This window comes from Dendropsophus ebraccatus, chromosome 14, assembly GCF_027789765.1.
Source record: "Dendropsophus ebraccatus isolate aDenEbr1 chromosome 14, aDenEbr1.pat, whole genome shotgun sequence".
NCBI classification, from domain to species: domain Eukaryota; kingdom Metazoa; phylum Chordata; class Amphibia; order Anura; family Hylidae; genus Dendropsophus; species Dendropsophus ebraccatus.
In genome coordinates, this window is record NC_091467.1 from 37,013,524 (window position 1) to 37,157,702 (window position 144,179).

General features: G+C 43.5%; 2 protein-coding genes and 1 long non-coding RNA gene across 8 annotated transcripts; 2 read left to right on the forward strand and 1 right to left on the reverse strand.

The window, feature by feature from the left end:
• Positions 1-8,320: 8,320 nt before the first annotated feature.
• CCDC40 (coiled-coil domain 40 molecular ruler complex subunit) lies at positions 8,321-53,126 on the reverse strand. Its single transcript, XM_069952915.1, has 19 exons — positions 52,406-53,126; positions 48,668-48,728; positions 44,906-45,038; positions 41,577-41,731; positions 39,711-39,794; positions 37,942-38,161; positions 37,379-37,536; positions 34,521-34,643; positions 34,311-34,432; positions 33,076-33,319; positions 29,534-29,716; positions 27,869-28,114; positions 25,910-26,123; positions 14,739-14,908; positions 14,572-14,663; positions 12,634-12,754; positions 11,269-11,457; positions 8,783-8,941; positions 8,321-8,684 (listed from the first exon to the last, which is right to left on the reverse strand). The coding sequence occupies exons 1-19, from the start codon at positions 52,537-52,539 to the stop codon at positions 8,421-8,423; spliced, it is 3,072 nt and encodes a 1,023-aa protein (XP_069809016.1). The 5' UTR covers positions 52,540-53,126; the 3' UTR covers positions 8,321-8,420.
• Positions 52,600-105,623, forward strand: TBC1D16 (TBC1 domain family member 16). Of its 6 annotated transcripts, none has more exons than XM_069952916.1 (13): positions 52,604-52,954; positions 71,816-72,023; positions 73,164-73,641; positions 82,370-82,558; positions 83,635-83,721; positions 85,295-85,442; positions 88,467-88,628; positions 89,215-89,363; positions 91,845-91,979; positions 92,954-93,140; positions 96,412-96,591; positions 102,471-102,617; positions 104,832-105,623. In XM_069952916.1, the coding sequence occupies exons 2-13, from the start codon at positions 71,852-71,854 to the stop codon at positions 105,075-105,077; spliced, it is 2,280 nt and encodes a 759-aa protein (XP_069809017.1). In that variant the 5' UTR covers positions 52,604-52,954; positions 71,816-71,851; the 3' UTR covers positions 105,078-105,623. The 6 variants fall into 6 exon arrangements, with proteins under 6 accessions (XP_069809020.1, XP_069809017.1, XP_069809019.1 ...); XM_069952917.1 differs by lacking the exon at positions 52,604-52,954 and adding an exon at positions 68,986-69,108; XM_069952919.1 differs by lacking the exons at positions 102,471-102,617; positions 104,832-105,623 and adding an exon at positions 99,891-100,049 and having other exon boundaries at positions 52,600-52,954.
• Positions 105,624-126,846: 21,223 nt separating this feature from the next.
• On the forward strand, positions 126,847-130,563 carry LOC138772816 (uncharacterized). Its single transcript, XR_011359828.1, has 3 exons — positions 126,847-126,977; positions 128,055-128,150; positions 130,274-130,563. It is a non-coding gene; the product is annotated as an uncharacterized lncRNA (long non-coding RNA).
• Positions 130,564-144,179: the final 13,616 nt, after the last annotated feature.

Genomic DNA, 144,179 nt, shown 5'->3' on the forward strand with positions numbered 1-144,179 from the left:
ATGCCACAGGGGTTGTCGGGGGTTCATCTTCAGGTGCAGAACGTAGGGCCATAACATATACCAACAGACCGGAGTTCTTACCCAGTCATAGTCCAGTGTCAGGATGCCTGTCTGCTCGAGTCTGGCAGGAGACTGCAATCAGCGGTTACCGCCGGCCGGAGGCTGAAGTCTACAGGGAGAGGAAGAGGGGAAAGAAGGGAGGGGGGGGGAAAGAGGGGGGGGGGGGGGGAAAGGAAGGGGGGGGGGGAAAGAGGGGGGGGGGGAAAGGAGGGGGGGGGCATTCGTGGCGCGGGCAGGTCGCCTACTTGTGCAAGTCTCCCTAGTCTCGGGGAGGAGAGCGTCGTCGCTGTCGCCTCACCCATTCCTCGGCATCAGAAGGAGTGTTAAAGAAAATCGCCCTGTCTCCATCCGCCACTCGCAGCCTAGCCGGATAGGCCATGGAGTAGGCAATGTGTAACTCCCGTAGCTTGGCTTTCACAGCTGTAAACGTGGCTCTTTGTTTCTGCAGATCAGCCGAGAAATCCGGGAACAGGGAAACTTTGGTGTTGTCAAAAAGGATGTCTCCTTTCTGTCTCGCCAGTCGCAGGACCAGATCCCGGTCGTTGCAGTTGAGGATCCGCGCCAGTAGTGGACGTGGTTGGGCTCCCGGAGGTGGCGGGCGCGCCGGGACTCTGTGCGCTCTCTCTACCGTGAACGCCACGGAAAACGCGGCTCCAGGGAACAGGTCTCGGAACCACTTTTCAATGAATCTGGCGGGTGCCTGACCTTCCGCACGTTCGGGCAGTCCGATCACACGGACGTTGTTGCGCCGCAGGCGGTTTTCTAGGTCGTCGTTCTTCTGTTTGCACAGTTCCAGCTGCGACTCAAGTGCTGACACTGTATTAGCCATCGGGGTAGTGGCATCTTCCAAAGAGGAGACCCGATCCTCTACATGCGCCACACGGCCTCTAAGGTTTTGCATATCTGTGCGGAGCAGGCCCACATCCACCTTCACCTCCTCCAGTTTGCCCGTTAATGTGGTTTTGCATAATGATATAGCTTGCAGTACCTGCTCCGTTACTTGTTTCAGCGTGAGTTCGGGTTCGTCCTCCGTGTCAGTGTCCGGCTGTCGGCAGGCGTTGCTCTGCTGTGGAGGCCCAGTCTCCCGGCGCTCAGGCCCGTCGGCGCCATCTTGGGAGTCCTCTCTAGCAAAGTCTTTCAGGCGACCGAGCCCCTGACGGTCCTTATTTTTGGAATAATCTTGTTTCCCGATCTTCCCCATGACTGTTAGTGGCAGTCCGCTCGGCGGGTGTCAGGATAGCTCGCAGGATAATCGGTGTTTCACGGGCTCAGGCCGGGAGCTACTCCGGCATGCGTCTGGTCTCAGTGCGCGTCAAGCCACGCCCCTGGGCAGCAGTTTTTACAGAATTTTTGCATTATTTCTGGTATTTTTAGCATTTTTTCCTTTTAAATTTATTTTGAGTTAGTAAAGCGTTTTTTTGTTTTTTTTGTTTTTGAATTGCCAATTTATCCCTGAATCAGCTCAGCTTTTCAGTGTCAGTAAGGTTACACGTCTCTAGGGACAAGCCAAGTCTTGGAGACATCAAAGTGGCTTTTAACTATCCAGGAAAACATTGGCAAAATCTGGGTCACCTCAACAGGATATTCCAATATCTGTCAACATCAAACAGAAAATTTGTTGTATAAGGAGCCTTAGGGCCCTATTACACCAACAGATTATTTGACAGATTTTTTTTTGAGCCAAAGCCAGGAATGGACCATAAACAGAGAACAGGTAACAATGGAAAGACTGAGATTCCTTGTCTTTTCAAATCCATTCCTGGCTTTGGCTTACAAAAATCTGTCAGATAATCTGTTGGTGTAATAAGACTCTTACAGTGAATGTAAAAAACAATGCGTCCTTGCTTGCATAAATTCCTCTTCTTGCTTCTGACATTGTCGTTGTTGTATTGGCTATTGTTATTCATTTTTTCCATTCATTTTTAAAATGAAACAAAATGGGGATATTTCTGTGTGTATGCATATTGCCCCCCACCCAATCTTCAATAGAAATTTAGTTACATGATGAAGGGATCACATGACTTGTAATTAAAAAATAACACAGGGAATAAAATGCCAAATAAAAAACTCAAAACACAGTAAAAATTGCAGAGATATTTTGGGCCATTTTTTAGGCCAAAAAAATTGCATGAAAAATTGTGTGAAGAAAGCCTAGCCAAATGATGTCGGTTCCAGCCCTGAAATATTTAATCCACGTGCTTGCAGTCTTACAGCACACCCTGGGGTTCTGCATATACACTTCACTTGTTCTTACAGTTTTTTATGATCTTATTAATCCATGGTTGCTGTCCACATTGGATCAGGTCTCTTGTTAATAGGGGCTCGTGAATGGAAGGGACTCGTTAATGGAACCGACCTGGTGTGATTGTATTCATAATTATTAGAGATAAGCGCCACTTGCGCATGCGTGAGTCAAATCATTCGGCATTTGAATACCAGTGGCTGAAGAAGCTGGATGCAGCCCTAGGGAGTCCTGGAAAACATAGATATGGCCTCGAGCAGGAAGAGCCAATGCACACCAATTGGGTGAGTAAACAGGTACACTTGTTATTTGAAGGGTCGTTGATCTGGTTGGAAAATGGCGCTGTAAAATTTGCTCTATTCGATCAGGACAGTAACTTCAGGTGTTTTGTATTAAAGGGAACCAGTCAGCCCGCCTGACCCCCCGGTGGAGCCCCGGATACTTACCCTTTCCTTCAAGTCCTGCTCCTGGACCCGGTCCCGGGACGGAGATCTCGCAGTCAGAAGCCGTGCACGCGCTCAGCAGAGATGAGTCTGATGCCCATAGAGAATGACTGGAGCAGTCATTCTCTATGGGCATCGGACTCATCTCAAGTTAATTGAGCTAATTGCATACAGCGCACGCTCACCTTCCAGCGCTGATATCTCTGTCCGGGGACCAGGTCCAAGAGCAGGACTTGCAGGAAAGGGGGGTATCTGGGGCTCCACCGGGGGGTCAGGTGGGCTCTGCGCCGTCCTCCCGGGTGACAGGTCCTCTTTAAGAACAATAGCAGACAAATGTTAGGACTTATTTACATGTTCCGTGTTTTACAGACGACCCCGACGTGGAAAGCCTGTAGTGAAATCCACCACCCCTGAGCACGGCAGCATCTCCAATATGATGCTGGTACGGGATAAAATGTATGAATATGTGTGGAGCTGTAATGAGACATCCTAGTCCCTCTGTCCAACTGTCGCAGGCCGCAGTCACACACAGCGGGAACACTACAGGAGGTGGCGCTGCAGTTAAAACCACTTTGTCCATTGACTTGTGTGCTCTCCCGATTCCAACTTTCTGCCGGACTGGTGTGCAATAAGCCAAAAGCTGGGACCAGGACAGGGCACATATCAATGGAGACACTGTCGGGCAGACACAGCACACACAAACAATTCCTATTGTCTGGTGTGAATCCGCTGCACTCCTCCGCACCAGACAATGGGAGCTGGGAAAACAGCATCATATATATCCAGCCCTCTTTCCCCTTCTGCTAGCTGTATGTTCCTTACGAGTTGGAGGGGAGGAGTGCTGGAAGCTGGTTCAGTGCACAGTAAGCTGTAGACTGTAAAGAAGGAACGGACTTCTAGTGTCACTGTCGCCCATCATCCCTGGGAGTGTGTTATTGCAGGGAAATAAGCCCAGTGATCTCACCAATTCTGAATTTATGGTGGGTTCAGTCGCATTCACATTATAAATGCCATAATTAAATAATACAGTATGCACTCTGCCTTTTGGCTAAGATCAAGTATAGTATCTGTTTTTATCAGTTTAACCCCTTCCCGCATGAGGGCGTAACTGTACGTCCTCATGCGGGTGGGGGAGTTCACAGGGGGGCCGTGCGATGACCCTGCTCGCATCAAATCCAGAAAAATTGTAATAAAAAGCAATCAAAAAGTCGCATATGCGCAATCAAGGTACCAATAAAAAGTACAAATCATGGTGCAAAAAATGACACCTCACACAGCCCCATAGACCAAAGGATATAAGCATGGAAATAGAGCGATTTTAAAGGAACATTAATTTTTTTCAAAAAGGTTTTAATTTTTTAAAAGCCATCAAATAAAATAAAAGTTATGCAAGTTACATATCGTTGTAATCGTAACAACTTAAGGAACATGCATAACAAGTTTTACCCCAGGGCAAACGGCGTAAATACAAATACTCCCCAAACTTTAAAAAATGCGTTTTGTTTTTCAATTTCATCAGACATTTAATTTTTTTCTGGTTTTGCAGCGTACTTTATGCAAAAATTAAGCCTGCCATTGCAAAGTACAATTAGTGGCACAAAAAATAAGGGCTCATGTTGGTCTGTAGGTGAAAAAATGCAAGTGCTATGGCCTTTTAAACATAAGGAGGAAAAAACAAAAGCGCAAGAAAGAAAATTAGTCCGGTCTTGAAGGGGTTAATATCTGATACGTCCCCTATCTGGGGACCATATATTTAAATGGTTTTTAGAACAGAGAGATGGAAAAAGACCTTGCTCCAGGTCCGGACTGGTAATCTGGCACAGCGGGCAAATGCCTCTGTCAGGGTTCCCTCAGCCTCTATCTAAGGGCTGCAGCCTGCAGCCTGCTGCTGCTTTGTGGCCGCTCTGCCCCTTTAAAATCCTTTGTACAGCAGATGTGCCGCGCACAGGCATGTCTGCTGAACTCTACCCCTGACGGCTGACGTCGCTTCCGCCCGGAGGACCGGAGGAGATGGAGATCAAAGAAGATGCCGCCTCCGCGCTCCAGTCCCCAGCAGCAGAGGAGCCTGGAGATCAAAGGAGAAGATGCCGCCGCAGCGCATCTTCTCCTTTGATCTCCAGGCTCCTCTGCTGCTGGGGACTGAAGTGCGACGGCGGCATCTTCTTTGATCTCCAGGCTCCTCCGCCCGGAAGCGACGTCAGCCGTCAGGGGCGCGCGGCACGTCTGCTGTACAAAGGATTTTAAAGGGGCAGAGTGGCCACAAAGCAGCAGCAGGGAGAAGACTCTGCTGGAGACCAGAGCCAGGAGGAAGAGGCGGCAGCTGGAGACCGGAGACCGTTTTTTTTACATGGGGGCTGTGCCACAGGGGCGCTATGTTGTGTAGGGACTGCACAGTGGGGCCAGTATAATGTACTGGCCTTTTACTATGTGGGTGTGCTGCACTGGGGGCCTATACTACACATTGGCATACTGTATGTGGATACAGTGGGGCCCTATGCATGCTTAGAGGGGGGTTTAATACTATGTTGGGATAGCAAGGGAGAACTCAGCAGAGAGGAGGTCTATATGGGGTACAGAGGGGAGCCTGATACTAAAATACTATATGGGGGGGGGGGGGGGGGTGCAGAGGGGCCAAATTACTATTTGAAGGCACAAACTGAGCCTAACTGTTTATACAGGGACACAGAGAAAACACGGTTGCTATTTTAAGCAATACACTTGGGGAGTTTGTATATAGATGTGGGTGAAGCTGCAGTGAGGAGCCTAAAATGTTTGTCTGGCAGATCCTGTGGAGACAAGTCATGGCCGGAGAAAACTTCATGGTAGCCGAGCCAGACGGAGAGGAAAAGTAAAAGTGAACAACTTCAGAAAAAACATCACTTGCAATTCATGCAGAGAAGATGCCTCATGTGCGTGACAGAATGTAACTGCACTATAATCATTTATATGGTCTGCAGAACCTTTATACAGTTAGGATCTACTATTATATGGTCACTGCTTAGTAAGAATTAAGTAACAGTAGAGTGGTATTATGAAGTCACTGTATGCTGGTGATAGTGATCCTGCTATGACGGTATTACTTATCCTGTATAGACTGGTATAAGTGGTAATATGTCTTTATATAGTGGATTTTATTCAGTGTCAGTATGGTGGCATTAGTCATTCTATGATGGTAATGGTCATGGTGCGGAGGTATTATTTGTTACTTGTATACTGGTATTATTGGTAATATTGGTCTTTGTTTACTGGTTATGCTTAGTAACAGTGTGGTGGTAACACGTATAGTGATAATACTTCCTTCTTGTATACTTGTATTATTGGTAGTATTAGGGCCCTATTACACCAACAGATTATCTGGCAGATTTTTTTGAGGCAAAGCCATATATACTGGGTTTTGTCGGTAACATGTATTGTGATATTTGCTTCCTGTATACTGGTGTAATTTTAGTAGTTGTGACTGTTATTTTAGAAATATACTGTGTTATCATACAGAGAAAATTGTCTTATCTAGGTTTATATTATATATTTGTTTTCTTTTTGTATATCCTAAATTTTTCCGAGGCCCTACTGCTGCTGTAGCTGCATTGATATTATAGATATGCGAGAGATCGATTAGAGATAGTTATGTGACAGATGAATAGATATGATAGAGATATATATAGGAGATAGATAGATAGATAGATAGATAGATAGATAGATGATAAAGATGAGGTAGGTAGGTTGAAAGATAGATCCAGTATGAAACAGATATCCAGAAGCTCTGATATCTTTGATTGCACATACATGTACGATCCCAATATGACAATACAACTCTTCCAAAAACAGCACCTGCCCTTAGGTTGTGTGTGGTATTACAACTTGGCTCCATTGACTTCAATGGAACTGAGCTGCAATACCACACCCAAACTGAGGAGGAGAGTGGCATTATTTCTAGAGGTAAGCAGCCATGTTTTTTCCCATTTAAAGGGAATCTACGAGGTCCGTACCAGGTATGGAGTTGTAGATCCCGTAAAACAGGTGTGGGAGAGCTATAAGTGGCATGAGCTTTAGTGCAGTTTACACTTTTAAAGGCTGGGTTCACACTACGTATATTTGAGGCTGTATATTTGAGGCTGTATAGCAACCAAAACCAGGAGTGGATTGAAAACACAGAAAGGATCTGTTCACACAATGTTGAAATTGAGTGGATGGCCGCCATATAATGGTAAATATTTGCTGTTATTTTAAAACAACGGCTGTTATATTGAAATAATGGCCGTTATTTACTGTTATATGGCGGCCATCCACTCAATTTCAACATTGTGTGAACAGATCCTTTCTGGGATTTCAATCCACTCCTGGTTTTAGTTGCTATGAGGACCTGACATGAGGACCAAATACAGCCTGAAATATACATAGTGTGAACCCAGCCTTAGAATAATCCTTTTAATTACCTGCTGAAGTGTCATGACTACAGCTGCAGCGCTGCCCTGTATTAGTCAGAACAGGAGCTGCTGTGGCTTGGCTCTGCCTCTGTGACTTCAGCTGGTAATAAAAAGAAGAATTTTAAAGTTCAGACTGGATTAAAGGTTCTGTCACTTATATCTACCCCCCCCCCCCCCAACTCACATCCCCAAAACAAAAACATCAAATTCACAGCAGATTAGGTTATATCTTTATTTTTATGTGTTGATGGCGGAGTTCACATATTTAAGGGAGTAGTTTGGAACTTGGCCAATTGAAGCCAAATTCGCTGCAACATGTATTCTACACTGATATCCATAGTATATCAGGGAGAATATGGTATGTGGGCTGCTGAGGTTGGAGTGCCAGGGCTGATTTTTAGTCCCAATCCAGCCCTGCCTTGCTCTGTCTTCTCCAGGTATTGACCAAGTATTGCAGTGCTTCTAGGTTCAGTGCACAAAGAAAAAAAAAACTGTATGCACTAAGCACCAACTCCCTCCATAACTTGACATCCATAACCCTGCCCACATACAGCCAAAGACCCTCCTCTGCCAGGCCATGAAAAAATGGTCTTGTCTGAGTCACTGGTCAAGTCCCTGGTGGGAAAAAGATTGGGGACCACTGTATTAGAAGGCAGAGCTTCATGCTCCTTCTCCATAGCTCCATCTCCAGCACAAGATGCAGCAACATAAAATTACATGGCGCTAAGCCTTATGCTAGAGATCCAGCTAGGAGCTGTGGAGATGAAGCGGGAAGCTCTATCTCCAAATACACATATATACACATTATGCACTATAGGGCAGATTTGGGGTGCTCCTTCAACTGCACAATAAATACACCTTAGTAATATGATAAACATATTCACATTTTGTCCTTGTTGTATTTGTGGGGCTTTTATTTTATTCAACATACAGTTTTTTTAAGGCCAGTATATTCTTAAGTTTAACTACTAGTTTTAGAGATGAGCGAACCGGGCTCAGGTTCGAGTAGATCCGAACCCGAACATTCGGTATTTGATTAGCGGGGGCTGCAGAACTTGGATAAAGCTCTAAGGTTGTCTGGAAAACATGGACACAGCTAATGACTATATCCATGATTTCCACATAGCCTTAGGGCTTTATCCAAGTTCAGCAGCCACCGCTAATCAAATGCCGAAAGTTCAGGTTCGGTTCGACTCGAGCATGCTCGAGGTTCGCTCATTTCTAACTAGTTTTTCAACATTATGTAAGGATTTATGGCGCTCTCTCTTTAGCACTTTCCGGTGTCCCAAGCTTTGCTTCCAGTGCAAGACTTATATTATGCAGAACACTCTGATACTGTGGATACTCCTGTAGGATCTGGTGAATGATCGTGCTAACTGTATGCATGCGGTTTTCTTGTTTTTGTTGCTCTGCTTCCAATGTTTGCGGGCTGCTGAAAAGTGGAATGTATTTGCCCTCCTTCAAGGCTTGCAGATGCTTCACGCGAGTCTGAAAGGCCACAATTTGTGAGAGATTCTAATTTGATGGAAAACAAAAGAATATTTTCATTGTTAATACAAGAATGCACAATTAATTCACACTCACATAACATTGCACTTATTTACTAAAATTACCTGACGTTTCTTTTCTTGCAGTTGCTCAATTTCATTTTCCATGTTGCTGGTGTCTAATTTCATGCTGGTGATAGAATGCTGCTTTTCTGAGATGGCTGTGCTAAGGGTCTTTTGAGTATCTTCAAGGTCAGATATGGCGTTGTTACATTCATCTGTGTTCTATGCAATACAATACAAACACCAAAGCATCATGTTACGTTCATGTTTCCCAAATGGGTGTTAAAGGGTTAAGTAAGGTTCTGGAGGGAAGTGTTTTAATAGAAACTAAACACAAGAACAAAGGGACACGATCTGTGGTTAGCTGCTAGAAAATGCTTAGAGTAGCAGATTCTTGGGAAAAAACCTCCAGCAGATGTGGTTGGTATATCTACAGTAAGTGAATTGCAACTTGCCTGGGATATATATATATATATATATATATATATATATATAAGGCCAAGAATCTTCTAAGTTTCTTACATACTAAATGAAATAGTCTAGAGTGGTGTAGTTATAGGCCAGTAACCAAGCATGTCATCTTATATGGCCTGCACTGCTCCATCCCTTCAGTAAGGCAAACACTAACAAAACACTAACATACGACATACACTTATACAGATGTAGCCTGTGTTAACTTGATCACAATGACGCATTTAACTCAACACTCTAATTGACCTAACACAGCTCCCTGACACAATTGTTGCGTCAGGGATCATGTTAACCCTGTAACCCTGTTAACATCTGTATCTCTTAGGAGAAACAGGCTTCTAGAAGAGAGACTCTAATGACTGAAGTAAAAAGGCATATTGGTGGTCCTGAAAAGGTTGAAAAACAAACATACAAAAAAACAAAAACCATATAAACAGCTCAGCACAACCAATATAAACAACTGCTTTCTCCAAATTCAAGCTGCATAGCCAGCAACATCCCGGTAACATTGTGTGTCTATTGGGAGGGAAATGTGGACATGGTTTTAACATTTATCATCAACACCCCCGGTGTGTGCCACAGTAAAAGCCTCCTTTGTGGTGTAAATCCAGCCTGTCTGCCGGGCAGGCAAGGCAGGGGGGAGGAGGCGCTGCCTGCTCCCACACCGGATTTATTATGATTTATGCCTACAAACAGGTGTAAACCATGGCAGAAATGTACACCTGCTATGGAGTGGGTTCAAATTACTGTGCCCACTGTGCAGCAGGAACAAGTTCTGCTGAATCTGCTCCTCTAAATATATCCAGACTGCATGGGGGCAGGGGTTTATTTAAAAGTGGCCTACAAATACGCCAGTCTTGTTAAATCTCCCCCCTAAATGCATTCTAAGGCTGCATTCCCACGTTCCGTGATCCTGAGGGATCACGGACGTGGAATGCATGTACCGGAGTCCCCCCGCGCCCGGACAGCATCTGTAATTAGATGCTGGGAGTGGGGGAGACTGTATTCATAAGCGCCGCGCTGTAGTAACAGCACCGCGCGGCTGCTTCATTACAGCGCGGCGCTTATGAATACAGTCTCCCCCCAGCTCCCAGCATCTAATTACAGATGCTGTCCGGGCGCGGGGGGACTCCGGTACATGCATTCCAAGTCCGTGATCCGTCAGGATTACGAAACGTGGGAATGCAGCCTCAGGCTGGGTTCACACTACGTATATTTCAGTCAGTATTGTGGTCCTCATATTGCAACCAAAACCAGGAGTGTATTAAAAACACAGAAAGGCTCTGTTCACACAATGTTGAAATTGAGTGGATGGCCGCCATATAACAGTAAATAACTGCCATTATTTCAATACAACAGCCGTTGTTTTAAAATAACAGCAAATATTTGCCATTAAATGGCGGCCATCCACTCAATTTCAACATTGTGTGGACAGAGCCTTTCTGTGTTTTTAATCCACTCCTGGTTTTGGTTGCAATATGAGGACCACAATACTGACTGAAATATACGTAGTGTGAACCCAGCCTCAATGTGAATGTTAAAACACAGCAGAGCTGTCCAAGGTGCTGAACACAGAGCTGAAGGTGTTGGATCCAGTCAAAATATATTGCAATTCTGATTGCAGCAATCAATTTCTGAGACTATTCTGGTCTACTTTGATATGCTACATGACCAGCTTCCTATTGGAAAAACTGGACCTTGATACAATATGGCGGCTTTATAGTTGGCGGACATAGCCTAAAAGAGAGGCCATCCCACTCAATACTTCTGGGGTATTTAAATATGTATTTTTTCCCCCTTAAATTTCTGACATAAAAAGGTGTTCTGAGGCTTTTGACCCACCCGGTAGTTCTGCAGGTATATACTGTATTTACACATGTAGACATATGAATTGACTCTCTTTCATGCTATTACTAATAGGCTACTACTAATACTGTACTCTGAAATTTTTTTATTTTGAAGTTATTAACGTCTTTAAATGTACATATGTCTTTTTTGCAGGGATATAACATTGCCAGTCATGTAACCTATTTAGGTAAATAATTTTTTTTGTCTAATTTTTAAAACGTATGTCTTACCAGTACAATTTCTTTAATTTTTCTCCGTAGCTCTTGTAGTTTCCCATGAAAATCATTAGCAGTTAGGTGCTTGTTGTCTTTCTCAGTTTGATTTTTACCGCGCATCATGATTGTTTCCCTTCTAGAAACAACTGCTTCCATATCACGGATCATCTTCTCTTGCTGTTTCATCAACTGTGCATATCGAACCTACAGACACAAATATAATTTTAGTGGAGCTCATAGTATTCGCCTTCCTGCTACTTTCTATGTCCCTCCGTTCACATCATGTTTTCTGCAAACAAGACGTCATAAAAAGGCAATCTATCAAAAAAAAGTATGAGTTTAACCTTTTCAGTGCAAAGGATCTTTCTCAAACGTCATGGCACTTTAAGGACAAGATATTTCCTGAATTATTATGACAAGAAGGGTAGCTAGAATTCATGGGGCCCCATAGCAAAAAATTGTATGGGCTGGGGCCCCATGAATCCGGTATGCCCCCCCCCCCAGCTGTCCGGTCAGTTGCGTGACATCCTTGTGCATGAACCCCACACTTGGCCTGTTGCAGCGTTCCACGGTTCTGACGGATCCCTCATGTGCCAGGAAGGCTAAGAGAGAATGCGGGAAGAATAGAGTGCTGCAATCAGGGGAGTTGTTGTCACTTGCTGAGGTGATTAGAAAGGAAGGGGGGCTCTGAGAGTGGCATACCATGATGGCACACCACGCTTCACCTGGGCTCAGGCCCCGTAGCAGCTGCCTGGTTTGCCATCATGGTGACTATGTTAATGCTTATGGCTCAATCCCAGGTTGTGTAACAGCTAGACATTAGAACTTGGCCTTAAAACAAGACCAGTATCACAGACCTATCTGTTATAAAGCCTCGGAAGTAGCTCTGGAGAAGTCAGTGGAAGTAGCACCTACCTCCCCACACTGCAGGCTCTATCTCAGGTTGTATAACAAACAGCTGGAGTCATGATCCAAGTTTTAAAGTGTACCACCATTAAAAAAAACTTTTGACATGTCCATGGAACAACAGGGGCAATACCATCATACATAAACATCAATCAAGTTTATAGATTTGACACTGTCCCTGTCCTGAGGACTGCCTCCGACTTCAATAGGCCACCCGGATGATCTAAGAATCATCTAGGCAGCCCCTCCTGCTGCTTTCTGTGTGTGTGTGTGTGTGTGTGTGTGTAATAGCACAGGCAGCGAGCAGGAAACGAGGGGAAAGTGACTGCAGACCTGACAAGTTGGTGCTCAATATATGGCTTTTAGACACAGTTAAAAAAAAAAAAGAGGAAAATTCCTTTAGGTTTATGCTACAGCTGTGTAAAAAACAGCAGTTATAAGTAACATTTATAGAAAATCCTACTTTCTGTTCACCTGCATTCGATGTATTTCTGCTTTCATAGCTCTGATCTCTCCTTGGCCAGTTTCAGAGTCCACTGCATTACGCATCTCCTTAGCCAACTGGATTTTCTTTTCCCAAAGCATGATTTGATGTCTGAGGAAAGACAAGAAATACACATGAGCAGAAGTATTATGCATAAAACGGTTTTATTTCAAATCCTTAAAGCGACTCACAATCCTGCTCCCCCAAACCACTTGTATCGTCAGATAGCTGCTTTTAAACTAAGATCTGTCTTGGGCTCCCTTCAGCAAGTGATGCAGTTATTGTCCTAAAAAAAAAAACTTTTAACCCCTTAAGGTCAAAGCCAATTTTCTTTTTTGCACTTTTGCTTTTTCCACTTTATGTTTAACAGGCTATGGCGCTTGCATTTTTTCACCCAAATGAGCCCTTATTTTTTGCGACATCAATTGTACTTTGCGATGACAGACTTTATTTTCCCATAAAATATGGTGCGAAAACGAAAAAAAAAAATCATTTGTGCTGTCAAAAAAATCTATGTTCCTCACATCAGTATGATTACAACGATATGTAACTTGTATAACTTTTATATTATTTGATGGCTTTTAAAAATTTAAAACCTAAATGTGTTTAAAATTGCTCTATTCCCATCCTTATAACGCTTACATTTTTTGGTCTATGGGGCTGTGTGAGGTTTCATTTTTTGCACCATGATCTGTACTTTCTTCTGGTACCTTGTATGCATATATGCAACTTTTTGATCACTTTTTATTACATTTTTTCTGGATTTGATGTGACCAAAAAGATGCGATTGCGCACGCGGCGATACCAAATATGTTTGTTTATTTATTTATATTTATCAAATGGGAAAAGGGGGGTGATTTGGACTTTTATTAGGGGAGGGGATTTTTTATTAATATAAAAACATTTTTTTTTTACTTTAACTAGAAGTCCGCTTGGGGGACTTCTATATACACAGCAATGATCAATGAGATCAGTGATACATTGCTCTGGCCTGTTGCAGACCAGAGCAATGTATTGCCGAGTGGGGATGAGTGTCAGTGCAACGCTGAGGCCCAACCCGGCCAGGCCAGAAGAATGGATCACATCGCGGGGGGAGATCCGTTCCACTAGACACCAGGGACCTGACAGGGAACTGTCAGGTTTGACAGATGCATTTAAATGCTTAATTAGCTGGCACGGCAACGGAACCTGCGTTGGCTAATAGAGGTGTTCCCTGGCTTCAGCAGTCTGCCACACATCCTCTATTATACAGGCGACTGTTGGCCAAGATTTTGTCAGAATGGCCTGATATGGGGTGATATTGTCTTGTTTTAGCTAATAATTGCCCCGCGTAATTAGTGGCCTTAAAGGGAAACTGACATCACAGATATGCATATATCTGTGCCGCCAGTATCCCACTTCCGATTATAAGACCAGTGTGTAAGTACCTTCCGCGCTGCTCTGTGATCTATAGACTTTTTAAAAAAAATTTCTTTATCCCAGGGCTGACTGTGTCACAGAGATGTGTCTGTGACATTGCCGCCGCCAGCCCCCACAGCCTTTGCTCGCTCTTCTCTCCAGCCGATGCAGTGTCTTCTGGGCATTGCCCGCCACCTCCAGAATGATTGACAGCCGGAGAAGGCGGGGGAGCGGCCAGAAGATACTGCATCAGCTAGAGAGTGGGGTCACAGAGCAGGGCGAGAGGCACGTACACACTGCTTGTGTGATCGGCAATAGGAAACTGGCAGCACAGATATATGCATATCTGTGTTGTCAGGTTCCCTTCAACTGATTATTGAAGTGAAGAAAAAAAACTTTTTAAAAATGTCATTCCTAAATTTTTTCCTCTACAATTATATTTATATATTTTAGAGAACAGATATAGTTAGGTATATCTAACAAAATGTGTGTTTCTAGATTCTGTATACATTACCACCACTGACACTTACTCAGTTTCCACCAAGCTATGTAAAAGTCTTTCTTTCTCATCCTTTACATTTTCCAGAGTCTCTTGCATTTCTATTGACTCCTTTTCTGCCTCCTAAAATAAATAAGTGAACAGTTTAGGCCTCCATCCTGTACCTGGGCCTAGCAGTGTACTTGTACGGATATTTACCCGAAGAGATCGCATAAACTGGCTCTCCATCAGTTGGTTATGCTGCAGTAACTGTTCCTTAAAGTTTGCCTTTTTGCTAAGCAGCATATTAAGACGCAGCATGTCATTTTTCAAGTCCTTCATGTGATGTTCAATATCCTTCTGCTCATTTTTTTCTTGCTCGATTTCATCTATAAGAAATAGTGTTTGTGATGAAGAAATTCAGCAATAGAATAAAAACACACTGAAGGGAATATTTAAAAGAAAACAATTAAAAATCTTTGACCTCCGCCTTGCTTGTTATTTTTTCAAAAGTGGCCATTCCTTATAATGTTTGTTAAGTGTTGGTAAGATTTTTAAAGCTTACTATTCGATTTTGGCACATTTTTCTTGTGCAGCACAGACCAACAGGGCAACTCTTGTGGGAAAAAAAATCTTTCAAATTAACTGGTGTCAGAAAGTTATACAGATTTGTAATTTAGTTCAATTAAAAAATCTCATGTCTTCCCATCAGCTGCTTTATGTCATATACAGTTAGGGCAGGGGTCTCAAACTCGCGGCCCGCGGGCCAACTGCGGCCCGCGGGACACAAGTTTGCGGCCCCCACCACTTTACTGCCTGGCGGCCCCCCTCCGCCGCCCGGCCCATTGATCGATCACTCTTGTGACCGCAAGCAGTGTTTTGCTTGCGGTCACAAGAGTCTGTGTTGGACGGCTCCCGGCTGATGCTGCCTCCCTGGGGGCTGCGTGCGCAGCGGCTGTTGCTTCCGGGTCAGGGAGCGCTGACCCGGAAGTAACAGCCTGGCGCACACAGCTCCCTGGTGCGCGTGCTGCCCGGGAATCCCGGGGACACCCCCAGGGAGGCAGCATCAGCCGGGGGTCCGTCCGTAAGAAGGGAGCTGCGACGGGGGATCGATATGTTAGGTGAGTTGTTTTTTTGTTTTGTTCTTTATCTACTTTGCGGGGTACAAGATATGGGGACAACATCTACAAAGGGAGGGGAGGGGGGGGGCATTTATAAGGGAGGCATCTATTTGGGGGGAAAGATAAGGGAGGCATCTATATTGGGGAAAAGTTAAGAAGGGGACAACATAAGAGAGGCATCTATATGGGGGGGAGATAAGAGAGGCAACATAAAGGAGGCATCTATATGGGGGGGATACAAGGGGGGCAACATAAAGGAGGCATCTATATGGGGGGAGATAAGGGGGCAACATAAAGGAGGCATCTATATGGGGGGAGATAAGGGGGCAACATAAAGGAGGCATCTATATGGGGGGAGATAAGGGGGCAACATAAAGGAGGCATCTATATGGGGGGGATACAAGGGGGGCAACATAAAGGAGGCATCTATATGGGGGGAGATAAGGGGGCAACATAAAGGAGGCATCTATATGGGGGGAGATAAGGGGGCAACATAAAGGAGGCATCTATATGGGGGGAGATAAGGGGGCAACATAAAGGAGGCATCTATATGGGGTTGAGATAAGGGGGGGCAACATAAAGGAGGCATCTATATGGGGGGAGATAAGGGGGCAACATAAAGGAGGCATCTATATGGGGTTGAGATAAGGGGGGGCAACATAAAGGAGGCATCTATATGGGGGGAGATAAGGGGGGCAACATAAAGGAGGCATCTATATGGGGGGAGATAAGGGGAAAACATAAAGGAGGCATCTATATGGGGGGAGATAAGGGGGGCAACATAAAGGAGGCATCTATATGGGGGGAGATAAGGGGAAAACATAAAGGAGGCATCTATATGGGGGGAGATAAGGGGGCAACATAAAGGAGGCATCTATATGGGGGGAGATAAGGGGGCAACATAAAGGAGGCATCTATATGGGGGGAGATAAGGGGGGCAACATAAAGGAGGCATCTATATGGGGGGAGATAAGGGGGCAACATAAAGGAGGCATCTATATGGGGTTGAGATAAGGGGGGGCAACATAAAGGAGGCATCTATATGGGGGGAGATAAGGGGGCAACATAAAGGAGGCATCTATATGGGGGGAGATAAGGGGGCAACATAAAGGAGGCATCTATATGGGGTTGAGATAAGGGGGGGCAACATAAAGGAGGCATCTATATGGGGGGAGATAAGGGGAAAACATAAAGGAGGCATCTATATGGGGGGGAGATAAGGGGGGCAACATAAAGGAGGCATCTATATGGGGGGAGATAAGGGGGCAACATAAAGGAGGCATCTATATGGGGGGAGATAAGGGGGCAACATAAAGGAGGCATCTATATGGGGGGAGATAAGGGGGCAACATAAAGGAGGCATCTATATGGGGGGAGATAAGGGGGCAACATAAAGGAGGCATCTATATGGGGGGAGATAAGGGGGCAACATAAAGGAGGCATCTATATGGGGTTGAGATAAGGGGGGTCAACATAAAGGAGGCATCTATATGGGGGGAGATAAGGGGGCAACATAAAGGAGGCATCTATATGGGGGGAGATAAGGGGGCAACATAAAGGAGGCATCTATATGGGGTTGAGATAAGGGGGGGCAACATAAAGGAGGCATCTATATGGGGGGAGATAAGGGGGCAACATAAAGGGGCAACTATATGGGGTGGAGATAAGGGGGGGCAACATAAAGGAGGCATCTATATGGGGGGAGATAAGGGGGGCAACATAAAGGAGGCATCTATATGGGGGGAGATAAGGGGAAAACATAAAGGAGGCATCTATATGGGGGGAGATAAGGGGGGCAACATAAAGGAGGCATCTATATGGGGGGAGATAAGGGGAAAACATAAAGGAGGCATCTATATGGGGGGAGATAAGGGGAAAACATAAAGGAGGCATCTATATGGGGGGGAGATAAGGGGGGCAACATAAAGGAGGCATCTATATGGGGGGAGATAAGAGGGAAACATAAAGGAGGCATCTATATGGAGGGGATAAGGGGGGCAACATAAAGGAGGCATCTATATGGGAGGGAGATAAGGGGGCAACATAAAGGAGGTATCTATATAGGGGGGGGAGATAAGGGGGCAACTTAAAGGAGGCATCTATATGTGGGGGAGATAAGGGGGGCAACATAAAGGAGGCATCTATATGGGGGAGAGATAAGGGGGGCAACATGAAGGAGGCATCTATATGGGGGGAGATAAGGGGGGCCATCTATATGGAAGACTGAGCAAGGGGCCATCTCTACACAGAGGGGGGCATATTCTATAAGGTGGATCAGATAGAGTCACCCTACCTACTAAATGGGGCTGTAAAGGGGCCAATACAGATGTGCAGTTAGTAGAGAGATCAGGATGGTGCCAGTGTGAGGAGCCTAATATGTTTCTCTGGTAGATTCTGTGGATTCGTGGCTCGAAGAAGTTCTCACAATGGCCCAGGAGAGAAGGAGAAGATCATGAAAAGGGAAGAACTCCGATCAATGAAGACGTCCCCTGTGAGTCACCTGATGTACCTTTCATGTTCAGAAAGTTAAATGTTAAGGAACTGTTAACATAGGAATTTGATGACATTGGAATGTTTTTGTAAGAGCTTTTCTTGTGGAAACCCTGATGCGGCCCAGCCTCACCCAGACTCTACCTCCAGCGGCCCCCGAGTAAATTGAGTTTGAGACCCCTGAGTTAGGGCCAGAAATATTTGGACAGTGACACAAGTTTTGTTATTTTAGCTGTTTACAAAAACATGTTCAGAAATACAATTATATATATAATATGGGCTGAAAGTGCACACTCCCAGCTGCAATATAAGAGTTTCCACATCCAAATTGGAGAAAGGGTTTAGGAATCATAGCTCTGTAATGCATAGCATCCTCTTTTTCAAGAAACCAAAAGTAATTGGACAATGGACTCTAAGGGCTGCAATTAACTCTGAAGGCGTCTCCCTCGTTAACCTGTAATCAATAAAGTAGTTAAAAGGTCTGAGGTTTATTCCAGGTGTGTGGTTTTGCATTTGGAAGCTGTTGCTGTGACCAGACAACATGCGGTCAAAGGAACTCTCAATTGAGGTGAAGCAGAACATCCTGAGGCTGAAAAAAAAGAAAAAATCCATCAGAGAGATAGCAGACATGCTTGGAGTAGCAAAATCAACAGTCGGGTACATTCTGAGAAAAAAGGAATTGACTGGTGAGCTTGGGAAGTCAAAAAGGCCTGGGCGTCCACGGAAGACAACAGTGGTGGATGATGGCCGCATACTTTCTTTGGTGAAGAAAAACCCGTTCACAACATCAACTAAAGTCCAGAACACTCTCAGGGAAGTAGGTGTATCTGTCTCTAAGTCAACAGTAAAGAGAAGACTCTATGAAAGTAAATACAAAGGGTTCACATCTAGATGCAAACCATTCATCAATTCCAAAAATAGACAGGCCAGAGTTACATTTGCCGAATAACACCTCAAGAAGTCAGCTCAGTTCTGGAAAAGTATTCTATGGACAGATGAGACACAGATCAACCTGTACCAGAATGATGGGAAGAAAAAAGTTTGGAGAAGAAAGAGAACGGCACATGATCCAAGGCACACCACATCCTCTGTAAAACATGGTGGAGGCAACATGATGGCATGGGCATGCATGTCTTTCAATGGCACTGGGTCACTTGTGTTTATTGATGACATAACAGCAGACAAGAGTAGCCGGATGAATTCTGAAGTGTACCGGGATATACTTTCAGCCCAGAATCAGCCAAATGCTGCAAAGTTGATCGGACGGCGCTTCATAGTACAGATGGACAATGACCCCAAGCATACAACCAAAACTACCCAGGAGTTCATGAGTGCAAAAAAGTGGAACATTCTGCAATGGCCAAGTCAATCACCAGATCTTAACCCAATTGAGCATGGATTTCACTTGCTCAAATACAGACTTAAAGTGACACCGTCACCCCCTTAGTGCATCCTGACATCTCTACACAGGTGTAAAGGGTAAATTTAGTGTTTTTCATACCTTATTTCATATCATATGTCATGGTGCTTGTTCAAGTAAAAAGTGTCCTTTTATCAACTGCAGATTGTATTAAGTGGGCGTGGCCTCGCGGCACTAGCGCCACATAACCCCGCCCACAACGGCACGGTTGGCCCCGCCCCCTTGACGCCCATTGGTTGTCCAACGTAAAGGAGGTGGAGTCTAGACCTTTCGGCCAGCCTGTCCCAATGGCCGGCGAGGGGGCGGGGCCAATTGTGCCGTTGTGGGCGGGGTTATGTGGCGCTAGTACCGCGAGGCCACGCCCACTTAATACAATCTGCAGATGATAAAAGGACACTTTTTACTTGAACAAGCACCATGACATATGATATGAAATAAGGTATGAAAAACACTAAATTTACCCTTTACACCTGTGTAGAGATGTCAAAATGAACAAAGGGGGTGACAGTGTCACTTTAAGACGGAAAGACCCACAAACAAGCAAGACCTGAAGGCTGCGGCTGTAAAGGCCTGGCAAAGCATTAAGAAGGAGGAAACCCAGCGTTTGGTGATGCCCATGGGTTCCAGACTTAAGGCAGTGATTGCCTCCAAAGGATTTTGCAACAAAATATTGAAAAAAAATATATTTTGTTTGGGTTATGTTTATTTGTCCAATTACTTTTGAGCTCCTAAAATGTGGAGTGTTTGTAAAGAAATGTGTACAATTCCTACATTTTCTATCAGATATTTTTGTTCAACCCTTCAAATTAAATGTTACAATCTGCACTTGAATTCTGTTGTAGAGGCAGTGGCGGAACTACCGCCGTAGCAACGGTAGCGGTTGCTACGGGGCCCGCCGCATCAAGGGGCCCGGCCCGGCCAGCTAGTCCTTGTGTCCTCTCAGAGTTCAGTTTCTCCCCGGTTAGGCCACCCGGGGAGAAACTGTCTGGACTCTGTTTTTGAACTATGGATGGGTGCGCACCTACCCGTACGTACGGGGCCCGCCCCGGCATCTGTCCCCGCCTCTGTCCCCGCGGCCGCCTCTCACGTTGCTTAGTCCCCGGGGCGGCGGGCCGCCTCCGAAGTCACTGCTGAGCCGTCTCCTCCCCCACGTAAGTGCACGCACGCACGCAGGTCCTCTCTGCTGTGCCGTACCGTGGGGGAGGGGGGCGGAGTCACAGGCGCCATTATTGAGGCGGACTGACGGAGAGCAAGTGACTTGGGCCCCAGAGGTATCCCTGCTGCTGCAGCTGCTGAATAGCTGCCTGTCACTGTGTGTGGGGGGGAATGATGATGATGATGGGGGGGGGAATGATGATGATGGGGGGCAGGGGGGGGAATGATGATAATGATGATGATGATGGGGGGGGGGCAGGGGGGGAATGATGATGATGATGGGGGGGGGGCAGGGGGGGAAAGATGATGATGGGGGGCAGGGGGGGGAAAGATGATGATGATGGGGGGGCAGGGGGGAATGATGATGATGATGGGGGGGCAGGGGGGGAAAGATGATGATGGGGGGGCGAGGGGAATGATGATGATGGGGGGCAGGGGGGGAAAGATGATGAGGGGGGGCAGGGGGGGAAAGATGATGATGGGAGGGGGCAGGGGGGGAATGATGATGATGGGAGGGGGCAGGGGGGGAATGATGATGATGATGGGGGGGCAAGGGGGGAAAGATGATGATGATGGGGGGGCAGGGGGGGAAAGATGATGATGATGGGGGGGCAGGGGGGGAAAGATGATGATGGGGGGGCGGGGGGGAATGATGATGATGGGGGGCAGGGGGGGAATGATGATGATGGGGGGCAGGGGGGAAAGATGATGATGGGGGCAGGGGGGGAAAGATGATGATGGGAGGGGGCAGGGGGGGAATGATGATGATGGGAGGGGGCAGGGGGGGAATGATGATGATGATGGGGGGGCAAGGGGGGAAAGATAATGATGATGGGGGGGCAGGGGGGGAAAGATGATGATGATGATGGGGGGGCAAGGGGGGAAAGATGATGATGGGGGGCAGGGGGGGAATGATGATGATGATGGGGGGCAGGGGGGGAATGATGATGATGGGGGGGGCAGGGGGGGAATGATGATGATGATGGGGGGGCAAGGGGGGAATGATGATGATGATGATGGGGGGGCGTGGGGGGAATGATGATGATGGGGGGGGCAGGGGGGAAAGATGATGATGATGATGGGGGGGCAGGGGGGGAATGATGATGATGATGATGATGGGGGGGCAAGGGGGGAATGATGATGATGATGATGGGGGGGCGTGGGGGGAATGATGATGATGGGGGGGCAGGGGGGGAAAGATGATGATGATGATGGGGGGCAGGGGGGGAATGATGATAATGATGGGGGGGCAGGGGGGGAATGATGATGATGATGATGGGGGGGCAGGGGGGGAATGATGATGGGGGGGCAGAGGGGGAAAGATGATGATGATGGGGGGGCAGGGGGGGAATGATGATGATGATGATGGGGGGGCAGGGGGGGAATGATGATGATAATGGGGGGGCCAGGGGGGAATGATGATGATAGGGGGGGAATGATGATGATGATGGGGGGCAGGAGGGGGAATGATGATGATGGGGGGGGGCGGGGGTTGGAATGATGATGATAATGGGGGGGGCCAGGGGGGAATGATGATGATAGGGGGGGAATGATGATGATGATGGGGGGCAGGAGGGGGAATGATGATGATGGGGGGGGGCGGGGGTTGGAATGATGATGATGATGGGGGGCAGGGGGGGGAATGATGATGGGGGGGCGGGGGTTGGAATGATGATGATGATGATGGGGGGCAAGGGGGGGAATGATGATGATGATGGGGGGGCAGGGGGGGAAGATGATGATGATGGGGGGGGGCAGGGGGGGAAAGATGATGATGGGGGGCAGGGGGGGGAAAGATGATGATGATGGGGGGCAGGGGGGAATGATGATGATGATGGGGGGGCAGGGGGGGAAAGATGATGATGGGGGGGCGAGGGGAATGATGATGATGGGGGGCAGGGGGGGAAAGATGATGATGGGGGGCAGGGGGGGAAAGATGATGATGGGAGGGGGCAGGGGGGGAATGATGATGATGGGAGGGGGCAGGGGGGGAATGATGATGATGATGGGGGGGCAAGGGGGGAAAGATGATGATGATGGGGGGGCAGGGGGGGAAAGATGATGATGGGGGGGCGGGGGGGAATGATGATGATGGGGGCAGGGGGGGAATGATGATGATGGGGGGCAGGGGGGAAAGATGATGATGGGGGCAGGGGGGGAAAGATGATGATGGGAGGGGGCAGGGGGGGAATGATGATGATGGGAGGGGGCAGGGGGGAATGATGATGATGATGGGGGGGCAAGGGGGGAAAGATAATGATGATGGGGGGCAGGGGGGGAAAGATGATGATGATGATGGGGGGGGCAAGGGGGGAAAGATGATGATGGGGGGCAGGGGGGGAATGATGATGATGATGGGGGGCAGGGGGGGAATGATGATAATGATGGGGGGGCAGGGGGGGAATGATGATGATGATGATGATGGGGGGGCAAGGGGGGAATGATGATGATGATGATGGGGGGGCGTGGGGGGAATGATGATGATGGGGGGGCAGGGGGGAAAGATGATGATGATGATGGGGGGGCAGGGGGGGAATGATGATGATGATGATGGGGGGGCAAGGGGGGAATGATGATGATGATGATGGGGGGGCGTGGGGGGAATGATGATGATGGGGGGGCAGGGGGGGAAAGATGATGATGATGATGGGGGGCAGGGGGGGAATGATGATAATGATGGGGGGGCAGGGGGGGAATGATGATGATGATGATGGGGGGGCAGGGGGGGAATGATGATGGGGGGGCAGAGGGGGAAAGATGATGATGATGGGGGGGCAGGGGGGGAATGATGATGATGATGATGGGGGGGCAGGGGGGGAATGATGATGATAATGGGGGGGCCAGGGGGGAATGATGATGATAGGGGGGGAATGATGATGATGATGGGGGGCAGGGGGGGAATGATGATGATGGGGGGGGCGGGGGTTGGAATGATGATGATAATGGGGGGGCCAGGGGGGAATGATGATGATAGGGGGGGAATGATGATGATGATGGGGGGCAGGAGGGGGAATGATGATGATGGGGGGGGGCGGGGGTTGGAATGATGATGATGATGGGGGGCAGGGGGGGGAATGATGATGGGGGGGCGGGGGTTGGAATGATGATGATGATGGGGGGCAAGGGGGGGAATGATGATGATGATGGGGGGGCAGGGGGGGAAGATGATGATGATGGGGGGGGGGCGGGGGGTGGAATGATGATGATGGGGGGGCAAGCGCTGGAATGATGATTATGATGATGATGATGATGATGGGGGGGGGGGGAATAATGATGATGATTATGATCCCAGGCCAAAAAGATGCAGGCCAAAATCATGGGGGGGGGGGGGGGGGCAATGTGAAAGTTTGCTATGGGGCCCTGCCATTTCTAGTTACGCCCCTGTGTAGAGGTTTCATTTCAAATCCAATGCGGTGGCATGCAGAGCCCAACTCGCGAAAATTGTGTCACTGTCCAAATATTTCTGGCCCTAACTGTACATATACATAGATATGCAGGACATTCAGCAGCTGATAAGTATTGGAAGACTTGATATTTTTTTTAATAGAAGTAGATTACAAATCTCTGGCATTTAAATTATAAATCTCTGATACCAGTTGATTTGCAAGATTTTTTTTTACTGGAGTTGGCCTTCAAAATGGTTTGTAAATATGAATTTTGATCAACATTTCAGTATACTAATAGTTATCCTTTGGATTGTGATGTCAGATGACCAACATATTGCACTTTAATGTGAATTTGCCATCTGCTCTGTATAGATTTTACTTTGTTATATTTCATAAGGTTTATATTACATGTATACAATTCTTTGTCAATTTCTTTTATATTCTTAAGGGGGTATTCCCACTTCAGATTGGGACCCCCACCCATCCTAAGAAAGGGGACACAATTGTGTTCCATTCACTCCAAGGACAATTAACTTCCCATTATTGGGATTTGCAGGGGTCCCAGTGGTCAGACCCCTGCCCATCAGTTTGTTATTCTCTTTCCCCTCCAGCTAAAGAGACTATGCCAGCTCATAAATATTTATTTGTCTCCCACTAATTGATGTTACTAAATCTTGCTTACCCGTGCTTGGACAGTAGCAATAAAGAGCCTCTGTGCCAAAGATGCAAGCACATCAAGCATATAATGTGAGCTTTAGTAACATCACTAAGTAGGAGGCATATAAATATTTATAAGTAGACATAGATAAAGTAGCTGGCAGGTGGGTAGGGCGGTTTACTGACGGGCACAGTAACATGACAGTGCACCAAACATGGCAATCTGCAAATTTTTATTTATTTCTTTATCTCTATAACAGCAAAACAGATTATTTTTTGACATGTCAAAAGTTAGCCATCAGCCGACGAGAAAATCTTTGCAGGTTCATCAGCTGAACGTTGGCACTATTGCACAGGGAGATATATATGTCATGGGGCCTTTAATATTCTCAAGTGCACTCTGACTTTGGTAGGGGAGAGATGCTAGTGCATTGTAAGCAGTACAGATAAAAAGCAACTAAGTGTACCACAAAATCACTGCAGTAGATACAGCTTTTATATACATTTGAGCTCCTGCCACAGAGGTCAGAGATACCGCTAATCCTGTCAGTTTAACTCCTTAGATTACATATAGATTACATAGTTACATATTAACTATATTAGTAATTAGTTTACACAGTATCAATAAAAAGTAAGATTACGTTCAATAAGGTCCTTAATTTAAAAAAAAATTAACACCTGCCAGCATGCACTACAACCCAATAATAAAACTTTATAAAACAAATGTAAATTTATTTATTTACATATATACTTCTGTTGACTGTCAGCAGTAAGGGGCATCACGGCCCCCTCTACTGCCACCAGTGTTTGTGTCGGAAACTGTAGGGTTATGTAAGCCCTGCAGTTCCCGATCACCAGTTGCACAGTGCTATACAGAGCAGGGTCCTGTTGCTCAGTGTACTGTATATTCTGTCGGGAACTGTAGGGTTACGTAAGCCCTGCAGTTCCCGATCACCAGCTGCACAGTGCTATGCAGAGCAGGGTCCCATTGCTCAGTGTACTGTATAGTCTGCCCATACCGCTCACTGTGCTAGAAGCTAGAGGCAGACCAAGCGGTGATAGCAATCGCCGGTTGCTGTGCAGAGGCTGCCGGATAGCATGATCGTGTCAGGCAGCCCACCATGACTGTAATGGTACACAGCAACTTCCGTGCTGACTTACTTTCTGTACGGACTTTTCTCTGCTGTAAAATAGTCAGTTCTTTCTTTAACATCTCCACAGAAGCAGCCTGCTCTTCTCTTTGCTTGGTCAACCTCACCATCTCTGTTTGCATTCGGAGCCAATACTGTTGAACTGAGCCAATTTCCAAATTACATTCTTCTATCTGCTTGGTCAGTGCAGTTATTTGGATCTCCAGAGGTCCCAGCTCTTTACCCTTAATGTAAAAAACATGTCAGCTGTAATATGTTTTACAACAAGTTAAAAGCATCATTCGGATTTATCTACTTAAACTAAAGCCAGCCGTGGCTGAATAGAAGACTTAATATAACCGTTACCATTCATCATAGTAACACAGCGCTTTGAATCACGCCACTGTCCCCAGGGGACGCCAAGGGGACGGTAGGTATATAGCAAAATAATAGGCAGGCACACTGTCATGTATACCATAATGGGAGTGCGTTTATTTCTCACAACAAGAAAAAATCTGAGACCTACAAACAGACACAAACGACCAAAATTATAAAGCAATGTACTGAACTCACAAATTGAAACACAGCTGTATAAAAACAAGCACAGAAGGGAGCTCACACAGTATGTGACTCCCTAATGCCAGAATGTAGGTCCAATCGTATTGGCCTATCCATACATTCAACACATGAAAAAATAAGTGCAAAATGTGCCCTGCAATTTATATGCAACATGGCAAAAAAATAATGATGTATAGCAAATACCCACTGTGAATGTATGGTTGTGGTCTTGGCACCTGCCCCTGCACCACACATTCCGTTGGTGAACTGCCAACTTTCTCAGGGATGTCTTACCCCTCCCCACAGAGAACTCGGGAGCGATCGCATGTGCTGAATGTTGCTGTGTATAAGGAGAACTGGGGATGGGTGGGAGAGATAACTGATGGCTGAATTCATTGTATTATTCAGCCGTACGTTATATGGGGACCTTTAGTTATATGGGGGCCTTTAGTTTCATGAAGGTAACAAGGTGATTTTAGTACTCTCACTGCTGTTATTTAGTGGGCAGCTATTTTCTATTATCTTCACTTCAGGGGCTGGTTACCAATAGTACTTTCTCTCAGATGCCTGGCCAATCAGCACCTACTCCTCTCTAGTGCTAGTAAAAGTGCAGTGGACTTGTGGGGGAGTGGGGGGGGGGGGGGGGGTTACTAATGCAAGGGCTTTGAAGAAAAAAAAGAGAAGCAACAACAAGGAAGGGATCAAGCTTAGCACTGAACTGCTGCTAAGATGGAAGGGGAGCCTTGATTTATCTTTTAGGGACAGCGTAGATCATCTGAAGAAGGGACACAGATACACATGTGCAGATACACATTTTCACCTTCAAAAGTGGATGTCCTTTAAAGGGGAACTATGAGCAGTTTAGACGAATCTAACCTACTGATATGTCCCTATTGCACAGGAGACACAGGAGAGGGGTAAGGTATGTCTCGTACCTCCTTCCTTGGCACCGTTCCGGTGCAGTTAGTTGTGGTTCCCATGATCGGATGAGACTGTTAAGAGCACTGGGGGGGGGGGGGGGGGGGGCGTTAAGAGCATGGCCCACTCCAATAGCGGGTTGGATCAGCGCTGTGGAGGCAGGCAGCGCTCCCAACAGCTCCCCAGTGCTTCTGACGATCTCACCAGACCGTGGGGAACATGACTAAATGCACCAGAACTGTGCAGAGGAAGAAGGTAAGAGACATACCTTCCTCCTTGGTGTCTTCTGTACAATAGGGACATATCAGCAAGTTAGATTTGTCCAACCTGCTGATAGTTCCCCTTTAACAATGAAATGCTAGACCTTGGATGCCCACCAATCATAAAGTGATGTCATATATTAGCGATATATGCCATCACTTTCTGAGATAGGAACACCACTTCACTATAAATCACAGAGCAACTTTATCTGCAGACAGAGTTTATTTTTCTGCTGTTTAGTAACCTGACATACCCCAATTTCTGCAAGTGTTGTCTCAATTTGCTTGCTATATAAGTTAATGCTGGCTTGCTTCCTCTCGATTGCAATGGTACGCTTTGCAATTTCACCGTGGCTGCGAGAGATAAGTTCATTGATGTTTTCAATTTTTTTATCCAGCTCTGCCACTGTCTTTTGTAGAGCTTGGATACGCGATGAGCTGTGATTAAGTTCCAGTTGCACTTGAGCAGTTTCATTCTCCATCTTAGTATAATCGATCTCCTAGAAGTCACATGTAAACAGAGACAATGCAGTTATTAAAGTACAAACAACATAACCCCGGACAAGGTTAAGTCAGTCAGCTCACCAAATGAAAGAGCTCAACCGTGCTCAAACTCACCAGGAGAAAGGCCATGTCCTTGAATATAAAGAAAAATGTCCAGCACAACAAATTTTGTGAAAGTCCAGGGAGGCTCCCTATTATTCAATAGTAAAAAAGGTTGGAACAGCAAAATAGCACAGACAATGGTATCTGACGCATTTCAGTAAGTAATGCAGGGTTTACACAGAGCGATAATTCGCCGATCCTACGATTAACGACTTTGAAGTAACGATTTTTCTTTTATAACGATCAGCGCTTAGACAGAACGATATATCGTACGGAAAATTGTTTTTGCAATTGTTTTGCGATCGCTTAAGCCTATCTCGCACATAGGTAAAATAGGTGAACGACTGTTTACACGGAACGATCTGCAAATTTTTTGCGAACAACGATTTAAGAACGTGTTCAAAGATCAAAGTGAACGATTTCTCGCTCGTCGTTCGATCGTTCATTGCGTTTACACGTACGATTATCGTTCAAATTCGATCGTTATCATGCAAATACGCACGATGATCGTTCTGTGTAAACGCAGCATAAATCTTAATTACTCATTTCACCAGGTGCTATGAGTAAGGTTTAATTACAGAAATGCGTCCGCTGTGTGTATTTTGCTATCCCAAGGTGTTTTGCTATGGCTTAATAAAGAGCCTTCCTGATGTTTCACAAGATCCGTTGAGCTGGACATTTCTCTTGCTGTTATTAAAGTATATTGAAAATGAGTAGTTGTGGCATAGTTGGACAACAGAAAAATTAACACATGATCATTTTCAGTCAGCTTGTAAAAAAGATGATGTATGATTAAATTCATCTTTGACCCTTGGGTATCCTTTTCCCAAATAGAGGAACTGCTCGGGATTCCAGATCTCCAAAGACTCCTTACATAGGCCTAAGCTCTCCTCCAGTCTGTTACATTTACAACCATTTGATCTATGGCTATGTGATGTTGTTGCTCTAACATTAGATGACTGGAAGGATGTAGACGGCTCCTACTATAACACTGTGGTAGGTTTGTATTTTCCTATACAAAGTAAATTCTTCAGAATTTACAATACACCATTTAGGCTGAAAAGGCCTTTCTCTGTGTGTTGAGGTTGGGACATATTTTCACTCCCAGTGGTTTTGATCTGATGCTTGTGAATTTCTCAATCTCTATTTCTCCTTTCCTAGAATTATGAGCCCTTTCGGTATGACTACTAGGTCAGGTGGTAGCAGAGGGATGCTTAGTTGTCCCTCCAGTGCCCTGTGTCCCTCAGTGTCCCCCTGCCATCATCCTCTCCAGCAGCCACAGAGAACATTTGCTGTAAAGTTAATTCACATACCAATTCTAGCTTTCTCCTACGAAGTTTTTCAGTCAGAAGTGATGAATATTTTGCTGCTTTGTCAGTTGTCAACTTTTCCTGAAGCTTTTCCATTATTTGAGCTTCCAGAGTTCCTTTTACTTGAGATTCCTTCTCAATTTGCTTTTGTAGTGAGTTTAACTCAGTCCAGCGTCCAGCTCTTTCCTTAAGTGGTTAAAGACAGTGAATAGAAGACTGATAAATAGCAATATGTGTAAATCTGTATTACATGTAGCACAGCACAGCATGGTCTTTGTATCTATACAGCAAAAAAGAACTGCGGATTGTTGTTTACCATACTCTACAGTCAAAGTTAAAGGGGTTATCCAAGATTAGAAAAAGCATGGCAAATATTTTGCAAAAAACAGTACCACACCTGTCCAATTCAATGAAATTGAGCTGCAAAACCACACACTGAGAAAAGGAGATGTGCTGTTTCTGAAAGAAAGCAGCCATGTTTTTGTAAGCCTGGACCCTATAGGTTGCACCATCTAGGTTGTGGTGTATCGACACACAATCCACGTAAATGGGGTAGCAGTGTGACCTCAAAGTCCAGCAAACCTGCAGGTTTTAAACTCTGTGGGTCAGGTGCTTAGTGCCCTGGCCTACGGAGTAAAAGCAGTTGAGTGGTGATGCGCAACATCACCACTTACCTCCTCCAGACATGCAGTAAGCAGCAGTGCATAGCACACTACTTCTTACTGTACATGAACCCAGAATGCCTGCTCTAAACAGGGTTTCCTCCTCAAGAGCAGAAAGCTTCTTGGGGCCAGATAGTGGGGAAAGCTCCAGCTCCTGTCTGTATTGCTCCTTCCTCTGCACTGCAGCCTCTAGTGATCATGAGACTGTCACTAGAGCAGTGGCGTAGCTATAGGGGTCGCAGCGGTCGCCATGGCGACCGGGCCCCTACGCTAGGGGGGCCCGCACGGCCCCCCTTGCCACTTGTCTCTGAGCATCCCGAAAAGCTGCACGGCGCTTCTCGGGATGCACTGATCGCTTTGATGTTCCGCCCGCACAGTGAGTATTCCCTCCCATAGGCTGCCGGCATTTCATACCAGCAGCCTATGGGACGCCGGAACGTGACCTCTCCGGCAGGCGTGATGATGTGACGTCATCACACCTGCCGGAAGTCCCGTCCCTGCGGCTCGCAAGATGGAGCCCGAATAGGAGGAAGAGCTGCTGCCTGCAGCCACAGCGCGGATTAGGTGAGTATGATGTTTGTTTTTTTAGGGGCACCTCTGGGGGCATTATTAGTTAATGGGGGGCACCTCTGGGGGCATTATTAGTATATGGGGGCACCTCTGGGGACATTATTAGATCATGGGGGGCACCTCTGGGGGCATTATTAGTTCATGGGGGCACCTCTGGGGGCATTATTAGTATATGGGGGCACCTCTGGGGCATTATTAGTGTATGGGGGCACCTCTGGGGCATTATTAGTGTATGGGGGCTCCTCTGGGGTCATTATTAGTTCATGGGGGGCACCTCTGGGGGCATTATTAGTATATGGGGGCACCTCTGGGGGCATTATTAGCTCATGGGGGAACCTCTGGGGGCATTATTAGTGTATGGGGGCACCTCTGGGGGCATTATTAGTTCATGGGGGGCACCTCTGGGGGCATTATTAGCTCATGGGGGAACCTCTGGGGGCATTATTAGTTCATGGGGGCCACCTCCGGGGGCATTATTAGTTCATGGGGGCACCTCTGGGGGCATTATTAGTTCATGGGGGCCACCTCTGGGGGTATTATTAGTTCATGGGGGCACCTCTGGGGGCATTATTAGTTCATGGGGGCACCTCTGGGGGCATTATTAGTATATGGGGGCACCTCTGGGGGCATTATTAGTATATGGGGGCACCTCTGGGGGCATTATTAGTTCATGGGGGCACCTCTGGGGGCATTATTAGTATATGGGGGCACCTCTGGGGGCATTATTAGCTCATGGGGGCACCTCTGGGGGCATTATTAGTATATGGGGGCACCTCTGGGGGCATTATTAGCTCATAGCGGCACCTCTGGGGGCATTATTAGTATATGGGGGCACCTCTGGGGGCATTATTATTTCAGTGACGCCTCAGATCAAAGACGTCACCTGTGAGTCACTGTATGACACTTTTCTTATTTTGTAGAACATTATTTAGTAGGGGTGCCCAGAGGTGACAGCTACTACATTATCTGTACTCAGAGATATCACTGTGTTATCTGTGGTGTTACATAGGACTGCAGGTGACATCTACATTATCTGTACTCAGAGGGATATCACTGTGTTATCTGTGGTGTTACATAGGACTGCAGGTGACATCTACTACATTATCTGTACTCAGAGATACCACTGTGTTATGTGGTGTTACATAGGACTGCAGGTGACTACTACATTATCTGTACTCAGAGGGATATCACTGTTATCTGTGGTGTTACATAGGACTGCAGGTGATATCAGGTGACTTCTCCAGGTTGCAGAAGTTCAAACTTCATCGTGCCCTGCTGACAGTTTATTATGGGAGTTGTAGTTTTGCAGCAGGTGGCTCTCCAGGTTGCAGCACTACAACCCCCATCGTTTTCAACTGGCGGTTTATTATGAGAGTTGTAGTTTTTCAGCTGGAGAGTCAAAGATTGGAATACAATGATTAGACAATGACACAGTACAGTCCATTAATTATAGGGGGCAGTAGTGCAGTACATGAGGTGGAGGCAGTGACAGTGCATTAGAACATGGTGGCACATTAGAGTAATTGGATATAACGTTAGATATGACTTTGCCTAATCGGGTGAGATGGGGGGCCCCAAGTTAACATTTTGCACCAGGGCCCATCAGCCTTTAGCTACGCCCCTGCACTAAAGTATGCAGTACAGATGAAGACACAGCCAGGAGTGGGGAGTGTTAAGTGCAATATCCTCACTGAGGAGCAAAACATTAGTAACTTTGTATAGGTCACTGCTGTCTGGCCCCTAGGAGGTTAGGTCTGGCGCAGTGCGCTAAGCCGAGCAAGTGGGGGAAAGAGTAACAGAGTAAGTATATAGGGGTGCTATATATGCTTGCTTATATTACTGGGTAAAGAAGCTGCTGTGTCTGCTGGAAAACATAGAAAGCTTCTCCTGTGGAAACTGTTTTTTAACCATAAAAACATTAGGAAAGATAACAGAACCTACAAAAAATACTATAAAGTGGTACTTCTGTATGTTAAAGGGGTACTCCAGCGTGGGGGTTATTTTCACTGAGTGGCTGAGCAGACCTGAGACGTCACGTCTCGGGCCCGCGTCAGACACCCGGAAGCGGCCGGGAACTGGGCGCCGGAGCGCCACGATGCGGGAGCCGCCGCTGGAACCGGGGAGGTGAGTGGACGTCTTTTCTTTCAGCCACCTCCTCCCCGGACAGAGCTAAAAATAGCCCCCACGCTGGAGTACCCCTTTAAAACTAGTTAATGTGGTGAATACTTTACTGACTGTTACATTTCTATACCTGTTACTCATTACAACAAAATTTATTTTTTCATTTTTAACATCATGTAGTAATGTACTTACTGTGGTCACCCTGCTTAAAGCTTGCTCTGTCTCCTCTAATGTACGCATGTATGTGCTGAACTCTACTCTCAATGCTTCCTGCTTAGCTTGACACTGAGAAATCAGCTTTTTGCTCATGGCTGCATCACTCTCTGCACGATTAATCATAAATGCAAGTTTCTCATGTTTTTCCTCTTCCTTTGTAGCAGATTTCTTATAGCCTTCTATTTCTGTCTCCATGGAGAGAAGTTCTTGCTGTGCCAAGCTAAAAATGCAAAAATATTATTCTAATGACCATTTTTATTTGTATTGAAGTGTTCATTTCGCTTTAGTAAAACTTGATGTGGCATGAAAAAAGTTTTGCTCAGTTGGGGTTTGGGTGTTCAGGCACCCACTGACTGTTAGAGAGGGCAGGGAGAAACGCTGTACTAAGTCCATCACTCAACGATCAAAACTTTTCACACAACAAGATTTTTTAGAATTTTTAACTGTATGCATTTTACTGTATTGTATCTACCAGGTATGTTCACACTAAGTAATATAGGTGGAATTCCGCCTGCCTCAGTGTCTCTATGGGATGGCTCGCACGCCTTCGCTTTCCACTCAATGAATTGACATGTCAGCGGAGGAGCATGAGCCATCCCATAGAGAAACTGTGTGACACTGAGGCAGGCGGGATTTCGCAGCGGAATTCCGCCTATATTACTCAGTGTAAACTTATCTAAAGTGCTGTATCACTTATATTTCTGTGGATATGCTCTGTAAACACAATTTGGACCACAGACACTGTAATTGATTGGCCGTATGAAGCTACGTTCAGACTTGATGGAGGCCCCTCTATGATGTTCAGATATCTGACTGGTGGAATAACCAACAGACATGCCCTGTAACTGTCCTCAATAGTTAAAAATATTAATGTAGTTAACCCTTTAAGGACCAGGCAAAGTTTTGTTTTTGCACTTTTTTTTTATTGCTTGTGTTTACCGCTTGCATTTTTTCACCTATTACTTTATAAGTACATGCTTAATTTTTCCATAAAATATGCTGCAAAACTGGAAAAAAGAATTTGCGTGATGAAACTGAAAAACAAAGTACTGACAGTTAAAACGATTTATAGCATTTTATATTTATTTCACTACTTTTTACAACTATTTTACTAATCCTAGAACAGGCGAAGACTAGAATTGCTTTTGTTTACAGTTTGGCTCTTATCTAATAAGATCATATAAGTATGGCCTTCCTTAGGAATTACCCACCGAAGAGCTTCCTTCATAGCAGCATAGGCTTCATCCCTTCTTGTCATTCCAATAAGGCTGCTATTCCACTGTTGTAGTAGTTGCTTCTTTTCAAGACATATAGCTTCAATTTCCATGTTGGCCTGTAAGTTAATAAGCAGTGTTTTCTTGGTGACCATATTTTTTTAATGTTACTGTTCATTCAAGTCTTTAGGACAGAAAGTAGCTAACCTCAGCCACTGCTTCCCGTGCAGCTTTTGTATCTTCTCTTTGTGCACAAATTTGTGATTCATACATAGCAATCTGCTCTTTAAGTCTTTCCACTTCCCGTGTTAGTCGATCCACAAACATGTCCTAAGGAGAGAAAAAAAAAAGAAAGGTTTGTGTCTCCTTTGAAGGCAGTATCATGCCATTGAAAAAGAAAACGCACTGCAGTGGACTGGAGTGGGGAGATGGGAATTAGGCTCAGAAAGTAGTATCTGGGGTCGCTTTTTAAGACTGCCCTTACACACAGGGCTAGCAGCCATGGCTAGACTCTAACCTACTGTTATGTTCCCACAGAGCCAGGGATGCTGAGAATGAAGGTAATTTTCATAGCTTCAATCTCAGTACTATTGTCATTAAATCTTATAAATAATCTAGGTTTATTTATTATTTATTTATGTAAATTTGAAAATTTGGTGCACAACGCTTTTTGCACGACGATTTTGGGCGACGACAGCCCCGATTATCTGGGGCAGGAAGACAGCACCAGATGAATATTTTAGAAGAGGGAAGGGCAGATCATCTGTATCATTGGCCCCAATGCACCAAACTTTATTATTTAATTAAACTTACGTTTTAACTAACACAAAGCTAAGGATGAAGGTAAGAAAAATTACCTTAATCCTTAGTGTGCCTGGCGCTACAGGAACATAACAGCAGGTTAGAGTTACCTATCCTTCTATTGGTTTCATTTTAATAATATTTGCAGGCTTGACTGGGACTTGTTGCATTAGGAAGTTGAAAATCCAGGTGTGGCCTTATCGGTGAATTGGTTGTGACTAATGCTGGGTTTACACGGAGCGATTATCGGGCGAATTTTCACGATAACGATCGAATTCGAACGATAATCGTACGTTTAAATGTGGCGAACGATCGAAAAATCATTCATTTTGATCTTTTAACAGGTTCTTAAATCGTCGTTCATCATTCGCAAAAAATTCGCCGATCGTTCCGTGTAAACAGTCCTTCACTGATTTTCCCTATGTGTGAGATAGGCTTAAGCGATCGCAAAACGATCGCAAAACGAATTTTCTGTACGATATATCGTACCGTCTTAACGCTGATCGTTATAAAAAAAAAATCGTTACTTCGAAATCGTTAATCGTACGATCGGGCAAATTATCGCTCCGTGTAAACCCAGCATAATGGTGCGTTTACACAGACAGATTTATCTGACAGATTTTTTAAGCCAAAACCAGGAACAGACTATAAACAAAGACCAGGTCATAAAGAAAACACTGAGATTTCTCATCTTTTCTAATCCATTCCTGGCTTTGGCTTCAAAAATCTGTCAGATAAATCTGTCTGTGTAAACGCACCATAAGAGTCCATTTACACAGAAAGATTATCTGACAGATTATCTGCCAAAGATTTGAAGCCAAAGCCAGGAATGGATTTGAAAAGAGGAGAAACCTCAGGCTTTCCTTTATTACCTGATCTCTGTTTATAGTCTGTTTCTGGCTTTGGCTTTAAATCTTTGGCAGATAATCGGTCAGATAATCTTTCTGTGTAAATGGACCCTTAGACCGCATTCCCACATTTGCAATCAGAACAGCTGAAACCATGTTCCGATTTCTTCGATAGCTTTGGCATGCTGCTGGGATTATTGGTACCATTGCACAGCTATTGGAGAATAAAACAGGGGTTGTGGATTTGCATTCTGATCATAAATGTGGGGACCAGGCCTAATACTGGCAATTGCACTAACAATAATAGTTGCAGACTGGACCTGCCACTGCTTAAAGTGGCAAGTCCCAGTGCAGCCTGCAAATACCATTAACACAGCACTAGCTGCAGCTCCTAGCACTGTGTTTGAGAACTTCCTAAGGATATATTCACATGTAAAGTATATGCTGCAGATCTTACTGAATGTAAAGTGTACCCTCAAAAGTTTATGTCCCCAGTGATCTTCAGCTCCAGCATGGAGGGACGCAGCCTGTGCTGGGCTGTCAGGTTGCCGATGTCCAGTGAGATCCATGTATAAATTCTATTAATTAGAAAAGGGCTCATGGATGGAACTTGCTGAATGTCATTGCCTTTCAACTGTACTGGCCATCATGGAAAGCATGCGCCCACGCTGGAGTTGAGGATCACACTGGACATAAATTTTAGGGGGACGTTTTAAATGGGAGAATCGCCAATAAAAGAAGTCTCGGGTTGGGCCTAAAACCCACAATAGGGTCTGGTTGTGTTATGTGTTGAATAAAGTAGAAAGTAGCACGAAGAGCAAACATGGTGTTTCTTATGTGATGCACTAGGTTCAGAGTCTGCCTGGTAGGGGCACTGTGTATGTTGGATTAGAGGACAAATGGCAAATGTGTTCTCAGAATACAGTGTTGTGAAGGTATATAATAAAATATATCAAAAAATTGTAATTCCTTGACTGAGACTCAGCAAATATATATTTTGCACATGGAATCTGCGTATGTGGAAGTCTCCTCTTTCTGCCATGCTGCTGGACAACAGACCCTCTTGTCAATCAAGCTATACCATCTTGGATGTATTGAGAGGAGCCTTGGCCCTAAATGGAAGTACCAGACCTTTACTGGGAAGTTATGAATATGCAAAGAACTGTGCCCTATCTCTGAACTGGAACCAATGAGAAGTTTACATGTGTATTCTTGTCCATTTTGAGCCCACCCTGAACTGTATAAGACCCCACTGTATTTGCAATAAAGTGTGCGCACCCTGCTGAGAGAGGAGCGATACCAACGCAGGTGTCTGGTGTTAATTTTCTCACTGCCGGCCTCAGCATCATTGATTGGGACAGGAATAGTCATTCGAAGAAGAAGAGTGAAAGCCAAGACCTGTTTCCATAGCCATACCTGTTTCCGCTTCTCCACCTCGGCCTGAATTCTCACAGATTCTGTTTTCTGAACAGCTTGTTTCATAACTAAGATGTCTGAGCGCACATCACTGGACATATTCTCCATGTAGAATAAACGCAATGCCAAATTCTCCACCTCAGTTTGCATAGAAGATACTGGAAGAAAGACAATGGTTTATTGAAGAAAAGCCTTGAATGAGATTAAAAATCAAACACAAAATAAGTATATGGAAAATTTACCTTATACGCTAACATGACTACAATAGCTAACATTAGATATTCTAGTATATTTCCATGCTATGAAAGTAGTAAGAAGAGAAAAACAAATTTGCTTACTTTTTCCCTAGAAATGCTCATTTCCCTAGAAATGCTCATTCCCTAGAAATGCTCAAATAATCGCCCTATGTAAAAGTGCTAGAGATCAGCCGTGCTAGAGAAATGCCTGCTTGTTGGCTGATTTGATCTTTTGTACAGTGATAAAATATCTTATGTTTTTTTTATGCTGGTCTAATTGCTAAACAGCAGTGATCAATCAAGGACAGTACTAGTCACTAGTCGCACCTTTTTTGCGTTCACTATCTGTACTGTGATGTGTTTTCTTGTACATATTTCTGATATTGTCCAGCTCCTCTTCCACCTGCCTTCGTAAAATGGAGATCTGAGAATGTGTATCATGTTGCTTCTCCAGTCCCATCTGCTGACGAGCCAATTCCTGTTGTATGCCATACAGGATCACACCAAGATCTTCACGTTCACCTTTATTTTTCTTCATTGATGTACTCTGAAAACACAGTCAGGTATTAATTGTAAACCAAAGAAAACTAATACTATTAACAATTGCTGTAGCAAAAAACACCACACGACTGTGCATTGGCTCGCTCTGCAGCGAGATGGATTTCTCATGGCTGTGAGGTTCACAGCTGCAGCCACTTGTGGGTTGCAGTGCGACCCCATTCACTTACCTAATTAGCAAACCCGATTACAGGACACGTTGGAAACTTTGGGTAGGAAGGGTCTATCATGTCATTAACTGATGTGCATCCTTAGCAATATTTAGAGTACAGTATAAGCTTGAACAGCTCCCATAGGTTGATTCAACTTAAAACAATACATGAAATTAATGTAAGATCATTTTTCTTGCAAGAGTTGTAATCTTAAGGAACTGGTTTTGCTCACATTCTAGTTTTGAGGAAATGTAAAAAAGGTGGTGCAATATGAATGATCTGCAAAGAGAAGAAGGGTGTTCTTTCCTTTGGGAGGGTTTAAGGGAAATGGGAATTGTAGAAGGTTTTAAAGGCTCTTTTTTTGTTCGGGTCATAAGATCTGTGGTTAGGTAGATAATATAGACATTAACTTTGCTTGTGATAAACTGGCATAAATGTTTTTCCTGTTTTGAGATTCCCAGATATTACCCTAAGAGTCTTGTAATGTGTGGGATCAACAAAGACCCTGCACTGGGAAGAAAGGACAAGCCCTGTAAGGTCTGTGGAGAGGTTCTCTGCATAGTAGGACACTGAATGCGATAAGCAAATTACATCCAGCTTCCTCTCCTGCCCAGCAATGATCACATAGATTGGAGCACAGCAGGAGCTGCAAAGCCCACACAGTTTTAGGGCACAGTGCTGAATCAGTGCTTCACCTGATCACTACTCCGTCAGCATTTTTTAACAAGCTGCAACTTTTTTTTTTGCAAAAGGTGTATAAGGTTACAAAAATGTGGTCACTATTTTTTCAATGCAAGACAATTTACAGTGTTAGGCCATGTTCTCATGTAGTAAGACGCCGACCAGGTAATGGAACGGCCATTCTCAGAGAAGATCATCCCGGCTGGTACTGCAGTACTAGCCAGATGATCTTCACTGCCGCTGAATTCGGATGCGGGTACATCAGTGTGCGCCGTATCCAAATTCCCGGGTGCAGAGCTGCACGCTCCATTGTGTGCAATGACAGGTTCTCTGCGGCCTCTATTCAATGAATAGCACCTGCAGAGACTGACACGTCAGTTTTTTGCATCGCCGCTAGGGATCCTGGCCGGAGTGTATACTATGGGGGACATTTAGTAAGGAAAAAATGCATATTTTTCAGCGGAAAGGGGCCAGATGAATAAATGAATAAATTTATTTGCATCTGGCCACTTTCCGCCCGGTACACCAGGGGGGCGGGGAGGGGGTGTGGAGGGGCGGAACGGGGGGGGGGGGGGCGCACACAGAGTCTGCTCTATTAATCATTTGCTTTGCTAAAAAATAGTCAGGATACCTAATCCAGCTCTGAGCTTACGTAGTGTAAACATAGCCTTACATGTTTGCCATATATAGATTACTTTTACGTACCATTTCACGCAGTTCCATATCCATACTCTGTATCTGCTTGGTGAGGTAATTCTTAAGAGCTGTTTGAAACCTTGTCATCAATGGCTGCCAAAGAAATTTCAAATATCATTATCTCCATCCTGCTTTATAACATTTAACAGATATATGCAGAATTACCACACACTTTTCAAGCTGCCTAAATCATTCTTAGAAGAACCTGTCAGTTTCCTGGGGTCTCACACACAAACCTTGGGACCTGACAGTTGAGGAGCATATTATTCCTGGGATGTTCTCCTCACCCTGCTCTATTCAACTCCTGCTGCGGTGCCCCCTACTCCATCATACAATCACAGGGAACTCAATAGTCAGGTGAACATTTTTACTAAAGTATTGTATTTCCCCCCTAAAAGTTATACAAATCACCAATATACACTTATTACAGGAAATGCTTTCCCTGCACTTACTACTGCATCAAGGCTTCACTTCCTGGATAAAATGGTGATGTCCCGACCCGACTCCCAAAGCTGTGCAGGCTGTGGTTGCTGGAGAGGATGATGGCAGAGGGGTGCTCAGTGTCCCTCCAGTGCCCTGTGTCCCTCAGTGCCCCCCTGCCATCATCCTCTCCAGCAGCCACAGCTCTGGGAGTCGGGTCGTGACATCACCATTTTATCCAGCAAGTGAAGCCTTGATGCAGTAGTAAGTGCAGGGAAAAAAGCACTTTATAAGCATTTCCCGTCATAAGTGTATATTGGTAATTTGCATAGCTTTGAGGGGGCAATACAATACTTCTCCTTTAAAGTTCTATTTCTGTTTTATGTGGGGTTGCATGGAGAAGAAGAGAACAGCATTGGAAAGTGAAGCCCCTGTGACCTAAAAGTAGGCCATAGACATTATTGTCAACAACTGTGTAAAGGAGCATCTCATCTCTTCCCTGACAGTGAATAGGTGGATTGGGTAGTTGGATTCCAACATGTTTGATCATTTTGAGATGATAAATCACCACCAGAGGAGTCTCTACTCTCCACATTCAGGCCAAGCTAAGCCCCACTCATTAAAGGGGTTGGCCACTTTATACTAAACTTTTTTACTGTATTGCAAAAGCAGGCTTATGCCACCTACTCACAAGCTGCCAGGCCCCCTTGCTGTGCCATCACTCCCAAACCTGTGAACATTAATCCTGTCCATAATATGGTTGTGCGGAGCATATAACATGCACGTCACTCAGCATCTTCCCCAGGCATATGCAGGCACGTTGGAGAATGCCAAGTGAGTGCATGCCACATGCTCCTCCATGCATGGACAGGGCCGGAAAGGGCAGCACAGCGAGGGCACATGGCAGATTTTATTTGCAGTAGGAAGTACAACAAAAATATATATGCGAGCAGATGCTTCCTGTTGCAATACAGGGATAACTCTAAGGGGTACAAGGGAGACCTGGCTGCTTTTCTTGAAAAACATAATACTACACTTCATAGGCACTAGATTTCTGGAGACAGGGCGAGATTTGTTCTGATTGTCAAATTTTGTGGAGGAATTTCTCCCCCCTGGTATGGAGCAAATAGCACCTGCCTCACTTTACTCTGGTTCAACACAACAGGCATATAGGCTGAACTTGAAATTGTTATATTGTGTCATTTTTTTAACCTTATCAACTATGTAACCACCAGAGGTGTTTGACAGAGGCGTTTACCCCACTCCCGATTCAAGCCAAGATGAGCAGCTTTTAAAAGTGTATGAAAAGGGGAATTCTCAGGAGAGATAGCTGGTGACTAACAGTGCTCTGGTGTGTATGCCCTGCATTAAACTTAGCAGCTATTTAGTCACCTCTTAGTAAACACATAAAATCATAAAAGGTAGTTACCAGCTACCAAATAAACATTATCTTACATGATCTGGATCTAGCACCACCAGTTCTTCTTCATCATCATCATCTCCTTTTTGTTCTTTTGGCGTCTCTCCTGTATTGTTCCGATCTATCTTTTCATAATCCACAATGGCCATTTTTACATTTAGCGGGGAAGACACCGCTACTGTGCCATCATCTGGAATAACATATAATATTTATAATAATTATCATCATATTAACAACCACAACAAGTACACTAAGGCCACAGAAGGAGATTTAACCTGAGCTGTCATCAGGAATTCCAAGGCCTTAGGATGCTGTTACAAGGCTCGAACAATAATGTAATGTTTACTGAATCTATTACTCTGCTCGATTATCGTTTAACAAGGGCTGCTAAACTGTTCATACATAACCTCTCAACAATTTATTCAATTGTTAGCCGCCGGCCATGCATTGCTATTATATGTAGCAATAAATGGCCGACACCCGATGATTTTAGGTCTGGACCTTAAGATCAATTCAAAAGCTGACTGTTGTCTCTATTACACTGAGCAATAATGGGCCAAATTGGCCTGATTCAGCTGATTATTGCTTCCTGTAATAGGGCCCTTATACAGCTAAATTGGCTAAGCCCCCCATACATACAAACACGCTGGCCACTACTGATTTCCTTCTCCTTTTTTAGAGTTCTTACTGGCATTTTGTAACAGGAATTTTTTTACGTAAATTTAAAAAGAAATCATATTTTTTAATTTTAACCACTTGACCCTACTATCAGTGCTGATAAAATGCACTCCAAAGTAGTAGGAGCTTTGTGCACAAGTTAGCAGAACCACTGAAAGATGGAGGACAAATAACAGAGAAGGCAAAGGGTGTTCTATGGAGAGATAAGGTAACAATGGCATGGGTAAGACAAAAGAGTGGAGGCAATATATGGGGGGAAAGGACAGAGGACAAATATATAGAAAGCAGCATTGTTGGGGTACAGTGGTATACAATTGCTGTATGTAGCTCTATTTAGGGGGTTGGGAGAAGAAAAAACAACTATGCTGGTAGTTGGGGGGGGGGGGGGGGTCATGGTGGTTGGTATAACAGAGAAATAAAATTGAAAGAAATCCACGGAAGATGCTGCCTGTACATAGATAACCAAGCTTCAGGAGAACATATCTCTAAACCCCTTCTCCCAGAGTAGCACTGAAATACAGGTGAATGCCTCTCTTAATATTAATAATCTTCCAGGTCCCTTACAGCAGTACTGCCAGTAATGTCCTTATGGCATCGGCTTGCACTTCTGCTTCCAATTACAGCACAACGCATGAGATACTTCTCTCTTGTATGCCATAACACAGTGCTGGTGAAAGTGCCCTGAACAGGTTTCCACTGTGCTTGGCTAATGATTCATTCAGTAAATTATTATAGATAGGATGTGGAGGAGAAGGGATTACTGATGCTTTGCAAGATGCTGTTTGAGCAGACATAAAATAAATAGCAGCATCACCACAGCAGGCACTGAACCCTAAGCACTGAACAGGCTGCACCATGCTGGGGGATGCTTTATAAAGTACTACAGCTGGCATGTGGGGTAGAAGAGCTTATTGATGCACTGACTTCTTAAGGTGCTGTGTGGGCAAACATAAAATAAACAACAACAGCAAAGCAAGCAAATGGTTACAATATGCCCTGCTGCTGTGATGGGAGCAAAGCTTTTATCTTGTATGGACACGACATATTGTCTGAAGGCTCACTGGGTGCAGGAACACAGCACAGTGCAGGCTTACTGTGTTTCATCTTGCTGTTTCTGTTACTAGAGTCAGGTTTCCCATAAAAACAGGCAGTAGACAGTACATAGCAGGAAAGGGAGACACCTACTTTAGAGCTGTTTTTCTTGGGTAAGGAGTAATGTTTAGTAAATTAATTTACAAAAATGTGGGGTTAAACTGGAACAGAAATACATTTATGCAACTTTTGGGGGTTCCATTTTTAAGATGTTCCCCATTCGGTTTGGTTGAGTGAAACTGAGATTTTATTGTTTATATATGAATAGATTTATTTATTTATTTTTTACTTTGCATGACCATTCTCTGACCTCTATAACTTGTGAATTTACAATGCTGTGTTAGAGCTTGTTTTTTTGCACTTTAATCTGTAGTCTTTATCAGTGTATCAGAGCCACTTTGGTGTAAATGAGACTTTTTGATGAGGGGATGTGATGGTACCAAAAACCAACAATATTTTTTTTTATCATGTAAGCCCTTCACTGTGCTGGATAAAAAAATATATTTTTTAAAGGAAAACTACTAGCAGGTTAGAAGTACAGGGTGCTTCATCCACTGTGCCGCTTCTGTGTATTTTCCATGTAGTTTAATCCATAGGCTAATGAGGAGGTCCACTGGAGGTGGGACTACTGCCCTGAGTGCTCCAATCCTCCCTGGCTGGCCTACACTCCCTAATGAATGTTGGGGCCTATAGTTATAGGCTGTGATAATAGCATTAACATGGTACGAGCCAAAGCTTACAGAAGGTGTGATAATGGGCTGCTGAATGTAGCCCTCGCAGTGCAGACACTGACCAAACTTCTGAGGTAATCACCAACCAAGGTATTTATGCTGTTAAAGGAGAAGTCCAATGAAAATTTTTATTAAAGTATTGTATTGCCCCCAAAAGTTATACAACTCACCAATATACACTTATTACGGAAGATGCTTATAAAGTGCTTTTTTCCCTGCACTTACTACTGCATCAAGGCTTCACTTCCTGGATAAAATGGTGATGTCACGACCCGACTCCCAGAGCTGTGTCTGCTGGAGAGGAGGATGGCACGGGGACGCTCAGTGTCCCTCCTGTGCCCTGTATCCCTCAGTGTCCCCCTGCCATGATCCTCTCCAGCAGCCACAGCCCGCACAGCTCTGAGAGTTGTGTCGTGACATCACGATTTTATCCAGGAAGTAAGGCCTTGATGCAGTAGTAAGTGCAGGGAAAAAAGCACTTTATAAGCATTTCCCGTAATAAGTGTATATTGGTGACGTGTATACCTTTTGGGTGGCAATAAAATACTTTAATAAACATTTTTTACTGGACTTTTACTTTAAGTGATTTGCATTTACTGTGAAGGGAATGTCACCAAGGTGTTAAAATATGTTGTATACTTTTACATATCTTTTATTTATTTCATAATGTTTACTAACAAAAACTGTCAACACGCTATTGTGGTTGGGGAATGGGACTGCCCGAATCAATCGTACATGAACACAAAAGAAGAAGTAGGGCAAGTGTTAATAAAAAGTGGAATACTTGTTTATCAGGGAATACTGTTTCAGAAAAGATGATAAAGACTCTTTAAATAGAAAGGTACATGCCAAAGCATACTTACCAAAGTCTGAGCTTCCTTCCATGCTGTGAAACAAAACAGACCTCGGGATGCTTGTTGCAGAGGAGATGGGTGCCATACTCACACTGCTAGTCACCGCCAGAGTTTTCTTGTCTTCCCCTTTTTCATCAGCAGTCTGTGAAAAAAAGGCATTAAACCACTAAACTATTCAGGTGATCACCTATCCTTTCCTATTCTGTTTCAAAATTACATTAAATTACATTAAAAATGGTCTTCTTACAAAAAATGGTCACTATGCAATGTATGGCCAGCTGAAAATCTGTTCTGGATAAGGGGCTGGCCACTTTATAGTAAAATAGGTCAGTGTACAGTATTAGTAACTGTACTCAATGTATATACTGACGGCAGCTTCCTGTGTACCTCACAGACCTAATATCAGACTCCCCTCATCCAGGCTGGGCTGCCCCGCTCTGTTTTGTTTCTGTCCATAAAATGGGTGACATGGAGGAGCATGTGACCATGCCCCACCCCCCAATGTCCTCCATAGACATATACAGGCTCAGTGGTGGACACTGGGGTGGACACAATGGTCCCATGCTCCACCATGTTGGCCATTTTATGGACAGAAACAAAACAGAGCAGGGCAGTAGAGCCTTGAGGATGGGAGTCTGATTTTAGCTCTATGAGGTACACATGGAGCTGCTGTCAGTATATACAGTGTACCTACTAATACTGTACACTGAACTATGTTACTATAGAGTGGCCAACCCCTTCGGGAAGGCTTTCATTGTATATAATTTAGCTTCTAGGAATCTTGGAAAGCTTGGAGAAAAGTCTCATCCAATCAGGGGCATACAGCTTCAATGAGCCCTGCACCCTTTATAAGAGAAGTCTCGCCAATAATGTGGGTGGTTTGAGCCACTCCAAATTAACACAATGGGGGACATTTACTAAGTCCGAGGTTTTCTGCGCCGGACTTAAAAATGTCCCCGCAGCTCCGGCACTACGGACATTTATGTAGAGGCCGACTGCCTCTACATAAATCCTGTGCGCGCCGATGCGCACGGCAGAAAACCACTTCAGCTGAGAATAGTTTTTCTGCGTATCTTAGCGCGTAAACAACAATGAATCGCACAGACTGTGCTCCGCGCTCCGCCCCCGCCCCCCGACGTACCCGGCGGAAAGTGCCCATTTGCAAATATTTGATTTGCAAATCACCCATTTGCGAATAAAATCTTTCGCAAATGGGCACTTTCCGCCAAAAAAAACACAATTCGCGGCTTAAGGCTTTGTTGTAAGAGACCGGCCGCTCTGTCCGGATCATCGCATCCGGTCTCTGTCCGGATGATCTGTCTGGCCGCAGAGCTCTGATGCGGGCGCATCAGTGCGCGCCCGCATCAGAGCTTCCCCCTGCACACTATGAAGTAAGAGGCCGGAGCAGCTGACTTCATAGTCTCAACTGACAGGGTTTCCTACGGCCGCAATTTACTGAATTGCGGCCGCAGAAAACTGACATGTCAGTTATTTCCGGCCCCGTACGAGATCCCGGCTGGAGCGTATACAATGTGTATATGCTCAGGCCAGGATCCCATTGAAAGTAAGCCATTGTTCCACCGCGCCAAAAGTACGGCCGTTGTTGCCATCAGCAACAACGGCCGTACTTTTACGTAATGTGAACATAGCCTGATACATGTCCCCCAATCTGCTAACAAATTTGAACTGTTTTGTATATTCGGTTACTTGCAAGTCACAAAAAATTGCAGCATTACTGCAACTTGTGTGTAATCCGTCTAGGTAGAAAACTATTCGTTTTTAAATTCAAAGGTTTCAAAGGGTTATACAGATTTGTAAATTATGTTAATTAAAAAAAAAACATCAAGCCTTCCAGTACTTATAAGCTGCTGTATGTCCTGCAGGAAGTGGTGTATTCTTTCCAGTCTAAAACGTTGCTCTCTGCTGCCACTTCTGTCCATGTCAACAACTGTCCAGAGGGAGAGAAATTTGTTATGGAAAGTTAATGACATGGACAGAGGTGGCAGCAGAGAGCACTGTGTCAGACTGGAAATATCTGGTAATCTCGCCTGAGCCTAGCTAAACTGCATTTTGAGATAAGCTTTATAGCAAGCTCTATGGACGATAGGACATAATAAACAGGACCTATCCTACTCAGATAAATAGGAAAGGCTCCTGGGTATGCTCAGTGACCTCTGTAGGGGGACACTGAGTGAACAGCAGCTATTGTGTGCATCTCTGTTACCTATATACTGGAAGAAAGTGGACATGTTTTTGTAGCACTGGATAACCTCTTTAACCCCTTAAGGTCAAAGCCAATTCTCGTTTTTGCGCTTTTGTTTTTTCCATTTTATGTTTAAAATTCCATAGCGCCTGCATTTTTTCACCTAGAGTCCCACATGAGCCCTTATTTTTTGCGACACCAATTGTACTTTGCAATTACAGGCATTATTTTTGCATAAAATATTCTGCGAAACCGGAAAAAAATCATTTGCGCTGTGAAATTGAAAAAAAAAAACAAATTTTGTTTTGATTTCGGGGAGTTTTGCATTTACGCCGTTCGCCCTATGGTAAAACTGACTTGTTATGCATGTTCCTCAAGTTGTTACAATTACAACGATATATAACATGTATAACTTTTATTGTATCTGATGGTTTTTAAAAAATTCTAACCATTGTTAACAAATATATGTTCCTTAAAATAATTTTTTCCGCCATCATGTGTTCTTTTTTTATCGGTACCTTGATTGCGCATATATGACTTTTTGATCACTTTTTATTACATTTTTTCTGGATTTGATGCGACCAAAAATGCGCAATTTTGCACTTTGGGATTTTTTTGCGCTGACGCCGTTTACCATGCGAGATCAGGAATGTGATAATCTAATAGTTCGGGCAATTACATGCGCGGCGATACCACATACGTTTATTTATTTGTTTATTTATTAATTTATATTTAGAAAGTGGGAAAAGGGGAAAAACACTTCTTTACTTTTTTTTTTTACATTAACTAGAAGTCCCCCTGGGGAACTTGTACATAGACAGCACTGATCTCTCATAGAGATCAATGCTGTGTATATACACAGCAAAGATCCATTTGATCGGTGATAGATTGCTTTGGCCTGCTTCAGGCCACAGCAATCTATTGCCGAGCCGGGATCAGCGTCATTGCGACGCTGAGGCCTGGCACGACCAGAAGAACGGATCTCCCCCCCCGCGATCACATCGCGGGGGGGAGATCCGTCCCACTAGACACAAGGGATGTGAGTAATAAAGCCCTTCAATGCAGCTGTCAGGTTTGACAGCTGCATTGAAGTGCTTAATTAGCTGGCGCGGCAACGGGACCCGCACCGGGTAATAGAGGCACTGCAATTCTTTGGGCGGAAAGCAGATTCGTGGTGGAACATTCTGCTCGTAAATTCCGCCGTGTGAACAGCAGAGTGTAAATACCATTAAACACAATGGGACATTGCTCTGTACATATTTTACAGGCGGAATTTCCAGTAAATAGGTGTTAAATTAAGTGCAGATTTTGCAGGAAATTCCTCACCTATTGCTTAGTGTGAACATACCCTAATACTTGCCTGTGACTTCAAGTCCTGCACAAGTCTCTGTAATGCCATTATTTAATAGCTAGAAAACAACCTAATGTCATCTGTGACCCCCCACAAGCTAGACAACAGGCAGGGAACCAACCAACCATTAGATGAAAAGTTACACATACGATATCCATATAAAATATACAGAATGGAATAAACCATTATAGTCACTTATTTCAGTCTCCTCTCTTACCTCTTCACTTGCTTGCACATCATTCTCTGTGTCAGAGACATCTTCTGCTTCAGACCTAGGGCTTAAATGAATACATTTGGGAGTCAATGTAAGAAATATTTGTATTTTTAAATTGCTTTAGAGTCAAAACTTGTTCATCTCATACAGGAGATAAAACCTAAGCTGTGTACCTGCAATCTGACCCAGTCTGCCTGCTCAGGATGGTGATGTAATTAAGCAAGCATGAGACCCTGGGCCAGGGGAAGAAGTCACTACATTATGAATATGTATCAGTTTGCACTGAAACTGATATGTTTGCAATTAGCATCAGAATGCCTCCAGATACACACAGATACATTTTTGCAGGTAGTACCTGCAAAAGGACGTACAGTTTTGTACATGGGTTAACATGGGCACAGGAATAGTGCCCATGCCATCAGCGGAGGGTCCTAAATTTCATAGCCAGGCGCCCACCACAACTGTCAGGACCAGAAACCAGCAACCTGCAGCAGCCACCCACCAAATCTCCCTCTGTTCTCTATTGGAGCTCAGTGATGGTAGCCAAGATGTCCTGGCTACGTAAGCTCATCAAGCTCTGCCCTTAGACAGAGTCCGATCTGCTATGCCTGTCAGTTTAACACTGACAGGCATAATATACTGCTGTACTGATCATTACTGCGTCCATTATACATGTCCCATCGTAGGACATTAAAAAAAAATTAAAAGTAAAAAATAAACTGAAAAAAATTTAATAAATAAAATAAAACCCCTCAAGTCCAACATTACATATGATCAATTTAGGAAAAATTACACATATTTGGTGTCGCCAAATACATAACAACGCTGGCAATAAAGTTATCATATGATTTATACTGCATAGCTGAACACCCTAAAAAAAAATCTGCAAAGTTACATATTTTAATCTTGCCTCCCTAAAATGACATAAAAGGTGATCAAAATTCTGCGTGTACCCCAGAATGATACTAATGAAAACATCACATACCATATCATACCATGTTAAATGAGCCCTCACTCAGCTCTCAAAAAACAGAGACGAGCAAACTTTTTTTAAACAATAAATGGTTTTTATAGCGTAAGGGTAGCTTCACACGTATCGTATCGCAGCTGATTTTCGGCTGCAGATCCGCAGCAGACTTGACTAAATGAATGAACACAGCATTAAATTCGCACTGTGAAATCCGCTGCGGATCCGAAGCAGATTTTACAGTGCAGATTAAATGCCGTGTTTATTCACATAGGCAAAACTGCTGCGGATCTGCTGCGGATCCGCAGCAGAAAATCAGCTGGGGTGTGGTACGTGTGAAGCTACCCTAAAAGTAGAAAACCATTTAGTTTTACATAAGTACATAAATTTGGTATCACCGTAATCATATTTACCTGAAAAAAATCACGTCATTTAAATTGCATGAAGAAAAGAATAAAATTAAAACAGAGGCAGAATTGGTGTTTTTTAAATTAAATTAAAATGTGACATGTACTCATAATAATGTTGACATGTCTCAAAAAAATTTAAAGGGGTTGTCTGGCATAAACTGAAAATTTACAGTGCTGCCAGGGCTGCAGGGGACACAACATAGCAGGATATATACAGTATATCTGTACAGCTCTATGCATATTTGGACAGAGGCATCAATATCTAACATATTTAATTTACTTTATTAAAAAAAAGTTTTTTGTGTCTAATTAAAAGTTATAACATTGGCCACTAGATGTCACTGCTTCTCAACAACAGTGGGGCTTGGACAAAATAGGGAAAGTGTAGGTGGGGAATGCAGAGCTCTGTGCTCTCCTGTGCTGTCAATCACAGTGCAGTTAACCTGCTCCCAGCTTATAGTGTCATACAGCCAGGCTCAGTACAAGCAGCAAGAACTGCTCAGGACTCATCTTAGCTCATAGTGTCATACAGCCAGGCTCAGTACAAGCAGCGGGAAGTGCTCAGGTCATATCTTATCTCATAGTGTCATACAGCTGGCTTAGTACAAGCAGCGCAGAACCTGAATCCTGACTCATTCCAGCAGCAGTTATTCCAGTTATAGAAGATTAGGTGAGCAGCTGGAAGGCTTTATGAGACTATTGAGCTAGGATCAGTCCAGATACAGGTCCTGGGCTGAGCCTGCTGCTTGTCTTGAGCGAGGCTGTATGACATGATGAGCATCCCAGCTTTCTCTTACTGCACTGTGATTGATAGCACAGGGAGCAGAGCTCTGAATGTCCTGCCCACATTTCCTGTATTCAGTCCAAGGCTGCAGTTGTCTTAGAATTAAGGGGCATTAAACTCAGGCCCTCCAGCTGTTTCAGAACTAAAATTCCCATCATGCCTGGACAGCTAAACAGCTGGAGGACCTGAGCTTGACAGGTGTGTCTTAGATGAACATGTATTCACAACAGTCATAGCAGCAGAAGCATCGACACCTAGTGGCCAATGATATAACATTCGGTTACAAATAAGCAGCAGAAGCATCGACACCTAATGGCTAATGATATAACATTCGGTTACAAATAATTTGTCACAAAAAAAAAAAAAAACTTCTGACATATCAGAGAGACATGTCAAAAGTGTTCAGATCCTGACTGATCAGGAGAAGAAGTCGGGAGAAGTCGTGTTTAGTGCATTCCTCTCCTGTTTCTATGTCATGACAGGGGACGGCCACATAATGCAGCTGCAGCTCTAGCTCCAAGCTAATGTAGATTTTTGCTATGGATACTGGCTAGAACTCTGGGAAGTTTGCTGTGGATATATGCCCCCTTTTTGAAAGTGGCAAGCATAAACCCAAGGAAAAATATAGGTATCAGGCATTTATACAGGAACTGTTACTGTATTGAGCATATATACAGGTATAGGCCAAATGCCTGGAATATATACAGGTATCGTCCACGTGCCTGAAAAATATACAGGTATCGGGTATATATATGGGTATCACCCACATGCTTGTCTTATATACAGGTATCGGATATATATGCAGGTATCAGCCAAATGCCTGGAATATCGATAGGTATCACCCACATGCCTGGTATATATACAGGTTTCAGCCACATGCATGGCTTATATACAGTTATCGGGTATATATATACAGATAACACCCACAATGCTGGCATATATAACGTTATCGGGTATACATACAGGTATTGCCCATATGCCTGGCTTATATACAGGTATCGGGTATGTATACAGTTATCGGGTATATATATATACAGGTATCACCCACATATCTGGCTTATATACAGGTATCGGGTAGATATAATATATGTATCACCCACATGTCTGGCTTATATACAGGCATCGGGTATAATATATATATATATATATATATATATATATATATATATATGGGTATCACCTGCATGTCTGGCATATATACAGGTATCGGGCTTATATACAGGTATTGGGTATATATACAGGTATCATCCCCATTCCTGGCATATATACAGGTATCGGGCTTATATACAGGTATTGGGTATATATACAGGTATCATCCCCATTCCTGGCATATATACAGGTATCGGGCTTATATACAGGTATCGGGCTTATACAAATGCCGGCCACCTCTCATGTCTTATACAGCAATTGGTTGATGCCAGTCCGGTTGCCCCTGGTTACCAGCACTGACTCTCGGCACAGACGAGTCGCACGATAGTCTACTACCGCGCTTTACGTCGCCATCATGTTCCCCATATGCGATAATTACTCTGATTGATTTTAACATTAATTATCAGCTATTGATTAAGGCAACAACTAACCTTCGTGCTCCAGACATGTCTGCGTTGCTTAGCGACACTGTCAACTTCCGGTAGAAGGTGTGGCCTCTGCAGGTTGTACCAAAATCCAAGCAGTGGGAGGGGGTGCGGGGTTTCTCTCCAGGTATTGCTGTCATGTGGTAATGTTATTAAAGCTTGTTGACATTCCACTTTGTGTTGTTGATATATAAACCGGGGAAGAACCAGGAGGCTCATTTACCGGAGCCGTAAAGGAGGGGGAGCCGGTGTGGACCCCAGCGGCGGGGCTTTGGGTTATGGGGGTAATGTGGCTCTCTGCCGGGCTGTCCGGCCGTAGCGCCCCACACCGGTAATAGAGAGCCGTCATCGCTCCCGTACGTAACGAGACTACTGATGCCACCGGAGCCCCGCAACGCCTGCTCCTCTTACGTGTATCCTGGTGCAGCAGGCTGGCAGGGAAGGGGTTACCCGGATCCGCCCCGCCCGTTCACTCTATGCTGCTCGTGCTCCAGGCCGGACGGGGCAGCGTGACCCGCGGCCGGAGAGCAGGGTGTCACCGGGAGAGAGGAGCAGGTATGTCGGCAATGCGGAGCGCTGTTACCGGGGAGCTACGGGGCGGATTCTCCATGGGACCTGACATCTGCCATATGCTCCTGTATGGAGGGCAGAGACAGGGGGAGCTCCTCTATGGGAGGCAGAGACAGGGGGAGCTCCTCTATGGGAGGCAGAGACAGGGGGAGCTCCTCTATGGGAGGCAGAGACAGGGGGAGCTCCTCTATGGGAGGCAGAGACAGGGGGAGCTCCTCTATGGGAGGCAGAGACAGGGGGAGCTCCTCTATGGGAGGCAGTGACAGGGGGAGCTCCTCTATGGGAGGCAGGGACAGGGGGAGCTCCTCTATGGGAGGCAGAGACAGGGGGAGCTCCTCTATGGGAGGCAGGGGACAGGGGGAGCTCCTCTATGGGAGGCAGGGACAGGGGGAGCTCCTCTATGGGAGGCAGGGACAGGGGGAGCTCCTCTATGGGAGGCAGGGACAGGGGGAGCTCCTCTATGGGAGGCAGGGACAGGGGGAGCTCCTCTATGGGAGGCAGGGACAGGGGGAGCTCCTCTATGGGAGGCAGGGACAGGGGGAGCTCCTCTATGGGAGGCAGGGACAGGGGGAGCTCCTCTATGGGAGGCAGGGACAGGGGGAGCTCCTCTATGGGAGGCAGGGACAGGGGGAGCTCCTCTATGGGAGGCAGGGACAGGGGGAGCTCCTCTATGGGAGGCAGGGACAGGGGGAGCTCCTCTATGGGAGGCAGGGACAGGGGGAGCTCCTCTATGGGAGGCAGGGACAGGGGGAGCTCCTCTATGGGAGGCAGGGACAGGGGGAGCTCCTCTATGGGAGGCAGGGACAGGGGGAGCTCCTCTATGGGAGGCAGGGACAGGGGGAGCTCCTCTATGGGAGGCAGGGACAGGGGGAGCTCCTCTATGGGAGGCAGGGACAGGGGGAGCTCCTCTATGGGAGGCAGGGACAGGGGGAGCTCCTCTATGGGAGGCAGGGACAGGGGGAGCTCCTCTATGGGAGGCAGGGACAGGGGGAGCTCCTCTATGGGAGATTTCCAGTCATTGGGGGAGGAGGAAGCAGTTGAACACAGTGGTCTCTGCAGGCAGCACCCCAATCCTATAGGTTACTGGGGGTCACAGATTTAAAGGGGTATTTCCATCTTATAAAGTGATGAGGTATGGCTGGGGTATGACATCACTGTCTCATCCCTAGTGACCCCTTCCTTCTGGTCTGGAGGAGATGCCTCCATTCCCTGCTGTCAATTATTAGTGATAAGCGAACATCGCAATGTTCAGTTCAGATCCTGAACACAAACATAAAAAAAAAATGATTGTGATCGGTTCATGTGCGTCGAACGAGTACTGAACAACAGTAGAAGCGTATGTTTCGGTCTACGCACATGCATACACATCATCAGGTGCATAGCGTAAATTATGCAGTTGCATATGCATTTCTTTTGCACTCATTTGCGTACAGATTGCGTACGTTTTGGTTTAGAGTTACGCACATGTGTACAGATTATCAAGAGCAAAGTGTAAATGACGTTGCGTACGTTCACAAATGTTTGAAAATGATTGTTATAACCATTTTGATCATCTGACAAATTGTTCGTGATCAGTAAACACGAACAATTAGCGTCATGTTTGCTCATTATCAAATATCTTTCCGATGGCCACATAGACTTATAATTAAGATTTTTTTTTTTTTTAGTTACAGCGACCATTTAAAGTTGATGTGTCAGTAGCAAAACAGGTTTGTAAATAAGCACCTGGCTAGGAAGGGTTAGTCATTGTGATTCCAGGCATATTCTGTTTCCACAGTCCTCTCCACAGCACAGATATAAATGTCTTTTTGTTAGTATGTAAGTGAGGCTCAATAGCCCAGGGGGTGTTCCCTGACAATGTTATTGGCCTTCAGTCAATTGGGACAGGTCCACTTTAAAGGGGTACTCCAGCGGGGGGGGGGGGCCCTTTTTTGCTGGGACCGGGGAGGAGGTGGCTGAGGGAAAAGACGTCTACTCACCTCCCCGGTTCCAGCGGCGGGTTCCGTATCGCGGCGCTCCGGTTCCCGGACGCTTCCGGGTGTCTGACGCCGTCTCAGGTCCGCTCAGCCACTCAGTGAAGGAGGCGGGATCCGTTTCAAATCCGCCCAGATCCCGCCTCTGTCACTGAGTGGCTGAGCGGACCTGAGACGTATCGGCTCGGAACCGGGGGAGTGAGTGGACGTCTTTTCTTTCAGCCACCTCCTCCCCGGTCCCAGCAAAAAAGTGCCCCCCCCCCCCCCCTGCTGGAGTACCTCTTTAACTGCAAACATATCCTTTAAAGGGGTTGTCCAGTGAAAATCTTTTACTTTCGAATCAACTGGTTTCAGAAAAATATCTAGATTTGTAATTTACTTCTATTTAAAAATGTCAAGTCTTTCCATACTTATCAGCTGCTGTATGTCCTGCAGGAAATGTAATCGCTGTTCTCCTTGAGTTCAGTGATTACTGTGTTTTGTTGGTTGATTTTTCATTGCCCCAACTAGCCAGAATCCTACCCCACACTGACGAGGGGCAAAAACCCCGAAACGGCTGTCTGTGGGTGGAAGCCTGCCTTTGCAAGCCCTTGTCATGATCGCAATACTCGCACCTTGAGTTAGACATTGACAAAAGGGGCCACCCTGTTGTTTCCCTGTCTATGTTCCAATACTCGCAACCGAGTGGGACTTAAGGGGTTATTTATCAGGGTGGTGTGGTGCTCTCCCCATCATGGAGGCACCCCGTTGGCAACAGGCTAGAGATATCTGGCTATCCCGTGTTTTGAGACTCGTAACTGAGGCTCCACGGACTCTTGTTTTGCATATCCTTTAAAGGGGTTGTCCAGTGAAAATCTTTTACTTTCGAATCAACTGGTTTCAGAAAAATATCTAGATTTGTAATTTACTTCTATTTAAAAATGTCAAGTCTTTCCATACTTATCAGCTGCTGTATGTCCTGCAGGAAATGTTTTCTTTTCAGTCTGACAGTGCTGTCTGCTGACATCTCTGTCCCAGGGCAGGAGAGGTTTTCTAGGGGGAATTTCCTGCTACACAGTTCCTGTCTCAGACAGAGATGTTAGCAAAGAGCACTGTGTAAGACTGAAAAGAGAACTTCCTGCAGGACATACAGCAGCTCATAAGTATGGGAAGACTTGAGATTTTTAAATAGAAGTAAATTACAAATCTATATAACTTTCTGAAACTAGTTGATTTGAAAGAAAAGGAATTTTGCTGGACAACCCCTTTAACCTTTTATGGACGCATGACGTACCGGTACGCAATGCGTCCGCAATAAGTGTTCAGAGCGGGGCTGCGTGTCGACCCCGCTCTGAACCGCCGCGATCCCGGGTGCCGCGTGTAGCTCGAGGCCACGGCTATTAGCGGGCACGGTCGGATCGCCGTGCACGCTAATTCAGTAATCGGATGCAGCTGTCAAAGTTGACAGCTGCATCCGATCACTGTATGCAGCTGTCCATGGTGTCTAGTGGGGTGGATCCCGGAGGAGCGATCCACACATCCTGCTTCGGCCAGGGTCTCCGCCAAAATGGCGCTGATCCCGGCTCGGCACTTGAATGCTTTTGGCTGCAGTAGCCGAAAGCATCCGAGTGCCGATCTCATTGATCTTTGCTGTATAACTATACAGGAAAGATTTCAATGAGAGATCAGTGCACTTATACTAGAAGTCCCCCAGGGGGGCTTCTAGCATAAGTGTAAAAAAAAAAAAATAAAAAAAAAAAAATAAACATGTTTGGTATCGCCGCGTGTGTAATCGCCCGAACTATTAATTAATCACATTCCTGATCTTGCATGGTAAACGGCGTAAGCGCAAAAAATATCCCAAAGTGCAAAATTGCACATTTTTGGTTGCAGCAAATCCAGAAAAAATTTAATAAAAAGCGATCAATACGTCGTATATGCATCATAGACCAAAGGATAAAAGCGCTATAAGCCTGGGAATGGAGCTATTGGAACATATATTTGTTAACAATGGTTTGAATTTTTTACAGGCCATCAGATAAAAGTTATAAATGTTATATATCGTTGTAATAACTTGAGAAACCTGCATAACAAGTCAGTTTTACCCCAGGGTGAATGGCGTACAAACAAATACCCCCCAAATAAAAGAAATGCGTTTTTTTTTTTGTTCAATTTTACCACACTTTGAATTTTTTTCTGGTTTTCTCTGTTTTTTTTTTTCCTGGTTTTTCTCGCCTGTCATTGCACAGTACAATTAGTGACGCAAAAAATAAGGGCTCATGTGGGTTTCTAGGTGGAAAAATGCAAGTGCTATGGCCTTTTAAACGCAAGGAGGAAAAAATGAAAATACAAAAACGAAAAGTGGCTCCGTCCTTAAGAGGTTAATTCCAGTATACATATGTAGGTGTAAGCATATCCGCACAAATAATAGGTTGCCAAACTTTTCTCTACTAGTGACAAAAGATTATTGCAGAAATTCTCATGATAAGTTTATTTTTTTAGGTTTTCAAAGTCCCTTTAAATGATCCTTCTGAAATTCTGCTGTACCTGCATTTTTTAACCCTTTTTAGTCATTTATGGGTGTAATTGCTAAAACTGGCGAGAATGCAGGGTAACAGCAGCTGTTCAGAAGTTATTTTACCCTTGAATAACCAACTGTCCCATCCTCTCCTCTCCTGGGCCAGCATTCTGCCCCACTGCTTTTGTTTGCTTACCTTGATGATATGTGGGGCCTCCGAGTTCTGCAGCGAGGTCAGACTGTTACTGGCAGAATTTCATCCAGGTAAGTAAACAGAAGCATTCAATGCTGGACAAGGAGACGTTGTAGCATAGTTAGTTATTTCACAGCTCTAAATCCTTGACACCTCCTTGTTAAACAAATCCGATAACTTATATTGATATATCAATCATTCTCACAACATGAAGTGTATTGTCCTCAATACACTTTACAGTGTACACACATAATCACAGCAGGAGCTCAGCTGTCATAGAGGGCCAAAGCCCCTCTATATCATGACAGAAGTGTAGTGTACTATACCAGTGATCAACTCTGATCGCAGCTTAAAGTGAATGTACCATATCAATAGAATGGCTCCGGCGTGGGGAAGCTGTTACCGCAGCCCGTTTCACATGAACTTCGCCGATCTATTGCCGGGCACCAGCCTGGGCTGGAGCACTGGAGGTGGGCCGGCCTGCCCCCAGTGGGAGGAAACCCCGCCCCTCTGTGACTCAGCTCCATTAGAATCAATATTCAATCAAAAATACAAGAAAAAGGACCACGGCCCTGGCTTCTCTGTGCCGGCGCCGTTCTATTGATATTCTACAATTAAGCGAATTCACCTGATGGTACATTCGCTTTAAAGCAAATGTACCATCAGGTACATCCCGTTACGGTTTTTACATTAACATACTGGCGCCAGTGCCTTTTTTTTTTTTTTTTTTTTTTTTTTTTTTTTTTTTTTTTTAACCTGTGGACCAGTTCCAATGTATTTCCTTTGTTCCCTTGGAGGGCTTTAAAGCAAAAGTACCTTGCTTTAAAGGTAATCACTTTAAGATTTTTACATCAATAGACCTGATTTTTACATCACCGTCCCGGCCTGAAGCATTGGAGTGCAACGAAACCGCCTCCCTTCTGTGATGCTGCTCCTTTGATTCTAATAGAGCTACGTCACAGAGGGAAGGGGTTTTTCTCACACTGGGGGCCAGCGGACTCTCCTCCAGTGCTTCAGGCCGGGACGGTGACCGAAACAGTGCGGCACCATACGTAGTAACCGGGCCGCGGTTCAAAAAAAAAAAAAAAAAAAAAGACAGCGCTGCTGGCGACAGTCTATTGATGTAAATATCTTAACGCAATGTACCTTTAAAGCGAGGTACATTCTCTTTGAAGTACTGAAGTACACAGAGGGGACAAAGGAAAAAGTGTAACGAAATAAAAAGAAAAACAACAAAAATGATAAAAGATGCATGTTAGGTATCACCATGTTTTTAATGAACCTTACCATAAAACTGTAATGTTGTTTATTAGAGATGAGCGAATCGGGTTCGGGTTCGAGTCCATTTGAACCTGAACGATCGGCATTTGATTAGCAGGGGCTGCTGAACTTGGATAAAGCTCCAAGGTTGTCTGGAAAATATGGATACAGCCAATGACTATATCCATGTTTTCCACATAGCCTTAGGGCTTTATCCAACTTCAGCAGCCAGCGCTAATCAAATGCTGAAAGTTTGGGTTCGAATGGACTCTAGCATGCTCAAGGTTCGCTCATCTCTATTGTTTATCTTGCACTGTATACGCCATAAAAGGGAAAAGCAGTGGCAGAATTGCTGTTTTTGGTCACCTTGTCTCCAGAGAGTAATGTAAAAATGATCAGAAGGTTGCATGTACTGAAGGAATGAGACAAATAATGACTCCAGCTCATGTCTCCTCCCCCCCCCCCCCAAAAAAAAAACAAAAAAAAAAACACAGCCCTGACAACTACATACAAAAAAACAAGTGTTATGGCTGTCAGAATATGGGGACACAAAATGATTATTTTTTTTCTTTTCTTTTATAGTTTTAATTTTATTGTGCTATACAAGCTGGGTATTTCCGTAATCACATTGACCACCAGAATAAACATAATGGGGGAGATTTATCAAACCTAATTGGTTGCTAGGGGAAACTAAGACTATTCTACTTTACACTAGTTTGATAAATCTCCCCTAATGTGTCGTTTTTATTGCATGGTGTACAGAAAAAAAAAACACAAAAACAATGAGGAATGAATTCAAGTTTTTTTCATTTAGCTTCCCCAAACACTATAATAACTGATCAGAATGCCATAGATATCCCACAAAACTATAGCTCTTCCACCAAAAAGCAAGCCCTTACACAACATTGTATAAAAACAGAAAGAAAAAGTTATGAATATGGCAACACAAACACAAAGGAGTCTGTTACAGGAGTATCCTGAGATTACAATTTCTGACAAATCTAGAGGGTAGATACATGTTTGGTGGGGGTATGACCACTGTGACCCTGACCAATCACAGAAATTGGGGTACTTAGTGCCTCTGTGTGAATGGAGCCGCAGTATCCACACTGGACCATAGCTTAAAGTGTCACTGTCATCATAGAAAACTTTTGACATGTCAAAAGTGTTGATCGGTCCAGCTGTCAGATCTCTAAAGTTTGAGAGGAGTGGCACTGCAAATATCCCACTACTGCTTCACTCAAACAGGGTCACTTAGGACCCCCATTCTCATGATGGGTGAGGCTCCAGCAGGGCCCCCACTGATCATTAATGATGCTGAGCAGACTTGCTGAACTGTGTGGTCATAGGATATGTTAACACTAGAGATGAGCGGACCGGGTTCGGGTTCGAGTCCATCCGAATCAGAACGTTTGGCATTTGATTAGCAGGGGCTGCTGAACTTGGATAAAGCTCTAAGGTTGTCTGGAAAACATTGATACAGCCAATGACTATACCTATGTTTTCCACATAGCCTTAGGGCTTAATCCAACTTCAGCAGCCACCGCTAATCAAATGCCGAAAGTTCGGGTTCGGATGGACTCGAGCATGCTCAAGGTTCGTTCATTTCTAGTTAACACAATGTATTTTTTGCATTAATCCAGGCCGTTGTTGCAATTTGCAACAACGGCCATGATTAATACAAACGAAAAGTTGCATAGAAGTCAGAATCCCGGCTGGAGTGTATACACATAGTATAGACTCCGGGATTCCAACTGCTCGCAAGCGAAACTGACATGTCCGTGTTGTGTGGCCGCTATTCATTGAATAGCTGCTGCACAGACCTGTCAGTTCACACAATGGAGAGTGCGGCTCTGCGTTGTTTCATTCTCTCATCTCCCCGATACATCAGTGACTTCGATAGTCTGGGAGAATGGAAGAAAACATTATAAATATAATATGTTTTAAATAAACTATGGTGCCATTTAAAAAGTAGAGGAATTACACAGAAAATTGTAGAAGTAGAGGGGAAGGAGTTAATTCAAGTGGATACAATTCTGATGTGTGATGGTCACACAGTTTCTTGGCCTATTACACTACATCTATCAGAGCTGTGTGTCAAACATGTGACCCAGACAGATTTTATCCCATGAATGTTCTTATTAAGCAGAGATCTTGAAAACCATGAAGAATCGATACAGAAAGTATACTGAAAAATTGTACATCTTTCAATAATACCAGAATACTAGAAAACATGAAATATTGTACCTGTTTTACAGACTGTGATAAAGTGACAAATAATACTTTAAAGGGATACTGTCACCCCCCCCCCCCCTTTCGCACCATCAACTTCTGCATCTGCTGTAATAATAATAATAATTTTTATTTATATAGCGCCAACAGATTCTGCAGCACTTTACAATTCTGGGGGTACATACATAGACAGAAATCAGACATTACAGAGATATACATATAGTTATCCATACAAGAGGAGTGAGGTCCCTGCTCGCATGCATGAGCTTACGCACTACACTACTAAAACACTTTTAGGGTATGTTCACACTGAGTAAAATAGGCGGAAATCTACAGAATCCCGCCTGTCTCAGTGTCCCATAGCCCGTCTATGGGAGAGCGCGTGCTTCTCCACTCTCCGCTCAAAGAAGTGACATGTTAGCTCAGTGTGAACATACCCCGCAGCAGATCAAATTTGATAGCCCAGATTTGCTTTGCTTTGAATCTGCACCATCAAATCTGCTGTGGATCCTGTACGTGTGAACGCACCCTTAAAGAGGTTTCCTAATCCTCCTTCAGGTAACATAAAGCTTTAAATCATCTGTGGACAGTGTCACTGAGGCGGGCTTCTTAGCTGAGAGTCTGATCCTCCCCGCCTCAGTCTGGCACTGTATTCCAGGCTGTGATCCTAATGTAAGTGCTGGATCAAAGTAATTGTGCAGGCAGTGGAGGAGGTGAGCAGTGCCCATCGTCTATTTTGATTGCCCTAACCCATCTTGTCTGTATACTGGTGTCACCTTCAATCGTAATGCTTTTTGTGATAAGTCAATTATGCCTAAATCTCACGCTTTTTATTGATAAGTCCGGTCAGCACTTGCTTGCTCCTCGTTCCCCACTCACTGGCTTTGCTATTACACGCATAGACATTAAGTGTGAGTGGTTGCCCGGACGGCCCATAGAAAAGAAGTGTGATGGTCTCCTGCCTCAACTCCTATTACATGGGGTTATGGCCAGCGGACTGCCTCTATCGTGATCATTTTTTTAATACAAGCTTTAAGACAACGATCGATGGGGGTGACAGTATCACTTTAGGATAGCAGAGTCCTAATTCACTTTTAACTACTATCTCACCAGAGGAACTGATGTCCTCTCCCTAGGGACCATGGAAGATGTGACCACAACTTCTGTGCCCTTAAAGGGGTTATCCAGCACTACAAAAACATGGCCACTTTTCCCCCTCTCCTGTCTCCCGATTAGGTGGGGTTTGGAACTCAGTTCCATTGAAGTGAATGGAGCTTAATTGCAAACCACACCTGAACTGGAGAAAAGAGAGGGGGGAAAAGTGGCCATGTTTTTGTAGCGCTGGATAACCCCATTAATACATTATGGGTTCTCTTTCCGAAACTATATAGTTATATTGTAGCGGCATCTGTGTATGCTGCATTGTTCTAGTTTAGCTACGGAAATAATACCACAATACTTTTATAGATGAAAATTATTTTTTATGCTGTTTATCGTTCCTTGCATGTCATGTTTCTGAAGGTATATTTCTGTAACTTGCTTAACTTTTAATAAAATGGAGTTAAAAAGATAGCGGAGTCCTGCTATCTTTTGCAAATTTAGATGTGCTTTGTGCATACCTAATATTAACAGCTGCTTCAATCATACAGTAGCACTCATAACCCCCCATTCCTGTTTATAATTGGGGGGATCCAGCAGTCGGATTCCCACCGGTTAGTTGTTGTCTTGGAATAATGCCTTGATACGTCCAGAAGGCCAAAATAGATAGCAGAATCCGGCCAAAGATTGATGTATTTAGTGCCACACAACCAAGAACTGCCTTTCCGTAAACAGCTCCCTCATTTTCTGAAGTGGCTTAAATTTCTAAAGTGCACTTTCCAGGGGCACAGCATTTGGATATTATGAAACAATTAAGTCTGTCATTGTAAAGTACAAATTTTGTGTCCGAAAAAATAAGGATTCATGTGGGTCTGTAGGTGAAAAAGTGCAAGTGCTATGGGCAGTAAAACCTGAGAAGGAAAAAATGAAGTGCAAAAATGAAAATTAGCTCAGAAGGGAAGGGGTTAAAAAATACATTTTAAATTTGAGCTACTCTTTGCTTTCATTTCTGTGAACCACCTAAAGTGTTAGCAAGGTTCCTAAACCCTGTTGTGAAGTCTATGAGGGGTGTAGTTTTTAAAAAGGGATGGTTTGTAGCATACGCCACTCAAAATTGGAAATTTTCATCTAAGGTCCTAAAATTTATGCCAACTTAGGTGGCCAATAGATATTGAAGGAGTATGTGCACCTTTAGGCCATGTTCACACAACATACCGTTTGTTTTGCATAAATCATGGCCGTTGTTTCAATTTACAACAGCGGACGTGATTTATGCAAAACATGCTTTGTATTTGAATGAATGAAACCGGCCATGTGAAAAAATGACACGTCAGTTTTGTGCAGCCACTACTCTTGGAATAGCGGCCACACAGGCATGTCAGCTGACACAATGGAGAGTGCGGCCCGGGCCGCACTCTCCATTGTGTTCAATGGTGTATTGGGATGCGGGCACACACGGGTCACTAACACTGGCCATTCCGCTGCGGAATTCTGGCTGTTTTACTCAGTGTAAATGCACCCTTAGGCCAAGGCAAATAATTGCCGTTATTTTAAAATAAGGGCCATTGTTTTGAAATAACGGCTGGTATTTGCCGTTAAATTACGACCATCCACTCAGATTCAACAGTGTGTAAACATAGCCTTTCTGTGTTTTCAATCCTCTCCTGGTATTGGCTGCAAAATACTCACCAAAATAATGTGTGGGGACATAGCCTTAGGTTTATCTCCAAAGGGGTTGAGTAGATGTATCTTAGATTTTGGATCATGAAGTAGTTTCTCTGTTAAGGCTTTTATGCCTTCTCCTCCTTTCAGTCATCTCGCAGTAATATGCTTCTGAGGCTGAGCTAAGGAAACCCACACAAGTGATAAGCACGTGGGAAGGAAACTGCAGTTCCTGCTGTAAGGAGAGATTTCAACATCAGAAGTTGTAAATCAGCACATTTCTGTGAGCTGGGTTTTATAGTTCTGTGTAACCTCTGAAAGGAATGTCTGTATTTCTTTTATTGGGGTCCACTCTATTAGGGGGAGTTTAAATGTTTGCTGTTGCAGCAAAGTGACCTGGGATGTGAAATCTGCATTATTGGGCCATGTTCACATGGCGTATGACACCAGCAAATTGCAACAACGGCTGGGACTTTTACAAAATATACTCTGTGTGAACATGGCCTTACAATGTATGTTGCAGATGTGCTGTAAATTGCAAATTTAAAGGGTGTTATTTCAGGATTAGAAAAAGCACAACCACTTTTTTTTTTTTTGGGGGGGGGGGGGGGGGGGGGAAACAGCATAAAAAAACAACAACTGTCCCCAGATGGTGTCGTCTTATAATTTAGATCCATCCACTTTAAGGCTATGTTCACATTACGTGAACACCCGGCCGTTCAATGTCACGTAACGGCCAGTCTTAGCCCGGATCATCCCGGCCGGGTGATCTTTCCGCCCGCATCAGAGCTTCCCATAGCCCACAGTGAAGCAAGCGTCCGGAGCCGCTTGCTTCACTGTGTGAACTGACAGGTCTTTCTGCGGCCGGAATTCACTGAATTCCGGCCGCAGAAAACAGACATGTCAGTTTTTTACGGCGCTGCATGGGATCCCGGCTGGAGCACATACGATGTGTGTATGCTCCGGCTGGGATGCCATTGAAAATAAGGCTATGTTACACACCGCAAAACTATGGTCGTAGTTCTGCGGCAAGAATTACGGCCTTAGTTTTACGTAGTGTGAACATAGCCTAATACAGCTGAGCTGCAAAGCTACTTCTAAACTGAGGGCAGGAGGGGTGCTGTTTCTGTATTAAAGCGGCCATGTTTTTTAAAGCCCGGATAAACCCTTTAGTCAAACTCTGCAGTTAGAGGGTTTTTTTTCTGGGCAAATAGAAATCTTTCTGTACTGTCTCCCCCCCTCCTGTTCCCTCTGTGACATCTTCCGTTCCTGGCTTAGCTACCACTCTCTCAGCTTCTTGCTCTTTGATCAGCTGAGTGGGTAATGGGCTGTCATCAGAAGCAGGAAGAATGGGACTGCAGCTGGTACCATAAGATCTCACAGAAAAGCAGTTGGGGAGCAAGTATGTGCTCTAAGACTAACTTTACACAACTATAAATTCATTAAACAACGTCCATATTTGCAGATTTGCAACCACAGCCGTTATTTAATGAATTTGCTGATCGCTTTAATTGCTATGGAATCCCCACACTGTATACACTCTGGCCAGGATTCCATGGAGCTGCACAAAAAACATGTCAGTTTTGTAGGGCTACTATTCATTAAATAGCGGCAGCACAAAACTGACTGCAGACAAAGTAAAGTGCGGCTTCGGACGCACTTTACGTTGACTGCTCTGAATAATTGAAACGCGGGCGCACCCAAATGCGCCCACATTTCAATTAAAGAGAAATTAAGTTCATCCGTCCGGTACTGCAGTACCACCCGGGATGAACTTCACAGACAGCAGCCGTTCTGTGACACGGTCATGTCAAAGAATTACTGCATGGTTACACAGAAGATTTCTATTTACCCAGAAAACCCTTCTACATATTGTTGCTGATTTTGCTGCAGTAATATGTGGCTCAGTATATTTACATTTTCCAGACAGCAACTGTGTGGGAGGAAAGGGATGTCCTTGGAGCTGCTTTAGATAAAGTCCTGAAAAATTCCTCTAACAAAAGAAGTCTATCCCAAAAGGAAAACCTTTTAAGCGGAAGGGGCATTTTGTTATCCCAGAAGAAAACTACAGAGGGAAAGAGGAAAGGGAAAGAACATTTTCTTTATGCTAAGACCAGGCAATCAGAATAAACTGTAATAAACTGTTCCAGTGGGAAAGTTGGGGGTGAGGCTATAAAATTTTGGGAGGATTGGCAAAGAATGGCATCAAATAATTTTGTTCTTAAAGCGATACTGTACCCACAATCTGTCCCCCCCAAACCACTTGTACCTTCGGATAGCTGCTTTTAATCCAAGCTTTGTCCTGGGGTCCGTTCGGCAGGGGATGCAGTTATTGTCATAAAAACAACTTTTAATCCGGCAGCGCTGTGTCTAACGGCCGGGGCTTACATTTGTATATGCATTAGGATGGCACCACCTCTCTGTCCTTCCTCCCCACTCTCCTCATTATTAGCAATGATACAGGAACATTTACTGCTGTTTGAGCTTTGCACAGGTGTATTAACGATCCGGCTGCCACAGGTGGGGAATAGGAAGCAATCTGCCTGGAGTATTCCTAATGATGAGGATGGTGGGAGGGAAGGACAGAGAGGTTGTGCCAGCCTAATGCATATACAAATGTAAGCCCCGGCCGTTAGACACAGCGCTGCTGGATTAAAAGTTGTTTTTATCACTATAACTGCATCCCCTGCCGAACGGACCCCAGGACAGATCTTGAATTAAAAGCAGCTATCTGAAGGTACAAGTAGTTGGGGGCGTCAGATTGTCAGTACGGAGTCGCTTTAATACAGATAGATACAAGATTCAGTTTGTTTCCCATTACACTCAGCTGTTTACAGTCACCCACCAGACTCTTTAATCAGAATTAGAGGCCAATTTCAGAAAAGCCACATGCCACATGTTGGAAAGGATGACTGCAGACAGCTATCCAAAGGTACAAGTGGTTTGGGGGGGTCAGATTGTGGGTACAGAGTCACTTTAAATTTCACCATAAAGCAGTCCTAAATTTAGAGAATATGAATTTAAAGAGGATGTACCACCTGGTACATCCTCTTTAACCTAAACCCACTGATCGAACGGCGACGGCACGGGGAAGCCGGTGCTGCGGTCTGTTTTTTAGACCGAGGCCCCGTTCCCGTGCACTGCGCCGTTCTATGCACCGGAACCGGCCGGTGCTCAAGCACTGCAGGCAGGCCGGGCCGCCCCCAGTGGGAGGGAATTCCCTCCCCTGTATGACGCGGCTCCATTCATTCTAAGGGAGCATGGCACCGGCTTCCCCCTGCCAGGTGGTACATCCTCTTTAAAAGGGATATTTTGGTTAAAGTCCATAGGGAATGAGTTGGGCACACATGAGCGACTTGCTCCATTTTTGGTTATCCAGCACAACACAAACATGGCCACTTTCTCCCAGAGACAACACCTCTCTTGTCTCCAGTTTGGGTGGGGTTTTTGTAACTCAGTTCTGTTGAAGTGAATGCAAACCACACCTGAACTGGACACAACAGTGGTGCTGTCTCTGGAAGAAAGTAGCCATGTTGTTGTAGCACTGGATAATCCCTTTAAGGTCTTAATTTTACTCCCCTTTATCTTCCCTGCACAACCATCATATTGCATCTACAAAAGAATTTGACTGCAAATACAAGGTTAGTGGCGCAAGCTTTTTTTTTTTTTTTTCCTCTTCATTTTTATACTTGCTATTATCTGCTGGTTGCTCCATATTGCTGACCACAACCTACCACCAACATCTTATTGTGATTGCACGTTCCTAGACTGTGTACTGCTACAGGTTGGACTCTTTTTGTGTCATGCCAGGTGTATGTCTTCTGTTTTGCATGAATTAAATTTTACTCTGATCAGTAGGAGTCCCAGCACTCAACTCTACAAATTGGCAAGTTATCCTGCATCCTGTCTATAAGGGATAATGTGCCTAAATGAGAATACTTCTTGAAAGGGAAACTTACAGCACAGGTGTATGCATATAGCCATGCTACAACTTTTCAGATGTGTATCACGCAAGCATTGCATACATACTTTTAGGAATGCCGTGTAATCTGGCATCTTTGGTAACAATGTTCTTTATTCTGGGCTGACTGTTACAAAGGTGGGTCTGTAACCCGCTCTGCTCTCCAGCCACTGCTGTGTCTTTACATTGCCCCTCCTAACAGCTGGAGGGGGTGCACAGCCTCTTGGAAAGATCCTGAGTAGTGACCAGGGCAGGTGCAGACAGTCTCACAGACCCACGTCTGTTACACGGTCAGCCCAGAATAAAGAACATTTTTACCAAAGATGATGGATCATGATGGATATTTAAGCAGAGTCCGCACTGCCTGTCCCATTGATTCAATGGGGTTTCTCAAGCGCAATCTGTAGTTCGACCAAAGAATTGACATGTTTGAGAAATCCCATTGAATCAATGATACGGGCAGAATTTCAGGCAGGTTCCCTAAAAGCATACTCCAATCTGTTGGTCACATTCCTTTTGACCACACCCCCAAAAACATGTCAATAATTTGTTTCAGTAGTGAACGTAGATACGTGTCTACCAGATGCCAGACACACGGCTTTTATTTGCATTTGAGGGCTTTTGCGCCCTAGGGAGATACTGCCTGGGCTTTTGGAGCTTAATAAATTAGTAGACTTCTATCAGAGCTCCATCTGTAATGGCAAGGTTTGCGTGAAATCAGACTGAGAAGCCCTCTACAGTCATGGACTTAATTTAACCACCTAAAACACTGACAGGTCCACTTTAAATAATTATACATCTTTCTTAGGGCATACCCATTACTTTTGTTTATGGTCATTTTAAAGCGTTACTGTGACTTTTGACATGTTAAAAGTTTCAATTGGTTTGGGTTCCCCTCCCATGTCTAGGTATAGCTGTGAGAAGTACGTGGCTGTACACTTGCTCCCCCACTTGCAGCCCATCTCCTGGAAAGAGATGAATCATGCAGAGAGACGGCAAGTGAAGTGCACAGCTGCATCGTTATATCTATTCTAGCTAGCAAACATGGTGGTCTCAACAATGAGCCCCAAAAGGTCAAATTTTTTACATGTCTGTGGATTGCTTTATGTTTTGAAGCGTACCTATCACTTGGAGACAATGGCAAGATACGTTGGAAAAATCCTGCAGGTGCCCTTTCTCTTCAGATGTGAGCGAGGAACAGAACTCCTGGAAGCACAGTTGACTGCATTGTAACACACTAACAAGGCCATCTACAGTACTTTGGTAATTCAGTCTACCAATTTCGTTGGGTGCCGACCGGGCACCGCTACGTGTAGTAGCTGTGCGCGGCCGGCGACTGACGATATACATTACCTATCCACGTTCCAGGGCTGCTCCTGCGGTCTTCTCCCTGGGTCCCGCTCGCTCTAGCTTCAGAGCGGCTTGTCAGCTGACAGGCCGCCCGGCCAATCACAGACCGCGGCGGTCCCGTCCTGTGATTGGCTGAGCGGCCTGTCAGCCCACTCTAAAGCTAGAGCGCGCGGGACCTGTGGAGAAGCGGACCGCAGAAGCAGCCCTGGAGCGTGGATAGGTAATGTATGTAGTTTAAACAAGGGCTGCAAGGACATCGGTAACGGCGCTTGTTAAACGATTATCGGGCCGTGTAATAGGACTAGTAAACGATCGACGATCTAGCAGATCACTGCTCGTTTACAGGTATTATCGGGCCCCCATTGGCCTGTGTAATACCACCCTTAGGCTCCTTTCATACATCTGTTTGTTCTGTCTGCATTTGCGTTTTACAGATTTGTGTTGGGATCACCTATTTTTATGAATAGGTCTGTGCTGCTACAGCACTTTGTTCCCGGCTATATCTCCTGATCACAGCGGGTCTCGGCAGTAAGACCCACTGCAATCAATAACTTTTGACATGCCTAATGATTATTTTATTAGTCACTATAGAGAACTCATCATTAGCTTGCTTATACAGATCAATGCAATACTAGTGTACTATAATTCAATTAAAATTCTACTGTCACAGCCTGCCATGCGTCATACACCCTTTGCGCTGTTGGAACATGCTACTGTGTCCTTCTGTGTGACGGGGTTAATCATTTTTGTTTGCTTTTTTGTTTTTGTTTTTTTGTTAAGTGCTTCCCCTCCTCCCCTCCACACATCCTATATGAGCATGTTTGTCACTAAAGTAGAATTTCTTAGAGTGGTCAGACCAGATCATAGGATTGATCAAGTTAGGCAACATATTTCTGAGCCAGACCAAGCGTAAGTGCACAAAAGAAATCAACTTGTCTGTGTAAAGGTAATGTTAAGATGTTTGTGCATTAAATTAAGATTTATTTTTAAAGCACCCTTGCTTCTCAAGCACTGTACAAATCATAAGGGATTTAACATACAGAACGCATAAAAAAAAAACTAAAAAAAACCCTATTTGAATAAGATAAATGACAGCCTGGTACAATCTACAAGGGATATCTTTCTTTCTTTTCCTTTCCTTTCCTTAAAAGTAGAAAGTTGTTGTAACATGTTAAAGTCTCACTATAAAGCTTAGGTGAGACCACAAACAGTGTCCACTTAGCTAGAAAAAGATATTAATAAAATAAAATGGGGCCAAAGGGGGGCTGCAAAAGTGGGGGTGGGTTTCAAGTATAAAATGTATAAAAAAGACTTAAGGTTTTCAATAGTGCAAGCAGATATAAGAAACATTAAGATGTTAGTGGGAGCGGCTGTGAACAAGCACGTTCTGCAGGGAGAGACAATGCTAAAAGGCAACTTGCAAAGCAGAAATGTCATATACAAGATAATGGCATAGAAGTAATGGACAGATATATTGCTGCTCCTCATGTACTAGTTCTCTGTTGAAAACATTGATAAATTCCCCATGTTCTATAAGGTTAGAGCAATGGTTATAATAAGGCACTTAATTACTGACTGATTCTTTATAACTATACTGATCCATGGCATTACATTCTGCTCAAGCATTCAAGCTCATTAGGGTATGGTCACACAAGTTGGAGTTTTATTGTGTAAAAGCAGTGAAGGACGGCAATAAAATGATCAGTTACTGCAATTCACTGATGCATTTATATTGCATTTGCATTGCGTTACTGCATGTGTTACAGCCTCAGCTATGAACTAGGGCTTAATCACCATGTTAGTCATTCACAATTATTATTTTTTCATCAGAATCATGAATTCGATTTTAGCCACAATAAAAGCAGCAAATGACCTCCTGCGCCACCATGGCAGGACAGCGGCTGACCTATACAGCTGGCCCCTTACCACAGGCTCACTCCAATCCTGGCAGGGTAATATGGAGCGGGTTGTGTGTTGCTGTCTCAGAAGCACATTCATCAAACGGATGTCTGTGTTTAACCATTTAAATGCCACTGTCAAAACTGGCAGCAAGGGACAAAAAGCTGTCTGACGTGTTTCTGAGGTGCCAAACTGCCGCCAATCAAACATCTGCCAACTGCGCATTGCTATGTGTAATAGCAATGTGTGGCCGGTGGCTAATTATTGAATAAACTGCAATACATTACCTCTCCACCCGCCAAGCCTTCTCCTGCTCTCTGCTTTCACTCCTGGTGCCGCAGCTTTAACTTCAAAGCAGTCTCTGAGCTTACAGGCCGCTCAACCAATCACTAGCCAGAGACCTCTTTGAAGTTGCAGCCACGGCATCAGAAATGAAAGCAGAAGGCCAGGAGTGTGGAGAGGTAATGTATGTCAGTTTAGGGTGAGCACAGATGATGTCACTAATGATGTCTGTGCATCCCTTGCTAAACCATCATGAAGCCGTGTAATAAGCTCAGTAAACAAGAGTTGATCTAGCAGATCGGCGACAAATAGTAGGGGGAAAAAAATCATTCTCTCTAACAACCCCTTGGGATGTCTAAAAAAAAAAAAAAAAAAAAGGGAAAATCTAGAGTAAATGATCACTTTGTCATGTGTTGTGATACTGTATGTTGCTTTATAGGAAGCAAATTGCTCAGCAAATGATGGAATTGATGACATGTCTTTGGGAAAGCTGCTTCGTCGAGCTTCATCCAAGGCCTCCGACCTCTTGACCTTTGGCTCCTGGGGAGAAAACTCTTCAATACTGGATGGAGAAATTATATTCTCTAAAAACAATGTGTGCGTACACCCCCCAGAGCTGCTTCATAATGTTGCATCCCACCATCCAGGTGAGTGATTTGCATTGCATTTATTTTCTTTTAAAGTTTGTCCCCTTGGTGTCCCTGTAGTATTGATAGCAGTCACCTAGGTTCCCGACCACCTCTATCAGCTCTGGCAGGGAGCGGTAAGTATACTTTCATTATCAAAAATGAACGATTTTTTTTGTTCTCAGTTTAATTGTTGGGTGTTATTACATGCATAGATAATCGCGCATTTTCGATTGTTATAGCAAATTTTGAAGTAGAGTACTTAGCATGAATTAGAATTTTTTTTTTTGCCATTGTTCACAAATTTCTCAACCGTTTTGCAATCATGTATAGAACAAAAGGGTTAAAGGACAACTCCGGCGAAATTTTTTTTTTGGCTTATTTAACACACATTACAAAGTTATATAACTTTGTAATGTGGTTAAATACCCGGTCTGGCCCCCTTCCCCCACTTTCCAACCCCCGACCCCCCCACCCCGGAAGTTAAAGAATGTATACATTACCTATTACGGTCGTCACATTTCCTCTTCGGCGTCTTCATTGAGAGTGAATGGGAGAAAAAAGGCTGCTGGTGCACATGCGCACCAGCAGCCTTTTCATTGGCTGGAGCGCATCACATGGCTTCCAGCTTGCTCAGCCCTGATTGGCTGAGCTTGCTGGAAGCCATGTGATGCGCTCCAGCCAATGAAAAGGCTGCCGGTGCGCAAGCGCACTGGCAGCCTTTTCTCTCTCATGGACCCGGAAGCAAGAGACATCGCTGGACGGCGGACGCAGGTGACGGTGAGGCGGACGGCGGGCGAATGGAGTGGCGATCATCACCGGAGGGATGGTGAGTATGGTGTCTGTGTGTGTCTGTGTTTTTTTTGGGGGGGGTCCCGCCGGAGTTGTCCTTTAATGTAATAGCCAAAATGTGTTAAAAGGGTTATCCTTCATTAGAAAAAAATGGCCACTTTCTTCTAGACAGCTCCATTCACTTCAATAGATCTGACATAGAAACCTCACCAAAAATGGAGACGAGTCATGTTTTTTATGTTTTTCTAATGCTGGATAGCCCCTTTAAGCTTGTACACAGTTTATTGCACAAAATGCTAAAACATCTAAAATTCCTATTAGGACGCACTGACTTAATGGTTACTTTGTAATAAATTTTGTATTTTTCAGGTTATTTGTGTGTGTACACGGAGAAAGATGAATCTTTGGGTACTACGCTAATATTAGCCTGGGTCCCTAACTCCCGCATACAGCGCCAGGATGAGGAGGCTTTGCGTTATATTACTCCTGAAAGCTCCCCTGTTAGAAGAACTCATAAGAGAAATCGACACATTGCTAATTCTACATCTTCTTCTACTTTTCAAAAATCTTCTGTCTTTACCAAAGAAAACCCAGGGGAAACCCCAAGTCCAAGCAAAGTTGACTCTCTTACAGAGCAGAATAACTTTGATGGCTCTGTAGAAGGAGCAACAGACATTGTAGAGCAAGGGGAGGATGAGAAGTCTTTGGACATATCATCCGATGAAGTTAGCAAGGATAGCACCCTGGATTCGGATTCTGATGCTTTCTCTTCCCCCTTTTGCATGTCCCCTATATGTGAAGCTCTTGAAGAAAACAATAGTTCTGTGTTTTTGGAGAGTGAACCCAGGTAAGTTTAATATTTGAGCCAATACCAGTACACTGACACTGAGAATGCATTCAATTAATATACCTACATTAATAAACCTAGAGTTTGTCATATGCCAAACAACCCCTGTTCTCGGCGATTGTATGGGTCCATACAAATTTTTCATGTTTTTTTTTCTATTTATTTTTTTTCATTTTGTATTATATATATAATGTGTGTGTGTGTGTGTATAGTTGTGCCTTTTAATTACAAGCATAATTCGTTCCGGGACCATGCTTGTAATCCAAATCCACTCTTAAACCAAAGCAAATTTTCCCATAAGAAATCATTGAAATACAGCCAATTGGTTCCACCCCCCCCCCCAAAAAAAAATAATCATTTTTTTTTCTGAATAACATGTACCAGTAATGAAACAAACATTTAGAAACAGCTGAATATGTGATATTATAAGTTAATGTACAGTATAGCAATCAGCATGTGGAGTATAATGTATAGTAAGTGCATAAACTCGGAAAAATCAGCCTCAGTTTGTAGGTACAGGATGTAATTGCAGATCCCCATAATGCAGTAGTGTAATACAAGCCTCAGCCTGAAGTGGATCTGCTATGATTTGGAGAATGGAGACGTCTGATAGAAGCGCCAGCTAGGTGCGAAGCAGCTGTCACGTCTTGAGTGATTTTCAGTGTTTTTGGCGTTCTACCACCCGATGTTTACATGGATGGATTTTAACCTTTTGATGAAAGAATAAAGAAGTATTCAATTTTACGGGGTGAGTGCGCTCCTTTTCCTCTTTATTTTGGTTGTTATAACTTTTAGTGCTGCAACTGGGAATGCCTGGCCAGGAAGTTGAAGCAGGACTATTGGTAATCCTGGCTAACAAGCTATAAACATTTTAATGCATTCCAGATGTGCATCGGATAAAAAAGCATTTAAAGGAGATCTCCGGTTAAGAAAGATTTAACCCTGTTCATTACCCACCCAAATTCTAAGCTTGTATGTAATAGGTTTCTATTACATGAATTGTCCGTTTGTCTGCAGCACATTCTGACTCACACCCTGAAGCTGCTGAAAACCCTCACTTCGTGGTCCACTCTGTCTTGACTCTGTTGTCCTTCTGCTACCTTCTGAGACAGAGGTCAAATGATCGATTTAAAGTAGCCTAAGAAACTTAAGGTAGACACATTTGCTAGAAGTTCCATAAAATCCATTATAATTCCATTCACCGCTACTTTACAAGTGAAAGAGATGAAGAGGCAGAGTACGCCGTGCTGAGAGCATCTGCTTCTTTGTTCGGCAGAAGCCTCAGCACCCGGACCCCCACTTATACAGACCCCTGACATGTTGCTATTTGTTTATATGGTAAAAGAGGGGTCTGTGGAGCCTCATTTACGAGTCTCAAAACACAGGAATATCCGAATATCCCTCCAGGGGAGGAAAGCCTATTGCCAAAGGGGTGACTCCCAGTGGGGAGATCACCAAACTACCCTGATACGTACCCCCTTAAGTCCCACTCAGTTGCGAGTATTGGAACATAAATAGGGAAATACCAGGGTGGCCCCTTTTGCGTAGGATTGCGTAGGATTCTGGCTAACAGGGGCAATGAAAAATAGACTCCACACTGATGAGGGGCAACTACCCCGAAACGGCTGTCTGTGGATGGATCCCTGCCTTGGTAAACCCTTGTCATGTCGCAATACTCGCCACAGAGTTAGACTTTGCCGCGAAAGGGGTCACCCTGGTATTTCCCTATTTATGTTCCAATATTCGCAACTGAGTGGGACTTAAGGGGCTACATATCAGGGTGGTTTGGTGATCTCCCCACTGGGAGTCACCCCCTTGGCAATAGGCTTTCCTCTCCTGGAGGAATATCTGGCTATTCCTGTGTTTTGAGACTCGTAACTGAGGCTCCACAGACCCCTCTTTTGCATATTTAAATTTATAGGGGGCAATGTATCAATGGAGACTCTTTAGTGAGTACTCAATTTGATTGTTTGTCGCTGGTCTCCCTGAGCTCAGCGATTGCTGTGTTTTGTTGGTCCAAGTTAGCCATTGCCCTTGTTAGCCAGAATGTTTTGTGTTAAGGATCACCACTGGAATCTTTGAAGACATAGCATAGTGATTGGTTTTACTCGATTATTCCCTATGCTTTGCTTAGTTGATAGATAAGAAGATTTAACATTTACAGCAAGGGGAAAGTGCATGGGTTGCTTAAAGCAAAAACTGTTTTAGGCTACAAACCCAATTGGCGGATCTGCAGCGAGTCCCCTCGCTGCGTATTTGCAGCGAGACTCGTTGCAGATCCCGGCCCTATACTTTTAATGGCAGACAAACACCTCCCGCAGCCCCGGCCGCCCGATCCCCCAAAACCCCCCACACCCCGCTGCCCCGATCACTCGCACGCCCCCCCCCCAATCGCCCCCCTGAATCCCCATCAAGGGGGGGGGGCGATCGGGGCCGCCTGCAGCCCCTTTAACACCTCCTGCAGCCCCGGACGCCCGATCCGCCAACCCCCCACCCCCCGCTGCACCGATCGCTCGCACGCCCCCCCCAGTCGCCCCCCCCCCTGCATCCCCATCGGCGGGGCGTGCGATTCAGTGCTGCGGGGGGCGTTTGGGCGGCCGGGGCTGCGGGAGGTGTTAAAGGGGCTGCGGGCGGGCGGACGGCTGGCTGGAGCATATACTTCACCTGGTCCCCGCTCCGGCTTACTGAAGACTCCGGGAACCGCCGGAGCCGGGATCAGGTGAAGTATCAGCTCCGGCGGCCGGGGGGGGATGTACATCCCTGCTGCGTGTTTGTCTGCCATTAAAAGTATAGGGCCGGGATCTGCAGCGAGTCTCGCTGCAAATACGCAGTGAGGGAACTCGCTGCAGACCCGCCAAGTGGGTTTGTAGCCTAAAAGATCAAAGTGAAACCAGTAATCTGAGCTATGGGCATGGACCTTACTGACAATTCTTTTAAACTATGATGGATATATAGTAACAGTGTTTTACTTAGGCAGAAAAAAATCCATGTCATGGTAAATACTTTTGTGACAAGTATCTCAGTGACAACCTTTTATTGGCTATACAAAGAATATATTTTTTTTTACAAGTTTTCGAATTAACCCTTTGAGGACCAGGCCCAAAATGACCCAGTGGACCGCGCAAATTTTGATCTTAGTGTTTCCGTTTTTCCCTCCTCCCCTTCTAAGAGCTCTAGCACTTTCAGTTTTTTATCTACAGGCCATGTAAGTGCTTGTTACAGGAATAGTTGTACTGTGTAATGGCGTCATTCATTTTACCATGCAAAAGGACGCTGGTTGACCTCAGGGAGATCAACCAAAACACCGCAGAGACACCATCACGTGTCTCAACGTCAGTGTATTCTAGAACATTGCCCCCTGGGAAATCGAATATGCAAAAGAACACTGCAGAGACACCATCACATGTCTCAACGTCAGTGAACTAGCCAGACCTTCCCTCCGGGAAGGAACAACCAAGCCAAAGCGTTCTCCAGTCAAGGAAACCACCTCAGCAAGGTATCCATCCACAGACAGCTGTTTCGGGGTTTTTGCCCCTCATCAGTGTGGAGTAGGTTTCTGGCTAGTGGGAGCAATGACTAGTAAGTGCATGCAAAAGGACGCTGGTTGACCTCAGGGAGATCAACCAAAACACCGCAGAGACACCATCACGTGTCTCAACGTCAGTGTATTCTAGAACATTGCCCCCTGGGAAATCGAATATGCAAAAGAACACTGCAGAGACACCATCACATGTCTCAACGTCAGTGAACTAGTGATCTTTTGCATATTCGATTTCCCAGGGGGCAATGTTCTAGAATACACTGACGTTGAGACACGTGATGGTGTCTCTGCGGTGTTTTGGTTGATCTCCCTGAGGTCAACCAGCGTCCTTTTGCATGCACTTACTAGTCATTGCTCCCACTAGCCAGAAACCTACTCCACACTGATGAGGGGCAAAAACCCCGAAACAGCTGTCTGTGGATGGATACCTTGCTGAGGTGGTTTCCTTGACTGGAGAACGCTTTGGCTTGGTTGTTCCTTCCCGGAGGGAAGGTCTGGCTAGTTCACTGACGTTGAGACATGTGATGGTGTCTCTGCAGTGTTCTTTTGCATATTCGATTTCCCAGGGGGCAATGTTCTAGAATACACTGACGTTGAGACACGTGATGGTGTCTCTGCGGTGTTTTGGTTGATCTCCCTGAGGTCAACCAGCGTCCTTTTGCATGCACTTACTAGTCATTGCTCCCACTAGCCAGAAACCTACTCCACACTGATGAGGGGCAAAAACCCCGAAACAGCTGTCTGTGGATGGATACCTTGCTGAGGTGGTTTCCTTGACTGGAGAACGCTTTGGCTTGGTTGTTCCTTCCCGGAGGGAAGGTCTGACTAGTTCACTGACGTTGAGACATGTGATGGTGTCTCTGCAGTGTTCTTTGCATATTCGATTTCCCAGGGGGCAATGTTCTAGAATACACTGACGTTGAGACACGTGATGGTGTCTCTGCGGTGTTTTGGTTGATCTCCCTGAGGTCAACCAGCGTCCTTTTGCATGCACTTACTAGTCATTGCTCCCACTAGCCAGAAACCTACTCCACACTGATGAGGGGCAAAAACCCCGAAACAGCTGTCTGTGGATGGATACCTTGCTGAGGTGGTTTCCTTGACTGGAGAACGCTTTGGCTTGGTTGTTCCTTCCCGGAGGGAAGGTCTGGCTAGTTCACTGACGTTGAGACATGTGATGTCTCTGCAGTGTTCTTTTGCATATTCATTTTACCATAACATGTATGATGGAATTCCAAATATATTATTTATGAAGATATAAATTGGTGAAATCGCAAAAAAGAATGCAATATGGTAACGTTTGGGGGGTTCCTGTGTCTACGTAATGCACTATATGGTAAAAGCGACATGATACCATTACTCTATAGGTCAGTACGAACACAACCATATGCAGGTTTACGCAGATTCTCTAATGTTATATATTTTTTTTAAATGAAATCCTTTTTTTTGGCAATTAATTCTAAATAAAATGGGCCTATTGTGACGCTTATAACGGTTTTATTTTTTCACCTACGGGGCTGTATGGGGTGTCATTTTTTCCGCCATGATCTCTAGTTTTTATTAATACCATATTTGTGAAGATCAGACGTTTTGATCACTTTTTATTAATTTTTTTATATATATAATGTAACATAAAATCGGTAATCCGCGCACTTTTTTCCCTCTTTTCGTGTACGCCGTTTACCGTTCACCATGACGCTTGTTATATTTTAATAGATCGGACAATTACGCACGCTACGGTATATTATATGTTTATTTATTTATTTTTATATGTTTTATTTATATAATGGGAAAGGGGGGTGATTTCAACTTTTATTGGGGGAGGGGTTTTGGGGTAGTGTGTTAGTGTTTTTAACTTTTTTTTTTTTTACACTTTTGAAGTCCCTTTGGGGGACTTTTACATTCACTACTTGGATTTTTACACTGATGAATACTATGCCATAGGCATAGCATTGATCAGTGTTATCGGCACTCTGCTCATTGAGCCTGCCTGTGCAGGCTCAGTGACCAGAGCGCCGATCGGACCGCACGGAGGCAGGTAAGAGACCTCCAGCAGTCCGTTTTACCGATCGGGACCCCCGCAGTCACACTGCGGGGGTCCCGATCGGTAAGTGACAGGGGACTCCCCCTGTCACTTACACTTAAACGCCGCGGTCGCGCCGCAATCGCGGCGTTTAAGGAGTTAATGACACGCGGCAGCGCGATCGCTGCAGCGTGTCATTACCGGTGAGGTCCCAGCTGCTGATTGCAGCCGGCCCCCACCTGCTATGAAGCGCGCTCCGCTCCGGAGCACGCTTCATAGCCGGAGAAACACCCAGGGCGTACAGTTACGCCCTAGGTCGTCTGGGGACAAGACTTCCATGGCGTAACTATACGCCCTGGGTCATCTAAGGGTTAAAGACTTTGTTGTTCAACAAATGGAACCGTTTTCACCGAACCACATAAAGAACTCATTCTCAACCAATCACTTTGTGTTTTTTACATGAATAGACAGGCGCTGGTCTATTACCGAGCACCAGCCGGGCATGAAGCACGCCCCCCCCCCCAAGTGTAATGAAACCCCTTCCCCTCTGTGACGCGGCTCTATTGATTCTAATGGAGCCGTGTCAGAGAGGGGAGGGCAGGTTGTCACCACACTGGGGGCCGGCAGGTCTTTCTACAGTGCTTCATGCCCGTCCGGTGCTCGGTAATAGACTGGTAACTGTGTGTGAGGGCACTATAAGAGGAATTAACGGTGTCTGGGCGCACTACTGGAGCAATTAGCTATTTGTGGTGGTTTAATTGTGGCACTATGGTGGGAATTAACTGTTTGTGGGGCACTATGGTGGGAATTAACTGTTTGTGGGGCACCATTGGGGGAATTAACTGTGTTTGGCTGCACTATTGGGGGAATGAACATTTTGTGGGTCACTATATTGGGAATTTGTGGGAAAGTGCTGGGCCTAAGGTGAACTGTAGATATGGCATGTGGGGGCATGTTTTGTGAATATCCCAGGGCCCATGGTACAGTTAATCTGCTACTGGCGTCCTTGTCATTTCTGTAGGTATTGCCCTTGATGCTTCTGCCATAGAGGAGCCAGCATACTAGGCCACAGCCCAGCCATCCCCATAGGATGGTGGTACATGTGTCAAGGGTGGTACGTGCAGCAGTGACGTAGATGCCTCCCTCCCTAAACTTTCCTATCCTATACTGGCCCTGTACTATCCTATGCTATTCTAATGAGCATGTTAGACGCCCCCCCCCCCCCCACACCTTTTTTTTTTTTTGTAGTATGGGACACATCTGTGAGCATGCTCTGTGGGCAAATTCCAGGAGAATTGGGAGCGACAGATATTGTGTGTACCTTTGTTATCTATATACTGTTGTCACTTGGCACTGTACTCCTGTCTGTGTTGATATGAAGGGCACTGCTGGGAAATGTTCTCTACAAAAGGAAGTCTCAGCTTAGTTTTAAGCCTCTCCTCTTGTACAAACAACCACCAAACTTATGGACTCCTTTTGTAGGAATTTTCATCACTATTGGAACCCAGCACCTTCCACTGCAACAATGCAGGACATGTACCCATATATTGCCAACAAGCAAAATTTCAGTACACTGCTGGACTACAAAATTACTGACCCTTTTTCATGTACATCCTCAAATGCGGTAAACATGATATAATGTTTACAAAGCCCTACAGGGATTTACATTGGACATACTGGACAACAATTAGGGTGACTCTACAGACACACTATAAGTAGGATTCTTGACATCCTGTATATGCTTTGCTTTTCTCAGCTGTTCATCAGAGTCCTTGCACCCTGCCTGTTCCCCTCCCCCAGCACTCCTACCATTTTTCCACCCAAAGCTTGCAGAACATCTAATTTCACTGCAGACTATTGCTCAATAAGTGAGGTTGCAGCACCTGTTTCATTATTTATCACATGATAACAAGCTGTAAGCTCACCTCATTCTTACTAAATGTCCCCATAATGAGAAAAAAAAAGTGTGTGTGTGTGTGTGTGTGTGTATATATATATATATATATATATATATATATATATATATATATATATATATATAAATCTGTGTATATGACAGGAAACTGGTAAAGCAGAAGGGGCTGGTCAGAGGTAGTGACATCACTCTGGACACTAAATTAAGCCAAGTCTCCTGTGACATCGGAGGATGTGTTGGAGTGAGAGGGAGAGAGGAATCAAGTAGCTGGAGACAATACACATTTATGGTGCGTTCACACCTACAGGATCTGCAGCTGATTTTCTGCAGCAGATTTAATTTAAATAACTGAACACAGCATCAAATCTGCTGCAGATCTGCTGCAGATCCTGTAGGTGTGAACGCACCCTTAGCAGTTTTTCTACTGTATATTCGGTTTCCTGTCAGGAGTGAAGCATGCAAGTACTATTAGTGATTACATTATACTATCAAAGTGTATGTCTTGGGGTGATAATTTTATTTAAATACAATATTTTGATACAGAAATACCCATTTAATTGTAAGTTTTTAGTATTCTCCACAAATTTTTATTTACACTATTTACTGTGCTGGTCTAAAGGGGTTGTCTAAGATTAGAAAAGCATAGTTTCTTTCTTGCAAAAACAATCCTCCGTATACTAGCGAATTTCTCTCCATCAGCTCAACAGAAAGAAATCTGTCAATTACAGGCAGGAGGGTAGAGCATTTAAAGGAAAAGTACGGCCAAAACAATAAATCCAGGGGCCAGTAGGGGGTGCGGGAACATAAATAAAGATAAATAAATATAAAGAATCAATACTTACCAGACCTGCATCACAAGCTTACTGACCACCACAGAGCACCAGTTTCTCCTTGGTTCCAGTGTTGTCACAACCTGGTGGGAAGGGCCTCCTCAGCCAGTCAGTGACTGTTGCAGTGTCCCACCTCAGTTACTGACAGGCTTAGTGAGCATACCTAAGCCTGAGTCATGACGTTATACGACTGGGAGCTGCAGGAGGCCAGCAGGTGTCTGGAAACGGTTAAGCAACGCTACGGAGGCACAGGGATGGGTAAGTATCGGTTCTTTATTATGTTCCCACACCTCCCTAGCAATCCTGGATTTTTTGTTTTGGCTGGACTTCTACATGAAGACATGAGGCTTTCAAAATATAGCATTTGGACAGCATCTAACAAAAATATTTTTATCTTTTTTTTTGTGTTCCCTGGTCAGGCAAGAGACTGATAGTAACATGGCCTGCTATGCATCGAGTCCAGATGACATCTCCCACTATTCAGCAATTAATGGGCTTGGAAGTCCTACTAAATGGGAGGAGCAGCAAAAGCTCTTGGCTCTGGAGCAGACGTGTGGAGTTTTCAGAGTAGATTTGGGTCAGATGCGTTCATTGCGCTTCTTCTTCAGGTGAGATTAAAGTGTACGTTAGAAGCAACAATACACAAAATTCTGGTAATTATATTCAATAATAATTTTTTTGTATCTTATTGAGAAATTCTAATTTTGTTATATACTACATTGGCATATTTATGAATTATACAATGTATGTCAGTGCACTATATCATGCAGTTTAATATACGGAATAAAGTCAGTTTTGTCCTGAAAATTTATACTGAAGAAGTATTTAGCCATGTGGAGTAATGTTCCAATTGATCACTATGTGGTGGATAGGGGATAAGTTCTTTTAAAGCAGAATACCCCTTTAAAGGGAAACTGACAACACGGATATACATTTATCTGTGCTGCCAGTTTCCAGTAGCCTATCACACAGTTGCCTTCAGTGCTGCTCTGTGATCTGGTGTGTTGGTAAAAAAATATTTGTTTCGGGTTGACAGTGTTATAGAGGCAGGTCCCTTTAGGCGCCCCCCCCCACCCCCCCACCTCCTTCAGACTGATTGATAGCTGGCTCAATTTGAAATCCTGCACAACCAAAGATGAGTCTGCTGGAAATCATTGTAGAGGAGACACCATCGCATGTGGTGGTGGTGGTCTCCAGTCAAGGAAACCACCTTCCAACATGCCAAAGTAAAAAATGACAGGACTTGGGAGGTACCCAAGCAAGAGATCCATCCACAGACTGCTGTATCAGTTATTTGCCCCTGATCAGTGTGGAGTACGATTCTAGCTAGTGGGAGAAAAGCCTAGTAAGCGCATTCAAGAGAATTATGGTTGACCTCAGGGTGATCAACCGAATCACAGCAGACACACCATCCTGTGTTTCTCAGTGTCAGTGAATCTGGGAACTCAGCCCTTTGGTTTTCTTGACTGAAGACTCCCTTTGGCTTAGTTGTTCCTTCCCGGTTCAAGGTCTGACTAGTTCGCTGATGTTGAGAAATATGTGATGATGTCTCTGCAGTGTTTTTGCATATTTGATTTCCTAGGAGGCAAGGTTCCTAGATTCACTGATGTTGAGAAACACATGATGGTGTCTCGTGTTTTGGTTGATCTCCCTGAGGTCAACCATCATTCTCTTCATTCTGCAGGAGGTGGGGATTGCCTGGAGACAGAATGGTGGCATGGTTGGGTGAGTCTACTGTGGAGAAGGCAGTGTTACAGACCTCTGTGACATGGTAAGTGAGAAGTAAAGATTATTTACCAGTGCCAGCACTGAAAGCGCAGTGCAGCGCTGAAAGTATGCATTCAGGCTACTTGCACCACAGATACATGTATTTCTGTGGTGTCAGTTTCTCTTCAAAGTGTCAATGTCGTAATAACTTTAAAAATCTAAATCAACAATAGATGTAAAATAAAGCAAGTTTGCAATTTGCACTCATTATTTTATTTAAAATTATTTGTTATCATGCTGTAAAACTAAGCTATGCATACCAGAAATCCAGGTCCAGTCTTGTACTGGTTGAAAAAAAAACACACTAAACACATGATGTCTGACCTGTACAGAGAGTCACGGCGCAATGTGTCCATCAATCGCATGACTGCCTTCTCTGTAAGCACAGATGACATGGGAAACACAGGATTTTCTGTGTTTAGACTCTTTGAAATGAAAAAAAAAAAAAAGGGCAGAACACAGGAAGTGCCATGTTCTCCATGATAACTAAAAGTAATGAATGTAAATTTGAGAACTTGCTTTATTTTACATCTACTGTTGATTTAGGCTTTAAAGTGTCACTGTCGTTATAACTTTCAAAATCTAAATCAATGGTACATGTCAAATAAAGCAAGTTTGCAATTTAACTTCATTATTTTTGTTGTTGTTATCATGCTGTAAAAGAAAGCTGATCTTACCAGGTCCAGTCTCTTGAAGGAAGATTTTCTGATTTGTGTGGGATGAAATAAACAGACTAAACACAGAAATTCGGGCCAGTACAGAGAGTCCACGGCTCAATGTGTCCGTCAATGACATGACTGCCTTCTCTCTGTGAGCGCTCAGATCGCCTGGGATACACAGGACTTCCTGTTTCTGACAGGAAGTGCCGTGTTCTCCATGATAACTAAAAAATAAATAATGAATGTGAATTGCAAACGTGCTTTATATCACATCTACTGCTGATTTAGATTTTGAAAGTTATAATGACAGTGACACTTTACGCTTGTGACATTACTGCTTGCTTTGAGATTGGCTAAAGAAAAAAAATAACAGAACACGTACTGATATTTCCTCCCTGCTGCATAGACCTTCAAGTATATTTTACTTCAGCAAAAAAGACTGTGGCTAAGATTTTGCTGTATAACTCCTACAAATTGCTACATTGTATATTTCATAGAGAAAAACTTCTGATCATGGAGGGTCCCACCTTTTGAACCCCCATGATCCCAAGGACAGGGACCCAGGTCTCCATTCAGAACAGGTTGACATCACACATGCGCACCACAACAACAGTCATTCTCTCTGTGAAAGCTGCCAGATATAGCTAAGAACAGCGTTTCTCCATCTCCATCCCCATTTATGGCAGTTGCCATAGAGAATGTATGGAGTTGCAGTCACACGTGTACATCACTTCTCAATTCTGATGGGAGACTTGAATTCTTGTTCTTGAGATCGATGGGGTCCCAAAGGTTGGACCTCTCGATCACTTATCCTCTGTTCTTTATCCTGTGGACCATGTGCACAATATAAAACAAAACAATTAAAACAACTGGAAAAAAACATACATACAATTGAGCTTTCTTATTTTTTTTTTTTAGTGATGAAACTGGTACTAGTGGACAGTTGGTAATAGCCAGCAGGGAAAGTCAGTACAAAGTTTTCCATTTTCATCATGGTGGTCTGGGAAAGTTATCAGAAGTCTTCCAGCAATGGAAATATTGCCGTGAGGCACAACTCAAGGAAAAGGTGAGATGCAATTAAATTAGAAAACTGAATTTAAGTTAAAGGGTTGGTCCAGGCAGAACACTTTGGAGGTATCTGCCTGTGAAGGGGCTGATTGGTTGGGCAGGTCTGTGATGTCACAATCCCAAACCCACCATGGAGATTAGAATGGCATAATATCGGTGGTGGCTTGGAAGTAAAGAGGGTGAGTGCCTGTTCATTTATTTATTTTTTACTTGCTCCTTGGGTATGTACCTAAAAAGTGTCCTGCCCAGGAAGAGCCCATATGATGTGAATGTATCGCCTTGATTTATTATTAATATTATTATTATTATTATTATGCATTCATTATTTTTACTAATTGGAGGCAGATACTAAAATGTTTCTAAATGTTATTAAATTATTTGTACATTATTATTGGGGCTGTCTAGCTTGAGCTGCTTTTAACAGCATTTAGAGATATGCTTTATTGCAAGCTTTACGGACATAGGTACAATAATCTATACTCTTATTCAGCCTACTAGCCAAATTGAAGATTTCATGATTATATTATTTTATTTTATAAAAATACGTAAAAAAAAAGCACGCAGCCAGGTTTGGTCTTCAGAACAAAGCCATGTTTTTTTTCAATCTGTCCTGTCTTATTTTCTGAAAAACTCAATACTTTTGAACAATTTGCAAAACATTAATTTCAGAAATGTCAAATTCTCTGTTTTTTAAGACAGATAGTCATGCCACATAATAAGTTAAAGGCAATCTGTCAACACCTGGGCCCCATCCGAGGTGCTGTGTTGTAGTTGGCAGTTCTATTGTGAGCATGGTTCCTTTCAGTAATTCGTCCATAGATTATGCAGGGGTCTCCTATTGTAATGAAGAGTTAAAGAGGAGTTGTGGCTCAACGTTTGTGCTGCACTCTAGCACACCTCACATCACCTTTCTCCTCCCTCTCCTTCATGAATAATCTCTGTTGCCTGCCTCCTGCTCGCTCTTGCCATCAGCCAGTGCCTCGGAGTGTTTATTTCCATCATAAACTGTCTGTGATTAGTTATAGTTGTGTTAAAGCTGTGGTGTAGGGGTAACTCGCCTGTCAAGAGATTTACCCCTTGGCCACAGCTTTATCTGGTTCAGGTAGTTTATGTCTGAAATAAACACTTAGAGACACAGGCTGACATTGTGAGCATGCAAGAGGCCAGGCAGCAGAGATTATTCATGAAGAGAGTGGAGGAAGCAGTGATGAGGTGTGCCAGAGTGCAGCACAAACGCTGAGACACAACTCCTCTTTGACTCTTTATTACAGTAGCAGACCTGAGTGCATAATCCACTGCACGGACAAATTACCAAAAGGTACCATAGTCACAAGGAGACTTCCAACCACAGCACACTGTCAGCAGCCTGGGTAGGGCCTTGGTGCCGACAGATTTCCTTTAATAATTCACATTTACAATATGTTTCCTGTTAGCATCATTTGGTAAGCATTCTTTTAACTCTTTAGGATGTTAGAAGGCTAAGAAGTATGTAACCTGCTAAAGTTTCTCTATAGTGCTGTGTCTATGATATTAGGAGTTTATTCCCTATGCTAATAAGTTCTTTTGGTGCACTGGGGGTGGGAATATCAGCTTACCCGCCCCACCGACTGGGGCAGATCAGTGCACTGGGGGCATTAGTCCCATCCCAGTACACCAAAATGACTTATTAGCATAGGGAATATCACAGAAACATGTAGGCACTGAACAGGATCAAAGTGTCAGGGAGTGTACATTCCGTAGGAGAAGTTTACCAATTCAATTTATTCAGTAGACAGCAGTATTACATACATGGATATTTGTCATGTATGTAATACAGGACCTGATAAAAAGGGTTACTTCTGAATAAATTGTTAAACTACTTCTACAGCTTGCTAACTCTCCAGTGCCGAATCTGACCCTTTGATGCCATTTAGCACCTTTAAATCCACAATTATTCCGGCATTCTCCTCCTGTAATCTATACTGGTGATCCAGTCCTTGGAAAGCCAGTAGACGGCTGTATATCAACTTATGCTACTTGTGGTGCTGTTCCTGGAGTATGATTCCCTAAGGTAAGCAGTACCCCCATAGTCTTCTTGCATTCACCATGTGGATTTTGATGCCTCTTCTTTATCGGGGTGCTTTTTCAGGTGCTAAATTGGGTTTGCAAAGGAATTGAGGGCAGAACCAGGAATGCTTTTAGCATTGGACCAGGAAATTAAAAATGTAAAGTAAAATAAACTTTATAACACAAAATTTCTAATTTTCACAAAGAAAATGGGGGGGGGGGGGCAGGCGTGTTATATGCACCCTGAAATGTGTTATGCACATTCTCCTGAGTATGGCAGTACCCAATATTTGACCATATACTGTTAGGGTACACAGCAAGACTCAGGAGGGGAGTTGCAAGGCGTATGGTGCCTAAAAAATGGTTCCAGCTAAGTTTGTACAAAATATGCAAAATGGCATTTTAATTTTTTCATTTTTATGACCTGATTGTAACACATTCTATCAAAATCAAAATCTCACTATGCCCTATTTAAATTCCTTCAGGGGTAAACATATATTAAAACCATTAGTTCATTTTTTTGGAATGACTTTTTTTCTTAAAAACAGGGAATGTCAAACATGGAAATATGCAAATTTTTTTAAAATGTTTGCTAAGTTGTTACAAATAAAGGTATCTAACAAAAATTTTTCACTAAAAGTGCAACTAAAAAAACTATTTCTGAATCACTTGGATAAGTTAAAGAATCACAAAGTTATTAGCCCAAAAGGTGAGAGAGGTCAGATGTCAAATGTTTTCATTGGTTAGGATCTGAGTATTCAGTCCGTGACAAATCAGAAGAAAGAGTCGGGTGAAGTCTGCGCAGACAGACTTTCAATGCAAGTCTGTGTGTCTGTCTAGGTCGCAGACACAGAGCCAGAGAAGAAGCGCACTCGTCTACAATCAAACAGGGACTCCTTTAAGGTTAAAATTAACCTGGACCTTAAGGGGTTAATCTTGAGTCTTCTATAGAATTCTCTTATTTACTTCATTGTAGGTTACAGAAAAGACATGCCTACACTTCTCGATTCAAAGACCAAGTGTTCTGTCATCTGAATCACATCCTGAAGAGGGTATTTACCAAAAACTGAATGTAACTAGGTGGTTGCAACACTTCAACGAAGCAGGACAGGTGGAAGAAGAATATAAACTACGAAAGGTTAGAATAAATACAGAAATATTGGACATAGATATTAAAGGGAATCAATCACGCTAAAAACGACCGTAAAGCTAAGGAAACGTGCTGGTACATCACCCAGCACGCTTCCCAAACATATCCTTGTAGCCTGGTTCCGATGTAGATATAAACCGCAAACTTTGTTTAATAATCTCCCGCGCTGTATTTAAATTACCAGCTAAGTAGTCATCTGGGTGTGTGGCTGGGTCAGCTAGTCATGGTCCTGGGCAGGTCCCGGGGCTGTAATCACGCCCCTCTGGGCGTGTTGGAAATTGCTGCATGCTGACGTCACCCGGGAGCCAGCATTGCGCATTGGCCACGCCGACGTCTCTACTACGCCGCACAAGCGCAGTACAGCGGGAGAAGACGCTGCTGTACTGCGCCTGCGTGGCGTAGTATGCCTGCTATGGATGGAACTATGTTATACATTTTTGTATCCATTTATTTAAATGTAAACTTTATCAATCTCTATGCATGTATCTCGACTAGCTAGTTCCTGATATAGTGTGCACCAGCGGTTTGAAGATTGATATATTTTATTTATGCCTAACTTTTTGTTCTGTTCTAGGCAATTTTTTTTGGTGGTATTGAATCATCCCTTAGAGGGGAGGTGTGGCCATTTCTTTTTGGATATTACAGCTGGGAATCTACGTCAGAAGAACGTGAAGCTCTGCGGGTTCAGAGAAGAGAGGAATATGCTCAGATCCAGAACAGAAGGTATATATGCGAATGATGTTGTTCTTAAACATTGTAGGTGTAAGAATAAAGAAGTAATCAGTTCTAAATATTGAAGGGGGTTTCAGAGAAAAACTTTTTAATGGTGCGTTTACACCTACAGGATCTGCAGCTGATTTTCTGCAGCAGATTTCATTTAAATAACTGAACACAGCATCAAATCTGCTGCAGATCTAATGTTTGTTTATAAAAACAAAAAAGAAAGGAATACTTACCATAATCCAGTAACCACTATATATGTAATGCTTATTAAGTAGTAAGTTATTAAGTTATTCTTTTATTATTTTTGTAATCCATGTCTAAGGGTCCTATTACACTGGCCAATGGGGGCCCGATAATAACTGTGAACGAGCGCCGTTCTGCTAGTTTACTGGGCCTATTCCACGACCCGATTTATGGTTTAACAAGGGCTGCATGGACATTGCAGCCCTTGTTTAAACTTTATACATTACCTATCCAGGCTGCAGTGCTCCTTTTTTGGTCTTCTTCTCCCCGGGTCCCGCACGCTGCAGCCTCAGAGCGGCCTGTCTGAGCTGACAGGCCGATCAGCCAATCACTGGCCGCGGCGATCAGACAGGCCGCTATGAAGCTGGAGCGTGCGGGACCCGGGGAGAAGAAGACCAAAAGAGGAGCCCTGCAGCCTGGATAGGTAATGTAAATTGTCAGCCGCCGGCCGCGCTATTACACGTAGTGAAGCGGGATCGGTGCCCTACAATTATAGGTTCAAAACTGTATTGACGATCAGCCGATGATCGTTGTCATCGGCTGATCGTTGTATTTATTACACGGAGCGATGATTTGCTCAGTGGAATAGGCCTCTAACTGTGTCACTGTCATTATAACTTTCAAAATCTAAATTAACAGTAGATGTTATATAAAGCAAGTTTGCAATATACATTCATTGTTTTGTTTGTTATTAAAACAAAGCTGAACTTACCAGAAATCCAGGTCCAGTCTCCTGAAGGCAGATTTTCTGGTAGAAAAAAACAGACTAAACAAAGGAATTCCGGCCAGTACAGAGAGTCACTGCTCAATGTGTCCATCAATCACATGACTGTCTTCTCTCTGCGAGCGCTCAGATGGCCTGGGATACATAGGACTTCCTGTTTTATGACTGTTTCCTGTTTTTTGAGAAAAAAAAGAGTTAGAAAACATGAAGTGCCGTATTTTCCCTGATAACTAAAAAAAAATAATGAATGTATATTGCAAACTTGCTTTATATCACATCTAATGCTAATTTAGATTTTAAAAGTTATAACGACAGGTACACTTTAACAATTCAGCCTGTGCTGTGCTCCGGCTCCAGGAAAAAGGACAATACTGGTTTGCCCAAGCACAGCTCAGGCTAAGTCCGAGTGCAGGGAGAGCTGTTGATTTGTAGCAACTGTCTCTCCCTGTGACCAGGGATAAAATAATCGAAAATAAACTTTGGGTGTTGTTCCCCGAAGTGAAGTGCCCTCCATCTCTACTGCTCTGTGCATATGTCAGTGAGTGTGTGTGGTCAGTGCTCTTTGCCACACAAAGATGAAAGACAGGCAGATAGGCAAGACAGGAAAGAGAGGCAGCGTGCCACTGTTTCTCCGGTCTTTCTCTATGCGTCTTCCATTCTCCTCCTTGCGTCACAAAATGTTTTATGACACAAAGGGGGCAAGTCTGCCTCTCCTCCTTATTGTTTAAGAGTTTCTCTCAGCAGGTTTGTGCTCTCCTATCTCAGGGTAGCATAAACTAGTGACAGAATAAACATACAGAATAATGGATCACTCACATTGTTCTGTGCAGCTGATTCAGAGAGATCCTCCTAAATAATATGGACAATAACTAGTCCTCTTCATTATGTGCATGAACTCGGTAGTCCTTATTATTCATGAGAAGCAGAAAACTCCACCCACCAGCTGCTAATTGGCAGTTATGTATCCATGCTGCATATAGGCAGTCAGCTGTCAATCAGCAGCTGGAGGGTGTGTGGCAAGAATCCCATTCTTCTGCATATTAGGAGAACGGCTGAACAAAATTATATAATACACCAATCTGTTCAGCATTTCTCTCACTAGTTTATGCTGCCCTCATTTAAGGCACCTTGAACCTAGTGACTGATTAAATATCTTATGACCCTGCCAGGAGGCTGTACGTTTCCTCTCAGAGTAATAAAGACAGGCAGTATATAAGTAAAGCATTATATAAGTAATAAAGCAAATAATAAGAAATAAAAAAAAAATAACCTAGAATCAAAATAAAAGTGAGCAGAAAAAAATAAAACCATTTTTAAATGGTTTTATTTAATAAAGTAAAACATACAAACATTGAATTGAGAATAGACGTAACACACCTGGGTTATGCGACAACTAGGTTTTTGTAAGGGTTATGTGCATTCTACTATTAAATGGTCAACAAATAGTATGGAAATAGCCATTATCTATCTTCAAGTGCATTTTGTGTATAGTACATATGTATCTCTATCATCAGATTGTCCATGAGCCCTGATGCCCAGAAATCTTTCTGGAGGAATGTTCAGTTTACTGTGGACAAGGACGTTGTGAGAACCGATCGTAGCAATCAGTTTTTTCGAGGAGAGGATAATCCCAATGTAGAAGCCATGAGGTAATAACTCATTCAGTTTTGTACACAAATCATGTTTTGCCTTATTCTCTATTAGTTTCTAAATGCACTTTATCTATGCTTTGTTTCTTTATTTCTTCCTTACAGACTGTTTTTTACAGTCCTTAGTAGAGTCCTGTGTCATGTTGTGTCCCTAATAATTTACATGGTAACCCAGATAGGAATTTTATTGGTACATTTAGTAAATATTTCCCTATGTGAATATTGATGGTCTATCCCGTACTTTCGAAAAGTACAATTTTTCGATCAGTAGGGACCATCAATTCTCTTATCTTGGGAATCAAATCGATTGCAGAGTCCCGACATTAGCTATGACAACCGGAGGCCTCCAGAGTCAATACTAGGGAAGTCAATCGGACTCTGGGACTACACCTATTCGTAATACCAAGGGACAGTCTTCTATCTCTACTTATAGAAACAAGCTGCCTTTTACTGAGCTGAAATTCTTTCCCACAAACTCTTTTTATTCAGCATTTATTATCTGTCCAGGTCTTGCAGATGCACCACACATTGAGGATATGTTGCTCTGCATACTGATGCTATTACAAGCTATAGTGCCAATCTTGTTAATTGCTGTAAGACATCAATTATTGGGAATTGTCTCAAAACCTCATCCCATAGCACCATCTACTGGCCAAAGATAGTAACCACCACTTCTCCTGTTCACCTGCAAAAGTAATAACCTTCTGGGCGATGACGAAAAGTAAAACAGTAAAGTTCAGGCCACCAATGCATAGAACAGTTCTAGAACAAAGCACAACCTGAGAGATAGATATGGTTAGTCCTGGAAAGGGAACATCTAGAAGTGTCCCATGTGAACACATTAATTCAATATGAACCCATAGATATTCATACCTAAATAGCCAGTATAGTGCCGAACTGTGAGTAAATTCCTGGATCTGTTTTGCCATTAGTAGGTTTTTATTCTAATGCCTCAACAACTATTCTTATCCTAGGAGGATCCTTCTAAATTATGCTGTATACCGCCCTGGAGTGGGCTACTCGCAAGGAATGTCGGACCTTGTCGCCCCATTGCTGACAGAAGTGCTGGATGAGTCTGACACATTCTGGTGCTTTGTTGGCCTTATGCAGAATACGATTTTTATCAGCTCGCCCTGTGATGAAGACATGGAGAAGCAATTGGTAAGTGCTTCCTGGCAGGGGCGTAGCTAGGAATAATGGGGCCCAATAGCAAAAAACTGTATGGCGCCCCCTGAATCCTGTATGTCCCCACCCCACATAGATAGACAACTCTCAAACACACACAATGAGGCACATATATACACACACACAGAGGCCCCATTTACATATATACAAATACACCACTGACCTATACACATTTACACTGGAATGTGATTACACTAGTGATAACATATACACCATAAATAAACCATATACAGAAAAATCATCCCCCAAGTGTAATAAGAACCAGAAATATTATCTGCAGCATTTTCTTTTAGTGGTGGGTTCTTTTATTAGAGCCCAGCATTAATAGGAACTGCTGCAGAACATCTTTGGGAGCAAACCTGTCAATCACTTGAGACACTGCTGACATACACAAGCACACACATATACACCACTGTTACAGAGACTACAGTATATACATATATAGCCACAGATACATGCACACACTTACATATCCATATACCCACAGATACATAAATACACTCTCTGACATATACATATATACACAGATACATATGTACACACACTGACACACATACACAGCACAGGCTTCCCCCTTGTTCTGTAGTAGGCTGATCCTTACACAGAGGTATTGAGGACCTTTGGGTCATGTGATAAGGTCCTTCATCCCTCTCCTTCTGTGTGTGCAGGACCTGGCAGGTCCTGCTCCTCTGTCCCTCTCTTTCTAATGTGCAGCGCGCTCACCCTGCACTACAGTGAGCGGGCTGAAGAGTACAGTGGCGGGTCCATCTTCCTCTGCGGGAGGTGGGATTCGGTGGTCAGCTGTCATTGGCATACCTAACACGAAGGCAGAGCAGGGCTTTCTGGGGCCCCCTTCTTGCAAGGGCCCCATAGCAGTCACCTTTCCTGCCTTTATTGTAGCTACGCCACTGCTTCCTGGTTTCTTTTACTACATCACATAGAACACCTACCCTTGTATTTATTGCATTTTGTTGTTTAACCCCTTCTCTCAATATGACGTCCAGGGACGTGATGAAAAGCTGTGCCATTCTGCAACATGACGTCCCTAGACGTCATGCCTCCTCTGCCTCCCCCCGCTGTCCCTATAAGCGATCAGGAAGCAGGAGGAGGCTGTGTCACACAGCCTCCTCCTGCTGCCACTGCCCGGAGATGAGCCGTGCTCCCCCCGGGCAGTTAACCCCATAAACGCTGTGGTCGTTGTGGCCGCAGCATCTATGGGAAGATTTGATGTGTTCCGGGTGATCGGGCGGCAGGACGTTGCCTCCTCAGCACGTTGCCTCCTCCTGCCGCCACTGCTGTAATGCTCCCCCCAGGACCCCTTGTAGTGTAGTGTAGTGTAGTGTAGTGTAGATGTAGTGTTCGGGCTCCCCCGCCCCGATCCAACCAAAACTAACCAAATGACAATTTTTTGTTAATCCCGCCCCCTAAAAAAAATAGAAAGAAGCTATCAAAATGACACATGTACCCAAAAGGTGTACCGCTAAAAACGTCAGCTAATGCCGCAAAAAAAGCCCTCACATAACTTTATTGGCGAAAAAATTTAACTATTACTGCTCTTACAATATGCAAGACACAAACAGTATATATAGTATAAATGCCATAAACTATAACAAAAGTGATATAAAATGGATATCACTGTAATCGTACCAACCTGACGAATAAAGATAACATGTCATAAGTAATGTATAGTAAATGGCATACAAAAAAATGGTGAAAAACTGCTGCTAAATTGTGTTTTTTATTTGTACCACCTCCTAAAAAATTAAATAAATAATGATCAGGGTGTTACATGTCCCTCAGAATGGTACCGATGGGAACGTCAACTTGGCTTACACAAATATTTTGGCATCCCAAGGCCTCTGTCACATGGCATAATGGCTAAAAAAAAAAAGTAAAAAGGCCCCAAAATTCACCAAGGCTCTGTCATGTCTGCGGCCTGTGGTTGAGTCAGGTGATGCACTGTGGCCACATATGGGGGATTTCTAGAAACACTGGAATAAGGTGTATAAATAGTGAGTGGTATTTCTCAGTTAGTATTTGCTGTGTTAGAGGTTTGTGCTGTTTTAATAAAAAAATTTATTAAAAATGTAATATCTGCCAAAAAAATGAAAATTTTAAATTTCCCCTCCAACTTGCTTAAATTTCTGCAAAACACCTAAAGGGTTAATAAACTTATGAAATGTCACTTTGAATACTTTGAGGGGTGCAGTTTTTACAATGGAGGGATTTATGGGGATCACTAACATACAGGCCCCACAAATCCACTTCAGAACTGGACTGGTCTCTAAAAAAGTCTGAATTTGAAATTTTCCTAAAAATTTGAAAAATCGCTGCAGAATTTTGAAGCCCTCTAACATACAATCTCAGAATAACCGCAATAGTTAAAAGCACCACAGAGTTATAACTACATAAAGAGAGACAGGTCAGAAAAAAAACATTGACTAGTAAATTGCTTTAATAAAGTTATTTTGTGATATAACTTCATTATTTTTTTTATCTCCTATTTAACTTTTCTTGAGTGGCAGCTGTAAGGGGTGACCCAGCCCCTCTGTGTCAGCATCTGCAGGGCTGTCTAAGCTCTGCAGTCCCCCATCCCCTGCTCTGATCTAGACCGTACCCAGGAGAGGCTGTCCAATGTGATCGCGGTGTGTGGCAGCCTCTCTAGAACCAGTAGCAGTCATCGCTCACTGTGTAGAGGCTACAGCACACAGCGATTGCATTGGCCACCCAGGTATAAAATATACAGTAGACAGGATGAACAGAACCCTGCTCTGTATAGAATTGTGCGGAATCGCTTGATCAGAGCAGGGGATCAGGACCTGCAGGGAGGTACTGTCTCTGCAAATAGGTGGCACCAGGATGTTGCCTAAGGTGCGACACGGTGTGCCAAGAAATGTGCTGAAATGTGGCTTAAAATTTTTTAAAGCGTTAGAAAGACATGGCCACTTTCTTCCAGAGACAGCACCACTCTTGTCTCTAGTTTGGGTGGGATTTTGCAACTCCGTTCCATTGAAGTGAATGAGGCTTAATTGCAAATCACGGGTGAACTGGAGACAAGTCGTTTTGTCTCTGGAAGAAAGTTGCCATGTTTTTCTAACATTAGATAACTCAAAACTAGCTATTGGTCTAAACTTCAGTCTTCAGACGTGACCTATACGTCACACATTGATAATTCTGGCACATTTAAAGACTGTCTACCCTACCTATTAAGTGAAACGTATTGTGATTTTTTTTTTTTCTATTTTAGATGTTTCTCCGTGAGTTACTAAGGCTCATGCATCTGCGATTCTACAAACATTTGCAGTCTCTGGGAGAAGATGGACTTCAAATATTATTTTGCCATCGGTGGATCCTCCTGTGTTTTAAAAGAGAATTTTCAGACTCTGAAGCCCTGAGGATGTGGGAAGCATGCTGGGCTCATTACCAGGTACTAGTCATCAGTAATGTGCCTATAAAACACCTAACAATATTGAATTACTGATGATTTATTTATCCCTTTTGGCATTGATCAGTGGTGTATTCCCACATAGTTTTTCCACTTTACTATTAAAGGGCAACTCCAGCAAAAATTTGCGTCAAAGTGCCAGTCCAGTGTGGGGGTGGTATGGGGAGGATGGGGGGGGGATGGGGTAGTTGGACTATATATTGAATAGACAGCCCAAAAGAAAGTCCTGCCAAAATCAATATCTAGTGCAACAAAGCTATATAACGAGGAATGACACAGATAACACAAAGGCCAGAGGGGGAGAAAGATCTCAGTGTGGTAAATCAATCCAAAAATCTGAAAATCATAAATATTGTGGCACAATAATTGCCAATTGCAATACTGCCATCCGGTGGTCACTGAGATTAAAGCAATTGACAATGATATTTAAATTGCGATGCAGTTACAAAAATTGACCAGCATCAATATAATGTAATATGATGTGATGTAATAAAATATAGTAGAGGAGAGACTGTAACCCCTCAACAGCTGGCCAGGTAATGAAGCACCGCAAGTGAGACCCTGTATACAGGCCCGCATCTGCCATGAGGCGAAGTGAAGTCTTCGCCTCAGGCGGCAGCTCCCACGACCCTGCAGGGGGCGGCACTGGCCGCCCCTGCACAGTGAGCTTTCATGCATATATTATATGCATGACCGCTCACTGACTACAGGAGCAGAGAGATCAGCCATAGACTGATGTCTCTGCTCCTGTATGCGTATTCCGGGGCGTGCTACGCTATTCGCGTACCGCCCACGGAATATACGTGCAGAAGCAGGGACTCCAGTGTGATGCCGGACTCCCTGCTTCTGCACTATAGGAGCGCCCCCTACTGTCAGCTGTGTCTGTGTCCTTATTAGGAGGCACACACAGCTGACAGGAGGCTCAGAGCAGGGAACTAAGAGTTCTCTGCTCTGTGCCATTCACTTCTAGGTCGCAGGCTGTGTTAGTGCTGCGATCTAGAAGTGATCTGGAGCAGCCAGTGATGTCTTCCTGGTCAGGCTGCTCCATGAGATCTGTGTGCAGCCTGACCAGGAAGCGACCAGGAAGCATCCAGGAGGCCACAGGGACTGCGTGGGAACGATTGGTGAGGTGAGGAGCTGCTGGCCTGTTTTTTGTTTTACTTTGCTGAGATGGGGGGACACAGGAGAGGAATGATACAGGGGGTGATTGTGGGGAGATGGGGGGGACACAGGAGATGGATGATACAGGGGGTGATTGTGGGGAGATGGGGGGGACACAGGAGATGGATGATACAGGGGGTGATTGTGGGGAGATGGGGGGGACACAGGAGATGGATGATACAGGGGGTGATTGTGGGGAGATGGGGGGGACACAGGAGAGGAATGATACAGGGGGTGATTGTGGGGAGATGGGGAGGGGCACAGGAGATGGATGATACAGGGGGTGATTGTGGGGAGATGGGGGGGACACAGGAGATGGATGATACAGGGGGTGATTGTGGGGAGATGGGGGGGGCACAGGAGATGGATGATACAGGGGGTGATTGTGGGGAGATGGGGGGGACACAGGAGATGGATGATACAGGGGGTGATTGTGGGGAGATGGGGGGGACACAGGAGATGGATGATACAGGGGGTGATTGTGGGGAGATGGGGGGGACACAGGAGATGGAGGGACACAGGAGATGGATGATACAGGGGGTGATTGTGGGGAGATGGGGGGGACACAGGAGATGGAGGGACACAGGAGATGGATGATACAGGGGGTGATCATGGGGAGATGGGGGGACACAGGAGATGGATGATACAGGGGGTGATTATGGGGAGATACAGGAGATGGGGGGACACAGGAGATGGATGATACAGGGGGTGATTGTGGGGAGATGGGGGGGACACAGGAGATGGATGATACAGGGGGTGATTGTGGGGAGACACAGGAGATGTATGATTCAGGGGGTGATTGTGGGGAGATGGGGGGGACACAGGAGATGGAGGGACACAGGAGATGGATGATACAGGGGGTGATTGTGGGGAGATGGGGGGGACACAGGAGATGGATGATACAGGGGGTGATTGTGGGGAGATGGGGGGGACACAGGAGATGGATGATACAGGGGGTGATTGTGGGGAGATGGGGGGGACACAGGAGATGGATGATACAGGGGGTGATTGTGGGGAGATGGGGGGACACAGGAGATGGATGATACAGGGGGTGATTGTGGGGAGATGGGGGGGACACAGGAGATGGAGGGACACAGCAGATGGAGGGACACAGCAGATGGATGATACAGGGGGTGATTATGGGGAGATGGGGGGGACACAGATGGATGATACAGGGGGTGATTGTGGGGAGACACAGGAGATGTATAATACAGGGTGTGATTGTGGGGAGACACAGGAGATGGATGATTCAGGGGGTGATTGTGGGGAGATGGGGGGGACACAGGAGATGGGGGGACACAGGAGATGGATGATACAGGGGGTGATTGTGGGGGGACACAGGAGATGGATGATACAGGGGGTGATTATGGGGAGATGGGGGGACACAGGAGATGGATGATACAGGGGGTGATTGTGGGGGGACACAGGAGATGGATGATACAGGGGGTGATTATGGGGAGATGGGGGGACACAGGAGATGGATGATACAGGGGGTGATTGTGGGGAGATGGGGGGACACAGGAGATGGATGATACAGGGGGTGATTATGGGGAGACACAGGAGATGGATGATACAGGGGGTGATTGTGGGGACTTGGGGGGACACAGGAGATGGATGATACAGGGGGTGATTGTGGGGAGACACAGGAGATGTATGATACAGGGGGTGATTATGGGGAGATGGGGGGACACAGGAGATGGAGGGACACAGGAGATGGATGATACAGGGGGTGATTGTGGGGGGACACAGGAGATGGATGATACAGGGGGTAATTGTTGGGGGGACACAGGAGATGGATGATACAGGGGGTAATTGTGGGGTACACAGGAGGAATATGAGGAGATGGATGATACAGGGGGTGATTATGGGGGGCACAGGAGGAATATGAGGAGATGGGAGGATTATGGGGGGCACAGGAGGAATATGAGGAGATGGTGAGACACAGGTGGGGGGGATTATGATGAGATTGGAGGATTATGAGGAGATGGGGGACACGGGGGATTATGACTACAGGAAGAGATGGGGGGATTATAACTACATGAGGAGAATGGGGATTATAATAGTGTGGAGATGCAGAAGGGATCTTCTAAATTGTGGAGCCTAAAATGTCTGTCCAATAGATGCTGCGGGAACAAGTCATGGCTAACAGAAGTCTTCATGATGGAGTCGGATCTGAATGTAGAAGAAAAGAGAAAGTGAACAACTCTGATGAGAGAAGACGTCACTTGTGAGTCACTGGATGTAACTGTACCCTGATCACTATACTGTCACTGTGTGGGGGTAATGCTGGACTCTATACAGTGTTTTTTATTCAGTAGCACTACTGGTGGTATTGATCAGTCAGTGGTGGAATTTTTACCTTGTAGTGGCAATATTGGTAATAGTATTTAGTCACTATGGAGTGCTGATATGCAGTCATCATGTGGTGGAATTATTTGGTGTTTATATGATGTTGATCTCAGTTGAGGTGGGGGGGGGGGGCGCTATTTCAGTTCTCGCCTCAGGCAGCAGAAGAGCTAGAATCGGCCCTGCCTGTATACATATTCATGCTGGTCAATTTTAGTAACTGCATCGCAATTTAAATATCACTGTTAATTGCTTTAATCTCAGTGACCACCGGATGGCAGTATTGCAATTGGCACATATGCCATAATATTAATGATTTTCAGATTTTTGGATTGATTTACCACACTGAGATCTTTCTCCCCCTCTGGCCCTTGTGTTATCTGTGTCATTCCCATGAAATTTCCCAGTTTTCCCAGTATTTTTTGTATATCATGTATATGTATATATGGAATAGATAGAGGAGGGCAAATCCATAGCAATGTATGTTTATGAATTATGTGTAACAAGGTATGGTCTAATATGTGCTGTTTTTATATCCTCCTATGTGTGGTATATTTTGTACACAGTCTTTTTACATATCTAAAAATGTTAAATAAATATATAAAATAAAATAAAAAGTGCCAGAGATTTTTAATTTACTTATATTAAAAAAATCTCATGTCTTCCAGTATCTTATCAGCTGCTGTATGTCCTACATATCTATGTCTCTGTCTATGACATTCAGCAGCTAATAAGTACTGGAAGACTTGAGATTTTTTAATAGAAGTAAATTACAAATCTCTGGCACTTTCTGACACCAGTTGATTTGGGGAAAAAAAAACAGTTTTCAATGGAGTTGCCCTTTAACTAGTCTCGCTGCACATGAAATGTACCGTTTTGGGCACCAGTGCACAAGTATAAATTATTAGAACTTTAATGGGTTTAAACATTTGTAATCAAAATAATGATTAAACTACATGAGTGGACTACAGAATTAACCCCTTCTAGCCCTATCACGTACCCATACATATTGCAGCAGGTAGGGGGGTTCAGAGAAGGGTAGCGACAGGGACTGCAGCTATTAGCTAGCGTGGGCCCATCGCCGAACCAGCTAATTAAACATTTAAATGCCTCTTTTAAATGGCTTTAAAAAAAACATCACCTAGGGTCTAGTGGCGGATCCATGTTTCTGGCCAGACCAGGCAATGAAACTGATTCCAGCTCGGCAATCCTTTACTATGGGCTCCAGCAGCCCATAGTAATCGAGCACTGATCTCCTAGATCAATGCAGTACATATGTACTGCATTGATCTCTATGAGAGATCAGTACAGTGATCATAGAAGTCCCCCAAGTGTGGTCGTACTTTCTTGTTGAGCAGTTGGTCAGTACTACAAGTTCCAGAATGCAATGGAACTTGAAGTACTCACATCAGTTCACTCCTGCCAGTACCCTGTCCAAAGCTGTTGCAGAACATCTAATCAGTGAATTATAACATCTAATCAGTGAAGCTGCAACACCTGCTTCTTTTACTACTTGTCTGCCCAGATGTAGGCTGGAGAGGTTGGTCAGAGATGGTGAGATCACTCAGGAGGTGGAGCTAAAGATCTTAGAGGTCCACCCAAGCCTCCTGTGACATCAGAGGATGATGCGTTGTCACGGGAGAGAGGTAGAAGCTGGGGTCTACACAAAATTTGTAGTCTTTGTAAATTCAATTTCCTGTCAAAGGAGAAGTGTGAAGGTGGCCATTAAGGGGTTATTACTTTGCGTAAAAACATTGTAATCCTGAAAATGGCGTCATCCTTGTAACTGCTTCTAGAAGAAGGAAAGGAATGCTGGCAGCATGCCGATGAGAAAAGCACCATGAACCTACATCGCAGTCACAACACAAACGCAAGAATGAGACACATTTTATAAACAATATATGGTAAAACAACACATTGTGCCAGCTTGACTGCGCAGGACAGGAAACTACTGACCAATCAGAGTGTGATATGTATGTGTCTTGTGACTTGAAACCCCACCTGTATTAAAAGTTTATATATATTTCATGTGAAACCAAATAAAGCGTTGAGTGCACACTCCTAACTCAAGCTGAGAGGGGAGGTTATACCGTCTTTTTGCCTGGTGTCATGTCCTCGTCGCTAGCACTCAGCTTACTTAATTTGGACAGGGATAGTCACTTGGGAATAAGCCAGATAAAAAGCAGATCTCGCCTTATCAGAAGCACTGATAAAGCCACAGAAGCCAGTACTATTAGTGATAACATTATATTAGAATATTATATCTTGGGCTTATAGTTTAATTTAAATCTAATTTTCTGCAACTTGCAACAGTTCTAGGATGTTTTGTGTGACAAACAATATTTCTCTTTTAGACGGACTATTTCCACCTTTTTCTGTGTGTTGCAATAATTGTTCTTTATGGTGAGGATGTTATCGAGCATCAGCTGCCAACTGATCAGATGTTGCTACATTTCAGTAATTTGGCTATGCATATGAATGGAGAGCTGGTTCTCAAGAAGGTGAGAAAAACTTGTCTATTTTGTATTACCTTAAAGTGACTCTGTACCCACAATCTGACCTCCGCCACCCCACCCCCCTCCCCCAAACCACTTGTACCTTCGGATAGCTGCTTTTAATCCAAGATCTGTCCTGCGGTCTGTTCAGCAGGTGATGCAGTTATTGTTCTAAAAAACAACTTTTAAACTGGCAGCCCCGGGACAGTGGCCTAGATTGTGTATGCATTAGGCTGGCACAACCTCTCTGTCCCTCCTCCCCGCCCTCCTTATCATTAGGAATGCTCCAGGCAGATTGCCTCCTATTCGTCAGCTGTGTCAGCCCGGCACATGGACTGGATCGTTAAGACACCTGTGCAAATGTTCAGCATGGAGAAAATGTTCCAGTGGCATTCTTAATGATGAAATGGGTGGGGAGGAGGGACGGAGGGGTGGTGCAAAGTTAGGGCACAGATATTCTAAGCCACACCCGTAGGGCATGGGGCTGTAAGTTTGTGAGCAGCCCTGCACACATTTAAAGTCTCACTGTCGTTATAACTTTAAAAATCTAAATCAACAGTAGATGTGATATAAAGCAAGTTTGCAATATACATTCATTGTTTGTTTGTTTTTTGTTATCACAGTGTAAAACAAAGCTCCAGTCTCATGAAGGCAAGATTTTCTGACTTGTGCAGAGAGTCACGGCTCACCGTGTCCACCAATCACATGACTGCCTCCTCTCTGTGAGCGCTCAGATGGCCTGGGAAACACAGGACTTCCTGTTTTCTGACTGTTTCCTATTTTTTGAGAAAAGAAGAGTCAGAAAACTGGAATTGCCATGTCTGCCATGTCTTCATGTCTTAATGAATTAAAAATTGCAAACTTGCTTTATATCACATCTACTTTTGATTTAGATTTTGAAAGTTGTAACGACAGGTACACTTTAAAGACACTCTTTGACAGATTAAGTACCTGTCACTGACCAGGGGTACCCTGCAGTCCTAATCACTTTCGTTTACAGGTGGGGGTATAATACTTACCTCCATCCTGTCAGATCTGCCCTCAGGCAGACTCTACGTGCAGATTCCTGAAATGCCATGACATAGGACTGATCATCAGTATATGTAGTCTGATCTATTAAAATATAATAATTTTTAATTAACCTGCATGGTGAAGAGTGTAAACAAACAAAAAGGGAAAAAAACACCAGGATTTTTGTTTCTCTTTAATTGTATATCAGATTTTTTTTTAAAGCCATTAAAAAATATAATATATAAATAGAATACCAATGAAAACTATAGATCATGGCGCAAAAAAAATTACACCCCAACCAGCCCTGTAGGTGGAAAAGTAAAAGCGTTATAGCTCTTAAAAGGTGAGGAGGAACATTGCTCTAATTTAACCTGGATATCAGTGCATCAATGACCTCTGGTCATGAAGGGGTCAAACATCCCCTGAGAGAACAAAATATACAAAAATGAGATTAAAAAAGGGAAATTGAACTCCGAATGATTCTTCGTCTGGAGTTAGCGGGCACCTGGTAAAATGCTCGAGTCTTCCATCGATTTCACTTGACTTGACTCCATTGACTTGAGTATTTGTCTACTTGCTTAACTCTAACATAATGTGTGTATACCTCTTAATAGGATAGATTATCAGTATGAGAGCGATGGAAGTCCATTTCTGCACTGGCATCTGTTTCCGTATGGCTCTACTAGGCATTGCTCCCACCTAGCCAGAATCTGGCTCCACACTGATGAGAAGCAACACCTTAAAACAGCTGTCTGTGGATGGACACCTGCCTTGGTTTTTCCCCTTTCATATCATCCGACTTGTAATTGAGTTGAATAGTTGGGTTGGGTGACCTTCCAGGAGCCATCCTTTTGCTAGGTCCTTCCCTTGAGGGTTTTCTGTTTCTGGATAATGAGTGTTTTGAGACTCCTGAGGGTCTGCTGACCTTTATGCATATCTCTTCATTTGCTGGTCTGCCGTTTGAAGTGTTCAGGCAAATGCTTTATATTGCTGTATTGTAGCAGCTGTATTGGATATTGCAGCTTTGCCCCATTCAGTCGTTCCCCGTACTGAGCTAATGTTCATAACTATCAATATTTTAGTCTTGGAAAAGCCCTGTGTAACATGTTATATTGCCATTTTAAATTAGTGTTTAAGTCCCTATCTTCCTATACAAAAGCTGCACTGTATTTATTAATTAATAATACACGGTTATTTTTTCGTACACAGGCAAGGAGTTTACTTTATCAGTTTCGTCTCTTGCCCAAAATTCCCTGCAGCCTCCGCGACTTGTGTAAATTATGTGGGCCTGGTATGTGGGACAGTGGCTATATACCGACAATAGAATGCACAGGTGAACACCCCGACTCCAAAAGCTGTTTGTATGGAGGAACTGTAGAGGAGGCTTCTGCAATTTCACCCAAAGAAAACAAAAAAAAACACAAATCACTTGATGTTTTCAACTTTAGAAAGTAGAGAAATGAGCTGCAAACTACAAGTTTTAATGATTTACAAGGTGATTTTTATTCCTACTAATGTTTATTGGAAGGACTAGGCGTCTGTTTATACTGCACGGTCACTGGATTGGTCAGCATTGTGGGTTTAGCAATGGCTTAAATTTTATACTTGACTGGTAAGAATCCTTTTCTATTGGTTATAAAGCATCAAGAAGATTTCCAGCTCAAGTCTGCAAGCATTTGACAGCGAAGCACAATCCTGCACAATATCTTTTCTCCCCTTCACTACCAATATATTATACATTCAATAAATCTCTTAACCGATTGGTGTATTCTAATTCCTGTTACTTTCTATCATTTGTTTTCTGTTATTGTTTCTTTATTTTTATTATTATTTTCAATATGTATTGCACAAACAAGACACCAGTCAGGTGACTTCTGACGACCAATCCGTTTCTTACACTATGTTCTTCTTCACTGCAATAATTGGAGATATGATTTTCTCAGTCGGTTCTTTTATGTAAAGTGTACTGCTCATAGCAGTGTAAATAAATTGTGTTTCACAGCTACGTTGTCCTTGATATGTTTCTTATATGGGTTCAGAGAGTGTTATCACCTTCATAGATATAATACAAGTGACTGATACTATGCACACATTCACAAAAGTAAGACAGGCCTCGGTTTCTTATTGTGATCATGAAACTGTAAATACATTTGACATAGCCGCTGGTAAATTATAAATGTATTTGCAAGAATCTGTTTTTTAAAGGTAGCCACCTCATGTGATCAAGGTAACACTGGGTATGGTCATAAATATGCTTACTGTGGATATATATATTTTTTTTTCCTCCAGAATTAGTTATAAAATAGAATAGGTACAAATAATAACAAGTAATTATTCTGTTTTATGTAGGTGTTTTTACTGTGGATATAGTCCTTTGTTTTAGGGACCTAAATCTGAGCCTTAGGTGCTGCTCAAGCACAGGTTTTTTAGGGTCTGGCAAAGTTAAAGGGGTACTCTGGGTGCAAGGGCTTTTTTAGCAATGGGTGGGGAGCCAGTGGATGAAGGCACGGACATACACTTACCTCACTGATTCCAGCGCCGGGTCCCACATTATGCTTCTTCAGTCTTCGGTGCCCGGCCACTTCCTGGTCTTTCACACGGCCTGAGATGTGACGTTTCCATATCACTCAGCCATTCAGCTGATGTAGTGGGATTCACCTCTGCCACTGAACGGCTGAGGGAGGCTGGAAACATCACGTCTCAAGCCACATCACAGATCAGGAAGCGGTTGGGCACTGCAGACCAAAACAGCATGATGCGGGACCCAACGCTGGAACCGGGGTGGTAAGTGGACATCCTTGCCTTCATCAACACGTCCCGGCCCATAGCTAAAAAAAAAAAAAAAAAAACTTTTACATTTTGAGAATTGGAGTTGGCAAAGATGCATGAGATATTACTAAATACTATTATGTTCCCCCCTGCCAGATGAAAATTTTTTCAAGTCACCAGACTTCCCCCTTTAATGAATGATGAAAGGCTGTTAATTGGACCAATAAATGACAGTCTGCGTCTGATGCATAAATATGTGAGCGTTTTTTTTTTTTCTGTTGTACAATTCGTGATATCGTCTCATCAGGGCAAGACAGCTCTATTGAATTAAATAAATAATGGAGGTATATATTCCATCATTGATACAATTATATCTACAATAGTACAATGTTACACTGAGAAATACTTCCAGCTAGTGTTGGCTGTGCACCAATCTAGTGTCAGAATAATGCATTGTGGTTCACTATATTATTTATAACCATTGATTGCTACTAATAACATATTGTATCAACCAAGCAAAAGGAAATTCTGTCGGAAATAAGGTTTAAAATATTAAAATATATTACAAATATTTTTGGTTACATGACTATAAGGTAAACATAGGTTACCAGTAGTGTATGTGTTTAAATCTTATGGAGATGCTTGGCCATTTTGTGGTGTATAGCACATAGGGCAGTCTGGTCCTAGACTCTAAAGGTTCTTTTTGCATGGGCTGCAACTACATTACCTCCATGTAGCCATCCTAAATATCCCTCAGTGTCCACCAGTCACAAAACCCCATGGTGTGCTACATTGCCACCCCTTATTGCTGGTTACAATCCTCAGCGATAGGGACTTCTACGGCCATTAGCAATAAACAGAGGTCTGAGTCAGATAGAAAAGATCTGAAAAAAGAACAACTTGAAGCACTGGGTGTAACTTTGTGTTCTGTTCTCTAAGTCTAATCAGTAGCAGAAGCAGAACACCATCTTGGTTACACCTTTAAACCATGGAAGCCATGGGACAGAGATCACTGTAAAAGGACACAGTCCGAGCATGGTGCACAGGTATGTGAGATGACATCCACCAGTCGCATGGTATAGTTGCATCATTAACCTTTTCATGACTCATGACAAATATTTACTGCATTGCGGTACTACATGGGTTCAGAGAGCCCAATCTGAACTGCGCGCCACCTGGCCGCTATCAGCCACGTCCAGCTTATAAGCCATTTAAATGTTATGAAAAGAGCATCCATGGTGGTATATTGGGCAGATTGCTCCCCGATCACAAAGGGGCCATCCCTGCTACCTGCCAGGGCTCTGTACTCAACACTTATCCCGGCACGGCACTCAATTGCTATGGGCGCCAGCGGCCCATAATAATGGACCACTGATCTCATGGATCTATGCAGTACATATGTACTGTATTGATCTCTATTAAAGATCAATGTTGTTAATATAGAAGTTCCTCAGGCGAACTTCAGATTACTGTGTAATTGCAAGTGCTATGTCCTTTTAAACACAAGAAAGAAAGACCATAAACTCACATTTTCACATAAACATAAACTCACACAAATTCACATTTTCAACAATGACATATCTCTCTGCAAGGAGGGCAGTTATGTGTACCAAGGTTTTCTTACATAGTTTATTGGTTACCCTGCTTCTTACAGCTTAGTCCTTTCAATAAAAAAAGACTCCATATTTAGTATAGGGCACATCCATGCAATGTGCTACCGTATGTGACCGTGCAGAGACAGCATCTCCTTATATTGGAGAAGGCAAGTACACTCGTGTGTAATAACCATTACATTTATCTATTTAATACATTCATTAAATAGAAAACATACGATAATTCTGCTTTAACTGCATTGGTTTAACAGTCAGTATGAGAACACACGTAGATAAGGTCAGAAAAACCTTTTCAATGTGCACCCCATTGTTTTGAGGGAAATACATTCTGAACGCTGATTGTTTGGAGTGCGCATTTTAAATACTCCATAATAAGTGACTTGTCAGTCATTCTGAGCATATTCCATGAGAAAGCATATAGGAAATGCATTGAATGGGCTGATGTGCATCCATGACTTAAACATTCAAAAGAATCTGAAAATGTAACAGAAATTCAAGGCTGTCTTTGGATTTTCTGCTATCTAAAGACTGTCATGTGAACGTATATTTTAACAGCGTTCATTCTTGCACTGGTTTGTACTGCAAATATTTCTAATTGGGAGATGCTGCAGCTTTAAATGAAGACAGAAAAGTGACTTATGCAATAATGAAAATAATGTCATGTTTGTCTCCTGGGTTTATATTGCTAAAGTTCCGCAGGTAACCTTGTAACTCCCTGATCAGTTGCGCATCATGTAGAGGCTGGAAATAGAGCCCAGCTGTTTGTAACTCCTTTGTGGCTGCTTGTCACTTGCACCTTTGAGAATCTTTCCTCAATGCTTATGGATGAAGTAATAATAGGGTGGTATGATATAACTATTGTGTTATATTGCATCTTACTTTACAGAAACCTCATGTACAGCATGAAAAACCTGATAATTTTTAAGATATATATATATATATCTTATATATATATATATATATATATATATATATATATATATATTATATATATTTTTTTCTTTGTATAAGGCTGGGTTTCTACTATGTTTTTGCAATCAGTTTTTTTCATCCATTTTTGCAAAAACCGCATGACAAAACATGCATTTGTGTGCAAATTTATGATGGAAGTCAATGGAAAAAAGGATCGAAACAGATGCACACAAATGCATAAGTTTTTTGAAAAAACTAATGAAAAAAATGGATTGCAAAAACATGGTGTGAACCCAACTTTACCAGTGTTTAAATTGTTATAGATATATACGAGCTGGATTTGTGCCGCAAGCTATGTAGTAGTGATAAGGGATCATTTCAGGTCAGACTCTACCATTTGGATTTGAAGAACGACATTGGCGTTGGAAGAAGCAATAGCCTCCTAACAAGCCACCCCCAGATTATTCCATTTTAGCTGCTGTTACTTGGTGGTACCAGAAAAAGCAATGGCTTTTAAACATTTTAAAAGTCACAGAGTTGGTGTTATTTTAAAGAAAAAAAATATAGATACTATTTATACACCATTTGGCTACATTTTCCCAATAAAGCCATCAAACTTTTATCTTATATTTTAAAGTAGTTCAAGGTTGGTTAAATTGTTATAGTTACAGTAGGATTATCAACAGCAGCAGCAGCACAATATGGAACATGATGGTTAGGCAGACAAGAGCACTAGCATTCTTGGTTCTCACATGACAGATGTACAAGTGCATCTTAATAAATTAGAATATGATCAAAAAGTGTTTGTTTTTTTCCAGTAATTAAATTCAAAAAGTAAAACCCCTTTTATTATATGGAGTCTTCACAATCGGAGTGACCTTTTTCTAGTGTTTATTTCTGTTAATGTTAATGATTATGGATTACAGCCAAGAAAAACCCCAAAATCTTCATCTTAGAAAATTTTATACAAGATCAACTTTAAATAAAAATTTAAACCCAGAAATGTTGTCCAAATGAAAAGTATGTACAGTATATGCACTCAATACTTGGTCAGGGCTCCTTATCCACGAATGACTGCTTTAATGTGGCGTGGCATGGAGGTGATCAGCCTGTAAAAAGTGTTATGGAAGCCCCAGGTTGCCTTTATAGCAGCCTTCAGCTCTTCTACATTTTTGGGTCTGGTGTCGCATCTTCCTCTTGCCAATACCCCATAGATTCTCAATGGGGTTAAGGTCAGGCGAGCTTGCTGGCCAATCAAGTATTATCAATCAGGTATTGGTACTTTTGGCAGTGGGGACAGGGGCCAAGTCCTGGTAAAAAATGAAAATTCCATCTCCAAAAAGCTTGTCGGGAGAGGGAAGAATTAGGTGCTCTAATATTTCCTGGTAGACGGCTGTGCTGACTTTGGTCTTGATAAAAGAGTGGACCTACACCAGCAGATGACACAGCTCCCCAAACCATCACTGATTGTGGAAACTTCCCACTAGACCTCAGCTTGGACTGTGTACCTCTCCACTCTTCCTCTAGATTCTGGGACCTTGATTTCCAAATGAAATGCAAAATTTGATTTCATCTGAATACAATACCTTTGATCACTGAGCAACATCCCAGTTCTTTTTCTCCTTGGCCCAGGTAAGAGGCTTCGGGCGTTCTCTTTTGCTCATGAGTGGCTTGACACATGGAATAGGACACTTGTAGCCCATGTCCTGGATACATCTGTGTGTGGTGGCTCTTGAAACACTGACTCCAGCAGCAGTCCACTCCTTGTGAATCTCCCCCAACTTTTTTGAATAGCCTTTTCTTAACATAGTTACATATTTAGTATGGTTGAAAAAAGATACATGTCCATCAAGGGGTGGGTGAAAGGAAGGGGGATGGATGGGTAGATTCTATACATATACATTTTTTTTAAACTCTGATCTTTGATTTTATTGAAACAATTTTTGTAAATAAAGTAATACAAACAGAAAATGGCAATGCTGTACCTTGGCCACAAGTTCCTCAGCTCTCTGGCCTGAAGCTCTTTATGCCACACATATGCGTTTAATAAACTAAGATGCTTATGAAGTTTTATAAATTGGGTTCCAAAACTGGAACGCATACTCCAGATGAGGCCGCACCAAAGCTTTATAAAGGTGTAATATTATATCCCTGTCCCTGTGCCTGCTTTAATACATGACAATATCCTGCTGGCCTTCTGTAGTCTATTATCTACAAGTACACCCAGATCCTTCTCCATCAGCGACTCTCCCAGTGTAACTCCCCCTAGGACATATGATGCATGTGGGTTATTAGTACCCATGTGCATAACTTTACATTTATCCACATTGAACCTCATTTGCCCTTACCTGGTTGGGGTGGTGCATCATGGCTATTGACATGCAAAACATGCTTGTGGATTTATCAGATCATCAGACCAAAGTGCCAGGGCAGGACTGGGACTAAAACGCAGCCCTGGTGCTCATATTCCAGGAGCCCACACTAAGGCTATGTTCACACAACGTTTTTTCAGCTCACTTTAAAATGACATCTGTTATTTTGAGTCTAAAATAACGGATGTCATTTAGCTTTCTGGCCTCCCTTTAGTGCAATGATGGCTGTTGGTACCAGGGTGGCCCCTTTTTGTCAATGTCTAACTCAAGGTACGAGTATTGCGATCATGACAAGGGCTTGCCAAGGCAGGCTTCCATCCACAGACAGCCGTTTAGGGGGATTTGCCCCTCGTCAGTGTGGAGTAGGTTTCTGGCTAGTTGGGGCAAATCAACCAAAAAAACACAGTAATCTCTGAACTCAAGGAGAACAGTGAAAAAAACTCCAATGAAGTACTCAATCAAGAGTCTCCACTGATGCCCCCAAAAATTTAAATATGCAAAACAAGAGTCCGTGGAGTCTCAGTTGCGAGTCTCAAAACACGGGATAGCCAGATATCTCTAGCCTGTTGCCACGGGGTGCCTCCATGATGGGGAGAGCACCACACCACCCTGATAAATAGCCCCTTAAGTACCACTCGGTTGCGAGTATTGGAGCATAAATAGGGAAATACCAGGGTGGCCCCTTTTTGTCAATGTCGCAATACTCGTACCTTGAGTTAGACATTGACAAAAAGGGGCCACCCTGGTATTTCCCTATTTATGTTCCAATACTTGCAACCGAGTGGGACTTAAGGGGCTATTTATCAGGGTGGTGTGGTGCTCTCCCCATCATGGAGGCACCCCGTGGCAACAGGCTAGAGATATCTGGCTATCCCGTGTTTTGAGACTCGCAACTGAGACTCCACGGACTCTTGTTTTGCATATTTAAATTTTTGGGGGCATCAGTGGAGACTCTTGATTGAGTACGTCATTGGAGTTTTTTTTCACTGATCTCCTTGAGTTCAGTGATTACTGTGTTTTGTTGGTTTATCCAGAGCTGTAATTTGCAGTATTACCAACCTGTCACTTATAAATCACAGACACAGATAAGACATTGTATCAGGATTATAAGCCTGGATAATGGCTAAGTTTTATTATGGTAATCACTTTTTATAGTCAGAATATGGGGCGGTACTACTCATGCGTAGTGTATTCATATGAAATATGTAAACATCCAATACAGGCGGGGTTCAAAGTCACAAGACACATACATGTCACACTCTGGTAGGCCAGTCCATAAATGGTAGCAGTTTCCTGTACTGTGCAGTCAAGCTAGCACAATTTGTTATAAATTGTTTATAGATTACTGGCTCTCTTTTCCTTGTGTATTGGGACTACAAATGATAATTTTTAAGGAGCTGTGCTCATTGACATGCTGCCAGCATTCCTTTCCTTCTTCCAAACCATCTCTCTGTCACCCTCTGATCACGCTCTGATCACGCTCCTAATTTAGAGGGCAGTATATATAGGTGTAGTCATATAGGTATGGTGCAAGTAGGTAAAATCACATCACCTAGCCTTATCACAACTAATAAAAAACGTCCGCTGTTTTCAAAAGACGTCCGAAAATAATGTGCATTGGACGTCTGTCTTTCCATTTACTTCAATGCATTGCCATAGCAGACAGTTAAATCGCGGCAATAACAGACATTATTTTAAATTTCTAAATCGGACGCCTTTTCTCTATTTTTGATGTTGTGTAAACATAGCCTAACCGTAAAATCAAATGAATTGCTATTACTGCTGAAGGCTATATTGTACAATGATTCTGTGAGCTCACACCAGAGAAACTGGGCCTTCCCTATCGTCCATATTGTCAGCACAACAGATGCGGGGTCTCCACCCCTGTGTACCCATGGACAAGGGAATATTTTAATGAGGCAAAATTAATAAACTTTACCCCCTCTAGTATAATAGGCCCTCAGGAACTCCCTCCCACTGAGTTTTTTTCTCTTGTCTCTGTAACCTATGGTTAAGGGTGTAACCCATCCACAGTTTTTCTCTGCCCCTGGTACCAGACTGGAAAGCTTTTTGCTACTTTTTTTTTCGGTCAGCGTTTCAGGGGCACAGGAATCAGCTTTCAGCTGTTTGATTACCTGGAAGATCCTGCAAGTGGTTTGCGGGGTTCCAGCTACCAGGCGGCGGCACTATCGGATCAGAAGGACGCGGCGGCGCCATCTTGGTAGAGGCGGAAGTGACGTCATCGGAGGTCAGAACGACCACTTCCGGTTCTCCGCCGTGGTGCGGAGCGCGACAACAGAGCGGGCATCGGTAAGAGACCTCTCTTAGGAGAACGGTTTGCTCACTTTAAGCATCCCCATTAAGGGGAATAAGCACGGAGGGGTATTTTTACCCATAGAATTGGATTCCCATTAGGGTCTATGGGATGCCATTGAGGGGGCGGAGCATACGTTGTGGCGCCATTTAAACTGCTCCCACCATCATAGTAGTGTTGTCTGGCGTTCAGGACAACACATGTGAACCAGTCCCAGACTACAGAAGCCAGAGGCGGATCGGCATTTGCACAGTGATATCTTGTCTACTGACCTATCATTCAGCTCAAGGTAGCTGAATCCCGACCAGATATGTATGTTATTGTACTGCTTGCTAGCATATTTTTATACAATGTAAATTGCAGATGTCTTCTATGGAATCCAGCAGAGGATCTCAAGGAAGGAAGTGCTCCTCTAAGCACAGAAATCTGTCTTGTATCTGGTGTGGTAAGTCGAGGATAGTTCCTTGCACCCTTTTTTTCTGCTTTATGGTCAGGGAAGGTCTTGACTGCATGCTTTTGTCCACAGATAAGTCTCTCCCGGAGACTAGTGACTCCATGTTATGCCAGGACTGCCGCAGTTCCTTACCAAACAGGGATGAACCTTCCATCCAGGATGTCGTGGTCTGGGTGAAAGACTTCGTCCAGCAGTCTATTGGAGAGCTTAAGGACACTATTAAAAACAAGTCTAGAAAAAGGGCAAGAAGGAGCCAGTCTTCCCCTCTAGCTTCTCACTCTGATCAGGAGTTTACTGTTATTGATGTGGCCAGGCCAACATCCTCATCCTCGTCATCTTCCTCAGATGAGGAGGAAATCAGACCTGAGAAGTATTACTTCACAGTAGATAGGATTCAGAAGTTGGTTAAAGCTGTCCTGTTGGAAATCCATCCGGCAGACACTTCTGAACCTGCTACATCCACCTCTAGGGGAAGAGCTTTCTATTTAGAGGATAAGATCATGGATATGATCCGTGCAGATTGGAAAAAGCCAGAGAAGTCAGCTGTTCTCAGTAAGCGATTCAAGCTCATGTTTAACATCAGAGAGGATCAGACTAAGGAGTGGTTAGCCCCACCTAGAGTAGATGTGGCTATAGCGAAACTTTCTAAATGCACATTGGTGCCAGCGGAGGATGGATCTAGCCTAAAGGACCCAATGGACCGCAGGGTGGAAGTGGCACTTAAGAGGTCTTACTCTGCTGCCGCTGCCCAGACTTCAGTATCTGTGTCTTCCTTTGGGGTGGCAAGATCACTTAGAAGATGGCTAGCTAAATACCAGAAAGATTTGGAAAAGGGAGTTAAAAGAGATGACATACTCGCCCAGTATAAGAAAATAATAGATTTTCTAACCATAGATTTTCTTTGCGATGCTTCTTCACAACAGGTCAGATTAGCATCCAGGGCAATGGCCTTATCCACAGCTGGCAGAAGGGCTTTGTGGCTAAAGCCTTAGACAGGGGACAACCCCTCCAAGTATCACCTCTGCAATTTGGAGTATCAACCTGGGAGGTTGTTTGGTGCAGAGCTTGATGACTTGATGGAGCAGCTGTCTGACAAGAAGGGAAAGTCCCTTCCTCAGATGCCTGTAGCCAGGAGACAGTTTAGAAAAGCAAGATCTCCACAAAGAGGGAAACAGTCCAGATATTCTAACAGGGGAAGAGGTACTTTCTCCCGTAGAAGGGGCACCTCAAGACAAGTCTCCAAGGAGGGAACAAAAAAAAACAAACGGATTTTTGACTCCAGAGAATTACCGCTAGGCGGTCGCCTTACAATTTTTTGGCAGACCTGGGAATCTGCAGAAAATTTCTAAGGATCGCCCTACCTATTCAAGGGCAAGTCAGACACCTCCAGTTCAGGGTGCTGCCATTTGGCATAAGCACTGCGCCTTTCGTCTTCACCAAAATAGTCTCAGCAGTGGTAGTTGTATTGAGACTTCTGGGGATAAGAATAGTTCCTTATCTAGACGACTGGCTAATCATGGTGAATCAGGACAAGTCAGACTTGGAACCATCAACTACCAAGGCATTTCTGGGGTTCATAGTAGACACCATTGAGATGAAACTGTATCTATCTGCGCAGAGGAAGAACAGAATCCAGCTCGGTTGTCAGTTCCTGTTAACCCCTCGTCAGGTCTCATTAAGAACCCTGATGAAGTTCTTAGGGCACCTATCATCAACATCAGAAGCGGTACCGTGGGCTCTGTGGCATCTCAGGCATCTTCAACAAGAGACTCTCAGGGTATGGAACAGAGACTGACTACCCTGGACCATACCCATGTCCTGTCTGTAAACACCAGACTGTCCCTAAGGTGGTGGCAGGAAGTGAAGGACGGTATGGGGCTTCAGGAACCCGTCTGGGAGCTCATCACCACAGACACCTCCGGCACAGGATGGGGAGCCCATCTTCATCAGATGCAGTTTTCAGGCTCATGGACCGAAGAAGTAAAAGACTTGTCCTCAAATGTAAGAGAGCTGCGAGCGATCTATCTAGCTCTGCGCCATTTTGAGCACATACTTTACCGCAAGGCGGTGAAGGTCCAAACAGACAACATAGCGTGCGTTTGTTATATCAACAAACAAGGAAGCACAAGGTCCCAGACTCTTCTGAGAGAAGTGGAGAGGATCTTTGTATGGGCAGAGAGAAGGATAACCAGATTATCCACAACCCACATAAAGAGCACGCACAATGTGATAGCGGATTGTTTGAGTCGAGGATTCACGGTCCCAGGGGAATGGTCTCTGAACAAAGATGTATGTAGTGGCAGGAGAACCATATACGGTCTTTCTAGAAGACAAAGTAATCCTGAGATACTTACCAGGGTTTTACCCTAAAGTCTCCACCTTCTCTAATATAAATCATTCCACCCTTCTTCCGTTTTTTTTCTCCAGAAAGCCTGGAGGAAGGTGAAGATTATTCCACTCTAGACGTGGTAAGAGCGCTCAAAATTTACCTTCAAAGAACTTCTTCTTTTAGGATTGAAGAGAATCTGCTGGTCCTCTTCCACGGGAAGAACAAAGGAAGGAAAGCATCAAAGCCATCCATTTCGTGCTGGATTTGTGACTGTATTGGATCCTGCTATTCTGCTGCAGGCAAAGAAGCTCCGGATTTCACCCGAGCGCACTCGACCAGAGCCATATCCACCACTTGGGCGGAAAGGTGTTCTGTCCCATTGGACCAAATATGTAACTCAGCTACGTGGTCCTCTCCACTCACCTTTGTAAAACATTAAAGGATTGATTCACTTCTTGCCAGGCAGACGATGTTTGCCAGAGCAGTGTTAAGTTCTGTTACAGCATAAGAGCCCTCCCTATAGGGGTGTTTTTCTTGCTCAATCCCCATCTGTTGTGCTGCCAATATGGACGATAGGGAAGTTAACATTTATTATGTTAATGTGTTTTCCCTGAGTCCTATTGGCAGCACAAGAGTCCCACCCTATTATGTACTTTAGAATTTACTCAGTGGGAGGGAGTTCCTGAGGGCCTATTATACCAGAGGGGGTGGAGTTTATTAATTTTGCCTCATTAAAATATTCCTTTGTCCATGGGTACACAGGGGTGGAGACACCCCATCTGTTGTGCTGCCAATAGGACTCAGGGAAAACACATTAACATAATAAATGTTAACTTACTGGCATAGTTTGGGAAATTTTTTTTTTTTAAATACAAAGGACCAAATGCTGGTCATAGAGCAATGTAAGAACTCAAGAACTGTAATGATACATAATGTCATGCAGTGAATTTTACCTAAGATGGTCCAGTAAGTCATTACTTACTTACATTTGTAAATAATACTATGAACACAACAATGGAAATAGAATAAGAGTTAGGATTTACCTAATCACATTTTCAGACGTATACTACTCACCATACAAACACTCCTATAGCCAATAATACCACCATACAGTGGTACTATACACTATATGGCTGCGTTCACACTACGTATATATTTCAGTCAGTATATTTCAGTCAGTATTGCAACCAAAACCAGGAGTGGATTAAAAACACAGAAAGGATCTGTTCACACAATGTTGAAATTGAGTGGATGGCTGCCATATAACAGTAAATAACAGCCATTATTTCAATATAAAAGCCGTTGTTCTAAAATAACAGCAAATATTTGCCATTAAATGGCGGCCATCCACTCAATTTCAACATTGTGTGAACAGATCCTTTCTGTGTTTTTAATCCACTCCTGGTTTTGGTTGCAATACTGACTGAAATATACTGACTGAAATATACATATATTGACTGAAATATACGTAGTGTGAACGCAGCCTAAAAATGGATGTAAAAAAAAAAAACTGTCCTGTGCTGTACGACGGCACAGAAAATTATTTGTACAGTAACATCCATATACAGTGGTCCCTCAACATACAATATTAATTGGTTCCAGGACGACCATTGTATGTTGAGACCAAAATTCTATGGAAAACTAGTAATTGGTTCTGAAGCCTCCAAAATGCCACCCCAAAATGAGAAAAAAATTAAGATTTAAAGAAACATTAGCAGCTAACTAATATAAATAAAGCAAATCCTTAAATACAGCAGTCAGAAAGAGCGACTGGAGAGTAAATTACTTCTGTGGAGTCCCCCCACGGGTGTTGCTATTGGTTACACCCTTCATTAAAGCCTGTATTTTAAGAGTAAGTGGTAATGTAGTAGTACTAGAGTTTTCCCACAAGATGTCTTATTGCAAGTATGTATTTCTAGATATTGCACAGCTGTAGTACCCAAAGGGTTATTGTTTTGTTTATGTACCACATGGGTCTGTACACCAATGAGAGTTCTTTCTTCTTCTCACCTATCATCTCTCTCTTTACTTTTACACATGCACTCCTCACCCACTCACAGCACAGGTTACACATACTGTAGGAAGGAAGTCACATGGGTAGAAGAAGTGTAGGGTCTTTTGCCTTTGGATTCTGTAGGGGAAGGACGCTCCCTGCAGCAGTCAAGTTGGGCCCTGGCTTCTGCCAGGTCCCCATTCTAAGTTGTGGTCTAGACAGACAGCAAATGTATCTAGACACAGTTTCTCTTCAAGTAACCATACTCCACACTATGCAGTGTTAAGCTACTACTAGAGAGAACAAGTCAGAGATCATCCTAACCAACGCCGTGGACAAAGAGGAACACAGTGCAGGACAGTATCCATAAAGAAGTAAGGAACTGATCGTGTGCTGTTATGTAATATATATATATACACCTGTAAAAGTAAAAGCACACACAAACACACACACAAATAAATACATACATACACAAATAAATAAATACACAGATAAATAAATAAAATAAATAAATTAAATAAATATATAAATAGATATACACATTTCCCATCCCTCTTTAAAAATGATGCCCTTAAAATAAGATACATATATTTGGTATCTCAGCGTCCGCAATGACCCCGTCTATCAACCCGTTACATTAACCCCTTAACGACATCGGGCATAAATTTACGCCATGATGCCGGTAAGGGAGTTCAGAGCGGGGCCGCGCGGCGACCCCGCTCTGAACCGCGGCGGTCCCGGGTGCCGCGCGTAGCCCGGGACCGCTGGTATTAGCGGGCACGGTCCGATCGCCGTGCCCGCTAATACAGTAATCAGATACAGCTGTCAAACATGACAGCTGCATCCGATTACCGGACGCAGCGTCATCCCTGGTGTCTAGTGGGGAGATCGCTCCTCCGGGATGTTATCCCGGAGGAGCGATCTCCGTAACTGAAGCCAGCCGGGGACCGCTCCAAGATGGCGCCGTCCCCGACTCGGCACTCGTTTACTTCCGGCTGCAGCAGCCGGAAGTAAACGAGTGCCTATCTCATGGATCTCTGCAGCATATCTATGCTGCAGAGATCTTAATGAGAGATCAAAGCACTTATACTAGAAGTCCCCCAGGGGGGCTTCTAGTATAAGTGTTAAAGTGAAAAAAAAAAATTTCATTATTAGTAAAAAGCCCCCTCCCCTAATAAAAGTCTGAATCACCCCCCTTTTCCCAGGTTATAAATAAAAGTAAATAAATAAATAAATAAATAAACATGTTTGCTATCGCCGCGTGCGTAATCGCCCGAACTATTAATTAATCACATTCCTGATCTCGCACGGTAAACGGCGTCAGCGCAAAAAAATCCCAAAGTGCAAAATTGCGCATTTTTGATCGCATCAAATCCAGAAAAATTGTAATAAAAAGCGATCAAAAACTCGTATATGCGCAATCAAGGTACCGATAGAAAGAACATATCATGGCGCAAAAAATTACACCTGACACAGCCCCATAGACCAAAGGATAAAAGCGCTATAAGCCTGGGAATGGAGCGATTTTAAGTGACGTATATTTGTTGACAATGGTTTAAATTTTTTACAGGCCATCAGATACAATATAAGTTATACATGTTACATATCATTTTAATCGTAACGACTTGAGGAACATATATAACAAGTCAGTTTTACCCCAGGGCGAATGGCGTAAAAACACGTTTCCCCCAAATAAACAAAATGCTTTTTTTTTTCAATTTCACCACACTTTGAATTTTTTTCTGGTTTCGCAGTGTACTTTATGCAAAAATTCAGCCTGTCATTGCAAAGTACAATTAGTGACGCAAAAAATAAGGGCTCATGTGGGTTCCTAGGTGGAAAAATGCAAGTGCTATGGCCTTTTATGCACAAGGAGGAAAAACCGAAAACGCAAAAATCGAAATTTGCTCTGTCCTTAAAGGGTTAATTATCCAGCCCGATAAACGCTGCAGAACATTAATAAATTTAATTAAAAAACTAATGAAAATGACAACTTTTTTTGTTAATCCCACCCCATAAAAAATATAGATAAAAGATATCAAAACATCCCAAAAGTGGTACCCAAAAGGTGTACCACTAAAAACGTCAGCTTATGCCGCAAAAAAAGCCCTCACATAACTTCATTGGGAAAAAACTGTAAATATTACTGCTGTTACAATTTGCAAGACATAAACAGTATATATAGTATAAATGCCATAAACTATAACAAAAGCTATATAAAATGGATATCACTGTAATCACATTGACCTGACAAATAAAGATAACATGTCATATGTAACATATAGTAAACAGCGTACAAAAAAGAGAGGAAAAGAGAGTTTTGAATATAAAGAAAATGCGCAAATGTGTTTTTTTTTACAAAAAACTACTCAGTGTATCAACCAAAATATACCACAAACATAAAGAGGTACATGTCACGAAAAAACTGTCTCAGAATAACCGCGATAGTTAAAAGCATCGCAGAGTTATATCTACATAAAGAGAGACAGGTCAGATTTGTAAAAAAAATTGGCCCTGGGTATTAAGGCCAAAACAGGCTGCAGAGGCAAGGGGTTAAAATCTCCATAAGAAATTTGTATTAAAAACATGATTAGACAGAAGTGAGTAGCCTGATCCACAACAGACTAAACAGATGGGAACCCTACACCTCCCAATAACAATTATTCATGTCCCAGAAACAGTGCAATTGCTCAGAAGTGCATATGCTTTTGTAGAGGGAAAGAGGTCCCAATAACAGGATACATCAAAAACAAATATATTCAAATAGTCTGTGAAGACCAATGATATTTACTTAAAACTTCTTTTATTAATCTGTACTAATAAATTTGAATCAGTTTTGCACTTAGTGATTAGTGAAGTATACAAAGTGTGTCTACACAAATCAGGTTTTGTAACAGCTAAGGCTGTAGGTATATGTTAATGCGTAATTCATGTGGGTACAAAATATATATGTGTTGTACTCTGTCTGTGAATACTCTCTATGTATATCAGGTACTATCACTAGATGTCAGTGTTGTATAACTGTACTTAGGATCTCAGTAATAAGGTATCACCACTAGATGTCAGTCTTGTACCACGGTATTCAGTATATTAGTAATAATATTTAACCACTAGATGTCAGTGTTGTATCACTGTATCCAGTATATCAGTAATAAGATATCACCACTAGATGTCAGTGTTGCATCATTGTAGCCAGTATATGAGTAATAAGATGTCTCCACTAGACACTAGTGTTATAGCACTGTGTTTAGTATATTAATAATAAGATAGTAAGTTTGGTAATTTGTATCAGGAGAGTATCACTGCAGAACTAGTCACTGGTATCTCAGAGCTCTGTGAATAAAGTTGTAGTTTTTATGTAGCTGTTACTGCAATTGTGTTAATTCCGTATAGAGCACTGCGGGTAAAGCACTGCATAAAGACTATGTTATGTGCCTAAAGACTTAGACCCCCCACTAACCCAATGTTTCCTCACTCTGTAGTGGTTTTCTCAAGGGGAACAAGCAAAGAGTGAGCTGGCAGCATGCACAGTATGTTTTCATTAACTCTGTTGATGACATGGTGTAGGGGAGCCTCCAACAGTGGAGTAAGTTTCCGGTAAGGGTAAGGAGTTATTGGCATATTTGACACCCTATCGGTGTATGAGAATAGAGAGCACTTTTGTGGTCCAATCACCAGTGTTATGCATGTATTACTATATTGCAGGATGGGGATCACTATGTTGCGGATGACATCCGGCTGAATCCACCTGAGCATAGAATGGAGTCTATGGGATGGGCAGAGAGTCAAGTGGGGGCGAGCGGCGGAATCCACAGGATGTTATCCACGAGAATTCTGTAGTGTGCACATACCCTTATAGGATATCATTGCAAAAGTCCCTGTCGGAGGCATTCACACTATCTATAGTCACCAGGTAATTACCTCCTCGGGAGCCCAACTGCACTTTCTCAGGCCACTAAATGTCAATGTATTGGCGCCACTGTTATGAAAGTCCCTGATGTGACAAACTAGTGCAGTATCAATTCCAATCTTTACTTTACTAATGTGCTTGCAAATACATCGGCATACTTCCTGAAAGGTCTCACTGATGTATATTTTTGGACAGGTGCACATTGCCACATAAATAACCCCTCTGCTTTTCTAATTTACATAGTCAAATAACTTGATCTTGTCCCATTTCCTTTTATGAATTCACTCCTATGGGGTATGAACTTACAAAAAGCGCACTGCCCACAGGGGTGTGTTCCCTTCATTGTGTGAGTGGTAATGTTACGTCCACCTTTTGTCAGTGAAATGACTGTGGACTAAGATGTCTTTTAGATTCCTTCCCCTTCGGTATGTAATATTTGGATAGTTTAGTAATTAATCATAATTTAGTACATCCTGTAGGTCTTTGTCAGCCAACAAATACTGATTTGCGGATGATGTGCGAGACTTCAGACCCACACTGGTCGTATGTCCCAACACCTATTTTATAATATAAAGAAGGCATAAATCACAAGGCACAATATGCCACTGTGCGGTACGTAGATCTTTTGATTAATGTACATTGGATCAAGATCCTTAGTGGTGGAAAATAGTACAACAGGTAAGTATACACAACCTAACCCTTCCCCCCCCCCCCCCAAGGTTCGCATTTCGGAGGGCTCTAGAAAGGTAACAAGAAACCTTTTCCACTTTTTAAAAAATGATTTGGCTCGTTTCTCTCCTACAGGTTCTGCTTCTAATTGGTCCATATGTAAGTATCGTTTTACCTGTTGGAGAACCTGTTCCACCATAGGCATTTCCGGACCTAGCCATCGTGAGAGTAGGCAGCGTTTTGCAACCAATATGAAAATATTTGTCAGTAAGAAAACATACGATGCGGCACCCGCTCCAGTTCCACTTTTCTTTATTTAGCCATACACATAACACCGATGCACAAGAATCAAGTAGGCAACTATCGTTTCACTCTACACAGCGCTTCATCACAGTGCTGTGACGAAGCGATGTGTAGCGCGAAACGATCTTTGCCTACTTGATTCTTGTGCATTGGTGTTATGTGTATGGCTAAATAAAGAAAAGTGGAACTGGTGCGAGTGCCGCATCGTATGTTTTCTTACTGACAATTGCTGAAGTCTATTCCTATTGTATACTGAGCACCGAAGAATCCACTGAACGTGTCCAGGTGAGCCGCATCCATTTGACTGCTGTGAGGTGGGGAGATAGTGCCGTGACTCCATGATTCTAAACTGATGTTTTCAATATGAAAATATGTTGCAAATGCGTGATTTGTACCTCATCAGGGGGTATATGTAACATCAGTAGGTGCGGGTCCACCAGTATTGAGGTTTGTAGTTTAGCATTCAGGTATGTCATAAGGTTTTGCAAGATACTGTTGGACACTTGTAGAGACCATGATATAGGTCAGTACCGTACTCCAAGCAATTTGGGCACACATCAATCCTGTCCGGGCATAACTCTGTTTTAGGTAAGCTGAAACCATACATGCCATGGTGCATTATGCGGAATTGGGCCTCCCTCCATTTTTCGTTTATGATCACCTTCCTAATGACACCCCAACCCTTCAGAATCTGTTCACTGAGCTCAGGGAGAGGAAGTCCCCCCCCCACCAATACTTAAACACAGTGTGTCTCTAGTAGTGGCATTCCGTAATGTGATATAGAGAAAGGATAGTGTATAGGTAGGGTTAGATGTTATCACGTATGTAGCTTAGGGATTAGGGGTGAGTTCCTTTTTCAAATTTTTTAGCCTAGGGAATAGAAAGTTATGGACCTGGTGGTAGGCCAAAAAGTGGTTGTGTCCAAGGCTATATTGAGCTTGTACGTCAGAAAACGTCATGTACTTTTCGGATGACACCTGCATTACATGTATTGCTTTCCTAATTTACAATGGGTGAATGCAGCATTTTGGCGTCCTCGGTGGAACTCAGGGTGATGCCAAAGGTCCAGATGTTGACTTATCAGGCTATGTAGGTCCATTAATTTTTTACTATGCTGCCATGCCTTAATAGAATCTCTTAATAAATGACTGTTCTTAATACTTGTAGGTAGTGCTGTAAATTTAGTATGTAGCAAGCTATTTAGAGACCAAGGGTGGACTAGGTGAGATTCCAGGTTATAGTTAGAGTAATTGCTCGTGCCCCTTAACCAGTCAATCCCATGTCTTAATTGACAAGCAAGATTATAGCATCGGACATCTGGGAAGTTAAGACCACCCTTTTCCTTGGAAAGAAGTAATTTTTTCTTTGCTATTTGAGGATGCCCATATAGATTTAGAGAAGGTTGATGTTAGTGAAGTGACATCCTGATGTCTAAGGAGTACTGGGATTGTCTGGAGAGGATATAGCAGCCTAGCAAACCCTATCATTTTAAGAAGAGCTACTCTCGCCATTAGTGGGAGGGGTAAGCTGGTCCATTACTTTAGCCGCCAGTTTTGGTAGATCCTGCAACCAATCTGACCCTACTGACCCTCCTGAAGGCTCCTGTGCATATAGGGTCTCTAAAAAGATTGTAAAATCTCATTAATTTTTGCTTGGTGCCTATTCCGAGTACCCTGGGTGTCTGCTAGTTGAGTGATAGATTGTTGTGTGTATGGACCTTTAGCAAATCTAGCTAAAAATACTTCCCGCCTTGTCTCCATGGCAAAATACCATTGCTTCATAGTAGGAGTGTTGAATTCCCTCCTTCCTCCTCAACCATTGTTCGTAGAGTTCCCTTGCCTGTTGCCAGGCTGCTCTGGTGGTGTCAGAAGGGTTAGTAAGAAAGGTTGTGTAGGCCTCTTGTAGGGAGGCACTATATTTTGCTAGATTAGCAGCTAACTTCCTCTGGATGGTTGCCCTGTATGCCATGATTCTCCCTCTTAAGACCGGCTTGGCAGCATCCCACAATAGCTGGGGCCGAGAGGGGTGTTCTGCATTAGTTGTGGAGTATTCTAACCACCATCCCTTCAATAGGGTTTCAAATCCATCATCTTTGGCTAGGGCCACAGGGAACCTCCAGATTGCTACCTCTAGGAAGTTGTGCAGTGACTGTGCATAGTAAAGGGGTATGGTCAGAATTGACCATCCCTTCAATAGAGAGGTTACTTACTTTAGGTAGGAGAGAGTTAGATGACAACATGTAATCGATCCTTGACCAGGAGTTGTGTGGGGTGGAGTAATATGTATACTCTCTGGTATCTGGATTAAAGTGTCTCCAGATATCAGTCAAGGTCCCCAGCCACTAATTTGTGAGGGATGGGTCCATTAATAGGTGGCTAGTTAAATCAGAAAAGGAGTTGTTAGCATTAGGACCATAGACATAAAATATTACAATATCTTCCGAAATCATTCTAATATAAAGTTTACATAATCTATCAGCGCTGTCATGAGACACCTGTACTATTTCCCCTTGAAATAATTGGTTTATAAGGATCAATACCCCGGCTTTATGTTCCACAGCAGGAGAGCACCTTATTATTTTTGAGGGGTTAGGGTATTGGCAGTCCCCTATCAGTTCATTTCTTCAACAGTTTTTTGCTCTCTTAAAGGCGTTAAGGTGGACCTGGGGTACCCTCAGGTTTTAAAACAAGTCTGTAAATTTTTGCATCAGAGCGGTTACTGTGGGCTCTGAGGTATTGACCCATGGTTTTACCTTCCCTAAGGGCCTTGGGATGGCAGCTGCTCCAGTGGAAAAGGTTATTGGTGGCTGTGTCCTTCTGATACATATTTGAATAAATCCGAAAATTAAAATATTGTCAATGTAACACCCCTAAAATGAATATTTCTATCAATATTATAAAATAATCCTAAAATCTTGACATTTCCATTCTCATCACTGGGGCTTAGACTTCCTGTTGTGTCTGTGGTGATAAGAGGCTGCCGTAAAATGATCTGCATTACAGCATCAGGTGACCCCAGTAGATAGATAGCTTTAATATAAGACAATGGGAGCTCCCTGTGGAATGACCTCTTCAAAGGTCACAGAGCAAGCTTGTAATGTTTAACATTCATCTCAAGGGGACAGACTCTGTCTGTTGTCCATGAACCAGGCTGTAAAGCATGTCACTAAATGCTGTTAAAAAACAGCTCAGGAAACATGGCAGCCCCCATAACAAAGTACAAAAAGTGAATAAAAAAAATGACAGTCAGAAAATAGAAACAAATTAGAATAAAAGACCATGTTTTATTATCTGACACTAATTAGTAATCATACATTCCCTTTAAGTTGTCTGTAAATGAAAACAAAGAAGTTGTGTGTCACAATAAATTGAAGTAATAAAGTAAAAATGTTGTGGTTAAATAATTGTGTACCCTTTGGGGGAGATTTATCAAGCATGGTGTAAAGTGAAACTGGCTCAGTTGCCCCTAGCAACCAATCAGATTCCACCTTTCATTTTCTAAAGAGTCTGTGAGGAATGAAAGGTGGAATCTGATTGGTTGCTAGGGGCAACTAAGCCAGTTTCACTTTACACCATGTTTGATAAATCTGCCCCTTTGTGTTTAGAAAGTGACTAACTGCTACCAAGATCGTGCTGAATATTAGTGTACAAGGCATCTACATGGACGCTGACCAGAATGGTGACAGTGATATCATGCAGTATCCTTGGCGTCTCTGAGGTAGGAGACCCTCAACAAATGGTCTACGTATCAACTGCTCTCTTGGGTTAAATTGTTATTCCCCGACACTAAAGGGCGTGGATTTGGATCCACTTTTTTATGTACCCTTTGGTAGTGTATAAAAGATTGCCAGTGTTGGATTAGGGCCAAATTGTAGCCTATACTCATCATCTATAATTAGCCTTTTTTGTTTACCATCCATCAGTAAACTTCTTAGCTCTTGCAAGTATGTGGGCATAGGGTCTTTTCAAAAAATCTTGTATGCTTCTTATCATAGAGAATTTTGTATTGTCTGTATTATTCATTAGGATGATATTCTCGCCTTTTTCTAGGGCTTTGATGACAATATCAACTTTATCTTTAAGACGTTTATATCAGGGGTACTAATCCTGCCGCCCTCCAGCTTTTGCAAGAATACAACCCCCATCATGCCTGTTGTAGCGTCTTGCAACAGCTGGAGGGCGCATGATGAGTATCTTAATATATGAAATCTATCTAGCTTTATTTAGGATGTAGTGGATGATCCACAAAGTACAAAATGTTAAAGGATTCCTGCCACTAATAAAACGTTTTACATCACAACACATTGCACTACACTTGGTCTCACTCCTCCTGAGTCCTGATGCCATGAGGAACTGGCTGCAGATGTTGTGTGCAGCTGGTGGTCTCTGGTGTTTTGGGGCAACTTGTCATGGTGGCCAGGAGTAGTGTCCCCCACCCCCAGACACACAGGCACCGGACCTTGGTAGAACGAGTGTGAGGTGCAGGGTGCAGCGCAAGCGAGTCCAGCACTCGAACAGGAGTTAAACTGTACTTAAAATAACTTCAGTGCAATACACAGTACACAACTGCTTACAGGTGCTAAAATACAGCAATATGTTAGATAGACTTTTGAGGTAGACTTGAGATAGCATAAAGAAGAGAAGACTTGTATGCAAGGTAGTATGGGGGCCAGATAGAAGCCTTTGCCTAATTAGTAACAGTACTTGGCCGGGATGTGTGTTGAAGGACACTTGAAACAATTTCTCTTACTCATGTTTAGATACTTATATAAATCTGACCTCCTTCTGCCTACAGAGATCGTCATGTGAGGTAGTACGAGTCCCAGGTCTCTGTCTCTGGGTGAAGCTCCCACCGAAGGTTTTCCCAAATGGAAGAGTGTGTGTCAATAAGGTGCCTCAGCTCTTAGCAACTTTGCCTTACTGGGGATCATTCCCTCTGCCATTTCCTTAGAGGGTGACTGTCCTGACTGAAGAATTCTTGGCGTATGCAAGGGTTTGTCCTAGTCTTCTGGTAACTCCACTGGACCTTAGCGCTGCATACTGGCTGCCTCAGTCCTTACTAAACTGAACTGAGCTCAACTAGGTCAAAACCTAGACTCCCCTCTGCCAGGAAGCTGCCTATGCCTATCCTATATAGGGTTGTGTAACAGGAAAAGAGAACAGTACAGAGTGTGTTGAGTGTCTGTTCCTGTGATTGGACAACATAACACAAAGCGAAAACCTTTAGACTCTGTTCACACGGAGCAAAAGTGGTGGAACGCTCTGCTGCGGAATCCCGCCAGCCTTCCTGTCATGATGACAGTCAATGGGAGGCTCGTCTGCCTCCTCTCTCTGCGCTGAAGAATGGACATGTCCATTCTTCAGCATGGAGAGACACGGCGCGCGAGACTCCCATAGACTGTCACTGTGGCAGGGAGGCTGGCGGGATTCTCCGCTGCGAAATTCCACCAGTTTTGCCCTGTGTGAACGGAGCCTTGCAGTGGAAATCACAGGTGACAGCACTTTGTGTTTCACCTGAGAGAGTTAAATTCTGACAGGCGGTAAAAACACTGCACTACCACCCACTGCGATCAAAAGATACTGGAGGGGAAAGATACGCAGACACTGCATTTTTCTCCTGCTGCAAATCTTTCCCTGCCTGTATCTCCATGATTTGCAGCAATACAATAGGACGTGCCAATAGTCGCACTGTGTGGATAGTGTCCAATAAACCAAGTCCCAGTATATCCAATGTCAAATAATAAATGTAGGACACAAAATTTCTTATTGCAAAATTTTTCTTTGTTAGAAAAATGTCAAACTGGACGGTTCTCCATATACAGGTACACAGGACAACGGATCTGGTCTTCATGCCGCAGCGTTCCTCAGGTCCAAGTGTCCATGTAGACTCTCGCCCTCCAGGAGAAACAAGAAAATGCCACTTAACTGTTTTGGTGGAAGACAATAAGCAATAATCTGTATTGATTGCTGTTTACTGTCCAACCCCACTCATTGGGTTGAGCACACTGCACCCAACACAGCCAGTGACACAGCACTCCATAGGGACCGAATAGTAAGCAGCAGTCTATACAGATTGCTGCTTACTGTAGAGGAGCGGAACCCCTGTAAAAATTATGGATGTTTTGCTCCACTACTCCCATCTGGGACACTTATGGCATAACCTATGGGGCTTGTATCTATTCAGATTAAAGGCTGTGTACAGTTATTATACATAAAGCTTCCCCCTTAGACAGTGTCTCTGGCCATAGAGTAGTGGTAAGGGTGCTCAATGTGAAACGGCAAGCTTTACAGGTTCATATCCCAAAGAGGGAATTAAGTTTCATTCAAGTTCCATTGCATAGCAGGTAATTAAGACATTGAAAGAATCCTTTGAGATGTGTGAAACCACAAATTAGAAAAAAGGAAACCACAGGAAGAATAATCGATAAATGGTTTGGAAAACCACAAAGTAAATTGTCTAAGGCTGGTATTACACAGTACCCCCGGATTTTTTCACAGTCCCACAATAAATGAATAAATCGGCCCGATCTGTACTGCATTTTGGGCACTCCAAGGTGTTTCCGAATCCATGCATAAATAAATTTAATGGGGAAAAATATATTTTATATATTTACTTCACTGATCACCCATAAGCAAGACAGAAAGCTAATTCAATAAATAGCCTTAAAGTAGGCTTAAATAGGAAGTGCTGATGGAGGACAGGTGGGACATAAGTATAGAGCTCATACACAGCCAAGAGAGAGATCAGCCACATTCTAAGGGCCACAGCAGGAACAGCCCTGGAAGAGGAAGCAACATGGCAGGGCACGGACCAAAAGTGGAAGTTATAATATGCTGGTGGCTGCCAACCACTTGTGTTACAACTAGATAAAAAACAAAACACTGCATGGCGTTATCAACAACAGAATTTAAATAGCTACTTTTGTGACCCCACCTCCTCATTATCAATTTTGTTGGACTTCTTTAACATAAAGGAGTATTCTGACTTAAATTAATGTATTCCTCTTTCCACAGGATCTCCGACGACTCTATAGACAATGAATGGAGCAGCAGCCACAGAGGGTTTCCTACTGTATTAACCACTGTATTAACCTATGGTTCAGAGAAAAGAAGGAAATCCTTCTTCGAAACACACCTAAATAAGACAGACTTTTTTTTATCTTCCATGTCAATTGTCGTGTGTTCCTAACAGCATGGGTTATCCTACTGCTATATGTATCACTAATCTTCCCCTGACATTTGCAGCTCCAGATCTACTTTAAAATCTATCTTTCTATCAATTTTGTATTCTTTCTCCTTATTATAAAACATCCTGATCCTCACCATGAAACACCAATCTGCTACAATCTCTGCTATTTTTCACTAACTCTGAGGTGATCTCCTTTATCTATCCCCAGCAATAACCTGGATTTCTGGTTGGGCTGCTTTACAGCGGCTAGTATCACCAATATGAGAGGGTCACTCTTTCCTATAGTTACTATTAGGCTATGTTCACATAACGTCAAAAATAGAGAAAAGGCGTCTGGTTTTTAAATTTAAAATAACGTCTGTTATTGCCGTGATTTAACTGACTGCTATGGCAATGCATTGAAGTCAATGGAAAGACAGACGTCCAATGCACACAATGTATTGAATAACAGATGTTTTTACCGCTGATGTCAAAATATGAATATGAACATGATCATTATTTTCGGACGTTTTTTGCAAACAGCGGGCATTTTTTATTAATTGTTCACACACAATTTTTCTTTTTTCACCGTTCTTTCTCCGTTTCTACTATTAAATTCAATGGACTTTTCAATTAAGACACACCCAAAGGCCAATTAGTAACCCAAACTAGAATAATGTACCAAGAGCATCATTGCACTAAGGGGAGGGCTAGACAGTTAAATTACGTCCGCTATTTAAGACTCAAAATGATGGACGTCATTTTAAACGGAGCTGAAAAAACGTTGTGTGAACATAGCCATATACTGTCTGACGGCAAGGCATTATAAGAAAGCCCACCAGGTCGTCTTGTTATATGTTTTCTTGCTATGTCTAAAATGTGGGCTGCTTTTTTATAAAAAAAAAATTCAGATTCACTGAAATCTAATGTGATGTGATTCGTGCTATGTTGATTCACTCATCTTCAGTCATCTCCTTCTCTTCTAATCATTATGGTAGAATGTTAATGGATTGGTGGCAGGAATATTACATTATGTGTAGCTAGTCTGTTCTTCCCTAGATGCAATATGCCTCCCTCCCCCTAAAAAAATCACTTGGGATTTTACCGAGGAGACACAGACAGTTTACATTTTGTGTGAGAAAATAATACTTAGCCAATTTGTCCTCTCCTGTAGGTTTTGTAGGTTTTGGACAAAATCGGTGATGTAAGATCATGCAATCTACCTGGAACACTGCATCATTGTTATGCCAGTGATCACTTCTAGAGCAACAGATGTGTAGATGAGACACTTGGGACCTATGGGAATTGTGTAAACAGTTTGGGCACCTGGGAAAAAGAATTACCTGCTTGTAAACTTACACATCTCACTTATCAGTGAAGTGTAAATGTATAGTATTATGTCATAATAAACAGTAGCTGGACATCATATTTTATTTTATTTTTTTTTTAAATTACTATCTTTCCCAAATGGTGGAGGACCAGTGGTGGTTCGGGTGGCCACCTGGGGCGTGACCTGCCACTGGGTGATGTATGGGGTAACTACTGTATGGGGCAGTATTAGGGAAATACTATTAAAGGGAAACTATCAGCAGGTTAGACAAATGTAGCTTGCTGATATCTGACTACAGCACACTGGTGCTGAGGATAAAGGTAGGTTTCTTACCTTCATCCTCTGTGCTGTTTCCAGGCAGTTTGAAGTTAAATGGCTATTCTAATAAGGTGGTTGGTGCGCTGGGGATGGGACACTGATCTGCTGTGCTGGTGTTGTTATTAGTAATATTGCCCTTGGTATATGAATTTTATTTATTAAGAATATAATATTAACTTGTAGTTATTTGGTGGTAGTAATATCTGGTATCTGACCTTCGTATAAAGTTGGTCTCAGGGCACTAGATATGGTCAGTATGATGGTATTATGTACGGGATTATACTTGTACACTGGTATCTGGTTACACACTGTGATTTTCTGCATGAAAACCTGTTTCAGAAAATCTTTAGCATACCTACCCCTTGTGCAGGACACAGCTACAGGTGGGACTAATTGGACTTAATATTAAAGGGGTAGTGCGGCGGTAAAGAATTATTCACAGAATAACACACATTACAAAGTTATACAACTTTGTAATGTATGTTATGTCTGTGAATGGCCCCCTTCCCTGTGTCCCACCACCCCCGCCTGTGTACCCGGAAGTGTGGTGCGCTATACTCACCTGTCACGTGCCGACACCAGTCTCCAGTCTTCATTCAGTGGCGTCTTCTTCGGCCAGCAAGCAAACAGCTCCGTCTGTTCCGAATGCCGGCCACCCTCTGCAGCGTTATCCGATGCTTAGCTGCGATTGGCTGAGCATAACTGTGCTCAGCCAATCGCGGCTGAGCACAGTTGTGACGCGGCGGAGGGGGGACGAGCAGCGACTCGGCCGTCCGTCCGAAGATGACGTTTGGTACAAAATGGCGGACGGCCCTCGACACGGATCAGGTAATGTATAATGCACCAACACTTCCGGGTACACGGGCGGGGGTGGTGGGACACGGGGAAGGGGGCCATTCACAGACGTAACATACATTACAAAGTTGTATAACTTTGTAATGTGTGTTATTCTGTGAATAATTTTTTTGCGCTGCACTACCCCTTTAAGCAACAGACCTGACAGAATGAGTAATGTGCTACTTGGGGGACACCTAGAAATAGTGACTGTATAGGAACCACAAAAACACTGGATCCCAGGAAGGTGAAGTGCGATCAGCTTACAGAAACCCTGAAGATTATAGACTGGAGAAGTATAAGTCCTTCATCTATAGTTCCTAAATGGGTATAAGGAAATGGGAACTGAAGTGAATGATAGGATGGAGTGGAGAAAGGAAAGTATTGGATGTTTTATAAATAATGGGGGGGGGGTTACTCTGTGAACGAAGGCCGGTAGTTTGTATAGGTAGAAGGGTGCTTTGGGGGGCTGGGACTCCACAGCCTTCTTGTCCAGGTATGTCTACTAATTGGATATAGGGGACAATGTGAGCAGTGTTAAATATTGTAAGCCTTTATGCATAGAGGTAGGAAAGAAAAAGAGGAAAAGATAGAAGAAAAAAGAAGAAAAGATATGGACCTGGTATAAATGGGTCTGGAACCCCGGTGGCCAACAAATGGTCATTACTGTATATGGAATGTGAAATCTAAAGGGGACTTTTGGATTTCTAGATGGGGCTTGGAAGCTGTGGCAGCCAGCCCGTGAGATACCAGCATGGGAAAGGAGTGGGTAGTTACTGGAAAGTTATCCTCTTAGGAGTAGGTAACAATTGAGTATTGGTGGAAGATATGTTATGAAAGCATTTTCAGGGTACCTTCTGCTAGAAAGGTTTTTTAACTTGTGTAAAAAAGAAAAAATAATAGGGGTACTATTTTCTCTCCATATTATCAGATGTGCAAATGAAGATTTTGTATTTTTTGTATATGTTTTATAGAGATGTTGGGGGACATTTACTAAGTCTGGTGGTTTTTGCGCCGGGCTTAAAAATGTCCACACTTTGTCAATGATTCGCTTTATGTAGAGACGCACTGCCCCTACAGAAATCCTGTGTACATGAAATGAAACCTGCGCCAGCTCAGACCTAGCGTAGGTTTCTTTAATATTTTTCTGTGAGGAAAATCATAAATTCAGCATACCCAGAGTTGGCTCTTCTCTTTCCGGCGGCTCCATAGGAATGAATAAAGTCGTGGGTCACGTGCCGTACCCGCAGCTGTATTCATGACAAAGAAGCCGGGGGCCTGTTACAGAGATCGGCAGGGGGTACGGAGGTCGGACCCCCTGCGATCTCTTACTTGTCCCCTATCCTGCGGATAGCAGAAAAATTAATTTTGCCTGGACAACCCTTTTAAAACACTGGGTAGGGTTAGGCTCAAATTTTTATTCGGGCTCTGTTTGAAGACTTTGGTGCAACGTTCGTTCAATACCACAGAATGGAGCTGGATGGTCCTTTCAACAGTGGGCACTAATTCAGACGGACGCTCAAAAGATTCCACTGATTTCAATGGGGTCCATTGGGTTTCTGTCTGGTGTCTGTTTATTTACTAAGATTTGAGCAGACAAAAAAATCATTGCTTGCAGTAATTTTTGGTCAGCTCACATCCAGCTGCATAAACATAACTTCCAACAAAGGTCCCTGAAAGGAGCCCCTGCTGAAATGTGAACCTAGCCTAACACTGAAATGGAAAAGGACTGAGGAGTTTGAGTTGAGAGTAGCAATTTAGACAATTGAACTGTAGCACCCAGTGTCAGGCAGCTGCTGCCAAGGCAAATAAGATCATTGGGGTGCATCAAAAAGAGCATACAGTAGATATGCAAGTACATGGCCTTGAAATAGTTCTACCATTGTACAAATCAGACCAGTCACATCACACTTAAAATGCTGTGTAAAGTTTTAGCCACCAGTGTATAAGGAAAAACAAGTGGAGCTGGAGAGGGTTCAAAGACTGGCAACCAGAATAATAAATAAAAGGGGAGGATTACAGTGCTGAGAAATATTATCACAATTAGGGTTATTTAGGGTTATTTGGTGACCTAATTACTATGTATAAATATTAGGGGGTGGTACAAAGATCTCTCCTATGAGCTACTTATGCCCGGACTATATTTGTAACAAGGGGACATCCTCTATGTCTAGATGAAAAGTTTCTACTCCAGCACATAAAATGTCTTTACTGTAAGAGCAGATAGACTATAAAACTCTTTGCCAGAGGAAGTAGTCATGGGGAACTCAATAAAAGAGCTCAAATGGGGTCAGAATGTATTTCTGGAGTGTATTAATATTACAGATTATAGTCTTCTAGATTCTTAATGGTCACTGATCCAGGTATTTGGTCTGATTGGTAGATTTGGAGTTGGGTTTTTCTTGCCTTCCTCTGGATCAACACTGTGGATGGACATGTGTCTTTTTTCATTCTTAAAAGCTATGTAACTAGTATAATAGACTGTCTATCGCGTGTATGTGTGATGTCATAAGATTCTCCTGTAGCAGAGCAACAGTACACTCTGCCCAATTGCTCCTTAGATCACATGATCTCTGGGCATGGTATCCTTGGCATTCCTAGCGGAAGTATGCACAATGCAAAGCGCACCCCTAAAGGATCTCAACAGGGAACCAATAGTAAAACCATAACAGGCTAACATATTTGGGGAAATAATTTATTCAATCACCAACCTATTTGATAAACACATTGGGGGGGATTTAAATAAAGCCCTGTCACAATTTTACCTGCCGGATTTACTAAGAGACGCAGGATATGTGTCACAGGACTGGTGCATAAATCTACTCTGCATGGTTTACACCGTAGTCATGATAACTCAGGTGCGGGAGGAGGCCTTTTCCACGCCACGGAAAAGGTAAGAATCCATTTTTTATAAATGTGCCCCAATATGTCTTATAGTGGAGCTATAACCTACACAGGCCCTTTAAGAATTAGATTTAGAAAATACAGAATAGGAGGTTTGATACGGTAAGGGTAGATATAGATATTAGATATAGATAGCATAGACATTAATCACACTATTAGGTATCTTTTTGTAATTATCCAGGTAGGTAATGCACAGAGATGTTTGTGTGTGTGGGGGGGGGGGGGGGGGATGCAACTATCTAGCTATAACATATTAGGATTTTTTAACCAATTGCTCTTTATTGAGTATCTCCAAGAAGGATGTCTTTTACACTTACAACAAAAGACCCTCTCTACCCCCCCCCCCCCCCCCTTTCTTTCAACTCCACTCCATTGTCCTTTGGTCAGAAATGTCCCTTAATCAGTAAAATCTAACGGAAATACAAGTGAAATTTTCATACCATTTGTTTACATCACCATGTAGACAAAAAAGTACATCACATATGAGTAGCCAGGGTATGCAAAATCACAATGATAAAAGATGTCAGAAAAAGGACCATTAATATAGTCCCTAGCTGTAATTGTGGGGACCTGGGGGTGCCAGACCAGGAGTATCCATCAATTTGCTTGAGATTTTGTTACATTTAGTAGTTGCCGTTCTCTTTTCATATGTAGGTCTCTCTATACTGATCAAGCAGTTGACTATTTCAATAAACTACGTCAATATGGGGCGCTCCTCTTACAGCCAGTGCTTAGTGATTATTAACATGCCATAAACAGAAAATAAAACAAGAGACCGCTATTTGCTCACATACATCAAGGGCCAGATCATCTATATATCTCAAGATATAAACCAGTGGGGATTGCTGTAGATCTACTGAGTAAGCTTTGTGTATGGCCGAAGTTATCCCCCTCCAGTATTGGAAGCTTGGAAAAATGCCAAAAACATTGTGCATTGATTCAGAATAGGAACTTTGGAGTACAATAGTGAGATAACTGATGTTGCTCTCCCAGAGACAGTTTGGAGGTCATCTGTAGGCTTATCTCCAATTGTCTCTCCTCTATTGGCCCAATATCAGCCTCCCTCAATGTCATTGGAAATGTATCCATATACAGTGGTACCTTGGATTGAGAGTAACTTGGATTAACCCTTTCATGACCTGGGGTCATTGATGCATCAATGCCCAGGTCGTTTTTGGACATCAGCTTATGGGATCATAATGATCCCATAAGCTCATGTCCCTATGTCTGCCCCCTCTTCTCTGTCCCTGGGAGACCCTTCTCTGGGAGAGAGGGTAGGGGGCAGAGCGCACGGCCACACGCCCTGCCTTCCCTCCCGACCCCCGCCAGCCTCCATAGCCAGGAAACCGGAAGCCTGAGGCTTCCAGCTTCCATTGGGGCTCTGCGATCACCTCTGTAGAGTGAGAATTCTCTGTCTGGAGCCCTATAGATGCTGCGGTCGTGCTGACTGCAATATCTATAGGGTTAACTCTCAGCCCCGGAGCGCGGCTCCAGTGCTGAGAGTTGTGGCAGGTCCCCGGCTATCACTGATAGCCAGGACTCACTGCAGATGACACAGGCGCAGCTCCTGCGCCTGTGTTATCCTTGAACGTAAATTAACGTCGCTGCAGCGTTAGGCATAGGCTGCAGCGACGTTAATTTACAGTGCAGCGGTGGGAGGAGGTTAAGAGCGTTTTGCAAGAAGAGTTCATAGTTTTTCAAAATTGTAACTTGGATTAAGAGCATTGCTTTGGTTTAAGAGCTCCCTATACTTGGTGGGAGGAAAAGTGGGGGAGAGGCAGGGTCTGCATAGCGTGATCTACAGCACTGTACTCTGACCCAGAAAGGCTCCCTCGCCTTCTAAATCATAGCAGATCCACTTAAAGGACAACTCCCGCGCTAAGGAAAAAAACACAAAAACCAATCAGAAACCTAGCTTTTATACTTATCATCCCTCCTGAGCTGTCACTGTTTGAATTTCCCACTGTCTGTGTACCTTCTGATTTCTAGTCTTGTTCTTCATTTCTTCCTTGCTTCCTGGTTTCAGCTTCCCATGATGCACTTTGGCTGCTGTGACAAGCCAGCCCCCTGCTGTGACACAGCAAGTGCCTGCCCCTCCATTCACTACAACTCCCATCATACACTAAACATGACCCCCTCTCTTGCTCTCTTCAGTCAGGCTGCTGTATACACACACTGAAGCTGCACACACATACTTTCACCTCACTGTAGTGTACATTCTGCAGGATCGCCGTCCCTAATTAGGTCAGGGCAGCAGGAGAGAGATAAGACGTCTGTGTAGCTGACATGCCTGGAGTGAGGAGAAAGATAAGCAAGTGACATCACTCACTCACTCACTGAGTCCACTCGGCAGCAGGAGGGAGTATGGGGGAGGGGGTCCTGTAGCTGGTTATGTGTCGGGAGTCAGTCACGAGTCATTATTGAGTTGCAGAATGACAGATGGCTTACAGTTGCTCAGCCAATGGGAGCTGAGCAAGCCTAGTCACCTGACCAGGCAGGGGAGGGGGAGGCTGGTGTGACAGGACCTAGACCCGCCCTCCTGCTGATGACTCATCGTCACTAGAAGGAGCTGAGAGAGCAGCCTGGTGACGACAGTAATTAGGTATGAAGGAGTTTCTTACACTTCCTGGTGGGGGGTTGAGGGGGGAAAAGACAGGGAAGGAGGACAGACAGGTGATTGAAGTATATTACAGTGTTATATAACTTTGTAATGTGCTTCAATTACTAGGAAAAAGTTTTTCATGGGAGTTGTCCTTTAAGGCTGCGACTTGCATCAGGGAACAGGACTGTCAAGGTAATCTCTTCATAGCTGTAAACCCTCTCTCCCCAGATAGAGAGTGCTGCTATACTGTGCCCACATATGCCCTGCTGTATGTAGAAGTTTCTGTCACTGTCCTGCTACACAGCTCTGTGATTCTCTCTTCCTGATTGCTCCATGCTGAATACACCCCTTCTCCATTGCTGTCATGTGACCACACAGAACTCTGACAGCAGCCCTGCTTCTCTATTCTAGCCTGTATCTACAAACTACTGCTGTTTTTTCAGGTTCAAGCACTTACTATACATTATACTACACATACTGATTGCTATACTGTACAGTAACTTATATGACATATTCTGCTGTTTCTCATTGTTTGTATCATCTGTTCTACATGTTGTTCAGAAAAAAAATCATTATTTTTGGATTGTGGAACCAATTGTCTGCATTATAATGATTTCTTAAGGGAAAATTGGCTTTGGTTTAGGAGTTATTTGGATTAAAAGCACAGTCCCGGAACAAATTATGCTCGTAAACCACTGTATTTAGAGAATATATTCTGATACAGGCAAGAAATTAAGCCTCTGTTAGATTCTAAATCTTAAAATCCATTGCATCTCTTTCTGGAGATGACTTTTGTTTTATTCCTCTGTACCTGGAGATGGCACTGCCAGATGAGTCTCTCAATCCTCTCAACTCTCATAATGATCAATTATTAAATGATGCATTCACATTCCATTTTCATTGCGTTACTGCATGTGTGAACTCAGCCTTAGGATCAAACAAAGAGGTATGTTTGCATGCATTAGGCTATGTTCACACAACATAAATTATCAATTACTCACGGCGGTTGTTGCAATTTGCAACAACGACCATGATTAATTGATAATTAACATTATGCTGCAGACAATGCACATTATGCTGCAGACAACCGGAGTGTAAACACATAGGGGGAGATTTATCAAAGGGTGTAAAATTTAGACTGGTGCAAACTGCCCACAGCAACCAATCACAGCTCAGCTTTCCTTTCAGCACTGCCTAAAGCTGAGCTGTGATTGGTTGCTGTGGGTAGTTTGCACCAGTCTAAATTTTACACCCTTTGATAAATCTCCCCCATAGTATACACTCCGGCCGGGATAGCAAGTGGCCACAACAAAAACTGAAAGTTCACACAATGGAGAGTGTGGCTCCGGCCACACTTTTCATTGTGTGCAATGGTCAATTGGGATGTGGGAGCACGCGGATGCGCCCGCATCCCAATTCAATAGAAATTAACTTTATCCTGACGGTTCTGCATTACCGGCCAGGATAAACTTCCCTGACACCGAACGGCCGGTGTCTTACGCTGTGTGAACCCGGCCTTAGAGTTTCATTGTGTTAATGCTGGATGGCATTTAAAGGGAACTATCAGCAGCTTAGATTCATCTAACCTGCAGATAGTTCTCCTTTAAATGATTAATTACTGCAATGAAATGATCGATTATTACAATTGATTGATACATTCCCATTGAATTCTTGTTGTATTACTGCATTACAAGTTTAGAATATAAAGCGCTAATTACAGGAATATAACCACAGGTGAGTATAATTCTTTATTACACAGGTGTCTATAAAGGGATGTTACTTAACAAAGAAAATCTCTTCTTCCTATTTCACGTTGGCAGCAATGGCATCACATGGGGGAGAAATGTCAGAAAGAAAATAATTACATTACGCAAAAGTGGTCCCAGGAAAATTCACACAGCTTTACTTACCATGTCAGAATACTTTACAAAAGATATTAATACAAAAATATAACAAAGCTACAACTATCTTACAGAGATGTCCAGGCTGTTCATGGAAGTTACCACCTAAACAGGAATGTTTCCTGCTGAAGAGGGTTAAATAAATTTGCCACACAAGTTTACTGCAATTACCTAAGGCTATGTTCACACAACGTCAAAAATATAGAAAAGGCATCCAATTTTGATTTAAAAAAAAAATGTCCGTTATTGCCGCAATTTAACTGACTGCAATGGTATAGCATTGAAGTCAATGTAAAGATGGACGTTCATTGCACGCAATGCATTGAATAATGGACGTTTTAGTTGTTCACACACAGTTTTCGTTTTTTCACCGTTCTTTTTGTTTTACTTTTAAATTCAATGGACTTTTCAATTAAGACACATCCAAAGGCCAATTAGTAAGCCCAACTAGAATAATGTACCAACAGCTGTCATTGCACTAAGGAGAGGCCAGGCAGCTAAATGACATCTGTTATTTTAGACTCAAAATAACGGACGTAATTTTAAACAGAGCTGAAAAAAACATTGCGTGAACATAGCTAAAGAAGTAGAAATCTAATGTGGTAACACAAAACAATGAACACTGCAGATGAATGGTATACATGGGTGTCATCCATGAAGGAGGCTTCTCCTGGTGTCTATAGTGAAACATAGTGGCAGTGTCTTTATGTGGGGTGGCATGAGCTGGTGTTGGGGAGCTGCATTTTATTGATGGCATCATGTAAGAGTTGGAATATATTGAAAGAGAAGATGCTACCATCACTCTGTGCTCTTGGTTGTCATGCACTTTTGGACAATGGTCTAAAACACATCTAAGGCTACTGCTTACTGCTGTATTTCTGAAGAAGCACAGGGTGAAAGTGCTTCATTAGCCAAGTATGTCTCCTCATATGAACCCAACTGAATACTTACAGGGAATTCTGAAGAGACAAGTTAAGCATCGCTCTCCACCCAGCATCCAGGCTGTAAAAGAGGTCGTTCTTGAATGGAAAAATATTGATGTTTTAATTAATCACCATCTTGTTCATGCCTAGAACATGCAAAATACTAGCTGTAGTAGTAGTTGATTTAGGGTGTGTTCATTTTTGCCTTTAGAAAAACCGAAGCTTTTGTATGTAGAGTTCTATTATTAAACTTCCTTTCATGGTATGGGTTAAACAGATTTTCTATGAAACCTTGTCTTGTCCACATATCGGAAATTATTGTTTTGTTCAGTGAAGTATTGGTTATAAAAACTTACTTTTTTGTATTTTTATTGAAATTTTTAACATTTTCCAGTAAAAGAAATACAAAAAGGAAGTCAACAATTGCATAACAGATACAAAAGAAGCATTGCATAGTTGGTTACATGCCTCAATAAATCTGACAAACACAGTAGAAGTGTAGTCATTAAGACAGAACTGTCAAGAGTACAAGACAAGACAAGGAACACACGGGGAAGATGGGAGGGTATAAGGGCTGAGTTTTAAGATTGAACCTGGTGTGGAACCCCAGTGGAGGCCGATTCTTGCTCTGCCCAATACACATCCCAAAGATTCCAAACCTTTTTGAGTTGGTCAAGCCTGTCATTAAAGGGGTTATCCAGCGCTACAAAAACATGGCCACTTTCCCCCTACTGTTGTCTCCAGATTGGGTGGGGTTTTGAAACTCAGTTCCATTAAAGTAAATGGAGCCTAATTGCAAACCGCACCTGAACTGGAGACAACAGTAGGGGAAAAGTGGCCATGTTTTTGTAGCGCTGGATAACCCCTTTAATCATAGCAGTGAGCTGTTCCATGTTCCTAACATCTAAAATTCGCGTAAAGAGATCATTTCTTGTGGGAACTACTACTCTCTTCCACAACCGGGCTACCAGGCACCTGGCTGCAGTGAGAATATTAAGTAGTAATTTCGTGGTGTTGCGTCCTAGTTTCATGGAGGGTATAAAAGCTTACTTTTAAAGGGGTGTGTATTCATTTATTCTGAGCACTGGTTATCTGTTTTCTCACAAAAGCCTCTCTTTTTTTATAAGTGTTTTTTTTCCTATTTACCCTGTGCTGCTTGGTAGGGTCACCAGTAGAAGCAGTGTAGTATGGAATATGAAGACCAATGCAGGATATGTGCAGGGCTTGCTGTACAGCAGCAGCAACAGTACAGTAAGAAAATGACAAGGGTGTAAATGGTTTTAGTAATAGCTGCAGTGACGGCATCACCTGTAGTAGTACTGTATGAAACATGATGGACAAGGCAAGAGATAGACAGCTGTGTAGGCCTAGTTGCTTTGTCACCATGAATGGTGGTACAGTAGCTGTAGCGATGGCAGTAGCTGTAGTACATCTATCTAGTGGGCTAGTAGTAGTGGCACGGTGTCAGCACGACAAATCAAATACAAAAAAAAAAGTACTTCATTATATTTTTTTACATTTTTTTGGAACTGAATGGGAAATTGATACTGTTAATTTCCAGTTCCCAAATTAGATTTGACCCCAGAATATCATGTAGTTAAAAGGGTTACCCAGAGAGCAGAAAAAAGGTCCTTCCACTTCCTCTTTCTATACTTCCAGAGATGACAGGGGGATGGAAGCATGTTGTGGAGAGCTAATGGACATTGTTTGGGGGCGTTGTTTCACTCGCAAGCAATGCCCACAGTGCCCACAGTTATCCAGCGAAAATCTTTTTCTTTCAAATTAACTGATGTCAGAAAGGTATACAGATTTGTAATTGACAAATAACCAATATTGTAACCAATATTTCCCATATAGTGGCCATTCAATGGTATGTAGTACTGTAGTATTATACAGGAGCTCATCAGCCCATAGGAGTGATTACAGTTATAGTGTCTCACAGGTGACATCTTCTCTGATCAGATGGATTCCATTTTCAATTTCTTCTCCATGTGACTCCTGTCATAACTTTTATCCATATGATGTTGATGACAACTTTTTCCAACTGCAACTCTTGTCCATGGAGTATGGTTCCCTTATTAGTGTACTATAATGTCCCCATTAATAGTACCCTTACTATGCAATCCACTCACTAACAATGCTCCTACTGTCACTCCATTTGCAAATAAAACCCCCTGAGCGCCCAAAGAGTAATAGTGCCCCATCCATAAATAATGCCCCTGTGCTTCTATACTTTTATAATATCCACAATGCCCAGATACAGAAGTAATAATACCCTCCTGTGCTTTCATAATATAATAGTTGACCCTGTGCCCCATATAGTAATAATGCCACCTTTGCCCCAGATAGTAATGATGTTTCTCTTAGTACGGTAGTAATGACACCTATATTAGCACCACACATGTCCATATACAGTAATACCTCCCTGTACAGTGGTACCTTGGTTTAAGAGTAACTTGGTTTAAGAGCGTTTTAAGAGCTCACAGTTTTTCAAAATTGTGACTTGGTTTAATAGCATTGCTTTGGTTTAAGAGCTCCCCGTACTGGGTGGGAGAGCGAGTGGAGGAGGGGCATGGTCTGCATAGCGGGATCTACAGCACTGTACTCTGACCCAGGATGTCTCCCTCAGCTTCCAAATCATAGCAGATCCACTTCAGGCTGGGGCTTTCATCAGGGGACAGGACTGTGAAGGTAATCTCTGCATAGCTGTAACCTCTCTCTCCCCGGACAGAGAATGCTGCATGTATGTGCCCACATCTGCCCTGCTTATTCCTTCATGCTCCCTGCAGTCTCTGTCAGCCCCTGTGTTTCCCATCCTCTCCATTACTGTACAGTAACTTATAATATCACATATTCTGCTGTTTCTGAATGTTTGTTTCATCTGTTTTACATGTTACTCAGAATAATAAATCATTATTTTTGGGGTTTGGAACCAATCGT

Bases quoted from the DNA above. Each gene is read 5' to 3' on its own strand.
- TBC1D16 (XM_069952916.1), top strand. From the start codon at position 71,852: ATGTCTTTGGGAAAGCTGCTTCGTCGAGCTTCATCCAAGGCCTCCGAC. The intron at 72,024-73,163 runs GTGAGTGATTTG...TGTATTTTTCAG, and splicing joins TGTTGCATCCCACCATCCAG to GTTATTTGTGTGTGTACACG. The intron at 88,629-89,214 runs GTTAGAATAAAT...GTTCTGTTCTAG, and splicing joins AAGAATATAAACTACGAAAG to GCAATTTTTTTTGGTGGTAT.
- CCDC40 (XM_069952915.1), bottom strand. From the start codon at position 52,539: ATGACAGCAATACCTGGAGAGAAACCCCGCACCCCCTCCCACTGCTTG. The intron at 28,115-29,533 runs GTATGTGAATTA...TGTGACTTCTAG, and splicing joins GTAGGAGAAAGCTAGAATTG to GAGATCGATTATACTAAGAT. The intron at 12,755-14,571 runs GTAAGTGTCAGT...GTCTTTCCTCAG, and splicing joins CATAGCTTGGTGGAAACTGA to ACATCAAATCATGCTTTGGG.